The sequence below is a fragment of the Euleptes europaea genome, chromosome 15 (assembly GCF_029931775.1).
Source record: "Euleptes europaea isolate rEulEur1 chromosome 15, rEulEur1.hap1, whole genome shotgun sequence".
Lineage (NCBI taxonomy): Eukaryota > Metazoa > Chordata > Lepidosauria > Squamata > Sphaerodactylidae > Euleptes > Euleptes europaea.
This window is the reverse complement of record NC_079326.1, coordinates 4,963,280-5,068,509: the sequence shown is the minus strand read 5'-3', so window position 1 is coordinate 5,068,509 and position 105,230 is coordinate 4,963,280. Positions and strand designations below refer to the sequence as shown.

Below are 105,230 nucleotides of genomic sequence, written 5' to 3'. Positions count from 1 at the left end.
ACTCACTGGCTAAGCTGTGGAGAGGCACTTGGCTAGCTTGTAGGCCAGACAGGAGCTCTTAAGGGGCCGGATATGGACCGCGGGATGTAAGTTTGACACCCCTGACTTACACGGCACAGCCTTCACTCCAGCCTAAAAAGCATGATCAGAGCTTGTGCAAAACTCCTGCGCACCACTCCTCTCAGCCACAGAGCCAATAGGAGGGCGCCCTTGTGTTTTCCGGGTGCATTTTCTTTGTGGGCGGGCAAAGTGGCTCGTTGCGCTATGAAGGCGTTTGGCGCTGGGCACGTTGCTCCTCCCCTCTCCCACCCGTCCTCTTCTCTACCCCTTTCTCCTACTCTTTGTTGGCGTTTCCCTCTTTGCTGGGAGGGCTTTTTCGCGACCCCAAAATTCAGTTACGCGACCCCAAATGGAGTCGCGACCCACAGTTTGAGAAGCTCTGGTCTATAGCACCTAAATAAAACAGGAGTCCAAGACTTAACCGTTTATTCCAGCACAAGGTTTCGTAAACCAGAGCTCACATCATCAGATGCCCTAACTGTCTATCTGTTAGAGAGATGCATTTATACTAAAAGCTGCAAACAAAAAGGTGAGTGAGCAATATTAGGAGGTGAAACCAGTTTTTTAAAAAGATCCCAACAAAAGAATAATCAGGCCATTGATTGATGAAAAAAATTCCAGGAAGACTTCTAAGAAAAAGAAAAGACTTCTCAGAGATAGTAGAACGACTCAGGCTTAATGGGATCCAATTCAGATGGGAGTTTCCTCAAGGCATCTCTTTTTTATTCAAGGCTAAAAAATTCAAAATTACAGATACCAGTAAGGCTGAACAATTTTTAAGAAGATATGACTTTGAGCTTTTTAAATCAGCCAAACCAGACAAACCACAACCTGCTAAAGAATCTACTGAAGAGGAGAAGGCTTCAGAAGCAAGTGGCGGAGCCCTGCCAATTGAATCAGCTGAGGACTCCCTGTCAGATGACAAAGAGGGCTGAACAACTTTGATTTGAACTTAAATGATTTGAACTTAAATGGAGCAAAGGGGAGGGAGGGGGTTTATGGGATATAAGTAGAATTTAAATGGATAATATTTTTGGGATTAAAGAATGTAAAATGTATAATGGGTTTAATTGAATTTTAATATGTTACAGGTACTCTCATGGAATATCAATGGTTTGAATTCTCCTAACAAGAGGAAGAAAGTATTTTATCATCTTCAAAAATCCAAAGCCAACATTGTTTGTTTACAGGAAACACATATCTTACAGAAGGATATATTTAGATTGGAACAATCTAGGTTAGGTAAAGTATTCGCATCTTGTAATGAGAAGAAAAAAATCAATGGTATTGCTATGTATCTACCTTTGGCATTTGAACCAAAAAATATTTTTCAAGATAATGAGGGAATAATTCTTATGGTAGAGATAACATGTGGTTTCCAAAAAAGCATATTGGTGGGAATTTATGTACCTAACACAAATAATTTTTTTTTTTTTAATAACAGTTTTGGCTGAATATGTTTCAGAAAAAATGATTTGGATGGGGGACTTTAATGGGGTAATTGATCCTAAGATAGATAGGTCTGCAAAGAAAAAAAAGGGAAAATGTGAGGGTAAACTACCAGGTAATTTTATTGCTCTTACAGATCAATGGGATGTGTTTGATGTCTGGAGATTGACCCATGGTAACAAAAAGGGATATACATTTTTCTCCTCTAGACACCTCACTTGTTCTAGAATAGATATGTTATGGCTGTCTAAAGGACTTATAAATATATCAGAGAATCCAGACATTTTACCTAGGGTACTCTCAGATCATAATGCTGTAACAATAAGAGTTAAAATAGGAGATAGGACAAATAAACCTTGGGTATTAAATGAATTTTTATTAAAAAATAAAAAGATAGTGGATAAATTAAAGATAGACATACAGAATTATTTTTTGGAAAATATACATAAAGGAACCCGGGAAGACATAGTATGGGATGCTGGTAAAGCAGTGATTAGAGGACTATTAATACAACAAAATACAAGATGGTTCAAAGAGAGAGAGGCATATAAGAAAAATATTTTAGATGAAATTAGACAAGCAGAAAGACAGCTTAAAAAAGCACAAGATAAAATATCAAAACAGGAACAGCTTTACAATTTGAAAAAAATGGCAACATCAATATGAATTTTTAATAACAGAGAATATTGAAAAAAGAATTATTTTTAATAAACAAATATTCTTTGAACATGCAAATAAACCGGGTAAAATGTTAGCATGGCAACTTAAACATAAACAGAAAAAATTACCAATATTAAAAATTAAAAGGAAAGGTAAGGTAATAAATGATAAACAAAAAATTATGGAAACATTTGTAGAATATTATACAGTTTTATATAGAAAAAATTTAGTAACAGAGAAAGAAATGGAGGTATATCTCAGTCAATTTGACTGGGAAAAATTAACACAAGAAAATAAGGAATTATTGGATTCTCTAATATCTATGGATTAAAGGAGGTAATAGGGAAAAGTAAATTAAACAAATCACCGAGGGCAGATGGGTTTACAGCATCTTATTATAAAACATTTCAAGAGCAATTAGCCCCTTATTTACTGGAAGTAATGAATTTTTGTTTGCAAACTGGACTTATTCCTCAAACTTGGCAGCAAGCAAATATAACATTAATACCTAAACCGAATTCAGATTTATTGCAAGTAAAAAATTACAGACCTATCTCACTATTAAATAATGATTATAAACTATTTGTTATGATTCTTGCAAATAGGTTAAAAAGGGTACTAAATCAAATTATACAGGAAGATCAAGCTGGATTTTTACCAGGGAGATTGATCAGTCAAAATGTAAGAGTGGTAATCGATCTTTTGGAATTTGCTGAACATATTACAATCCCGGTAGCTATGATATTTTTAGACGCTGAAAAAGCGTTTGATAATGTTAATTGGAAGTTTATGGAAAAAATATTAGAAGTTATGGGATTCGGTTTTAACTTTAAGACAGCTATAAAAAGTATACTTATCAATTGGCTAATCTATTGATAAATGGTATATTGTCATCACGATTTGAAATTCAAAGGGGAACGAGACAAGGATGTCCTCTTTCCCCTTTGTTATTTATTTTAGTATTAAAAGCCCTATTAAAAAAGATTAGAAAATCTACTGAACTAATCGGATTTCGAATTGGAAGAAATCATTATAAAATTAAAGCATACGCAGATGACCTTGTATGTTTTTTGACAGACCCTATTGAGCAAATAGATAATTGGAATAGAATTCTGGAGGTTTATGGAAAACTCGCAGGTTTTAAAATAAAAAAAAATCAAACTAAATTATTGGTTAAAAACATGACTTATCAAATCAACAATTATTAATAAAAAAGACAGGGTTTAATATTGAACATAAAGTAAAATATCTTGGTATGTGGATATCATCAAATAATCTTAATTTGTTTCAGAACAACTATATTAAACAATGGCAACAGATAATAATAGATCTTACCAATTGGGGAAAAATTCCTTTGTCATTATGGGGTAGAATAGCAGTTATTAAAATGATGGTACTGCCAAAGATGTTTTTTTTGTTTCAAAATCTACCGATCTTGAAAGGAACACAAATATTTACAAGTTGGAAGAAAGATATTTTAAAGTTTTTATGGGGTAAGGAGAGACATAGGATAGCCTATAATAATTTAATTGAGTTAAAAGAAACAGGAGGCCTCAGATTACCAGATTTGAAAATGTACTATCAAGCAGCTTGTTTCACCTGGATAAAAAATTAAATTCTGTTAGATAATCCTAAAATGTTAGAATTAGAGGGATTTAATTTACGTTTTGGGTGGCTCGCATATTTATGATATGAAAAAGAGAAAGTAAATAAAGAATTTGATTCTCATGTTATTAGAGGTGGCTTACTCCAGATTTGGAAGAAGTATAAAGGATTTTTGGAATGCAAAACCCCTGGTTGGATTAACCCTGTAGAAGCCTTTATGAAGAGAGGGATACAATTAAATTTGGATATTGATGTTTATAGAGAGATTATAGATTGTAAGGAAGGGGTTTGGTTATTAAAGACTAGAGAAGAACTTAAAATTAAAGACTGGTTTATGTATTATAAATTAAAGGATATATTCAATCAAGATAATGTGAGGGGATTTAATTAAATAAATCTAAATTTGAAATTATATTAAATAAGGGAAATAAAGGATTGATAGGAAGGATATATAAGTTATTAATAGAAGTGAATTTAGAACAAGAAAGAATAAAACCAGTTATGGTAAAATGGATGAAGGAGTTAGGGTATAATATAGATTTGGAAATATGGGAAAACTTGTGGAAAAGGGAATATAAATTTACAATCACAAATGAAATAAGAGAAAATTTATACAAGATGTTTTATAGATGGTACATAACCCTGATACTGCTAAGTAAAATGAAAAAGGATGGTATGGATCTATGTTGGAAGTGTGGAATAGAAAAGGGTATATTTATGCATGTATGGTGGTACTGTAAGAAAATTAGGAAATTTTGGAGATTAATAATAAAGGAAACTAATAATTTGATTAGCATAAACATCAAAAAAGATCCTGCATTCTGTTTATTGGGAATTCCTAAAAAGAATACGGATAATTATGATAGAATTATATGCCAATATAGTTTTGCTGCAGCAAGAATTATAATAGCAAAAAATTGGAAACAAGTAAATAAACCTTCAATTAAGGACTGGAGAGAGAAATTGTGGATGTACATGCGGATGGCCAAACTTCAGTCTTTACATGGTAAAGACATGGAAGAGTTTAAAAAAACTTGGTCAAAGGCCATCACATTTTGGGATGAACTGGCAAAAATGAATTTTACAAGCATAGTTAATTAATTATAGATAAATGGTAATGTAGTTTATATAATGATAGTTTAAGATAATTTTAAATACTGGCAGAATACTTCTCCGGAGGTCCGTGGTGGTGGGACACATTTAAGGTGGGTGGTGGGTATTTGGGCACTATTTTATATTAAGATAGAAGATGAAAAACTGTAATAATGTGCTCTTTTTGTATTTTTAGTTAATTATTTATGTGATTTATAATTTCTTTTTTTCTTATTGAAAATTTAATAAAAATTTATTTTTTAAAAAAAGAATATTTCTACACTGCCTCGCCAAGAGTCCCGCTTGAGGCAGTTTACAATTAAAAACCACAGTATTAAAAAGCCATTAAAGAACAAGCCATCAAGACCATTTTGCTTGCATATTTTAATATAAATGCATCAGTTTAGCAGACATACACTTCATGCATCTGATAAATCAGGTCCGTCTCCTAAAAGCTTGTGTTGGAGTCTATTCTGGTAGCCTTTAAGATTCCACTGGATTCCTTCAGGTGTACTTATTGCCGTGGACGATGACCTGCTGTGGCCATTTTTGTTGCATGCAGTTTATCTTAGAGCCAATAGCTGCAGCTGATTTAAGCTATGTACACTTCAGGTTATTAAGCCAAAATAAATGCATTTGAATCTCAAGGTCTGTAGGCATATACATATTCATAACTAGGCTTGCACTATCACATACCGTATATACCCATGTATAAGCCGACCCGCGTATAAGCCGAGGTGCCTAATTTCTCCCCAAAAATGGGGAAAAATTAGGCACCCGCGTATAAGCCGAGGGTCGGCTTATAACCCCTCCCCCCCCCCGGAGGCTTACCTGACAGGGCTCTCCAGTGGCGAGGGTCCGGCGGCGGCGCGGCCCAGGGGGGCCTGGGCAGCCTTCCTGCGGCTGCAGGAGGCTGCCCCAGGCCCCTCCCGCCCGGGAAAAATGGCAGCGGGGGGCGGGAAGGGCCGGGGCAGCCATCCTGCGGCTGCAGGAGGCTTGCCCAAGGCCCCTCCCGCCCGGGAAAAATGGCAGCGGGGGGGGGCCTTGGGCAGCCATCCTGCGGCTGCAGGCTGCCCAAGGCCACTCCCGCCCGGGAAAAATGGCGGCGGGGGCCGGGGCAGCCTTCCTGCGGCTGCAGGAGGCTGCCCCAGGCCACTCCCGGCGGCAGGAAGCGGCACGGGCCCGGCGGCGGCAACAGCGGTAAGTTTCCCCCCTCCCTCCTTCCCCCCGTATTGACCCGCGTATAAGCCAAGGCCGGCTTTTTCAGCCCATTTTTGGGGCTGAAAAACTCGGCTTATATGCGAGTATATACGATAATTTGTTTTTACTGCTTATGTAAAACATGCCAGTAGGGATTACAAATCATCCTGATCAATCCAGTTCATAATATTCCTTTGTACCATTTTCTGTATAGTTTTCCTTTCTCACACTTTTAACATTCTTGCACTTTGTTTCAGTAGCACCATTATCTGCCTTTATATCCACTGTCTTCTTTGTCCCCCCCCAAATCTCTGTAGATACTGATTTCCCAGTTAAATTTAATTATCCTTTATTCCATACCTGCATCCCTTTCACTGTCTCCTCATTCTATTAAAGCATTTCTTTAAGACATTTCAGTTCACCTTAGCTTTATCCACAGCTGATCCTCCCTTTTTCTTCTCCAGTATGTCTCCCAAGCTATTTTTACTTTGCAGCAGGGATATTTATAGTTTTTCTTAAGCAGGGTTCAAACATGCACCGGGGATGGAGGCATGTTTTTGAGCAGCAAAGTCTCGGGGAAGAAGGGGATCTCTCCTTCCAAAAAACAAACAAACAAACAAAAACAATAGCTGCATTTGGAAAAATCTTTACATGATCAGAGAACTAAATATAATGTAAAATTCTGACCTAAATCCTGGATTAGTGGTTTCTTAAAATTTAAAAAGACTTTTAGGCACAAATAAATTTGTAAATACTTCTACATCGAGAAAGCTCACATATTCAGCTGCCAAGTTATTGAGTAATGTATGCATATGTGGATCATCATCTAGACTTGACCTGGGTGCACATTTTTTATGTATACCTACTGTTTTAAATATCTGTTAGTTCCAACCAAAAATTCAAACAATACAATCTTTGACCTAAACTATTTGATTACAGGTCAAAGATAAAATCCTTTAGTTTTCCCAATTCAAACATTATGGAAATATATTACTGTCCAGATTCCTTTTATAGCAGATGCAGAGAGGTACACTGAAAAGATTTTCAGGAACACGGATACCTTTTTCATGTTGGTTAAGTTTATCTGTAGAGAAAGTGTACAATAGGTATTTTAATGTTATATACACTTGTGTAAAAATAGCAGTACAAAAACTACCTGTTTATGTATATGTCTGTAAGTGTAACTTTTGTGATGTGTAGTATAGCATAGTGGTTAAGATGCACTGTGAACCAGAAATCACCCATAAGAATTAAGGAGCCGATTTTAGGAAGCCTCTTGTGTGCAGTACTTCGTTTTCAGTGGGAGCATAATATTTTGCTTCCTTGCAGGAAAAGTATAAAAGCTTTTCATATAGCATAACATTATCCTAATGTATGTTCCTCTTTTTTATATGCCAATAAAGGTGTCTGTATATAGTATAACATGAAATACTATCAACACACTTTGCTATTAACTTTTTCTGGACAGAAGACACTCAAACTGGAAATAAATATTTGTTTTATTAACACTTAAAAGTGCCATTATCTATAGTCATTCCATAAACTCATAAGGTTACATCCAGTAAACCTTTGCACCATAACCTTTCCAGAATGAATTAACTTGGAAGAAGAAAACAATCTTTCATTGTATTATTTCTTGCAGGTCCTCATGCACAATCATCCTAACGAAGATGTGTACCAGCAATATACAAATTTCATAAAACAAAGTCATTTGGTCAAACACAGAATATAAACATGGCTTCTCTTATATTCGATAAAAAACCCAAATAAAATAAAAGCCATTTACCAGCAAGAAAATAACAGGTAAATACATAGATTCTTCTTTTAAAAAATCAAAATGTTTCTATACAGTTTGTACAAGCACACTTTTGAGACTTTAACAAGGTCAAAATGTGCATGAACAACGGAACAACTACACCGTACCAGGCAGTTAGTAGGTCCTTTAAAAAAAATACCCACCACTTTCCCTGACTTGTTTTTTGATATCCACCACTGTACTATTTACCCAACATAAGAATTTAGTTGGTACGTCTTAAGCATTATACAAATCTCAAGCATAAACTAGTTTGCCAGTTTGAACTTGTTAAGCATTAACTGGTTTTCTGCTAGTACCATCGACTTGCTTTAATTTTCCCAGTACCAGAAAACAAGAGTTAAGATCAACAACAAACAGCAACAACATCAATAACAAAAAACCCTTGGGAAACAAAACATCTGACTTTTGCAAGACTTGTTTTGCGTGTTTTCTCAAGCAGCTCTGAATTCAGATTGCCTTCAGTTTTTTCAGAATAGTATGTTTTCTCTGTTATCATGGAAATACTTTTTGCTTAAAAATGTCTTTACAAGACAAACCATACCGTTGTCCAGCCAGAGTGTTTTAATATACAATTCATGTCCAATTTTGGAAATACAAATACATTTTGAATGGTTAAAAACAAAAATTAAAAAAATATTTTCTGAACATCAGCCAGCTGAAAATATATTTATCTAGTAAATTATCTCTCAAAGCTCTTATATATTTATCTAACTAAATGCAGTACCCTTAAAAAACAAGTTTTCTTTAAAAAATGTAGAAATGAAACTGGAATAAGTCTGTGGGAGGCAGGACAGACAGTACGCAGAAGGCATTTTTATGTACCTTATATCTCACAAGCTCTTTGACACATTTGCCACAATCAAGAACTCCACAGCAGCTTTGATGGGTACACAGAGGTCCATATAAGCTGTGGCTTCCCTCTTCACTCCAAACCTGCAGAATGTTCTGCATGCATACTCCTCACACCAAGTGAAAGGGCCAAGCGTTTGGCAAGTTAAAACAGTTTGGGCAGTTGTCCAGTCAAATAATGATCAAGTATTTAATACATTTCATCAGAACTGTGAGAATTTATGCCGATTACAAGAAAACAAAACAAAACAGAATTCAACTATTTTGAAATAATGAAGTAGGTGGCAGTCAACTGACAGTATTTGACTGGTCAATCGGCAGGTGTCCCAATGCTTGAAATAAATTGGAAAGTTCCCACTCACAGAGTTCGTGTGTTAGAACTCATGCAAGTGCAATTGAATTGCCAGACTGGGACCACTAGGGGGAAAGAGTAAGCAAAGCTAATGTCCTGAGTTCCTCAACCAAGATAAAGCCAGAAGCTAACACACATTTATACTGAATTTTAAAATTCTCATACGTTCAAGACAGTAGTACATTGCACACATACACAATTCGCATACACTCCCTAACAGTTGGTCAAAGTATTAAATCAGTGTACAAATTAAACATCTTCAAAAAATGTGCAAAAGAGTCAACAATTGATAGAAAAAAACATCTTTGTGTACATACATTACAAACTGTGCCCAGCATTCAAACAGAGTAAAAACATTTACAGAGAAAAAACAAGGGATTAAATACAGAATTTGAAGCTGCATACAAATTTACATTAGATCAAAAGAATACAATTTACACATTTTTAATTCATAGCTTTTTAAAAAGTCTACTGTCAACTTCAGCCAGCATCTCCTCCCCGAATTTACAGTGATATTTCTGACAGGCTGAGCACATTTGGGTTGCAGTAATCTGTTCCCACTTTAGGACAAACAGTATCAAGTTTTAAACTATTAGCAAAAAAGCAAGCAATGTGAAATGTAGACAGTTTAGACCCTGTTCCGAAAAGAAAGCACAATCCTTTGCTTACAATTCTTGCTTGCATGTCTTGGGTTGAGTGGGTAATCAAAAAAGGGTAATCCTAACTGTGTCCCCACCAAGGTCATGGTAGTTTGTAAATCTGTTTGGAATTAGGGGACAAAAATTGGCTCTTAGAAGAGATACTGAATTACTTCTCCACCAGATGAACATAGGCAACTACCTCATACAGAGTCAGCATATTGGTCCATCTAGCCCAGTATTGTCTACTAAGTGTCAACGCTCTCCAAGATTTGGAGCAGAAATCTTTCCCAGTGCCTTTTTCCACAGATCCTTTCTTAACCGGTCCATTCTGTATGCAAAAACCTGGGACCTTCCACAGATGTCTCATGGGTAACCCACTTTGATGCTCTTCCCTCCCTGCCAAATGCTCTGGTGGATCAAAGCTTTACTTAAAGATTTGAATTCATTAGAACCAAATGACCAGGAACAATTTCAGTAGCCTTGGTTGTCCTTTTACTATAATTGGGGGAGGGCATAAAGGCAAGTCCATACAAAATTTGTATGCCTTTTTCTGCAAAAGACCCCCATTCACCCAACTTCTCAGCTACTGCCAAAAGCAATACAGACATAGTTTTGTTAAATACACTCTATAGTTGAGAAAACAATTTATTGTTGTTGATCAATAGCCTGAATATCTTAGGAACCTTGGTTTTGCTTACTTTGGTGCATGCCATTGACTGACTTCCCACTGAACCAAGAAGAAACCCAGCTTTGAATTTCTCATGGAATGAGAAATACCGACTACTCAGAAGGCTGTACAATGTTTCAGTTTGTTATGGCACAATGAACACTTTGGCCCTTTATACGGATTTTGAGGCTCACCTCTTCGTGCCCTCCTGTCCCTCAGTTACAAAGGCAAGAAACACCATAGTTTATGGTGAGCTATAGCCAGAAAATTTTTTTAATGGTACTGAAAGACTTACATGAATGGTGAAGATATGTATAATGTATCCAAAATCCATTGTAATGTGTGACCACAACACTTAACTAAGGGTGGGATTTAATGTGAAAATGCATTTAATCTTGAATACCTTTATGACATTTCTGTTAACTTTGGTCTACATTAAGTTTTTTTGTAATTCTTTTTTTGGAAGACAATACTACGCTGATCGTTTTAATCATGATTAAACAGTCTCATAACTTTCCTAGGTAACATAGATGTCAGAATTTCAGGTTAGTTTCAGAGAGTAGCCATGTTAGTCTGCAGTAGAACAGTTAGATTCGAGTCCAGTAGCACCTTAGAGACCAAAATATTTTCAGGGTATAAGCTTTCAAGAGTCAAAGGTTGACATCTACATTCTGATACCCTTCATCATGGCAATCCTGTTATATATATTAAGTGCTGCTTACTGCACAAGCAAGTGCTGAACTACATGCATCAATGCACCTGATGGTGTAAAACAAATTATTTTCAATTTTCTAGTCCTGCTCTTTTGGACCTACTGTGTGTAGATCAAAAGTCATGAATCCAATTGGAGGCATATTCTTAGGCTATGGGAATATTCTGCTCAGGTGTCCCTCTGACTATACAAACTATGTAGTCATGTTGTTATTGCCATTTGCATTGCACTGCTTAACAAAATCCAAAAAAACCCTTTGTCCTCAGTTGATTTCCTATCACTTTTTAAATTTAGTAATCTGGCGTCTTGTAATACGGAGAACAATCTTTAGAATGCTAGCTTTATTATGAATAAGGAAACGGATAACTGCTCATCATGAAGATTAAACAAGCACTTAATACATGTTTAATACCTTCCAGTGTTTCTTGATTTTGGATCTCATGTGGATAGTTGCCAAGTTTGGTTTTATCTAGTTTTGATATGCAAGTTATAAGGCTGTTGCCACAATGTGCATGGCAGCATTTTGAAGAACATTTTAAGCTTTAGGAACATTAGATAGATAAGTATGAGTCATCCCTCTCCTATACAGGACCACCTTGAGTTTTAATAATTTTCTCTAGGTGAATCTGAAGGTCTGCCCACTGTCCGTCAGCCTAGCAGTGTGAGAACAATTACTCAGGAATGACTCAGGTGCATCATCGGCAAGAATGTCTGAGCACAATGAACATATTGAGCATGCTAAGAAAAAGGCAAGCTTGTATCTTACATTTAATTACAGTAAATTCCAGTTTGCATAAACGCTTTCAATCTACTGTTTAAAAGAACCATTTCCCCCTCTACCACATTTTAACTGTGAAAATGTTTGAATTTATGTAGCACACCCAGCATTTATCACAACCTACTTTTTTTTGTAGTTGCCACATGAAAAATGGATTTTGCATATACTGTTGTACAAATCTTCACCTTGTTTGCTTCTGCATCTTTCTTAGGCCTGGGCATGCTTTTAACTTCTGCTACTGCACTAAATATCCTTGCTCTTTCAACAAGGCCAGTTTTGTACATCACCTATACTATGCATGAACCAAGCCATCTCAAGTAACACATTGACTAGCACCCACAATTATCAGGACCAGCCTAAAATATCTTGCTACCCCCAAGTGGCTGCATGGTATAACCCCAGGAACCTTGGCTATATCACAGGAGGCTGGGCACAACCCTCTGATTGCACGTTGCTTCATGGCACCCCTAAATATATTGCTGCCCAAGCAACCAGCTGAGTTGCTTATGTGATCAGGCCAGCCCTGGCAGTTACATATCCAGCACACAGCATACAAAAATTTGGAAAACAAAATAAGTCACTAAGCTACATAAATATCACTGTGTACAGGGATAGAAAAGCTTTGGTTTTCAGTGATTTGCAAATGCATATGTACCATGAATACATGTGAGGAAATAACCAGCAATTACGCATGGGTATGCTGGCAATAATACCTTTGCTATCCCAAAAATAACCACATGGACTTACATTCAAGCACATAAAGTTTTTTTTTCCCATAGGCATGGATATTTCCAAGAATACATTTAAAAATAAAAAAGGAACTATATTGCGAATGTTGACCAATTCTCTTAAAACATTTAGGTGACTGAATGGATTGCTAGTGTAGCTGACTCAGTACAGCATTAAATCTGGACAATAGCAGGAACAAGGTGTATGTTTTGATTATCACAGCATTGCTCAAAAGGTGTTCACTGAAACTACATCTGATTTGTCTGTTCAGAAACAATACTGCCACCTGTTTTAAGCAAACACTTTCCTTTAGTACAAAAACTATCTCAGGAGTAGGCAGCCATTAGCAGCTCACCTGATGCTACTAAACACTACAGTAGCATTTTCAGCCCATTCCTGAGCTGAGGCGTATGGGGACAGCGGGAAAGAGGCGCAGCGGCGCCTCTTTCTAAGCCATTTCCCCAACACCGTTAAACAAAAAAAAAAGTCGTTTCGTGGCTTTTTTGTTTTAACTGGGGCTTTTCGCCCCATTGAAAACAGGAGGCTGCGCCTGCTAAACAGCAGACGCAACGCTGTTCTGGCCGCTGGCGCAAGTGGCTGAAAGGGGATAGGGAGCCGCCTAACTAGCGGCTCCTCCCCCAGCCTGCCCCCGGAATACCCCCCTGCGCTGGCGTGGCCTCTCCACGCCGTTGCCGGCGCCATGGAGAGGCTGCGCTGGCTTGAGGGGGGAGGCACGATCATGCGGCGTTTGGCTGCCGCTGGGACTGGTCTCACTGCCGGCGTGAATGCGTGTAATCATGTGATTACACGCATTTACGCCGGCGGCCAGGTCACGCCGCCTCCAAAGAACTTTCAGCCCCATTCTCAGGAATGGGCTGTTAGTATCACACTGTGTTGTGTTCTGAAGATTAGCGTGTAAAGGGTGATGAGTGAGGATTTGTAGATAGCAACAAAGTGGTTAAGTAGAAAACCCCTATTTCCCACACAGGGAACACAGTCAAAGTAAAACGAAGTGCCACAGATTTCAGCAGCAAGGTTCAAATGAGGGCTCGCTCAACTTTCTCCCTGAAATCAATGGGACTTCAACATGCTTGGTTTGGTTGGATTTTGCACAAATATTATATTCCTACTTTTAAAAGAGAAAGATTACTCTTTGTGTAATATTTTTAAAAAATTCTTTAAGCACTTGGTAATTAATGGAAAAAATCATTGTACAAGTAATACGGAGGACCAATACAGCTGCCTGCAACCTCTGTCTATGAAGAGTACTATAGATAACAAAGCTCAACTTGCTTAAGGGCTGAGATTTGGTACTGTGTACATTTCCAAGTCTGTTTGTTGGTCCTGGATAACTTGTTCCCATACAATGTCATTAATATGTAAACAAACCAAATTAAGGCATACAGATAAAAAGGCACTCAGATCTGTTTAATTTTTGTTATTAGTGTTAACTAGGATAGCTTTTCTTCTCTGATGTGCACTTCAAAAATGTTAGTACAACAATCTATTTGAAAGAAAGCAAATCACTTTAAATGTAAGGAACAATTTACATTCCAAATTCTTAAGGTAGACTTTATGTAATCATTTGGCCCTCTTGTTTTAAGCCTGATTAGGGAATCTGATTTTCAAATATTTTATCTTTTTTAGGTACCATCTGTAAAGATAGCAGCAAAATTCCATGTGAACCTTTTGTTCACGTTCTCTTCTCCTCCTTGCACCCAAATGTAGTCAAAGCCATGGCAAATATATAGAACACAAATAAATGCTATCACCTTGACAAACAAGGAAAATTAAGTAACCCAGGCTTATGTATGAACTCCACATGCACCATGAGGTGTCAAAGGCCAGAAGCTACTAAAGGATTCTACAGAAAGTGAATCTGGGAGCATACATGTGAGTAGCATGCTCCTTTACACACAAAATGGGAAGAAATTAATGAGCAAACCAGGAAACTATTTTAACATGTAATCTCCTTGACTCTGAAGAAGGCCCCTGAATCTTTTCCCCCCTTAACTATAGCACTGATCAACAAGCTGCTTTTGAAACGTGGGCAGTTTCAGAAATAGTTTACTGCAACAGGAGGAGCATAAAGCTTGCTGACTGAATTAAATGTACTAATTAATGTGTTGTCTAAGCTCTATTACTACAACAGGCAAAGCCAGCTGGGAATGTTAAGGCATCATATTTTCAGACAATTGGCAGAATGGTAGTTTATGCTTACAGAAATGCATCTATACTCATTCTGTCTGCTTGAACTTGTTGTCAGATATGAAACCAACTTTTTGATAAATCTACTGTTCATTTACACAATATATACGTCATCTCTCCAGGGACTTGCTTGACTGTTTTCTCATATTGTTTTCTCATTAAAAACATGAAACATTCATGATTTTGAAATATTTCCAAATAGTCTATGCTATTTGGATATTGCTTACTAATTTCCTATACCTCCCTAAATCCACATCTTACTAGTAAAGTTATAAGCTATTAGATCCTTATGAAACGGCCTATAATTAAAACCAGCGACAATCTCTAGGAATCCAAATATGTTCCACTGAGACAGACATGTGTGGCTGTTTTTCAAAGATCATTCAGCTTATTATATTACTTTAAGACAAAAGAGAATCTACTACTTGAAAAAACTATAAGTTCTATAACCCAAGTATTTTTCTGTCCCATTAAGCAAAATCTTGATTGGTAGTAAATGGTGGTTATTTGGGCTCCTTACCACCAGACTTGGTGCCAAGCAGTAAATCTCCCAACTATGCCTTTTTTGGTTTGGCTACTTCAGTGACAAGTTTACATGAGGGTATATGGTATGCATATGATTTAATCCAGTACACAGAACCCACAGGGAACATAGAAAAAAGCATCCTTCCAGATGCTATTTGTATCATTCAGGCAGACTGAAAGAAGAGAATAGTAATTCAGAATTCTCCTCTGCCATCTTCAGAGGTGGCTAGCAGTAAAGACCAAGGATACCTTGTTAAATTTGACCCCAATCACTGGGGATTATCAGGTTTAGGAGCAACCCAGGAGCATTAACAAACCTACCACATCACAAAACTACTTGGATTGTAACAGGAAAGTAGTGTAGGGTTTCTACTATGCAAATGCCATCTGAATGACACTAGAGGATGTAGCTCAGTTTGGGAAATCCCCATCAGCAACATTTATATTTCTGCAGTACTTTAATTTGCCATTGTCAAGACAAAATGCAGTAGTTTTTTTTTTAAAGGCACAAAAGCAGTCACCTTACTATTAGAATTTTCTCTCTCTCCAATAACTGTAAGAAAGTGGCAATGCAGTTTAGAAAAGCAAGCCATACACTGCAATGTAGATGATTAGAGGATCCTAATGCTGCCACAAATTTCAAATAGTTCCTTTTAACAAGTCTCTACAGATTTAAAATACATAGCCTGCACTTACATTCTGTTCGAAGTTCATTTTTGTACTTTTTGGTTACAGAAGCAACTTTGTTAAGATTACACAAACTGTTAAGTTGCATGTTTATGCTTAATTAGTCAAAGCAATAAAAGAAACGTAGATGTGGTTTGCATGTTCTGGGACACGGATGACTCTGGTGTTCTTAAAAGCAAAGTGGGAGCTAAAGCACAGTCTATTACTTCAGACCTAAACAAACAGCCTGTTGTGTAGAAATCAAATAGTGAATGGAAAAGATGCAGCAAGAGAACCAAAATCATAAGGCATTTTTCATGTCTAGTACCACTGAGGTTGCACAGAACCCAGGAAATACAGGAACCCATGTTTGTATAGGCTGCTCCAGGTGTTTGCTTGTTTTGTCCTAAACAACTACACATATCCAGACAAGCAAAAAGCCTGGCTTAACAAACCTCTATTTGGGTTTTCTTTAACTCCAAATATCTACAGGTAAAGATATCGTACTCTGAACATTTGCATATTTTAATGACTAATTCATACAGTAAGGTTTTGTTCCACTTGCTCTAGGTTTCTAATTATATCAGACAGCTATCAACACCTTGGCCGATTAGCTTTTTACGCCCTTACATATTAATCAGCATAGTCTTACCTGCAGTGTTAAGCAACAATAACATTTTAAAAGGTCCCTTCTAATTGCTTAAATGTAAAGTTCTCTGTCCCTTCTAGTGTAACAACCAAGTGGCATCCTAGGCTTTTGTCTAGCAAGAGAGGCATCAGTGTTCTTAAAGCCCCTACCCCGACCCCCCGGAAGGCTCTCTTAAGATGAACTCTTACTCCTCTCCTGTGTCAAGATCACACTGCTGCATACCATGAACTAGAGTGGGAGGGAGGAAGACAACTGTCATATCTCACTGAAATTTGCTTTCTGCCCCAGATGCTGAAACAGCAGTCCTGCCACTGATGACTGGTAACCAAATGACGGGAAACAAGTTAAGGCAGATCCAGATTCCTAAAAGCCAGCCTTGCATCTCGCAATCCATCAAGTTGCCCGTTTTAGTCCCATTCGGTTTACTTCCCACCCACTCCCAATCTTGGCTTTCATGCATATCAAGCTTCACAAGGCAATGGGTGATGGAATGAAAACCCAACCAACTTACTTGAGATCAGATCACAAGAAAGCACAGTTCTTTACACAGCTAAAGAGCCAAGCCAGACAGTTACTGAATGATTGTTCCAGCACCCATTTATATTCTGCATCTCAAACAGGATATTTCCAGACTAACATTTTTAAAGTCTGCAGCATTAAAACAACATTTTTTTAAACAAAGTTACTATTCTCCAGAGAGAAGAAAGGTACAAACATGCTCCTCAAGTCATGCTGCAAGAGCCAGACTTACTTCTGTTCAATCGGCCTGGATGCATTGCCGAAGTCACTGAGAGGCTGCAATGATTGTCTGCCTGCTAGATTTTAAAATGTTGACAAATGAACAGAATGAGGAAGTCTGACTCCAAAAAACCTAAATATATATACATTGCTTGGTATTGCTGGGATGCTTGGATTCTCAGGTCAACCTATCCCCCATATCTACTAGTGGATCAAATTACGCATATTTGCATATTTACTTAATTTGCATGTTCTACACAATTTGCATAGTTACAGTTTGATGGGGTTTTAGCAGAATTTGGAAATACTGCAAAAGTCCTTGGTGTGACCTATTGCACAACTGCCTTTTGTTCAACCAACATCTGATACTCAAAATTCTGTGCTCTTACTATGTAGGCTGGAGCATATACAATAATCCTCATCCCTTAACCATGGTCAAAGTATCAGACGTGCTCTCCTAAGACCCTGACCAATGCAGATTCCCCTTCTGGTTTTAAACCATCCAACGCTGATCTTAACCATGCTTGCACTGCATCTGAAGAAGTGAGCTCGGATTCACAAAAGCTCATGCTGCAATAAATGTTGTTAGTCTTTAAGGTGCCACTGGACTTTCGTTTTATTTTGCTACAATTAGACTAAAGGGCTACCTCTCTAGATGCAACCATGCTTAACACTAACCTGGATATTCTGAAGTTCCTGATCTCATAATTGGGTTTAAGAGATTGAGAACATTGTTGGCCCCAATTATCTCTGTCTCTCACACACACACTTAGTTTAAATTGTTCCAGATTTCACTGCTGTTCAGGTTTTTGTTCCAAGGACAGATTTTTTAATATTAATAAAATACAGCCAGATTTGTATAGCACCTACGTACACATCTGTTACTCTTCAGTGTTCAGCCCTTGATGCCTCTGTAAAGGCTGCCCTCAAGGTTTTCCCTGGGAAATGTTTGGCAACATTTAGCAACACCACTTCTTGGAAATGGAACTTCTCATTCTTTAGTGATTTATTGCCACATGACACTAGTAACTAGAATTATACAGAGGACTTCGTTTTGCGAAGGGATTAAAACATTATCCAAGTATTTTTGAAGCACTGCATCATATTCAGATGCCTGAACTTGGATACACTCACTTGTGATAATAATCTCAAATATGAATCTTTGTTAAAAAGGTAAAGGTCCCCTGTGCAAGCACAGGGTCATTCCTGACCCATGGGGTGACGTCACATCCCGACGTTTTCTAGGCAGACTTTGTTTACGGGGTGGTTTGCCAGTGCCTTCCCCAGTCATCTTCCCTTTACCCCCAGCAAGCTGGGTACTCATTTTACCGACACTGGAAGGATGGAAGGCTGAGTCGACCTCGAGCCGGCTACCTGAAGAATCTTTGTTACTAATACTTAAAAGATATGCACAGAAGCATCCAGGTCTATTTTTAATGAGCTTCCCTGTGCCTTATGACAATTAGGAACACAAATCTGAAAGACTGCCTGTTCTCAAGTCAACCTGCTCATTCTTTGCAATCATCTGCAGAGGCTCCTTTTCAGGAGTTCTGCTTTCTGAGATTTGGTGGCTGGCAACTGGAGAAGGGCCTTTTCTATAGTGGCACCCCAACTGAGAAATACCCTTCCCAGAGACATTCATATGGCACCAAGTCTATAAAGTTTAGGCACAATGTGACAAGCTAACTAATTTACTCATACTTGTGGTGGTGTTTCCTGTTTGTTATTTGAGGGGTCTGTTTCTATTTCATATGCTTATGGATTTTACAATTATGGTACGGTTATGTATTTCCATTTGTGAGCCTCCTTTTGGAACTCAGCAAGTTGAAAAGGTGGAATAAAAATATTGTAATTAATTATAAATAAATAAATAAATTTTGTATACTCCAGGTCAAAAGCTAGAACTCTACAACCTGGAAAACCAAATTGTGCATGCTTGCCATGATGCAAATCACACAAATTATGCAAATACTATTAATCACTAAATCATATGTGCCTCTTATCGACAGAACCCTGTTCAACATCATCAGTAATGGTAAGCTTATTTTAGATACTGCCACCCATTCTAGTCTAAGTACTCTAAATTGTAACAGGAGAGAGAGAGAGAGAGAGAGAAAGAGAGAAAGAAAGAAAGGAAGACTTGTTCTTATGAAATATTATTAGGCAACAGGGCAAGGCAGATAGGACAGTATGTCAGGCTTGTACAGTGATCTGTAAAATATCCTTGTAACTTGCTATTTACGCCCCACCCTGACCTCCTCTAGTCTCACATCTTTGCAGACCCTGGCTTTGATTTTTAAAACTTATCTCCTCCATGGAAATTAGAAACATGCTCCTTTTAAAAAAGGAGGTCAACACTTGAAGAACTAGTGAACTAGCTCTCAATTCATAATGTGATTATTCTTCACAGCCAGTTAGTTCCCTAGTTATGGAGACACTGTCCTTCAAGGTTTGTATTCTAGAGGAATATAGACCTACAATAATCTGTGCACCTAAGACTCCTGATTTGTATTCCCCATACATCAGAAATTCTCAACTCTTACATGACCCTTTAACTAGTCAGCTGGGAGGGGGACTTCCTTGTGTATTTTAAGAAGAAATTATAATATGCTTACTTGGGGTGCAGGTGATGTGCTAGTCAGATGCTGTCATTTCCACAGTGCACCCTGCCCAGCAGTTTTTTTAAGCTTTACATGTCTCTTTCCATGGATCATAGACTGATTTAGAAACTGAAGCACAACCAAGACCCCTAACGGCAACTACCTACATACTAGAAAGGACAATTAAACACATTTTCCTCATCTTCCCTCTGCTAGCAACTTGTATTTTTCCTCTGCATCTTAAGTTAGTCAGCAGGGCTAGAAAAAAATTACACAATTCCTGACAGTCCAAAGTATTTGTCTCCCCTTAAATCAGGAATGAATATGTACTAAAGTGCTTAATACGAACCACATCAGTACACTGTTGAAAGAAAAACATTCTAGCTCTAAATGGAAAACACAATCTGCATTCTAAAATAAAGAGACTGTTAACAATCTATACAAAATAATCAAGAGAAAAGTTCTCTATTGTCTTTTGTCAACTTTGCGTAAAAGAACAAAAAACCCAAAGTGCAGTCAGAAACTAAATGCAGTAGGTGAGAGCTGGGTTGAGGCGGCCCATCAGTGATAATGTGCAAATGTGTGTCTTAGCAGTTCATCTGCAGATGGTCGCAACTTGGCCTCGGTAAAAATACGCTTTAGGAAATCTCTACCATGATCCGAGACGTGAGGTGGCAGCTGGGGATTGGTTGGCTGGGTGGCAATTTTAAAGATGGCAGCCATGGCTTCAAATTCTGCCCAGGGCGGTTTCTCAGTGAGCATTTCCACCACTGTACAGCCTACACTCCTGCAACAGGCAAGAATGAAAGTGAGTTACTGTCGACTAATACCGTCTGAGGTACCTGAAGGAAGAAGACCAGGATACATACTCAAAGACCACCATTCAAAATACACCATTTCTTATGCACATATCAGAAATTGCATATTTGGCCTTCTGTCACATGAAGCACAGCTACAACAAATTTTTGAGGCAGGAATAAACATTCAGAATTATACCATTACTTCTTACTAGATAGACACACAGGCCTGGCTTGTACTAGAGACCATCAAGCACCACTAAAGCATCAGGCCATATGTTTTTAGGAATGAGATGACAAACAAGGGCAATGTCACCATAGTTCAACTTGGTTTTAAAATGTGATGCTCTGGTTGCTCTCAACTGTATAAAAAATCTCAAAGCATGCATTAGACCTCCAAAGTTCCTCTTCTTACTTCTGTATCAGTCACTTCACACTGAGCAGATATGACTAATAATACGATCCTGTTTACCAATCTCATGTCTGAGTTGGACAGGCCTGCTTCTCAAGGCTAGCCCCACCATGCTCAACCCTACTCAGCTGGAGCTTCAACTGGAGAGCCAAGGGGGTCCTCTCTCCTGGCTACTTTCTCTTTCTCTCTGTGCTATAAAAATGTCCTCTTCCTCAGCTTTGAGATGCTGGGGTTTAAACACCCTCCAGAAGTGACAGCATGCCTCTCCCATCTACTCAAGACATCTGGGTTTCTCCCCATCTCTTGCCTAGCCCCCACTGCCATGACAACCAACTTAAGAGAAGAAGAGTTGATTTTTATACCTCGCTTTTCTCCACCTTTAAGGAGTCTCAAAGCAGCTTACAATCACCTTCCCTTTCCCTTTTACAACAGACACCTTGTGAGGTAGGTGAGGCTGAGAGAGTTCAGAGAGAACTGTGACTAGTCCAAGGTCACCCAGCAGGCTTCATGTGTAGGAGTGGGGAAACAAATCCGGTTCACCAGATTAGAGTCTGCTGCTCATGTGTAGGAGTGGGGAATCAAACCCGGTTCTCCAGATTAAAGTCCACCGCTTTTAACCACTAAGCCACACTGTCTCTGGCCAGGGGTTACTGAGGGAGGACTGGCACTTCTCTGAACCATGACTCACTGCTAGTGTTTTCCTGCCAGTGCTGCTGCCGAGCTCACCATCTGACGCTTAGATATAGCTTATCTCCCTGTGGGCTTCTCTTTGGCTGAAACAGTCTTCTGGGGGTGAGCACTTAGCTGTCATACCGATGCTTTCTTCCTTCTCTCCATAACTTTTAAATTCAACTACATGACAGGAACGTCAAGTGCATAAACACTAAACTATAGAACAAAATGTACAGTAAAACTGATGAAATACCATTTAGCGGTAAAGTCCTGTGTAAATGCTTTTTATAAGAGTAGGAAACATACCAGATATCTGCTTTCCTCCCATAACCTTCTCCACTGATAACTTCCGGACTCATCCAGTAAGGAGTTCCTGTGGCAGATTTCATTCCCGTGCCAGACAGACAAATTGTTTGCAGCCGCTTGCTGGCACCAAAATCACCCAATTTAACATTTCCTGCGGAGTCCCGTAGAATATTTGCTCCTGAAGAATATTTTTAAAATACAATTGACTGTATATTTGCCATTAAACAGTCCCATTCCAGTATAATATGTAATTCCATGATGCCAGCAGAATCTTAAATGAAATTGCATGTACATTTATTTAATTTTTGAAAGCCAAGTACCACTGATTTTGCAATCAGATTTTGGACTGGGTCACATAACACACTATAACCTTCATGAACAACCATTCAGCAACTACCTTTATGTCCACCTTAGGAAGCGGATCAAGCCAAAAAGGAAGAGAATGATGAACAGAGACTGGGGATAAATGCAGTTCCTATTACGTACCCCGAGAAACCACGAGGGAGGTGTGGGTGCAACCTACAGTTTGTTTTTTGTTTTGCTAGACAGGTATTTCCAAAAGTCCTTTGGATGCAAGTACAGGGTGCTTTATAAATATGGCATAACATATACAGTGAGGGAAAAAAGTATTTGATCCCCTGCTAAATTTGCCCGTTTGCCCTCTGACAAAGAAATGACCAGTCCAAAATTTTAATGGTAGGTTTATTGTAGCTGTGGGAGACAGAATAACAACAGGAAAAACCCCAGAAACCCAGAAGACAAAAGTCAGAGATTGATGTGCATTATAATGAGTGAAATAAGTATTTGATCCCCTATCAACCAGCCAGATTAGGGTTATGGTTAGGGTTAGGGTTCTGCTGTCAACAGAAGCAATCAATCCATCAGATTCCAAACTAGCCACCATGACCAAGACCAAAGAGCTGTCCAAGGATGTCAGGGACAAGACTGCAGACCTGCACAAGGCTGGACTGGGCTACAAGACTATTGCCAAGCAGCTTGGTGAGAAGGTGACAACCCTAACCCTGTCAACCTCCCTCGGTCTGGGGCTCCATGCAAGATCTCATCTCGTGGAGTTGCAATGATCATGAGAACGGTGATGAAGCAGCCCAGAACTACACGGGGGGAACTTGTCAATGATCTCAGGGCAGCTGGGACCATAGTCACCATGAAAACAGTTGGTAACACACTACGCTGTGAAGGACTGAGATCTTGCAGAGCCCGCAAGGTCCCCTTGCTCAAGACAGCACATGTACAGGCCCGTCTGTAATTTGCCAGTGCACATCTGAATGACCCAGAGGAGAACTGGGTGAAAGTGTTGTGGTCAGATGAGACCAAAATCGAGCTCTTTGGCATCAACTCAATTCGCCGTGTTTGAAGGAGGAGGAATGCTGCCTACGACCCCAAGAACACCATCCCCACCGTCAAACATGGAGGGGGACATATTATGCTTTGGGGGTGTTTTTCTGCTAAGGGGACAGGACACCTTCACCGCATCAAAGGGACGATGGACGGGACCATGTATCGTCAAATCTTGGGTGAGCACCTCCTTCCCTCAGCCAGGGCATTGAAAATGGGTCGAGGATGGGTATTCCAGCATGACAAGGACCCAAAACACATGGCCAAGGCAACAAAGGAGTGGCTCAAGAAGAAGTCTCCAGACTTTAATCCCATCGAAAATCTGTGGAGGGAGCTGAAGGTTCGAGTAGCTACACATCAGCCTCGAAATCTTACTGACTTGGAGAGGATCTGCAAAGAGGAGCGGGACAAAATACCTCCTGAGATGTGTGCAAACCTGGTGGCCACCTACAAGAAACGTCTGACCTCTGCAATTGCCAACAAGGGTTTTGTCACCAAGTACTAAGTCATCTTTTGCAAAGGGATCAAATACTTATTTCACTCATTATAATGCACATCAATCTCTGACTTTTGTCTTCTGGGTTTCTGGGGGTTTCCTGTTGTTATTCTGTCTCACAGCTACAATAGACCTACCATTAAAATTATGGACTGGTCATTTCTTTGTCAGAGGGCCAACGGGCAAATTCAGCAGGGGATCAAATACTTTTTTCCCTCACTGTAGCAGTCAAGACCATGTGCTGAGAGCCAGAACAACCCCAGTTCAAATTTCACCTCAGCCATGAACTCACTTCATGGCACTTGCCAAACCTCTATTTGTTCAGCCTCAGACCGCCATCTACAACTGGGGTGTGTGTGTGATAGTGATCTACATTACAGGATGTATTTATGGAGCTATTGTATGTGAAGCACTTTTAACATTTAGAACAGCACTATACGAACACTAAATATTGGGATGAATCCAATGACTGTCTTGCACTAAGTGAGGAGACTCCCTCCATCAGAGGAAAAGCAGTCACTCAAAAGTGAATAATCCACACACACACCCTTATTATTAGACTGCTGACATGGCAATTCCCCCCATACAGATTTATTCAATGAACTCCTTTGTGGTGAAATCTCTAGCCCCAGAAAAGGATATTGGACAGTACAAAGGGGAAGGAATCATAGTTATTAGCAGCCCTGTCAATTTAGATGTAGTTTAATGGTTTGCTTCCACAGCACTGTAATATTTCTTACAGCCTTTTTGACGAAACAATATGAGTTTCTCAATATATTTGTTTCTCAATAGGTCAGTTCTTGTTTCCCAACCTGAAACACTGCCAGCTGTTCTTATGGCAGAAACAGTCATTCTGACACAACCTCTAAAACAAATCATATGATGCTAACCTACTGGAGACATCACTTGCAATTCAATAATTTATGTTACTTCTTTGCAGCTGAATAGGCAAACTGCCAACCAACCCCCAACATTACCTTTAATATCTCTGTGTACAATCATGTTACTGTGCAAATAGTGAACTCCTTCCAAAATCTGCCGGGTATACTTTCGAGTCACATTCTCCGTGAGTGCACCATATGCCTTCAATTGATCTTTAATTGAGCCCTATGTGCAAAAGAAAAAAATGAACATTGCAGTAGCCTGTATTAATAGTGGATCTGCCTCTCTGGAAGACCATTAAGAAAAATTATTGCCTTCAAACTATTTAACCATTATATAGATACAAGACTTTGAAAACCTCTCCCCATCTGGCTCAACTCTCATTAGCATCTATATTAAAGATATGGAAAAAACATATGTATGGTTAAAAAAATCCAAATGGCATTTTAAAAGGCTCTTGACATAATGGTGTTGAACCAACATAGCATAGCAAGATTTACTTTAAAATAAGCACTCTGTAGATGTACAAAGCCCAACTTCTGCCTCTGTCTAGAGAACCTCAAGCACAGAAGAAGGTTACATACTGCTGTTAGTACCAGCTACTCAAAATAGGGACCCAAACTGGGCAATGCACATGCTTTACTCTCATCAGATGCAGGCTTCTTCTTTCCAGGAAGCAGCATTCTACATGCCTGCTGCACATTTGGGTAGCCTGTTTCCATATTCCTGTCACTGGACCATATATATTCTTATTAGCTTTTATTTGGGAAGTCAGAAGACAGTACAAACTGAAAACTGATAATGGTTAAGATGACCCCATGTCTAAACTCTACCAATGGGATCAAACAAATCAGTCAAGACAATTACAGCAGGGAAATCAGAGTTAAACACACATATTTGCCAGTCCTGTCATCAATGTGCACTTTCTCCTCCCCTTATGTCTTGCAATCAAATAAATGACTTCCTGGTTTTCAGCAAACCCTTGGCTTATTACATTTGAACTAGCACACTCTGGTTTGCACCTGTGATCTAAATTAGTTACTCCCTGGTTTGTAGACAGCACACAAGGAAGGGAGGGAGCATGGATATTCCACCCCACCCCTCCCAACTTGTTCACATGGTGGAAGGCCATGCTTTGATGTTGCATCTAAATCAAATCAATGAGCTGAAGATGCTAAATATGGTTCACAAGAAAGCAATACACAGGAATGATGGATGCAACTTGCTATTTAGGCTGAATATGTGATAAATAAGAGTCAGTCACTTGTGCAGTCATAAGGAGGAATTTATAGGGGCTTTCTGTTGGCATGCAATGTGTTTGAAAGGCTGAATACCTTCAAACAGGAAAGTTTTAAAAATGAATCCAGTATGCAACATTATTTATTTGATAGTGCATACATACTGTAGAAATTGATCTTTGGCTTACCCCTGGCATATATTCCATGAATATAGAGAGTGTTCTTTCTGGGGGGTCCCTCAAGCAGCCATAATACTGAACAATCCTTTCGTGCAGTAGGTTTTTCAATAGCTGAATCTCACATTCAAGTGCATTTACCTCCTGAAAAGCAAGAGTACAGTAAAATGTAATGGAATTTAGTAGACTTAAGTTTTTGGAAGCTTAAGAACTGATGCAATCCATAAATTATCACTTAAATGTTTAATCCCACTTGTACCTGAAATACAGTAGAAGAATCTCAAATAAGCGAAAGAGATGCCCATCAAGTTGTCTAGTATTATTTATTCATTTTAAGCATTTCTATACCACCTTTCTACCCAACTCAGGATTCCAAGGCGGTAAACATTTCAAACATTAAAACATCAAACACAAAATATGTTTAAAAATAAAACATAAACACTAAGGCACGCAAAACAGGGAGGAGAGGAAGGCTAATAAGAGAGTGAGAGAATGCCAAACAAAACAAAAAGACTGAAGACAACAATAGAGAGAAAGAGGCAACTCTCCCTGGGGAAGGAGTTCCAAAGTTTCAGCATTACAACCTAGAAGGCTCTTTCTCAGTTTGCCATCCGTCTAGTCTCAGATGCTGAGGGCACCCAAAGCAGCGCCTCTGTCAGGTCTGCTCTCTGCTGAGACAGCCAGACTGTGTGTGTGTTATGATTCTGCCAGGTGCGTCCCAAGGCGAAGCCTGGTAACTGCCAAATTCCTTTCCTCGGTGGGAACCGGTCTCGTGGGGTTTTTTTTTTTTGCCATGGCTGCCTTCAGTATTTGATATGACCAATGCTCTTCCATATAGGCCTTAAGCCGTGCCTTTAGTTCTCATTCGTGCCAATTTACCTGAGCTCTGTATACCTGTAGGTTTTCTAATAAATCAACTCTCTTTTGGACTACTCGCCTGTGGATGTTGTTTATGGGATTACCAAGGGGACAAGTGCTCACAGCCTCTGACAATGACTGGAGTGGTCAGGTACATTCATATGGGAGTAGACAGTCCTTAAGGTAGGCTGGCCCCAACCTATAAAGACCTTTAAAGGTCAATATAGCACCTTGAATTGGGCATGGAAGTAAATTGGGAGCCAGTGTAGCTGGAATAAGACTGGAGTGACGTAGTCCCTATGGCTCACTCCAGTCAACTTTCTGGCTGCACCATTCTGTACTAACTGCAGCTTCCAGTCAGTCTTCCAGGGCAGCCCCATACACAGCACATTGTAGTACTCTAATTACTAGGGCATGAACCATTTGGCTGCTCTGATTAATTTCAATGGTAAACATAGGAACCGTTTGCCATTTATTGGGTTCCTGTTCTCTTTCCTAACTGCAGTGATAAAAAGTGGATTCTACCATTGACATTCATCCACTTTACCAGATTATTAAGTACACACAGCTAATTTTTCTCATAGCTAAGTCAAAGATACAAATTATGAATGGTGCTTGAGCAGTAGAAACAGTGTTGCACTTACCTGTAACTGTTGTTTATTGAGTGGTCCTCTGCAGGCACACATAGGTACTGCGCATGCACAGGCCAGCCGCGGATCTTTCTGACAAGCTTCTGGAAAGGTCTGTCTTTGAAGCATGCACTCCCCCTCCCCTCCACCATGGGTCCGAGCCAACAGCTCTTCCTGCCCAATTGGACACAAGACGGGGGGGGGGTCACTCTCCTCCCTCAGTTCTCCATCTGCCACTGCAGAACAACTGCTCTGATGAGTGACAGCCCACAGCGGGGATGGAGGGAGGGATGTGTGCCTGCACAGAGGACCTGTGAGAGATCCCCCTCTCTGAGTTTGCTTCTCCAAATCAGTTGCTCAGACGTTGATACAGAAACAATAGATTTATTGAAGCCTTCAGGAGATGAGACAGGCACAGGTAGAAAGTTGCAAGTGAGGGGCTATACGGGTTTACAGAATATATTGACTCCAGGGCACTGGGGCACTGGGGTTCACACTTATTGTTATGGGAAGTTACAAGCTTGGCATAATACAAAACATCAGACGGATCCCAGGAAGTCTGGTGCGGCTATCACACTTCCAAGGCCGCACCGGCCTGAGGGAGTACTGGCAGGAAGAACAGCGGGGGGGAAGATACATGGGCCATCAGGCCTGGCGCCTGAGACCAGAAGGTGTGAACTGCTTTTACGAGTTCACTGATAACACCGCAGGTGATGGAAAGCAGAGACACAAAGACAGAGACCCTCACATTCTGCCCCCCTTAAGGCCCCCCTCCGAGAGGACGAGGCTTATCGGGATAAGCGAGGTGGAATTCTCGGACCAAGCGAGGAGCTGCCATGTGGGGTGCGGCCACCCATTCGTCATGAGCGGAGCCAAGGTTTTTCCAGCGAACAAAGTAAAACAGTTTCCCTTTCTTCCATTTGGAATCTAAAACCTTGGATATTTCCAAATGGGTATCCCCTCCTACTACGGTAGGAATCTCATGAGCGGGAGGGGGGTGGAACTGGGGAGCTGCTACATAAGGTTTGAGGAGGCTTATATGGAAGACTGGATGAACTCCCTTGAGAGTCTTAGGGAGACTCAGTTCCACGGTAACCTCGTTGATTACTCTGGTAATGGGGAAAGGTCCTACATAACGGTCGCTCAGTTTTTTGCAGGGGCGAAGAGAGCGGAGGTTTTTGGTGGACAGATAGACTTGCTCCCCCACCTTGAGTTCCCATCCCGGAGACCGGTGTTTGTCTGCTTGTTCCTTGTACTTGCTTTTTGCCCTTTCCAGATTTTTGAGCAACCATGGCCAGGTGGATTTAACCACCTGAATCCACTCCTGAAGATCAGGGGTAGACTGGAGCTCTGGCGAGACGGGGGCAGAACCGAAAGGGCCAAAATCCGTCCCGTATATAACTTGGAAGGGACTAAAGCCGGTAGAGGAATGAGGCGCATTGTTGTACGCATATTCGGCAAATGGCAGCAGGTCGACCCAGTCGTCCTGGTGGAAATTTACATAGCAACGCAAATAACATTCTACTACCGCATTTACTCGTTCCGTTTGACCATCCGTTTGGGGGTGATAGGCGGAAGAAAGGCCCTGTTCCTCCACTCCCATTAACTTTAGGAAAGCCCGCCAGAATTTGGCAACAAACTGGACCCCCCGGTCGGAGAGGACCTTCCTCGGGATCGAGTGTAGCCTGAGGACGTGCGTGATGAACAGTTTAGCTAAGCCCTGGGCTGAAGGAAGACCTGCACATGGAACGAAATGAACCTGTTTGGAAAAGAGGTCTGTGATAACCCAGAGAACCGTTTTCCCCCGACTTGGAGGTAGGTCGGTGATAAAATCCATGGCGATGACTTCCCAGGGACGGGAGGGGTTCTCAAGCGGCTTGAGAAGCCCCGGGGGTTTTCCCATCCGTTTCTTGGCTGTGGCGCAGGTGGGGCAGCTGCGCACATACAACTCTACATCAGATCTCATACCGGGCCACCAGAATTGCCTTCGAACCAGGTGAAGCGTTTTTATGAAACCAAAATGACCCGCTAGCCTGGCCCCATGTACAAGTCCCAATACTTCTTTGCGAAGGGAAGATGGGACATATAGTTTCCCCCCTTGCACCCACCAAGTGTTGGTTCGTTCCAAGCCAGTGGGGAGGAGATGGTGCTCCTCCTCCTGTAAGGAGGCGTCCCGGAGTCGCTGTTGGAATGCTTCCGGGATACCTTTGAGCGTAGGGGGGGTCTCCGGTTGGCGGGCTTGGGATCGGGTGGTGACGGCCAAGCCAGGGACTTCCCCTCGCTGTTCGGGAGTGAACAGGGAGTCGACGGGGCGATCGAAATCGTTGCGATACTGGGGAAGTCGTGACAAAGCATCAGCTAGGGCATTTTCTTTGCCAGGGACATGTTTGAGGGTGAACCGGAATTTTGCAAAAAATTGGGCCCACCGAATTTGTTTGGCATTGAGTTTTCTAGCTCCCTTGAGAGCCTCAAGATTCTTGTGATCTGTGCACACTTCGAACGGCAGCTCGGCCCCCTCTAAGAAGTGTCTCCATATGGTAAGGGCATGTTTGACCGCTGCTGCCTCCTTCTCCCAAATGGCCCAGTTGATTTCGGACTGGGAAAACTTCTTGGAGAAGTAGGCGCATGGCCTCAACCGTCCCCCCTCATCCCTCTGCAAAAGGGCCCCGCCCATGGCTACATCCGAGGCATCCACCTGCACCACGAAGGGCTTGGTGCAATCCGGGTGAGCCAAAACGGGTTCGGATGAAAAAAGTAGCTTTAAACGTTCAAAAGCTTGCTGGCACTGGGGAGACCATTGCAGACGGGCTGAGGGGAGTGCGGCGCTAGCCCCCCTGTCCTTGGTACGCAACAGGGCAGTGAGGGGAAGCGCAACTTGGGCAAAGAAGTCAAATGGACGGGAGTGACTTTAAACGGGGCCCTGTGACCCACAGAACTGCAGCCGTGATTATGTCCGTGGGGGAACATTGGGAACGGTTGTATTTCACCATCGCCCCTATTGTAACCCCTGTGGTGTTAGGGATGAACTGGTTAAGGGGACACAATCCCTCCATTGATTGGGTTAAACGGGTGCTTTCCTTCCCCGAAAACCCCTGTGGGTTGCATGACAAGGAACGGGTACTCAGAACTCCAGCCGCCGCACTGGTAGGGTCCCCCGCCCCAGTCTCTCCTCAATTACCCTCTGAGTACTCGCAGTTTACTGATGTTTTCGATGTTAGAGAGTGCGACGAACTGCCTCCCCACAGAGAAACGGACTGTGCCATCGAGATTGTAGGGGAAGGCAAACTGTCTAAGGGAAAGGTTTACCCCATGAGCCCTAGTGAAAAGACTGTATTGCGAGACTATCTGGATGTCAATCTGGCGAGGGGTTTCATACGCCCCTCCAAGGCTCCTTATTCAGCCCCAGCTTTCTTTGTAAAGAAAAAGACGGGAGATTTAAGACTGTGTATTGACTTTCGCAGACTGAACGCAGTCACCCAGTCTAATGCTTACCCCCTCCCTCTTATTCCTGACCTTCTAGCACAATTAAAGGAGGGCCGAATCTTCACCAAACTGGACTTGGTAGAAGCCTACCACCGCATTCGCATCAAAGAAGGAGACGAACCCAAAACGGCCTTTTCCAGTTGTTTTGGGATGTTTGAGTACCTGGTCATGCCGTTCGGACTTTCGGGGGCTCCGAGTGTCTTTATGCAATTAATTAATGAAGTTTTGCATGATTTACTGTTTCGGGGGGTGGTGGTATTTCTCGATGACATTCTTATTTACTCTGAGACCATGGAAGAACATGTGCGCCTAGTGCGAGAAGTGCTCCAGCGGCTGCGGGAGCACAAACTTTTTATGCGGGAACAAGGCCGAACCTTCGTTTCTGAGGAGTCCCGGGTGCAGTACGTGGCTTCCTTACTGCAAGGGGAGGCGGCTGCCTGGATGGTGTTGCAGTATGAACTCCGCTCGCCGGTGCTGCGAACCCTGGACGAGTTCATGGTAGCACTCCGAAACCGTTTTGAGGACCCGACTCTGGGTGAGCGGGCTAAAGCCTCCCTGATGCAACTGCGCCAAGGGACTAAGTCGGTGGCGCAGTATGCAAGTGAGTTCCAGTCACTGGCTAGCCGAATTCTGGACTGGAGTGAAGCTACCTTGGTACAATGTTTCAGGGAGGGTCTCAACCCAGACCTCCAACATTGGGCCTTCATGCAAGGGAACCCCCCGGATGTGGAAGGTTGGGTTCGCCATGCTGCTGACATCGAGAATCGCAAACAACTCCTGAACTTGTCCAAGCAACGGCTTGGGCGAGACCCCAGGCCCCGAGGTGACCGTGGCCGGGAACTCCGGCAAGGGGGTGGCGGGGGTCTCTCGGCCGCGGAACGCCGCAAGCGGTTCGAGGCCGGCGTCTGCCTGATCTGCGGGGGAAAGGGTCACTTTGCATCGCAATGCCCCTCTCGCTCAGGCCGTCCGACCCCCCCCCGCCAAACCCAGGCCGAGCCGACGAAACCGGCCGCCGACAGCCAGCCTCGCCGCAGAAGTGGACCACTGAGCCGGCGCTCCGGCGCACCCTCCGCTCTCCACGCGCGCCCCCAGGATGGGACATCCGACTCTACGGTCCCATCGGGGTCCCGGATTACAAATACCGTCTTTGATTCGGACGGCTCCCCGGAAGCCACCACCCCGTCCCCCTCTTCCAGCGAGGAGGAAGAGTGGGAACAGCCGGCAAAAAACGCCGTCGGTCTGCTGTAGAGGGGGCTCCGCAGCAGACCGTCCCTATCGTTGTGCAAGGAGCTCCACCGATGGTAAGCGCCCAAGAGGACAATGTATTTGTGCGTGTTCATCTGTCCCTACCCAAAGGGGGTCCCCCGTTAGAGGTCCCCGCGTTGGTCGACTCGGGGTGTGCCCGCACCATGATAAATGAGGAAACTGCCAAGAAGTTGGGTGTCCGGCGCAAGCGGCTTCCGGGACTCAATGAACAACAGTTACAGGTAAGCGCAACACTGTTTTTCATCATTGCAGCCTCTGTGCAGTCCCACATGGGAGAATAGCAAGCTTTCTTACCCTGGAGGTGGGGGTGTGGCTGCTTAACAAAACAGCGCGTGCAAGACGACTTGTCCCACTGCAGCATCAGCTTCTGCATCCACGCCCATCGAGTAATGTCGAATGAAGGTCTGTGGAGACGACCATATCGCTGCTTTACAGATGTCCGCTGAGGAGGCTTGTGACCTAGTGGAGTGGGCCCTAATTGGGAAGGGGCACTCTAAATGGGCCTCCTTATATGCTGTTCTAATTGCTGAGGATACCCATCTGGACAAAGTTTGTGGAAATGCTTTCCCCCCCGGACGCGTTTCCCCAATTGCATCTGCCTCGGTTGGTTGGGGAACCCGTTCTTGTGGTCCGACCGAACTCCTCGACAACGAGCGGCTGGAGCTCCTGCTCTGCGAGTCCCCCGGACTCCTCTTGTGTGCGCCGGTCGGCTTCCTCTGCAGTGATCCGCGTGGCCTCCTCCCCGGCGTGCTGCCCGGTCTCGTTTTCCTTCTCGTGGGCACAGTGCTTGGCTACCAGCCCGGCGAGCCGCTCCACGTTCTCCTGGGTGAGCTGTGCTTCTTCCAGGAGAAGGGCGAGCCATCTAGAACATAAGAACATAAAAAAGGCCCTGCTGGATCAGACCAAGGCCCATCAAGTCCAGCAGTCTGTTCACACAGTGGCCAACCAGGTGCCTCTAGGAAGCCACAAACAAGACGACTGCAGCAGCACCATCTAGCCTTCCCTTGGGCGCGTTGCGTTGCTCCCAGCCTGTTGAGCTGCTCGGCTCCCTCTTGGTCGAGGTCCCTCAGGAGCAGCTGGTCAGCCACCATCTGGGCATGTTGCACGGCTACCAGCCCGGCGAGCCGCTTGGCGTCTTTCTGGCCGAATCATGCCTCCCTCAGGAGCAACTGTAGGAGGTCCTCCTCTGGTGCCCTCCCCATAGTTTGGAAGGGAACACGACCCCCAGTCCCAAGGTTTGAGAATATTTGAGAATAGGGATTAGCAGCCTAATGTCAGACTCAGGCGTCTGTCCCTAGCATCCCAAAACGCACACACGCCCAGGCAGGTGATCCTAAGCAATGCTACTTTATTAGGAGCAAAAAGACAGAATAGAAGAAGCTGACTGCCTTACACACAAATAAGGCTGCTAATGATTTTCGGTATGCGAGGTATAGGTTAAAAGCGTTCAAGGCAGGGAAAGCAAAACAGTGAAGTTATGTTGAGATAGCGATTCCCAGGGAGAGAAGCCATAACATCAAATTTCTGAGATAATCAGAGGAACCGAAACTGTACACAGGATTTATGAGCATGAGAATCAGACCTTGAGAAGCAGCCCGGCTCTGGCCTTAAAAGGAAGCCAGCCCCTGGCCTGCATATGTCTTGGGCCTGTATTCCAGTAGGTAGTACGGACCTGACACTCATTCCTGTCTCGCCTTAGGCGTGAACAGCGAACACGCCTTGCATGAAACAGGAACGAGGCCTTCTCCCAGATAAAGTAGACATTCGGAATGTTCATCGTTCTGGGCCATTTTGGCTCCGCATTTTCCGCATTTCTTGAAGAAAGCCATAATGTTCTCCTTTCACTTTAACTACTAAGCCAATTTTAGCTAATTTTAACGAAAGATAATTTTTTCCCTCAGGAAACACGAAGCTTGCAAAAAGACATCCTCAGTCCGCGGAGGCAGAAAGAGAACTGAGGGAAGAGTGTGACCTGCCCCGCGCCCCCCGTCAAGTGTCCAATTGGGCGGGAAGAGCCATTGGCTCGGACCTGTGATGGAGGGGAGGGGGAGTGCGCGCTCCAAAGACAGACCTTTCCAGAAAGATCCACCGCTGGCCTGCGCATGCGCAGTACCCATGTGGGACTGCACAGAGGCCTCGATGATGAATAAGAAGTTATAGTACAAGTCAGAAAAAACAGCAGTCCTGAATGTACACACAGGAGAGCCATTTTACAAGGACAACAACAACAACAAAGCTAGCCATTGGATTGGATCCTAAGATTCCATTTTGTTAACAGTGGAAGGCTCTTCCATTAGTGGAATGGAAGAGGTTCCAACCAAGGTTTCTAGGACATAATACTCTGGAATACTTTGGGGAGGGGCTGTGGCTCAGTGGTAGAGCATCTGCTTGGCATGCAGAAGTCCCAGGTTCAATCCCTGGCATCTCCAGTTAAAGGGACTAGGCAGGTAGGTGATGTGAAAGACTCCTGCCTGAGACCTTGGAGAGCCGCTGCCAGTCTGAGTAGACAATACTGACTTTGATGGACCAAGGGTCGGATTCAGTATGAGGCAGCTTCATGTGTTCATGTGGAACTGATGAGGTAATCTACAGATTTGATTTTAGATAACAGATAACTACAATCATTTCCGTTTGTCAGTTCTTTCCATTGTGCCAGTGAAACAAGACAGACAAGAACATAGTACACTCCTTTCATTATTTAGTGTGTAGAGATAAGAGTCTACAAAATTCACATTTTATACTGTATAGCTTTATTTTCTACTGAACTATCAGGCTTTGCTTCATCAACATTAATATTCACTGAAGATGAAATCAGCAGCTTTCATGTCATTTGCACACTCTAATGACATGGAAATGATTAAAACGTACACCGCACACACAGATCTGTCAGTTAAGAACAATCATCTCTTATTAAGACAGAGAACTGACTGCTTTAGAGGCAATGCATTTCTGACTCACCTTCTCCCAGTTCTCTTACCTTGCTGGTCTCTGGGCTATCAGGATCAAACTGAACTTGTTTGACAGCTAGTTCTCGTCCCGTGTCTGCGTCATAGCACAAATATACTCTGCCAAATGCACCCTGGCCCAGTAGTTTCCCAAGTCTCCAATTTGTTGGAGCTCTTGGGGCTGAAAATAGAAAGCGTTTTACATATTCAGTCTTTCAAAGAAAAATGATCAGAAGACAAGCCATTCAGAATTTTAGTAACTTTTCATGTATGCAGCACAGCGCTATTAAATCATTCCATTTTATAATCCAAGATTTTAATATTTACTTCTCTCCAGAAGAGTAACTAGGGCCCAAGCTAATTTTAAACTGCTTTATATTTGTATTGCTTACTAATCAAACTCCTATGCTTACTAATTAAACTAAATTAGCTTAAAATCAAAGGGATCCCATCTGCCTGGCTTGTAGATCAAACTACAAGCTAAACATATTTATCTTCAAACGCTCAGTAAATATCACCAATATATTTCATCAAGTATGGCAGCACCATTAATTCATGCACTAACAATATCTCCTGAAACTGATCTGTGCAATTAAGGACAGAAAACTAAATATCTCACTATTTTGGACTGAGTAGCCAAAACAAGCCCGGAACTATGTTAATTATTTATGACAGCACTATATTCACGTAGGGGCTAATTAGGAATGCAGCTACAGGTGTAAAATCCACAGTGTGTTCCATTTACACAATGGGAAAGGAGCAAGGCTGGATCCAACCCAACAAGCACACTATTTTTCCTTACAACGGCTGGGAGGACTGATATCCATTACAGTCAGGGTAGGATTGTCTATGTCACTTCCTCTTCTTCGCATCCGGCCATCCTCATACTCTGGAGTGAAAACGCTGCTCCCGCTGCTCGTGCTCAGTGAGTGATCAGTTGGACTGAAACTAACTGGGGATCGTAGGCTGTTTCCCTGGGTTCTTCTGGCCCGTGGAAAAGTTTTACGACCTGCAGAGAGTAATAAGAAAACCACACAATGGACTACTACAGAACACCAGCTTCACTGCATTTTACAGGGGAAGCAAGCAAAAATTGGTTCCAAAATAGATCTGATGCCATACTGTAGGCTTCAACAGCAAACACAACTGTGCAGATTTAATAACCCCAAAGACATATGATCTCCTCTGTAAGAAACAAGGTACCACATCTACGACCATTTCTTAGGAAAATATACGTGCATGTTACAGATCCAGGATACCAACATTCCAGGTGGCTCTGGTCTGCTAGGGGGCCCATGAAAGTGATGTGATTTATTTCCATATAGACTAGCTTATGGCAGCCTGACTTAATTGCATGAATGTACAGTCACCCATATACTCTTCCTTCCCTGATCTCTCAATTGTATCCCACTGAAAGTGTGATAACGATACACAGTAAATATGATAGTAAGAGCATGCACAATATTTATACTTTGGAGGACAATTTAGTAATGCATATATTTCAATAATATTCAGGATTCTGTTTCATTCATTAAACTTGAACGCATGAATAAAATGATTCAGAAGAGTTGCTTCTGGTAATAACCCAACACTACAAGCCTATCCAGAGTTATGTGCTTCTAAGTCCAGTCAACTGATACATGTGAGTCACATTTCTAGATTAGGAGATTTGCATCCCAATATCACACAAGTTATTTTAAAGTAAATCCTGTCAATTTTAAAGGAGTTTTCTTCCAAGTATAGAAATACAATTTTAATTTAAATATCTATTTTAATTTATAGGGCAAACTATAAGCCTCTGTGAGTCAACTGTAGTTGACTACAGATTTTACTCCCCACTCTGCCAGGGAAGCTTGCCGGGTGACCCTGGGCCAACCACACACCCTACACTACCCCACAGGATTGTTATTAGAATAAAATGGAGTACAGAAGAATGGTATAAGCCACTTTGGGTCCCCCACTGGGGATATAGGCAGGGTATAAATGAACTAACTTAAGTATTTTACATATGGTTGACAATTCTAATTTAAAAATAAATCAAGAAATCCATTTCTGAACTAGAAAAGATCAGGGAAAAAATGAAAAAGGGTATAATTATATGCTTGTTTAATTGGTTAATCCATAATGGTTATATCAGTATACATCCACCAACAGTATTACAATGCCTGCAACTCACCGTCATTGTAGTCTTGGTGATGGTATGAAATATGATACCTTCGAGGGTAAGTTCCACCTTTTCCAAACTTCTCAAATATTGGGAGGTCATAATCTGAAAGGGAACAATAACGTTACCATGTTTTTTTCATTCAGCAATTTAACTAGAACAAAAAGAAAGAAAAGCAGCTTCACATGTATTTTTAATTTATTTATATTATGACATTAGAAAAAGTGCAACCTTATCAGGAAAAGAAAATACATGGAATAATTTAAATGCATAACTTAGTCAATGTTCTCTCTATAATTAATTATATATTATGCCAAAGTAAAGGAACCAAAGGGATTTATACCAATACTGTTTTCTGTTTGATGAAGTTGATAAAAGATTTTAGTGGGGGGGGAACACCACAAGCTTCCTTCTCCCTTTCCTTTCTATTCCCCTGTATCTGTAATTTCTGTCAATTATCCTGTTTTCAGAATACAACAGAAAGGAAGGGGAGCAAAAGAACACCACTTTGATAAATCTGTTTTTTACTGTTATTAATAAGATTTGAACCCAACCTTGGCCAGGGAGGGGCGGGATAGAAATTTAATAAGTAAATAAATAGACTAGTCTATGGCTTCCCCCTTGTTCTTACAGAAGAGTCTAGCCAGCCAAGTAGTACATGTGCAAGACATATGCAAGGTAATAATTTGTTAAAAGTTTAATAGTACTGCTAGCTTCTTCTACTGGCCAACATTCCGAAAAAAGACAGGCTCAGGGTTAGAAGGTGCCTGTCAGCTATACAAGCTGCACAGTCAGAACAGACTTGAGGTAATATTTAGACTTATAAATTTAATTTACCCAATTAGTCTCCAATCAAATTTAACTGGGATATGTGTAATTAAGACAGGTCTACCAACAACAGTACAACTCTATTTGGGGCTTATAAATGCATGCTTAATCTTATAGATAAAGGTATAATTTTTTAAGAGGTAATTAATTTTTAATGACACAGAGTTATATTTCTGCATTCTGTACTTCTGCCACTACAATCTGAGACCAAGAGAAACAGAAACACAGTATGTTAAATTTCTTGCACATATCCAGAGACACATTCAAGTTACAAATAAAGTTTTAACTACAGGATCAGAAATTGTGCTCATGCACATTTATTTTACCTACCTGAGAATTCTTGGTGGTTATCTGGATAGCTCTGTGCTCTTGGCATTCGAGATTTGGGATAGTTGTCTCTAGAAACACAACGTTGGACTATTTCAGCCTTTTGTAATGAGCCATCTCAATGCTCTTATATTTTGTGGTTAGCAGCTTTAAAGAATGTACAAGAAAGTTGTGCAAAATACAAGTGGTTCTTACCCATCTAAAGGGCTGTCAAGAGAGGGACAGCTTCCAGAGCCAGAGTTTTCAGGACTACTCAATGATAATGGGTCCAACATCTGGAAGAAAGTGCAACAAACTGAAGAATTAACAACAGGGTGCTTCAGTCAGACTGTGCAATGCTTTTATCACTCAAAAGAAAACCCCTAAACTTATACATTTGAACAACTGCTAGGAGCAGAGTGTGATACCTCTGCCAATACACACAAGCAGAGACTGAACTGCAAATTAAAAGGGTGTAGACATACAGCAGAAAACTGCCTAGCAAGACAGGAGCTGCGTTTCCATACATGGGTGGGGTCTTGCTATCAAAGGGTGCCATTAGTCTTGACTTGCACATATTAAATGCCACCTATAGGTAGATATAAGCTGTTCTTCTCTAGCCTTTCCATGTGATATCTTTTGAGAGCAAACAAGAAAAGGGAATGTTTGGACTTCAGATGTCCTTCTGCTTTCCTCAAGCTGTGAAGAAGTGATGTTAGAGAAGCCACAAGACAAACACTATATAAATTTGAAGACTTAAGGGGAGGGAGGCATTACAAAAATTCCAGAATGTGGTGTTAAAAGCATCCACGGATACAAAAAGAGAAAATGCGGCTTTCACCCTAGCAGCAAAAAATATATTTACAACTATGCACTATACTGGGATAAAGAAAGAAAAATCCCAAGCATAAGAACTTCACTGTAAGTATCCTGTAAGCATTTCCTACAGTTGGGAAATCAATTAGTACACCCAAAAACTTCTGAAAGACTGATGGAAAAATCTTGAGACTAGTGAAATAGGAAAACAGTGTTGCACTTATGTGTAACTGTTGTCCACTGAGTTGTCTTCTGTGCCAGCACACCTTAGGACTGTGCTTGCACAGGTCGGCTGTTGGAGGATTCTTTCAGCTTTTTCTTTAGCTGTTGATCATATTGGAGAAGCCCCTCCCCCTCAGTGTTTTCCTGCCCAATAGACACATGCTCCGAAGGGGGGGGTACTCCTGAGCCACCGCGAGAATAAACACAGGTAACATTTATAAATATATAAAATGTTATCTCTGTTTACGCTCATGGTGACTCAGGAGAATGCCCCTTCAGAGCGCGTGACTGTTGGGCAGGAAAACAGTCTCTCTCTCTCTCTCTCAAAGAAAGTTCGCAGTGGGGCAGGAGGGAATGCGGGCCTGCACAGAAGACAATTCAATGAACAAGAGTTACAGGTAACTGCAACACTGTATTCTTCGTCATTCTTCTGTGCAGTCCCACATTGAGAGACTAACAAGCTACTTACTCATCATGGAGGTGGGGCAAGTCTGTCACTGGAACAAAGAATGCAGAACTGCCTTGCCAACTGACGTATTTTTTCTTGTGTTTATGTCTACAGCATAGTGCTTGACAAATGTGTCCAAAGACACCCAAGTGGCTATTCTGAAGATATCCATCAGTGGCGTGCCTCGACAGGAAACAGCTGAGATTATGTAGCATGTGCTTGGACATGAAGAAGGCAAGGCAACTTTGTTTGTAGCAAAGCTTGATTGGAGAGACTACCCACATAGATAGGGTTTTGGGATAAAGCTGTCTTCCCCTTAGAAGAGCCAGAATGAATGACAAACAAACAATTGCGAGGTTCCACAGAACAGTCTTGTTCTTTTTAAATAAAACAATAAAGCCCTTCTGACACCTAATGAATGGTGCTTCTGCTTCTGAAGTGGGAAATGGAAAAAAAGACAGACAGGACAATCTCCTGTGCCAAGTGAAAATGGGACACCACCTTCAGGAGGAACTGGAAGCTGGGACGTCAAACTACCTTCTTGTCAGGGAATTTGAAAAATGGGGTCTGGCTCACAAGGCAGTTCTTCCACTCTTCTAGCAGATGTGATCGCTACTTAGAACTCCACCTTCATAGGAGATTTAGACTTCATGGGGCTAGAATCTCAAAGGGTGGTAAAAGGAGCTGTGAAAGAACCACAGATAGGGACTATTGGGGAACTATATGGGCTCTCAGGGGAAATAAATTAAATAAGCCTTTTAGGAATCTCTTAAGAGTCTTGATGAGAGAACACTGTTTTACCATCAATTAATGCTTGGGAAGGAGCCCTGTGGTGCAGAGTGGTAAGCTGCAGTACTGTAGTCCAAGCTCTGCTCACGACCTGAGTTTGATCCCAATGGAAGTTGGTTTCAGGTAGCCGGCTCAAGGTTGACTTTGCCTTCCATCCTTCCGAGGTTGGTAAAATGAGTACCGGCTTGCTGGGGGTAAAGGGAAGATGACTGGGGAAGGCACTGGCAAACCACCCCGCAAACAAAGTCTGCCTAGTAAACGTTGGGATGTGACGTCACCCCATGGGCCAAGAATACTTGGGAAGCAGAAATAGCTGCCTGGTGGACCTTTATGTATGATAAACCTGAATCCTTCAAAATGAGCAAACAGTGAAACACCAAAGGAAGAGGACTAGTTAATGCGGGGAGTCTCTTAGAAATCGGCCCCATGGAGGAACATAACCATTTTCTTGAGTATGAATGTCTACTAGTTGATTTGCAAGCATCTAGTATAATGATAGCTACTTGCTCAGAGAAGTCTAACTTGGTTGATTCAATAACCATGCTGTCAAGCATAGCCTGTAAGCCTCATGGTGTACAATGGGTAGTAAATCTGACCTGAGAGGTAGATGTGTGAATGTTCCTCGGGACATTCAAAGGAGAACATGAAACCAAGTATGTCTTGTCGAAGGCTTTCACGGTCAGAGTTCATTGGTTCTCGTAGGTTATCTGGGCTGTGTAACCGTGGTCTTGGTATTTTCTTTCCTGACGTTTCGCCAGCAGCTGTGGCCGGCATCTTCAGAGGAGTAACACTGTCAGTGTTACTCCTCTGAAGATGCTGGCCACAGCTGCTGGCGAAACGTCAGGAAAGAAAATACCAAGACCACGGTTACACAGCCCAAATAACCTACGAGAACCAAGTATGTCTTGTCCAAAAAGGTGAGAGTAGAATGCACCAGGTTTCCTCTGATCGAATCTTGGAGAGGACCTTGCTGATAAGTGAGTTGGGGAGGAGGGAAGGCATACAAGAGGCCACCTGTCCACTGGAACAAAAAGGCATCCCTGATGGAGTGGTGGTTGCTCCCAGCCCTGGAGCAGAAAACTCAAACCTGTGCATTGCTTGCAGTGGCAAACAGATCCACAGCCAGCATACCGCACTGGGCAAAAATGGGGCAGATATATTCTTCCCCAAGGGACCATTCATGTTCTGAACATCCTAGTCTGCTCAGGACATCTATGCTCAAGTTGTTGGTGCTGGCAGTATGAATTACCTGCAGTGTAGTCCCCTGTGCAATTGCTGCCTCCCAAATGTCCATCACTTCCTTGCAGAGAGTCAACGATACAGAGCCTTCCTGCCTGTTTATATATGCCATCACCATGGTGTTGACTGTCTGGACTTGAACCAATATTCCTTTTGTCAGAGCTGAAACGGAGGTAAGGGCATATCTAATTGCTTGTATTCTAAAACATTAATATGTAATTTCCTTTCCCTGAGCAACCAGATATCCTAGGTGGAATAGGGACCATAGTGAGCCCCCCCCCCAGCCCTCTGAAGAAGCATTGGTAGTAATAATAACCTGAAGGGGAGTAAGGCCAAAGGGAATACCTTTGAGGAAGTTTCCCACTTCCAACCACCAAGGAAGTTGTTGAACGATGTATTTAGGTACAGAGAATTTAGTATTCTGTGAACGTACAGAAGGTGAGTTCTTCCTCAGGAACTCATGGGCACATATTAAGTGGGCAAAGAACTGTAGTCGTTGTGGACACCATTAATCCTAGCAACCTTTGATAAAATAGCATGGATTGAAATTAATTTTTCCTTAACTGAAAAACTAGAGCCTTTATACGTGAGGCACCTTCTAATGGAAGAAAGGCATGTGCCTTAAAAGAGTCCAAAAAGGCACCAATAAAAGTGGTCTGCCTTGATGGTACCAGTGTCAACTCCTTATAGTTAATAACTAACCCTAAAGTTACACACATCCAAAATGAGCTTTATATGTGACTGTAAAACATCATATGATAGTGCTGCAACCAACCAATAATCAAAGTAGGGGTATATGCAACAGCCCTTGGATCTCAGGTAAGCAACCACCACCACCACCATGCGTTTAGCAAATACTCTAGATGTTGTGACTAAGCCGAAAGGCAACACTGTATACTGATAAGTGACTCCATTGAGTTTGAAGAGTAACCAGGATGGATAGCTATATGAAAATGAGCATCCCGTAAATCCAGAACAATAAAGCAGAGGTTGGTTCCAAAGAGTACTCCACTGGTTCTGGCGGTTCAGATGCACAGTGTGTAGGAGAGCGATCCGCTGATCGAGCCCGATGTCAGTTCTGTACATAGAACCAACAGGGTAGATGAAACTGAGGGCAGCCCTAAAAGCTGATCACTCCTTGATGGAGATTTTGAAGGCAAAATTCAGAAGTGCTCTATTGGGGCAGATAACTTCGCTGGCAGGTTTTCAGAGCAAGATAACACCTTCTCCCATAGACTGGCATTTAAATACGTGGCAAGATGTGAATGGGCCTTTGGGGTAAATTGCAAACAGAATTTACCGAAGGCCCTCTCTCAGACATAGAAGACAAAAGGAATGTTTGTCAGACCTCGTCATTTTTGAATCACGTTTGGTATGTTTTTTAAAAGCCATTTTGCAGCATTTCTTCTCCCTTTTTTTTTTCTTCAAGCCACTGGAGGGGCTGAAGTGGGGAAAAAAAACTCACTGAGGAAACCAGCTGTAAGAGACCCTGGAAGTTCGACCTGCTATCGCAGCAGCAAAGAATGAAGTGAGGAAAAGGGGAGTGCCACCCCCTTGGAGCACGTGACTGTTGGGCAGGAAAACGGTTGCTGGTGTGCTCCAAGGTGGAGGGGCTCCCCCGAAGTGTTCTAAGGCTAAAGAAAATGCTGGAAGAATCCTCTGATGGCTAGCCTGCGCAAGCGTAGTCCCAATGTGGGACTGCACAGAAGAACAACGATGAAGGAACTTTAGAGAGGGGAACACCAACTATGTACTAAGTGTACGAAGAAGAAAAGAGGAGGTGTTTCCAATTTCCTAGAGCTAAGATATTTGGATAAACCGTGATACAAAACTATCTGGATGGGAATTTCCAGGATGCACAATCCCACTTGGAAAATAGCATGTACACATGATATGATGGGTAGAAAGGTAAACAGCAACAGCCTCCATACAATTTTTAACGTTAGAGCAAAATTGCAAGGTTTGCAAGCTCAGAAACAATATGGTTTGGCAGAAATTCCCTTTCTCTTCTTTTTGATTTAGGGTTACTTGTTGGTTGAGATCTCCCCTGGATGGCTGTCCAACACTGTTTCCTGCTGATAGTCAGTGGTGCTTATTGTATTTTGATGTTCTAACTGATGTAAATTAATTAATTTTAAATTGCACATAATTATGTTTTATTGTATGTTATTTGTGTTGCGAGTCGCTCAGAGCCTGACCTGGTCAGGAATGGATGGCATACAAGTCCAACAAATAATAATAATAATAATTGCCCCTTTCACCACATACAAGAATGGGGGGGGGGAACTTGCCTGATCCATGCTTTCTGGAATGAACTCTCCCTCACTGTTGATACTGGTGAATGACCCGTTCCGGGCCACTTGGTGTAGCTCATCTGGAATGTATCCTGGAGGAGGTGAGCTTCTATCACGAGCATAATAACCTTTGAATTTTTAAGAAATACATTTGAGCAGATAACAATAAAAATCCTCCACCCTCCCTAGAATCATTCATTTATTTGATTTCAAAAGCAAAAAAAAAAAGAAGAGAGAGTTGCTTTGTTAAACTCACATTGCCTGCAAGATACACATAACCAGCAAGGCAGAAATTTTAGTATTTTAAAATTATTTAATCACTGACAGTGCATTTCTGAGGCTGGGGGCCAAATCGCCTTAGGAGGCAACGTGACCGCTGTGCTGGCGTCCGTACAACTTGCACCATGTAAACTGGCACTGATGGCGGTGTAGCGCCAGTTGTGCTGGTCCTTTTGGACAGCTGCGGCAGCGCAGCCCCTGGATGCCGTCTCAGCCTCCCGCTGGCGTTCCCGAGGCATTCCGGGGGCAGAGCTGCTGGTAGGCAACTTCCTAACCCCTTTCAGCCCAAGAACGCCCCCTTAAACAACAGTGGTGCTGGGGCAGCATTGCTGTTTTCAATGGAGCTTCCCCTTCCATTCTAAATTTTATTTTATAAAAAGCTCTTTTCCCCCCTTGCTGCAGCAGCCATCTTTGCAAGCACCATGGCACAGCCACGGCCACACCATCCCTGGACGCTGCAGCTCTCAGGAGTGGGCTATAACTGTAATGTTTCAACCTACCCTTATTTATTTGCTGCACTGCGTATGGAAAGATCTGAGTGTTCTCCAATTCGCAGAACTAATTTGCTAGATGGTAGTGTGTTCCAGATTAACGTATCTTCTGATGGATTATCAAACATACCCCTCATCTCCCTTTGGCTAGAAGCTTGCCTGCATTAAAACTGCATTTTCACAAAACTGAATCTGCAGGTTAATTGGGAATAAGCAATTTCTGGCCACCAGCACAATTTTGACATGCTGTAGGACAAGCGTAACAGGCCATATATTAATTATTGCCAACAACACTGACAACATACGGCCCTGCCCCAGGATATTTAAAACCAGGGTGGATAAAAATCAATGATTTTTTTTAAACTGGATTTTCTTTATTTAAATTGGATTTTTTAAAATGAAATGCTTTTGGAGGAAAAATCTATCTACTGATAGTTTTCTATTTAAGAGGCATTATAATCCAAAGACTATTAATCAGGAAATAAGGATTAATTTTTAATTATATAGCACAAGGCTTTATATTTATGCAATGTTTAAATTTTTTGGTAAATGAATTCCATTAATCCATTCACAATGTCATGCTCTTCCAGAGGTTTCTGTAAGATTATTTGGGGCAGTTTTTCTAACGAGAAGATATTATCACAGATGCTTGTTTTTGTAGTTCTTAAAAGTGTGAATTTGTGTCTGAACAGATAATATGCCTCTCCTTCAGAGCAAAATTATTATAAAATAAACCTACAGAGTTGAGGAAAAAACCTTAATCTCATTGTTCCTTTGCAAATCTATATCCTTTGCAAATCAACCTCTTGATTAAGTGCTAAATTCCAAGAAGTTCAATGAATAGATTGTTTAGAGTGGAATAGATCTGCACAAGTAGCAGGCAGTAAAAATGAAAGTGCAACCTTGGGAATAGTTTAATTAAGTTCCTCTTCCTCACAATAATTTCATAATTATCTGTCTATGTATTTCTAACAGTATAACCAAATCAGTAATTTGTGATATAACTGTAAAAACTACTCTGAAAATTTATTATTCCAAAAATGAAACCTTCATCTGGTTGTAGATATTATTACACCAGCAAGAATGAGTCTCTGTAAAAAACCATGATTTAAATCAAGTCTTAGTGACTAGTGATTTAAATCAATTTGATTTAAATCAAATCCACCCTGTTTAAAACATTTAAAGGGCTTCCCCATTTTTTTGTACTTGAGCCGTGTTCTCCAGACTGTAGCACTCCAATGGGAGCAACATCAACAGTCTCCACAGACACACATCACCAAGGCTATGACAGCAGTGTGACATTTTATCACTCAACAGTTTTTAAAAGTAACTATATGGTTTAAGCTTGTCATACTTCAGTGGGAGGACTGCACTTTTATGCATAGGTTGTTTCCATGGTGATCACATCCCCCCCCACTACTTTGGGGCTTCGCTTTCATTATGCACATCTTTTCCGACCTCTAGAAGTCATTTTACTCTCTCCCTGTGTTTTCTTGATGCCACCGGAAACAGCAACCAGAAAACACGGGGAAAACGTGGGGAGGGAGCAAAGTGACTTCTAAAGGTTGGAAACACGTGCATAATGAAAACCAAGCCCTGAAGTAGTGTGGGGGGGGTGATCGCTATGGAAACAACCCATGCATAAAAGGCCACTGTATTTCAAGGGGGGGGGAATGAAGGACACCTAACCCCTCTGCAACACAGCTATTCTCATCTGAAGTAGTATCTCCCCTCCCATATACCAGGAATTCCTTCCATTCCTGTAAAGAGCAGCATAATTCTGACTAGTATTCCCAAACTGTTTGCAGCCTCCTATGCTCATCTTAATTTGGGAGCCAGCTTGGTGTAGTGGTTAACAGCGGTGGTTTGGAGCGGTGGACTCTGATCTGGAGAACCGGGTTTGATTCCCCACTACTCCACATGAGCGGCGGAAGCAAATCTGGTGAACTAGATTTGTTTCCCCACTCCTACACATGAAGCCAGCTGGGTGACCTAGGGCTATTCACAGCTTTCTCGGCCCCACCTACCTCACAGGGTGTCATTTGAGAGGAGGGGAAGGGAAGGTCTGATCCTTCCTTAAGTGGGAGAGAAAGTCGGCATATAAAACCCCCCAACTCTTCTCTTAATTTGTCTACTAGATGATAAAAATCCACAAGCTATGATAAGTTTATCAGCTTTTGCAGGACTGTAGATATCAGTTTTTGACGTGGATCCACCCTGGATAATGCAAATTCCAACATGGCAGCCACACAAAAGTGGCAGGTTTTTTCTGTATCAAAGGTTTTCATATTATATAAGTAAAAAAATAATGGTGTCATTTGTGCTGCTTTGGACTCTGTTGAGAACATTAAATTTTGTAACATTTTAATAATTAAATAGTAATATTTAATAGTAATATTCATGTCTAATTTTCATTTTTCCTTTTCAGATGGTATATGTTATTATCTTCAGTGACAGAAAAAATGCTAGAAGTATCAAAATGCTTTAAACTGGCCAGCGAATACGCTCTATTACAAAGAGCCTGCACCTATAGACTTATCAGCGTACATCTTACTTCCACACCAAACCGACAATATGTGCTGCGCTCCAAACTACACCCAGGTATCACCTAATAAAGGTGGTGTTACTATGGCCAACAATCTCAAGGACTTCAAAAATATCAATGTACTATGCGCTGACAGATTGGCAGAACCTTTATGAAAACTGCAGTGAAATGGGGGGAAACCTCCCTCTATGAAATGTGTCTCAAAAATTTATATTGTACAATTCTACTTCATTAAGACGATAATGGAAAAGCAAAGACATGACTTTTAACAGCTGACTTCAACTGACCTTTAGTTAAATCCACAAAGGTATTTCTTCCTGCTAATGTTCAGCTTCACCTCACTATGCATTATTTAGTATTAAAACTTTCAACACAAACAAGGTGGTCTGACAGTGTAAAAATGAACAGCTGCACAACCTAATCTAAATTCTGCGAAAACTATAATGAAAGTGAAGTATCATGCAAAATTGCCTGGCTAAGCTTTATAAGAATTCCAGGGCAACTGGCTGAAAGACCAAACCAGTTCCAGCTATCCAAGATGGTAGCTTTTGCATAGAAATTATTAATAAAAGTACAGGTTAAATAAACCCCGTATAAACAATGGAAGATTTAACTAAAATGTGACCACACAAACACTGAGAAGCAAGAGGAAAACAAAAATACACATAACTCAGACTTTAAAAAACAATTACTTCATACTATGCACAGATATAGTAAAGCTTTTGGAAACTAAATACCTACTGATCTACAGCAAAAATGTTGCGCTAGTGTGTTTCCCTCCTTCAACCCTAGTAAATCTACACCATCTTTCGCAGAGAACAGTCAATCTAATTAGTCAATCTAAAGTGATGTGGTTCTCCAGGTCCTCACGTCAACAGAGATATCTTTGGCGCGTTAATGGTAATTTTATTGAACAGGTTACCCAGATTAAATATCTTGGGGCTTATTTTCAGTCTAATATGCTCTGGACAACCCATATTAGAAATGCATGAACCAAAGCACTTACTGCTACGAAGGCAATAATCTGTTTTTTTCTATTCCAAAGGTGGTCAATACATTCCAGCTGCTATCACTATATTTAACAGTAAAGTAGGATCACAATTTCTGTAAGGAGAACCTCTCTGGGTGATTCCTTCCTGAACTATTGATTCCCTCCTGAACTATCTCCTTCGTAAAATTACTGGTGCTCCTAATTGTATTGCTGGAGTTTCTCTGCATGAAGAATTGGGTCTTAGATCCCTTGAAGCTCGGATTTGGGCCGCAATCTTTAGATTGTGGATTAAGATTCTATTCTCCACAGAGTCAAATGGATACTTAGATCTACTGCAAGCTGATTCCTATCAGAGCTTGTGGAGCAAATTGGTTGAACGTCATATCCAGTTTTTAGGAATTTCTCTTTTTGACTTAAAAGATCATGGGCCATCAGCAGCTCTTTCTTTAATCTTGAGCTTCTTGCAAAAACTGGAGTTTAGAAGCACGTAGAATATGTTCACCTTTATACCTAGGTTTCATGCTGCTACAATCTCTTCCAACATACTTAGACTTCCTGATAGTCCCATGCTACAGATGATTATTAATGCTGGCTAGATTGAATGCCCTGCCCTGGATGGCCCAGGCTAGCCTGATTTCGTCAGATCTCAGAAGCTAAGCAGGGTCAGCCCTGGTTAGTATTTGGATGACCACCAAGGAAGTCCAGGGTTGCTGTGCAGAGGAAGGCACTGGCAAACCACCTCTGTTAGTCTCTTGCCATGGAAACCCCCAAAAGGGGTCGCCATAAGTCGGCTGCGACTTGAAGGCACTTTACACACAGATTGAATGCCATTCCATCAGGGGAGCTATTGGGTCATTTAAATAAGGTGCCATATTCTGAGCGAGTGTGTCAATGTGGTTCTATTCGAATTGACACCCTTCAGCATTATCTGTTCAGCTGCGACCTGCTCAATGTGGCAAGCGATAGATGGATAAAACCTTTTATCTGGGACCCTAGGTATGAATTGGATAATTTGACATTTCTTTTAGCAGGGGCGGATTTTAATATCACATTAGCAGTTGCCAGGTTTTTCCCCAGTTGATTAAAATTACTAATTCTCTATTGTTTATGAAGATATATATGTAAATATAAATATATTTTCCTTTCTTTTAGTCTTAGTGTGACACTGTTCAGAGCCGAATTGGCCGTATGAGCAGTATCATTAAAGTTTCCCTTCTTCAGTCTGAGCGAAGAAAAAAGTATGTGTCCAAAGTTATATAAAGCAGAAAACAACATTAACCACAACCAAGCAATTCAATATTCAAAGGTTAATTCCATGGTGAAAGCATATTCATAATTCAGCAAGCAACCTTCACATTTTCTGGAGGGTTATCAATAACATCATTTGACAGACTATACTACCAAAGATAAAGTGACCCTAAACTTACAGATACATTTGCTGAAGTCAGACTGGCCCTGCATATCTGGGCCATAGTCATCCCATGTAGAGGCTGTCAGGCAAAGGGAGGGAGGGATAGCTGAAGTTGGGGGGACAGATAGAAGTAGCTTGGCTGTTAGGTGGGAAGGAAGAAGTAAAAGGGGAAAGGTATGGGGACTTTCAGAGAAGGGAAAGAGGAAATAGTGGAGGAGGGAAAAATTAGATGCCCCCATGGAGAACAAAAAGAACTATGGGGCCACCCAAAGCTATGAGAGACATTTCTGCAAGCCTGGGGGAATCCCCAGATTTGCAGAAAAATCAGAAGATTTACTGAAAAGTAAAAAGCAATATGCAGACATGGCTGGAGAAATACCCCAACTGTACCATCCAAAACTGCAGCTGATATTGCATAGTCCCCACTAAGAAATAAAGGAGGTCAGGGTACCAAAGAGGAAAGGGAAGGAAAAAGGTCATGGGGATTGCAAGGATATGGTATGGAAAGTGGCAGCTGGAAGGGGGGGAGAGAATAGGAGTGATGAGATGGGAATAAAACACTGGGGGGGGGAAGCGTGTGGCATAAGGAAAACAGAGTTTGGGGGTGGAAGTAAACAGCAAGCGGGATGATGGGAAGAAGCATAGCCCAGAGCAGAAGGATGGAGGAAAAGAGAAACCTGAACAAGGTGGGAAGAAAGAGAGGCCAGCAGAACAGGGTAAAGCGATCTTCCCTTTATCCCAGCTGTCAGATCTTAATGCAAAAATGTAACTTCCTACATGTACTTTTAACACAAAGAGTGCAATCAAAATGATTTGCAAAAAATATTGTTTGCTTATAATATTAGGTTGAACTGCTATCACTTCACACAATTGGTACATTACATCACAGAATCATTGAGTTGGAAGGGACCTCCAGGATCTTCTACAACCTCCATCACAATGCAGGAAATTCACATCTAAGTTCCCTACACACCCCCAGTGACCTCTGCTCCATACCCAAGATCACATTTGCCTTTTTAGCTACCGCATCACACTGCTGACTTACGTTCAGTGTATGGTCTACTAAGACCCCTAGATCCTTTTCACACATACTACTGCTCAGACAAGTCTCCCCCATCCTATAATTATGCATTTGATTTTTCCTATCTAAATGCAGAACTTTACATTAATCTCTGCTGAAATGCATTTTATTGGTTTTAGCCCAATTCTCCAGCTTGTCAAGATCATCCTGTATCTTGGCTTTGTCTTCTAATTTAATAAGTATCCCCGCTATTCCTTCATGGCTGTTAGTAATCACATTCTTTCTAAATGATGAAGGACTGACTGTCTAACGATTTGTTCTAAACTTTTCCAGGTATAGAAGTCAAGCTGATGGGTAGGTAGTTACCCGGATCCTCCTTTTCCCCCTTCTTGAAGATGGGGACAACATCTGCCTGCCTCCAATCTTCTGGCACCTCACCTGTTTGCCAAGAATTCTCAAAAACAATGGACAGAGGCTCAGAAATTATATCTGCAAGTTTCCTTAGTACCCTTGAATGCAATTCATCTGGCCCTGAGGACTTTTTTATTTAAAAAATTAGGTGTTTATGGACTACCCCTATGCCGATCCTAGGCTTCCCTCATCATGTGTTCTGTTTGATGAGGGAAGGGAGTTGTAGCCTAGGATCTGTGTACATCTGTATAAGGAATCTTCCACCAAGGGAACAATCTGTCGCACTGGAACATGCCTCTACTAGCTGAATGGAGTATTAGGATACAACTTATCATATTTAAGCTAACTCAATATCATGTAACTTGTCTACTGTGAGACAACTCATTACATTAAATACATAAATATAAATACTCTAACTGCACTTTAATGTTCACAAACTGATTTCTCAGCCTCAGTCACAGAATCGACACCATACACATTTCCATATATGACATGGGAACATTTTTAATAGACTCCAGAAAAAAAAAGATCTTTTTATATGGTCATAATACTGGAATCTGAACATTTTGGAAGATGACTGAAACCAAGTGCATAACCAGTATCTACAACCGTGCGAAGGGGACCCTTCTGACTTGCAATTTCTTATCAATAATTCTATCTACTATTCTACCAGTCCTGCTCCTCCATGGCTTTGAGATGAATGCGTTGGCCGATGGTGAGCTGAAGGATTGGTGGAGGCTGCCAACACAACTAGGGAAAGCTGCAGATGCTGGCCCTGTATGTTCTAAAGAAAACTATTCCCACAATATGCAAGGATAAAAGCATGCACATCTGATACGCATTATTAAAAAGACACAGATAAGAAGTTATTCAACAGCCATTCCTAAGTTGCAGGAATACAACTGCCAATTCTGAGATGAACATATGCGAGTTTTTTCAAAAAGTTTGAAAAATTAAACTGAAACAACTTATTTAGCCAGTAAGATTTGTCCAATTCTAGGATTCTTGCAAGCCCAGCTATGAAAGTACAAAAATAAAACCAAGTAATAAGCTGTCTAGGATTCAGAATCAGGCCCCTGATAGATCTCTTTTAGCAGCCAAAACTGGCTGAGAACCTGAGAATCCTCCAGATAAATCTTCCTACAAATAGAAATCTGCACACAAACTCTTCCCATCGTTCCAGTTTTAGAAGAGTGACTTTCTCGCACACTCCTTTGGCTTAAACCCTTAATGTGGAGAGAGTATCCCAAAGTTTTCCCGTAAGCTACTCTCCCCTATTCCCCATATTACATTGACATTTACCTCTGGGAATTAAACTTTATTGCGCAAAACTGTCATTAACAATACTCCAACCCTTTTTATGTTACAATTTTAGACAAATTATTTTTGCATGGTCTATTTGAGCTTAAAACTGCCATATGGAATGCCACCCTTAATGGAAGGAAAACATCAAACCATTTGTGAAAAGACGTTTTTGTAAGAAATATTCAACAACTTAAAGACAACCCTAATTTCCAAATACACTTCAAAATTACAGAAACATAAAACTGCATTACCTATTACTGAAAGCCTGCTTTTCCTTTCTGTCACTCTGAACACTGTATTATCCAAGTCTTCTAATGATGGCAGCGGCTCCATGTTACTCTGGAGGTGAAAGCAGATTACTGTTTATTCCCTCAAAAAGTGTAAGATACCCTCCACTCATACAAGAAAATACTATTTTTTGCATGAGCAAGATGTTTCCATGCCATTTATCAGAGAATAATCTGATGTTAAACTGGAGCTATTTATTAGCTCCCAACTCTACGCATTTCAGTTTACCAGCTCCCTTTGCACAGTGTGAATACGTTAAATAGACAATGGATCAGAGAAACATGAAGACTTATAACACGATAACTGGAATATTTCAAAACAAGGAAAATATTCCAGTTCTACCAACAAAACACATTCCCTTCTAGTCCACAAATAGACTACGTTTGCACTCCTCACTCATAATGTTAGCAATGTGCAGTAATAGACAAAAAATAAAGTTCAAAATTTAATGCATATTTTTTTCAGCAAGTAGCACCCTTTAGTCTGCCTTGAGGGACATCTGTCTCTCTCCTTTCCAATGCTTTGATGAAGCAAGTAGGAGGAAGAAAAGTTTACATTATGGTACCAAAGCTGACATAGCAACTCCAGAACCACGCACACCCTAGGAGATTATGCCATTTATATTTTACATGTGTGTTGTATAGAAATATATATATGCTATATATAATATAGTAATTTCATTGTTTATACATGCATTATATGCATATGTTCACACCTGTGTATTTCCATGGGCAACAAGCAATATCTTGAGGCTTTTCATGTGAACACTACGATCAAGGAGCTCAATAGCTTTGTCCAAGTCCTCTTGGGTGGTTAATGGGATCACTAACTAGATAAAAAACAAACACAGAAACAGTTAAACAAGGACAAAACCCAACCCATCCATAGATGGTGTGATTGAGGAACAACCATTAAGACCAGTAGCTAGAACTGCAAAATTTCTAAGTAGGGCTGCCAACTCTGATTTGGGAAATTTTTGGAGATTTGGGGACAGTGCTCAGTGGGAAGGGGCTCAGCAGGAATATGATGCCATAGACTCAGCCTTCTGAAGCTGCCATCTCCTTCAGCGAACCTGACTGATGTGATCTGGAGATCAGCTATAATTCCAGAACTCCAGACCTTATCTCGAGTTTGGTAACTCCTAGTTCCAAGGGAAGAATTCCAATCTTTAGAGGGTAGATTCCTTTGACTACAGACTCACCTTTCTGAAACTGTTAAAGGGTAGGCACCTTGTCTAAGGTCTGGCCCTGCCACAGCGAGTTAAAATGGGCTGCAATTAAGCATTTTTTTCCCACCAAACGCTGTAACAATTTACTTAAGTAAAGAATGTTCCACCATGATGAAGAATTAGGGGAACAGCTTATTATCCAAGAATAAGCCATGTTATTGTAACCTGTATTACTTATTTTCTACTTTCACTCAGTGGCTCAAGACCAAATATGGGCTAGTGTAAGTGGCTGCCCAGTTGCATGCATATAGTTAAGCAAGACCTCAGTCAGTTCAATTTCTTTCATATTTATCAAAGATTATAAATGTTAGCTCTTGGCATCACCTTCTAAAGGGACTATGTATAAGCATTCTTTTATAATAAAAAGTAGGCCACAGGTATACACCAGCTAGCAACATCCAATATAGATTACCATGATGCATTACATATGGAGCTGCCGTTGAAAAGTATTTGCAAATTTCACCTAGTGCAGAATGCAGTAGGCAGGCCGCTATCTCCAACTAACCACCAAAAGCATATTATCCCAAGTAAGATATGAAGAGATCCTTACTGGCTTATAGTTTTTCAGGCTCAATGAAAAGTACTATTTAAATTCTAAATGGCCTATATATCTAAAGGACCACCTTCTTCCACAACCAACTGCTCATCAGTTGAGATTACTGTCCCATGTATCCCTCTATTCAGAGGCAAGGCAGATGAGTCATCAGAGAGGTTGTAGCATCCAAACATTGCAAATTTTTGCTTACACTTACCTGGCACCATCAGTGTTAAGTATTTTGGTACCAAGCAGAGTCCATTCAATCCTCTTGAACTCAACAGTATTTAAGATTATTTTCATTGGCTGTTGTATGTTTTTATCCTGATGACTGCTAGTTTTACAGTCATTTCTACTTTTTGAACTACAACAAATTTTGTTTTGTAAACCACCTTGGCTGATTTATACTGCAAAATGGAATCTAAATCTCTAAAACAATCAGAGATATCTGCTGACAGAATGCTCTTTTCATATCACCCAACAATCTACAATTAGGGAGTTTGGTACACTGCAACAAATATACACACACACGTTTGTACTAGATAAGCAGTAAATATGTTGGAGGAAAATGCAACCTCTTAGGACCACTGAGAGGAAGATAGCCATTCACAGCCACGTCACAACACCATGGGGTATATGATGTATTGTGCATGTGTGGGAAAGGAGCTGATAATAATGGTAAAAGTAAAGCAGAGAGTACCACACTGAGTACCCACAGTGGGGAAGACACACAGCTTTGCAGCTTATCGGCCACCTTCAAAAGAGTACCCAGTTTTCATTTCAAACAGTTCTGCTACCCAACCTTCCACGTACCACCTTTACAGACAGTGAATCAGGAACCATTATTATACCTCATTATTGCTGTAATGCAAATTCATGGGCTGTCCAAAGGCAACTTTAGCTTTTGATGAAAGATCTTCTAGCTTGACAGGTTTTGTAAACTGCAGAATTCTGTAATACATGGTTTGGAGGGGGGGTGTAATTCAATGACATGAAAACACTAGGCAATTATACAACATTTAATTCACCCAAGTGAAGTCTTCTCCCCTCCAACCCCATTTACAGAACAGAAAACTCAAGTAACAAGATCCAGATAAGAAAAGCAAATCCTCCAATGTATCAGAGCTGAAGCCTGCATCTTTCCTCATTTTATGTAAAGCACATAAAATACTGCAACATTCTAAAAATATTAATTTTTCTATATACAAAAGGAACAACTTTCCCTTTTCTCTCATCCCTTGTAAGACATGTTAATGAGGCAATCAGGAAGAAGAGTTGGTTTTTATACCCTGCTTTTCTCTACCATAAGGAGTCTCAAAGCAGCTTACAATAGCCTTCCCTTCCCCCACCCCACACAAACAACAGGCATTTGCGAAGTAGGTGAGGCTGAGAGAGTTATGAGAGAACTGTGACTAGCCCAAGGTCACCCAGTAGGCTTCATGTGGAGGAGTGGGGAATCATACCCAGTTGTCCAGATTAGAGTACGCCACTCTTAACCACGACACCATGCTGGCTCTTGAACAGCAGCATAATTTTATAAACAGACTTAGAAAAACATGCGTAGAAGGGATCCATTTAGAAATCGTGTACAGGCTTGAATTGTAAAAGTCCACATGCCATTAAGTAAAACTCTCCTACTTTGACTAAAGTTTAAAGGCTCTCTCTCAAATATATACTTTTATCACTTAAGGTGATACACTGTTAAGTTTGTGATTGAAATCCTAACACCTTACCAGGGCAAAAGCGCCACCTGGAGTCTCTGTGATCTTGGACCCCTGGAAGTTCTATTAGAATGACCCATTGATTTCCATTCCACATCAGACCATCCTGGCAGACTTAATCCATTTGGAGCAAGGGACAGTCTGGTTTGGACCAGACCATCTATTTGTCATGGAAGTTCAGAGCCATTACCAGATGCTTGGTGAAGATGGAACTATATTTTATATTGGTAGCCCTGACTTCAGAGATGGGGATTTGCATAGGGAAATCAGCTTGTCATTCTTGGAAAGGAGGCTGGCTTAGGTCCAATTCCATTTACCATCAATATTTGGACATTTGGGATTTTCACTGGGGCCTCAGGAGGTTAGGTAGGAGTTAATGACCCCTTCAACCTCTTGCTACAGCAAGGAACTCTCCACATGCTCTGAGGAACGTGCTACAGCTCAGGTAATGTGAGTTTAGCTTAGCTAGTTCAACAGTACTGCTTTTTATTTGAACCTCTCTGTGCTGTTGTTGCTGTGTGCCATTCCCTGTACTGTGTTTATTTGCCTTTTTCCACCCCCTTTTGGATTCCAACCACCTTTTCCCTTTTTTTCTCTTTTATAATAAACCTTTTATAAAGACTTTTTTTGGCTTTGCTTATTACAATTCATCTCTTTGGGGTTTTTCTCTTAATCTCTTCCCCATGTGCTCAACTGCATGGGTGCTACCTAGTTTGTTATGAGGTATTCTCTAGGCTTTCTAACCTGTCACTTTATTTGGGGAGGGGCTGTGGCTCAGTGGTAGAGCATCTGCTTGGCATGCAGAAGGACCCAGGTTCAGTCCCCGGCATCTCGGGACAAGGCAAGCAGGTGATGGGAAAGACCTCTACCTGAGACCCTGGAGAGCTGCTGCCTGTCTGAGTAGACAATACTGACTTTGATGGACCAAGGGTCTGATTCAGTATAATGCAGCTTCATGTGTGTATTGTTCTACTACTATGCTGGAAGGGTGACCTTCTCAGTGGGTCAGTTTAGATGTTCTTGGGAAGCCCTGAGTGGTGGTAGCAGGTGACCAGTGTATTTTCCAAGGAACCTTTGGTCTAGAGGGGTTCCCCAGTGTGATGAACAAAGAATTAATCTTTGAGAGAAGCTCAGAAAAAAAAACTGCCAGGGAGTGGGTGGAGCTAGGGATTTCACTCTCCCTTTTCTGAAAAAAGGGAGGAAGTCTGTTTTTGGTAACCTGCGTGTTTAATAGCTGTTTTTGACTCTGAGAACCTGAGGGTTCAGATTTGCCTAAGCGGTTGTGAAACGACTCCTGTGGAGTGACAGGCAGAGACTGGAGGAAAGGGTCCCTTTCTCAGGTCACTGAAAGGGAATAGGCTCTGGGAAGGAGATATTCCAGATATGGGGTTTTGTTAAGGGATTACTGCCACAAAAGTGGGGTAAATCTATGAACTGGAAGAGAGATTTGAGAAACAATCTCCATACTTCTTTGTTCTCTGGGGAGAGAGATTGTATAATATCCATGCTTCCCAGTTAGCTAGGCAGCAGAGTCTGAATAGGAACATCTATAGGAAGTTCTGTGAACTGAATTTGGGAACTTAATTTAAGAATTGTAATTCTGTACTAACAAAGCCATCTAAGATCTATGCCTCCACTGTAGTAAAACCTATAAACTAGCTCTGGTTCTATACCTTCCCGACTTACCGTTTTCCCTCCAAGTCCATCCCTTGTACCGTGTTTAATAAATCTCTGTTACATGGCTATTAACTTGAAAAAGCCTCTGATGTCTCATTTCTACTGAGGTAAAATAAGTAAAGGGACTAAGGAGAAAAATTAAAACTCCAATCAAACAGTTTGGAAAGCAGTCTCTCTCTCGGCACGCACGGATCATGATACGAAGCAAGGAAAGACACCATTTACCCCTTCCAACTGTAACGAACTCATAATGCTGGTGTTTAAATTTGTTCATCAAAATAACTAGAAGAAAATTCTCAGTGCAAGGAAGATGGAAGTCAGACATTTTCAATATTTGCTCTCACTTTAACAGTTCATGCCGTCAATACAGAACCTACAAACTTTTACAAGGAAAAACTAAATGAAATCAGCAAAAAAAAAAAAAAATCCTCAATGTTCTGGGAGCAACAACAAATTTTAATAAAATCATGTATTTTGGCAGATTTCAATAAATTTCCATTTTCCAAAAATTTATGTGGGCAGCTGTCTCTTTAGGTATGTTGTACTGCTATAAATCTTTTACTTTGACTGGATTCTGGGGTCATTAAAATAAGTTCAATTGTATTCATGAAGATGCCTACAACCATTTATTCTCTTTACCTTCTTTCACCTCGATGTTCAAATTTGACTCGGATGTCATTCTGCTAAGAGAATAATACATATTTAATTAAAAAGAATTAACAAAAACAAAAGTCATAGGTGAACTCAACTGTGATAATTCTCACCCTATATGCAGAGGGCCATCAAATATTCTCACACGTCTCAAGCAATATTATTCTGCTATTGGAAACTCACACTTAGGAAATTGGCATTTGGATGGCCCAGGCTAGCCTGATTTTGTCAGATCTCAGAAGCTAAGCAGGGTCAGCCCTGGTTAGTATTTGGATGGGAGACCACCAAGGAATACCAGGGTTGCTGTGCTGAAGAAGGCACTGGCAAACCACCTCTGATAGTCTCTTGCCATGAAACCCCCCCAAAAAAGGGGTCGCCATAAGTCGGCTGCGACTTGACGGCACTTTACACACACACACATCAATCAGAGCTAATACAAAAGATTTGTTCTGCATACCACATCTCTTTTATTCTGTTAAACATTTTAAGGATATTCACACTGCTCAGAGGAAACTTCTTAGGAAGTGAAAAATCACCTCAAAATGCAAGTACATGTTCTTCACTCCATTAAGCAAACATTTTACAGGCTTACCTGTTTTTTTGGCGAAGCTGATTTCCCTTTGCTTGTTTCTTGTAGAGGCAACACGGGACGACTTGCCTTATGAAGGACTGCCAAATCCTGCATGATTGAATTCAAAGCTTGCTGCTCATCTGTTTAGAAAAAAAAGCCCATTATTAGCTTCATCTATTGATTTAGGGATGAATTATATGGGAAATCTATGGTCAGATCTCCTAGTACAGGCTTGGATCCTATGTCAAGGTTTCCTTCACACTTCTCTCTAGCCACTAGGAAGGCTTTCCTCCATTGTGGCGCTCACTTCCTCTGTCACGAGCACTTCCATGTGTAAGAGATGTTTCTCAAAGAGCTCTTACACACAGAGGTGATAGCAATGGAGGAAGCAAGTGATGTAGTGGAGGAAACCCTCTGCAGCAGTAGGAGAAAAGTGTAAGTGGAACGATGGCTGATACCGCACTAGGTATTCCCAGCGTTGTATTAAGAGTTTGAAAATGTTATAAAAAATACTGTTGGCACTTTCTGTGTATTCCCACCAATGTATTAAGAGTTTGAAACTGTTATAAAAATACTGTTCGCACTTTGTTCGGCCCCTTTAGCCGTGAAGACGTCTTCCAACCATTTTTTAGCCGTGGCATCCAAAAACCCTTTTAAAGCGATGTTTTTTATAACATTTCCAAACTCTTGATACATCGTTGGGAACACCTAGTGCGGTAACAGCCAACGTTTATATGGTCCCAGCCACATATTCTATGGTTAAAATACAACTGCAATGCCCCCAGTTTGGTTTGGGCTATGACACGGGAAGGGAGAAGTTTAACTCCTTGTGCTGCACCATTTTCCCTTTTACCCCGTGCTATTAGTCCTGGAAGAGAAAAGAAAGACAAGTATTCCTATAATACCCATCTTTTTTTCTTAGCTCAAATATCAGTATACAGGATGTGGGAGACACACCAATTTCTATCAGCACAAAGAAAAAAGGGTACAACTCCCCACTCCCTCCCAAACCATGACCCTAATCCAAATCCCACCCCCGACCTGCTTAATATAAAAAGCGATCTGATCCTTCAATGTAACATGTAACTCGGATCTTATATTTGAAAATTAAATCTAAGAGATGTTTTAAGGAACCCTTTCAGGAAAATAAAACAAAATCTAAAGATGATTTGAATGATCCTTTTTACAAGCTTTCAGAATGTGAACTCCAAGATTATCAGGTATCGCATGAACTATTTTTTATTTTAACTGGTATGGTTAGAAAAGCAAGCTTCCAAATGGCACAAACTTTTTCCTGCCTGAAGAAAAGTTCTATGCCACATAAAAGCATACAACCCTACCAAAACAGGTAGTCTTATAAAAAGCTCTGAGAGCAACCATAAAATTGAACAGGTTTTGCATCCTATTATCTTCATTATATATAGTAAAGGTCACTTCCAGTAGATATGAATTATTTTACAAGATCTTAATTGGTGTCCAAGAAGTAAATATTAAGTGGATTGCAGGATTCTTTCAGAAGACCTTTGACTCAATTTTTAAACATACTATGTGCATTGCAGCTAAGTCAAGCTGACCAACATTTTTTCATCCAGGCACCTGATCAGACTTAAAAACTGCTTAGGAATTTACTTGGGAAAGAGACAAAACAAAGTATTGATGTTACAGAGGCACAAACATGGAAGTAATTTATAGCACTCAGGGGCCCAGTTCTGAAAAAGTATATCCTTAATTTTATCATAGTAAGTGAGCATTAAAAGACAGCCAAAGCACAGTGGAAAATTTATCGAGCTTTGATGGGGGAGACCTGTATTCAAATCACTTTTAAACATGAACCAAACAAAGGGGGTTACCACACTTTGTATTCCCAGCGATGTATTAAGAGTTTGAAAATGTTATAAAAACCCTTTAAAAGGGTTTTTGGATATCACGGCTTATAAATGGTTGGAAAACGTCTTCAGAGCTAAAGGGGCCAAACAAAGTGCGAACAGTATTTTTTATAACGTTTTCAAACTCTTAATACATCACTGGGAATACACAGAAAGTGTGAACAGTATTTTTTATAACATTTTCAAACTCTTAATACATCGCTGGGAATACAAGTGCGGTAACCCCCAAAGAAACTTTGGAATAGCCCCTTGGCCTAATTTACATCACGGGCTGTAAAGAGGATAAAGCAAGTTAAACATATTGTAACCTATGACAGCCCATCGCTGAGGAAAATAAAAATAAAAATGAGATTACAAGTTCTACCACAGTTCAACACATCCTTATACATTTGCAAAGTACGCTAACTGTATTGCTGAGGCAGAGCGACAGAAAAAATGGACACTGGACCAATGAGGGGGAAAACTGTCACTTCAATATCAACAATGTAATCCTATGTAGTTACTCCAGCTCAAACCTGTTGATTGCTATGGGCATAGGCTAGAATAACTCTACGTAGGATTGAACTGTAAGCCATTCATGTTTCCACATCACTCCAATTTGACATTGATCTCTGTTGCTAGGGGCAGTGGACTCCAGACTTGACACAAGAGGCATGGTTCAGTCTACATACCTCATGGTGACATACTGTCGTTTTTGTGTCTACTTTGAGGTAACTAGTCAGTGGACTCAAGTCTCCATGTCACCAGGCACAAGGACTTCCACAGTAAGCAGACTAGCAGGGGAAAACAAAAATCCAGGAGGACCTGCAATAGGCTACTCACAATGTACCTCAAGGCAGTCAAAAGATGCATAAGTACATCAAGGAACAAAATATATTCTTGTTTCCCTTTCACGTGCTCTCATTTAACACTGCATTTTATGAGATAATGTTTTAATACTTAAATTATTATTATTATTATTATTAATCAAGGAAAACTTCACCATTGTGCTCTCAAATAAACAGGCTTTCTGGACTAAACTGGACAATGTCTGTGGATAACAAACGGTACCCAAGTTTGTGAAGTTGCAACTAATCTGTGTGTTATTTTACCAATGGAACAAATTTAACTGTAAAATGTAACCATCACACTAAGGTTTATACAACTGGAGGAGAGCACAAAATCGCACTCCTTTAGGAAGACTGCCAACTGATAAGAAAGCACAAACAATATTCTGACCTGCTCTTCAGCCTTTAAAAGCAGTTTGATCAGCAGATGACCCTTCTCACAGTAGAGATAAATTTAATCATCTGTTAATGTCTGCAGATCACATCTCTATTGAAAGCACAGCAACAAAGCCAGATGAAACTAGGCAGTCCACCCTAGAAGAGTATTGTTCGACCCATACTCCTTCTGTGAAGCAAAGAACAGGAATGGAGGGACCAGCATCTGTGGCAAAAAAAACTTCAGGGGAATGAACAGGATCGGGGCCTTTGAAAAGTGGTTTTTCTAATAAAATGGTTACTACTTAAAAGGTAAAGGTCCCCTGTGCAAGCACCGTGTCACTCCTGACCCATGGGGTGACGTCACATCCTGATGTTTCCAAGGCAGACTTTGTTTGCGGGGTGGTTTGCCAGTGCCTTCCCCAGCCATCTTCCCTTTACCCCCAGCAAGCTGGGTACTCATTTGACCGACCTCGGAAGGATGGAAGGCTGAGTCAACCTTGAGCCGGCTACCTGAAACCAACTTCCGTCGGGATCGAACTCAGGTCGTGAGCAGAGCTTTTGACTGCAGTACTGCAGCTTAACACTCTGTGCCACGGGGCTCCTGGTTGCTACTTAGGTCTACACAAAACCCCACAGAGAGTTCTACTTCTACTGAGAGGGTGAAGAATGCTTACAATTTTCCCCCTAAATTAACAGTTTTAGGACCAAAATATTTCAAAGTAGATTTCAAAATCGTACTGCATTCAACAACTCGCACTGTATGTCATATTTGAAGATGTCTATATTATGAGCAAGGCAGAATTAATAAATTCAAAAGTTGGATTCCATTCATAAGCAACTCACCCATAGCGTCAGCCAGCCCAGAAAACCTGAATTTCAAAAGAATGGCTCTCCCATTAGTATCCTTTTATTGCCTATATAAAGCAACAACAACAAAAAAAGTTATGAGTGACAGCACCAAGGTGTATAAAAAGGTCTAGAGATGACAACAATTCTGGCCTTAAAAACAAATGAAAAAGCTTGTCAGTGAACACAGTGGTGAAAAGAGAAGATGGTGGAGGCGGGGGGTCATCAGTACCAGTTAAAGCAATAACTGGAGGCCATATGTGTTAAAGCTGGTGTAAGAAGGGGAAAGGCTGTGGATCAGTGATAGAGCACATGCTTTGCACACAGAAAGTCCCATGTTCAATCCCTGGTATCAATAGTTAAAGGTGTCTTGCTGCCCCAAACTTTGGAGAGCCACTGCCAGTCAGAGCAAGCAATATTGAGCTAGATAACCTACTGATCTGTCCAGATACAAGTCAGATTAATGTGCCTATATAAGAAATAGTGGAGGCTGTATCAACAGCCACAGTCCCATCTACTTTCAGTACTATACTTTCCCCATATAATATAGCTGAGTGGCCAAGATGGCAACGCTGTGGACGCAACTGTGGCTTTTGCTGGACGACCACCTTTCCCTAAGCAACTGTTTGCATTCACAGAAATTGAAAATATGGTTAAATACATAGAAATATTCTCTTGAAATGAACTAATGTCCATGGCTTTTCGTCTTGCACATCCTGAAGGGTACATGTGAATAAAAAATCTGGTAACATTCTACAACAGGAACTACCTGAAGGTGGTGACTACATCCATAAACCTTAAGGATGGTTAGATAAGTGTATGGAAACAGGTATCCATGCTAACAATATATTTAGGTTAGCATATACATTTCTTTTTTTCCCCTTTTTAAAAGATAATTTATTAAGAGAAAATGAGAATGTAACAATAAAAGAAAATGGAAATATAACATAATACAAATTCTTGAAAAGAAACTAAAACGGTGCTGCTAATATAACTAAAATACCCATAACAGTGAACCAAGCAATACTCTATTTATCTAAAATCTGCATGATTATTATATCACTACCTATCTATCTACTATCATTATATCTGCGATTTACACATTGGAGTGCTTTTTCCATCCTTGAAATTGTTAAATTCCAACAAGCACCCAGTTTTTCTGTATTTTTGTCGTTATTATAAAACGTCAACTTAATTAAAGCATAGGTTTTAACCTTATCAAGCCAATTATTTAAATCACGGAATTTATTGTTCTTCCAATATCTTGCAAGGTTTGTTCTAGCAACCATTAGCATATGGAAAAACATAACTCAAATATCCTTTGGTTTATCTGGAAAATAATTTAATAAAATTGTTTCCGGTCTTACTGGAATAACAATTTCAAGGCAGCTGGATATGATTGCAATCACTTCCATCCAATATGTTTGGGCTCTACTGCAGCTCCACCACATGTGTAGAAAATCTGCGCCAGCTGAATCACAATACCAACATTTACTAGCATTTTTATCCGTTACACATTTTTTGAACTCCACTTGGGGAAAGATGCCACATATGTGTCATCTTAAATAATTTTTTTCTAAATGCAAGACTTATTGTAAAATTTAGACCTTTTGTGAGTATAAAGTTCCATTTCCCCCCCATCCAACTCATAACCTAATTTTTTATTCCATTTCTCTTGAAAAGGGGGATTAATTGTCCTATTTTTCTGTACTAATATCCCATATAACTTACTTACAGGAATTTTATCTGATTTTAATTATTGTTCAAATTCATTAAGAGTTCTGGGTATTAGCTTACCCTTCATAATCAATTGTACTACATAAATTTTTATTTGAAGATACTTAAAGGGGGGCAGTACTTTTTTTACTTCCTCTGGGATCTCTGTGTAAGAGATTATTTGTAAGTTTTTAAACCAATGTAATACTTATCAAAATCTTTTAAATTATATTTAATCCATACATTTTTACCAATATTATCAGCTGTCATATCTGCTGTTATTGACGCTAATGATTTCCCTTCTATTAATCTATGCTTAATCTGATCCCATGCTCCAATTAAAGTATTTATAACCCCATTATCATAACCATAATAATTTCCCTTATATTTTTTATCAATCCACAGCCATTTTCCAACCGGAAACTTTATAAAACCTTGTTCAAGAGCTACTGAGGAAATATTATCTTCTAAAGCCAACCAATCCTTTAAACCAGGGGTGGGGAACCTTTTTTCCTCTAAGGGCCATTTGCATATTTATAACATCATTCGCTGGCCATACAAAATTATCAACTTAAAAATTAGCTGACCAAGCCCCAAGCAGGCAGCTGCCCCAGATGACCCCCCCCGGCGCGGGCAAGCAGGCAGGCATCCAACTGGTGGTGCACTACCAACCTGGTGGCACAGGATAGTCTGTTGCACCAGCCAGGCATAGCCATCCAGCCGCACGCCGGAGTTGCTCATGGTCGGGGCTGGATTCTACAGCCGGCTCCTGTTACCTCCACCTGCAGGGATTAAATGAGGACACTCTGGCTAAAAACTCCCCCCCTGTGCATTCTGGCCCTGCCCCCTTTAACCCGTCCACTGTTGCCACTTCTGCCCCCAGCCCTCTTGTAGTACAGAGGGAATACACTTCTCCATGGCCTGGGTGGGAAAGGGTTAACACGGTTTCTTGGGCGGTCCAAACACCAACACTCCTCTGCAAGGGGGGAAAAGGTTCCTTTTCTCAGCAAAACAAACTCACATCTGCCTTGAATAGAGGCTATTCCTGTCTGCGAGAGGGGTGGATCACCAGACTTAGATCCTTCTGAGCTAGAGATCTGCCAGGACCCACGAAGGGCCAGACCAAATGATTTCATGGGCCTTAAACGGCCCCCGGGCATGATGTTCCCCACCCCTGCTTTAAACTTTCTATTTTAGCAGCTAAGTAATACCAATAAAAATTTGGATATCCCATTCCTCCATTTTCTTTACAATTATGTAAGTTATCACTTTTTACTCATGTTTTTTTATTATTATTAAGGGTTTTTTGGGGTACAAAAATAAAAATGGTATGGCGGGGGAAATAGGGAAAGTATTAGGGTTCTGTGTCCAAACTTTTCCAATACACTGTAGACAAATCTCTTAAATTAATATTAAATTAAGGTTCAGCCTTTAATTTCTTATCAATAAGATTCATAGCACATCCTTCCATAAGTCAATCTTAAACATTTACTAATGTCTTCACTTAAAATCATCTAGGTATCTCTGTTAATAACTATTAATAACTAACACTAAATACGTCTTCTTTAAATTGTATATAACAGGCTAGTTAAATGCAATTAGCAAAGTTCACTGTTGTAGCATATTTATTATATAGCGGTTGCCCCTTGCTCTTAAAGTCATCTAGTGATTGTCTTTTTATCAAAAAGGTTAATTTAGACATCGAAGCAAAGTCATGCTTTTTTGTTTTGAAAAATAAACCTCTTACAGATTTGTTGCCATTCCATAATAATTTTCTTTGGAATTTCAATAAACAGATTTTTACACAAAAAAATTAACTTAGGTAAAATTTTCATTTTGATTAAAGAAGGATATCTTTAATTTTGACCAGTTTTGAACTTGGTTTTTCATTGCACATGTAACTGGGTCACAGTTTAATTTTAGATTTTTCTTTGGGTCTACATTAAACCATATACCTAAATATTTAACTTGGTCCACTATCTTCATCTCTTCAAAACTTTTTATGCTAATCTCCTTGTTCTCTGCAACCTCTGAATAAAATGGTATAATCTCTGTTTCCCCTTTGTTTAATTTGTAACCTGAAAGACTTTTATTCCCTCTAAAAGTACTTTGAGTTCTCTATATCTGTTAATATCATTACTATATCTTCCGCATATAAACTTTGTATTCCAATCCATTAATGCTAACTCCTTTAATAAATCTATTATTTTTATACTAATTAATAACGGTTCTAATGAAATGGCAAATAAGTGAGATAAGGGACATCCTTGCCGAACACCTCTAGAAATATTAAAGGGGACTGATAAATATTAAAGGGGACTGCCCTGAAAAACCTCCAGACAAAGACAACATTCAACAATAGCCATACAGATTAGTTTTGGATTACACACATTAACAGATCACTTCAGGATACAATGGTTCCATATTAACATACCATACCCTCATTAGCACATTATCTTGATACTTACAGGACAATACTTTTGCAGGACAATACTCAGCTCAAACCCAACCCTTTCTGACTATATATTACTCTTCCTACACCCTTGACACTGAGAGACACTGTCCTTCAGTGTTACTACTCTGAAGATGCCTGCCACAGTTGCTGGCGAAACGTCAGGAAAGAAAATTCCAAGACCACGGTTACACAGCCCGGATAACCTACAAGAATCAATGAACTCTGACCGTGAAAGCCTTCGACAATATTTTGGGACTGATAATATTCCATTCAGCTTTATTTTTGCAAAACAATTGATGTAAATTAACACCACCCACTTCTGGAAATTACAGCCTAATCCAAAAGTGTTAATAGCCTCCTTCAAGAATCTATATTCTGTTCTATCAAACACTTTTTCTGCATCAAGGAACAACAGAGCAGATCTTATTTTATATTTTTGATACCTTCAATTAAATTACTTTCCTTAAATTGGTTGATAACTGCCTTTGAGGGATAAATCCATTTGATCAGTTGAAACATATTTCCCAATAATCTGTTTCAGTCTATTGGAAAGGATTGTAGCAAGTATTTTGTAATCAGTATTTAATAAACTGATCGTTCTATAAGAGCCAGGAGAACTGGGATCCTTCTCTGGTTTCAAGATGACAACTGTAAGAAAGAAGCCATTGAGCAATCCGGCCTTGAGAGTTTCACCCCCCAGGAATTACAGCTGGGATAGTTTTGAGAACAGGTGAAACTAATGAGGAGGCAGGAAACCAAAAAAGGGAGGTTGCTCCAGGGGGAGGGGTCTTGGTTCGGGATTCTGTTTGTTTTACAGTGACTGATAGTAAGAAGGAATAAGACCAGCTCTGCGTTGTAAGTAGAGTACATTGCTAGTTGCTCTGAGTTTGTTATTTTCCTTTTAAATTGCCTGTAACGGTGTGAGAGCTTATTTCCCTTTTTGCTCTCTCAGAAACCAATAAACTTGTTTATATTGCTTAAGCAAAGGTGTGAGGCTTGTCCCTGTGTGGCTCTTCCCTGCCCAGAACGAACCTGCAGGCTGGAGGAGAAAAGCCTGAGTAGTGGGAAATTACAAGCCCCAAATAAAGGAGGTCTCGGTCTCTCTCTCTCTCTCTCTCTCTTGCTTCTCACGTTGAGGAGAGACTAGAACCATACAACTACCACCATACTTTCTGACCTGTTTCCCAGTTTTAAAAATATCCTTGATTGCATTCAATAATGGATTTTTGATTAGATGAAAAAAAAACTTTATAAAACTCTGAAATAAAGCCATCAGGGCCCGGAGCTTTATTTGGCTTTAATTTGTTAACCACTGATTCCAATTCCTACAGTTATCTCTTTATCCCAGGGTGGATCTGATTTAAATCAAATTGATTTAAATCACGATTTAAATCGCTAGTCAGTAAGACTTGATTTAAATCATGTTTTTTTACAGAGACTCATTCTTGCTGGTATGATAATATTTACAACCAGATGAAGGTTTCATTTTTGGAATAATAAATTTTCAGAGCAGTTTTTACAGTTATATCAAAAATTACTGATTTGGTTATACTAATAGAAATGCACAGACAGATAATTATGAAATTATTGTGGGGAAGAGGAACTTAATTACAATATTCCCAAACCGTGTCTTTTTTATGGCCTGCTGCCATTATAGGTTTTTTCTTCCAGGGAGAGAATACTTTGATAAATCTCCGGGTATACACAAAATGTAATGGCATTTCAAAGGGGCTATATCTCCCAGCAGCCCTGGCTCTGGAGCGGCTGGCCTTCCTTTTTCCAGAGAGAAGGAGGGAGGAGAAGAGATACAGTTGGTGGGCCTAGGCTGGAGCAGGCTGGCAGGAAGAACAGGCCAAGGAGGAGAAACAGGCTGGTGGAAAGCTGGAAAAGGGGAGCCAAGGAGTGGAATGGAGAACTTCAGGGATTCCTGCTGCAGGACTGAAGTTCCAGGTAGAGACTTTGTTGTTTGGACAGTGTCAGGCGAGCCCTGGGAAGAAGGACCTTGAACCAGTGAACTCTTATTAGTTGACTGGCAAGCACTTCAAGGCCTCGCCCAGGACTTACAGATCCCAGTTACTATTTCCACCACCACCACCCCTTTGGATTTGCTTCTACATTAAAGTGCCTGTTCTGTACAGTTAAACATTAGTGCAGTTGTAGGAACCCACGGGGGTTGAGAAGAGGTTGCCAGCCCTGAAGTGCCTTCAGCACTTGCCTCAAGTCTGAGTTGTACAAGCACGCAACTGACTTGCACAAGTATTACACAAAGGTCCCAAGACTTGTGGAGTATTCTGCTCACAAGGTTGCACTTTCATTTTTACTGCTTGCCCCTCCCTTTTCACACCTAGCTACTTTTGCAGATCTATTCCACTCCAAACAATCTATTCACTGAACGTCTTGGAACTTAGCACTTAACAGGTAAGAGGTTGATTCTGTGTATATAGATTTGCAAAGCAACAATGGGATTACAGTTTTTTCCTCAACTCTGTATGTTTATAACATTTTTGCTGTGAAGAAGAGGCATGTTATCTCTGCAGATACAAATTTACACTTTTGAGAACTGCAAAAAGAAGCATCTGTGATAATATCTTTTCATTAGAAAAACTGCCCAAAATAATCTTACAGAAGGGTACTCGGGCTACTTACCATGAGGGTCCTTTCTTTTCTGAGGTATAAGGGCATCTTGATTGGGTGATTCTCACTGCTTGCCCGGGGAGGCAGGAACTAATTTCCGCTTCCTGCCCTCTGGCAGGAATCTCCCACTCATTTTCAGTTTTCAAACTTGCCAAGCTTCTAAGGACAGGAACTCACAACCCTGCTAACAAACTGTAACTGGCAACAATTAAAATTCTAGCCAACATGGTTTCGATTGAAAGAGAATATCGAAAAAACAGAGTGATAAGAACAACGGAATGGTTAGCTCAGGAAGGAAACCTAGGGTACTTTTCCTAACCCTTAGTTTAACCCTTTTGGGGGGGGTGCGTGCATAGAAGATCATTGTGCTGATTCTCTCCGGGTGGGCAAGAAGCCCTTATACCTCAGAAGAGAAAGGACCCTCACGGTAAATAGCCAGGGTATCCTTCTCCTTCTGAGGAACGGACATCTTGATTGGGACCTCCAAGAGCTGTCCGTAATGTTGGGTGGGAATCAAGAATCTTCTACCACCTGTTGCAGCACTTGCCTTCCATAGGCCACATCGGCAGATGAAAACACATTAATTCTGTAATGATGGACGAACGTGGAGGCCGATGTCCATGTGGTCGCCCTGCAGATTTCATCCATGGAGGCATGTCTAGCAAATGCTGAAGTCGCTGCGCTTCTCACTGAATGAGCTGTTATCCCTGCTGGAACTGGAATGTCACTGGTCTCTATGCCTCTGAAATACATTGCCTAATGGCCATACTGATGGCAGGGCTAGAGAGTTTCTCTCCCTTCTTAGGGCCCCAAAGGGAGATAAACATGGACTCAGTCTTTCTAATGGTGGCCGTGCGCTGGATGTAGATGCGCAGTGCTCTCCGTAAGTCTAGCTTGTGACATTCCTTCTCTTTGTCACGCTGGTGATTTGCAGAGAAGGATCGGAGGTAGATCTTTTGCTGTCTATGGAACAAGGAGTTCACTTTAGGCATGAAGGTAGGGTCCGGGCGAAGAACCACCTTATCTGCGTGGAAAATACATAGGCCTTCATTAACCGAAAGAGATCCCAGCTCTGACACTCTGCATGCTGATGTGACTGCGACCACGAATAGCGTCTTCATTCTGAGAGATACCTCCCTCAGGGGTTCGAACGGTGGCTTAGTTAAGGCTGATAGGACTACGTGGAGTCGTCAGGTGGGGAAGCGATGGATAGGTGGAGGTTTTGATTGCATGACCCCTTTTAGGAAGGACTTGATGTGCAAATGCTTGGAAATCTCGAACCCGTCCAGGTGGGAGATCACAGTAGCAATGGCCGAGACTTGTCTTTGTAGAGTTGCCACTTTAAGATTTTGGGAAGCTCCATCTTGTATAAAGGCAAGGGTGTCAGCTGTGGAGGGGTGAAGTGGGTCAAGGCGCTTCCTCCTGCTCCACCGGATGAAGGCCTTCCAGATCGTGTTGTAGATTCTTCGCGTCACTGGTCTACGTGACTGGATCATGGTATAGACGACCTCTGAGGAGCAGCCCAGGTGTAGGCGCCTGCTCCTCTCAATAGCCACACGGTCAACCGGAACCAGCCTGGGTGGTATATGGGACCCTGTTGAAGTAGGTCCTGTCGAAGAGGCAGCTGCCACAGGTCGTGGATGGACAGTTCTACTAAAGTCGGATACCACGGTCTCCTCAGCCAGTCCGGAGCCACCAGGATCACCGTGGCTCTTTCCTTGCGGATCTTCCGTAGGACCCTTGGGAGCAGGGGTAGAGGAGGGAAGGCATACAGAAGTCCTTTCGGCCAGGGGGTTAGCAGGGCGTCCATCTGCACTGCATCCTGGTGGTGGAACCTGGAGTAGAAGCGCTGTAGCTGACAGTTCGAAGGAGAGGCAAAGAGGTCCACCGGGGGGGGGGGGGACCGAACCTGTTGGATATCTGTTGGGAGACAACCCTGGGCAGGGCCCATTCCCCCTTGTCCACCCGTTGTCGACTCGGCCAGTCCGCGTGGACATTCTGGATTTCCTGGATGTGTTCGGCCCTCAGGGAACGAAGATGCCTCTCTGCCCACTGTAAGATGGGTTGGACCTCCCAATGCAGGTTTAATGATCGTGAGCCCCCCTCCTTATTGATGAGGGCCTTTGCTGTGGTGTTGTCGGTCCTGATTAACACGTGCTTGTTCTGTAAGGATGGGCTGAAGGAATACAGGGCTTTCCTGATGGCTCTGATCTCTAACCGATTGATGTGTAGAGACTTTTCCTCTTGGGTCCATTGACCTTGGGCCAACTGTCCCTGCAGGGTTGCTCCCCAGCACTCCAGGCTCGCATCCATATAGATCTGGTCTGGGTCCTTGTGAAGGTAAACTAGTCCCCTTGTTCAGGTTTGATGGGGCCATCCACCAACGAAGACTCCTGTGAACTTGTATCGACAGGTAAATAGGAGGGTCTTCCTTTAATAGAATCTGCTTCTGGAAGGGGCGGAATCTGCACTGCAACAGGCGGGAATGGAATCCGGCCCACTGCACGCAGCCCAGGCAAGATATCATAATGCCCTGGAGCTTGGCTAATGTCATGAGTCTGGCTGACCTCGAGCGAACTACCTCGCTGGCTAATCTGACCAGTTTTGTTACCTTTTCCAGGGGTAGGGTGACTGAGTTGTTGACTGTGTCCAGGATTACCCCTAGGTGCAGCAACCTGTGTTGTCGGGTTAAGCTGCTTTTCTGCCAATTTATAAGGTACCCTTGCTTCTGTAGAAACTGGGTGACCCTTTGAGTGTGAGCCTGGGCCAGCTCCCTGAACGGGGCGCAGATTAAGCTGTTATCCAGGTAGGGATGTAGTTGCAGGCCATCCTGGCATAGCGCCGCTATCAAGGTGACCAGGACCTTGGAAAAGACCCTGAGGGCTGATGCCAACCCAAAGGGGAAGGCACAGAATTGGAAGTGTTCTCCCAGGAAGGCAAATCTGAGGAACTTTCTGTGGGCAATATGTATGGGCACATGGAGATATGACTCGGTGATGTCTATTGATGAGAGGAACACCCCTGGGCAGAGTGCTTCTATGAGAGAGCAAAGCGTCTCCATCCGGAACTTCTTGTACTGCACAAATCGGTTTACAAATTTTAAATCTAGGATCGCCCTCCAGTCCCCATTTTTCTTGGGGACAGTGAAGAACACCGAATAGACCCCAATGCAGCATTCCTCCAGGGGTACCTTCTCTATTGCCCCAATAGATTTTAGGAGTTTTATGGCCCTTAATGTCCTGAGATGTTTCTCTGGCTTGTGGGAGGTCGGAGACTGTAGAAAATGGTCCGGCTTTTTAGTCAAAAAATAGGTAGAGTTGTGAAAGAGTTTAGGAAGAAGGAAGGTGGAGAAAAAATCGTTAGTCTCTATCCTAATCTAAAAAGCCTTGGAGAGAATTCTACAAGTAGCCTTCCCCGGTTGAGGCAGGAACAGAAACTGAAAATGAGTGGGAGATTCCCGCCAGACGGATAGGAAGCGGAAATTAGTTCCTGCCTCCCCGGGCAAGCAGCGAGAATCACCCAATCAAGATGCTCGTTCCTCAGAAGGAGAAACCTCTAGAAGAGCATGACATTGTGAATGGATTAATGGAATTCATTTACCAAAAAATTTAAACATTGCATAAATATACAGCCTCATGCTACATAATTCTTCAAGAACTCAGATGGGAAATTGCTGAACTCCTAACAAAGATATGTAACATGTCCGTTAGATCAGTCTCTGTCCCAGAGGACTGGGGAATGGCCAATGTAACAACCATTTATAAAAAAAAGGTTCCAGGATGGACCCAGGAAATTACAGGCCACTTAGCTTAACGTCTGTTCCAGGTAAATTGATGGAAAGGATGATTAAAGATAGAATTGTCAAGCATATAGAAGGGCAAGGCCTGCTGAGCAAAACCCAACATGGCGTCTGTAAAGGGAGGTCCTGTCTCACAAACTTATTAGAGTTTTTTGAAAGTGTCAATAAGCATGTGGACAGGAATGAGCCTGTGGACATTGTGTATTTGGATTTCCAAAAACTTTTGACAAAGTCCCCCACCAAAGACTGCTAAGCAAACTTCATAGTCATGGGATAAGAGGACAAGTTCTCTTATGGATTGAGAGCTGGCTGAAAAATAGGAAGCAGAGAGTAGGAATCAATGGTCAGTTCTCCCAATGGAGGGAAGTGAGCAGTGGGGGTCTCTAAGGGATCTGTGTTGGGGCCGGTGCTTTTCAGCCTGTTCATCAATGACCTGGAGTTGGGGGTGAACAGCTAAGTGGCCAAGTTTGCAGATGACACCAAATTATTTAGGGTGGTTAAAACAAAATTGGTCTGTGAAGAGCTCCAAAAGGATCTCTACAAACTGGAAGAATGGGCATTAAAATGGCAAATGAGATTCGATGTGAGCAAATGTAACGTGATGCATATTGAGCCAAAAAATCCAACTTCACATATACACTGATGGGATCTGTGCTGGAAGCGACAGACCTAGAAAGGGATCTTGGGGTGGTAGTGGATTGCACGATGAAGATGTCAACCCAGTGTGTGGCTGTACAAATCTAAGGTAAGGCCACACTTGGAATACTGCGTACAATTCTGGTCACCACACCTAAAAAAGGATATTGCAGAGATTGAGAAGGTGCAGAAAAGAGCAACCAAAATGATCAGGGTACTAGAGCAACTGCCCTATGAGGAGTGGTTAAAAGGCTTAGGGCTGTTTAGCTTGGAAAGAAGGCGGTTAAGGGGGGACATGATAGAGGTCTATAAAATTATGCATGGTTTGGAGAGAGTGGACAGGGAGAAGCTTTTTTCCCTCTCTCATACCAGAACGCAGGGTCATCTGCTGAAGCTGGAGGGTGAGATTCAAAACCGATAAAAGGAAATATTTCTTTATACAACGCATAGTTAAATTGTGGAACTCCCTGCCCCAGGATGTGTTGATGGCTTCCAACTTGGAAGGCTTTAAGAGGGGAGTAGACATGTTCATGGAAGAGAGGAGTATTCATGGCTACTAGTAAAAATGGATACTAGTCATGATGCATACTATTATCTCCAGAATCAGAGGAGCATGCTGAATATATTAGGTGCTGTGGAACACAGGCAGGACCATGCTGCGGCAGTTGTCTTGTTTGTGGGCTTCCTAGAGGCACCTGGTTGGCCACTGTGTGAATAGACTACTGGACTTGAAGGACCTTGATCTGATCCAGCATGGCTTTTCTTATGTTCTTATAATTAAAAATTAATCCTTATTTCTTGATGAACAGCCTTTGGACTCTAATGTATCTTAAACAGAAAACTATCTTTAGGTAGATTTTTCCTCCAAAAGAATTTTAATTAAAAAAAATTCAATTTAAATTAAAAAAAAACAGATTTGAATAAAAAAAAATCTGATTTAAATTTTTAAAAATCCGATTTAAAAACTCATTGATTTTTATCTACCCTGCTTTATTCATTATCTCTCTATCTTCCTTTGATAACTTAGGGGTTTTAATTTCCTTTAAATAATTGTCAATTTTATTTTTTATTCAGCTGATCAGAGGTATATAAAGTCTGATAATATTGGCCCTATACGATATCATCTGCCTTCAAGAAACCTAGTCCAAAGAGCTGCTGCAGGCAGAGGAATTTATAATAAACAACCTTCAAGCCATCACTAGGGAGAGAAAAGGAAGAGCAATAGGAGGCCTGGCCATTCTTACAGCCAAAAGATAACACGCAACGGTAACTTCGCTGACACCCTATGGCCATTGGGCACAGGCCTCCCTACTTCAGCTCAGGAAAAAAACCATCCTGGTTATTAATGTATATCTCCCTTCTGTTGCCACTAAACATCTGATCCAGGAAATATGGACCACACTCGAACAATATTTGGACCTGCTCCTTACATCCTACTGAAATGCATCAGTGATAGTCACAGGAGACTTTAATGCCAGACTTGGACCTTCAAATGAATCACTATATAACTCCCTAAATCTAATGCCTCCAGCAAAAGACCCTCAAAATACCCTTCCTCCTAGAATCTCAAAGGATTCCAAGTCTAACTGGAAGGGCTGCCACCTACTCCAGCTCGAACTCAGACTCGACCTAGCTATTCTAAATAGGTCTATTCAAGGTGACATTCCTGGGGAGTACACCTTCTGGTCTGAACGTGGGGCAAGTGCTATTGATTTTATTTTGGCATCTTACAATCTGCTCACTACCAATCTATACCTTAAAGTTGAGCCCAGACAAGACAATGACCATCTCCCAGTCACTCTGGCTCTGCAACTCATCAGGCCACCCTCCCTTCCCAACCAGTCCTCCAAACGTAAATCAGGAATCTTTTCCGACTTACAGAAGACCACTTTGGACTGAGAATCTGCAAGAACAATGTAAAAATTGTTTTACTTCGGACATGGCACTACAACTTTGAAACTCTATGACTTCTGACATCCCAGCAATTTCAGCGGTTACATCATACCAACGTTTTATCACCGGTTGGACACAAATCCTTTTAAAGCAACCATGGAACTGCACCACCCAACCCCTCAGAAAAAGTCAATCTAAAAGTTGGTTTGACGCAGAATACTATTCTGCAAAGAACAACCTTGTGGCAAAATTCAAACAATATGAACTAAGTAACGTAACCAAGATTCCTCCTGAGCTCAAAATCCTTAAACAGCAGTATAAAAATCTTCTAGACGAGAAAAAAAGAAGAGCACAAAGAGACTCTTGATCCCAACTGATTACAGCCACCAAGTCAAAAGACTCAACAACTTTCTGGCACCTAATTAAAGCTGATCTGTATATACAATCCTCAAATCCTGGATGTTATATCTTTTCTGTTCTCTGGGAGTCCCACTTTGGGGCACTTTTCTCTTCAAGAACAGACTGCCATAACTCCCCGAAGATTCAAACACAAAATCTTCCTGATTGGCCTCCGGTAACGGCTAAAGAAGTTATCAAATGAATAAACCAACTAAGATCTGGAAAGGCCCCTGGATGTGACATGATAACCACAGAGATGATTAAATCAAAGCTGAGGCACCTGGCTGAGAGTCTGCAGGACCCAGAGTTTCTAAAGAGTTGCTGTTTCCTGAGTGAGGGCTAGTGTGACTGGGATTAATTGCTGGCTCCACCCTCTGCTGTTGGCGGTGGGACTGAGAGCTCTTCATTAAAAAGGCTCCTCTCACCAGAGGAAGAAGCTGAAGCACCTGGCTGAGAGTCTGCAGGACCCAGAGTTTCTAAAGAGGTCAGTGAAAGTTTTTGGGGTTTTTTTCTCAGCTGCTGGGGAGCTCCAGCTGAGGTTGGTGTGTGTGAGTGGGTAGTGTGTGAGAGTGAGTGGGTGGGGGTACTTGGAGAGGGGTTTCTGAGTGGTTCCCTTTGTTATTTTGAGTAATTGCTGTTTCCTGATTGAGGAGGGCTAGTGTGACTGGGGTTAATTGCTGGCTCCGCCTTCTGCTGTTGCCTGTTGAGGGGTGGGACTGAGAGCTCTTCATTATGAAGAGCCAGAGGCAGAAGTTGAGGCACCTGGCTCTTGTCCTGGGGCTCTGGTCTGGGGGCCCTGTAAGCAGCTGACAAGTTTCTATATTTTTTATGTGTTGAGTATTTTTCCTTCTCAAGCAGGGAGCCTTGAAAGGCAGTTAGTCAGGGGAACTATCAGAGTAGCACAGGAAAGAAACTGAACAACTTCAGCAATGGATCACAGTAGTGTGGCTAGGGAGGGAGCTGAGGCAGTAACATGTAAGGTCTGTGGCATGTTTGTATTCTTACCTGAGGGTAACAATAATTACACTTGCAGCAAGTGTAAGTTGGTAGCCCTGCTGGAGGAGAAGATACAGGGACTTGAGGTACGCTTGTCCACACTCCATTTTATAAAGGAAGGTGAAGAGTTCATGGACAGAACGCATACAATACTCTTTAGGGGGAAACAGGAGGAGGAGAGAAAGGAATCTCAATGACTGGAGGCACGCCACAACCAACACAGGAGGAGGGTACATCAACTGAGATACAGGCCTGACAAATGTGACCCACAGAAGCAGAAAATCAGGACTCATTCTGATCCTCTGTGCTCAGCAATTTGTTCCAGGATCTCCCCATAGATACTGATTCTGGACCACTGGAACAAGGGCTACCCCCCCCCCCAGCATGAAAGAAATTGCTCAGGTTCCGGCACATGAGAGGACTCCCTCTTCCGCTCCATTTAGGAAGAGGCGTGTTCTGGAAATTGGGGATTCCCTACTGAGAGGAGTAGAGTCTAAAGCAGGGGTGTCAAACATAAGGCCCGCAGGCTGGATCCGGCCCCTTGAGCACTCTCATCTAGCCCGAGAGCTAGCCAAGGCAGGGATAAACAAATATCTTCTTTCCGAAGAACACTACTCAGGTTTCTTAGCCCCTTTTCCCTTTATGGGCAGCTGCTGTCACTTTGCTCCATCTGGCCACTAGATGTCTCTCGCTGGGTCTCTGAGGGCAGGGGCAGCTGCTGTGCTGGCTCTTGGCCAGCTCTCAAGCGCCTGTCTTGCCTTGCTGGGGTGGGTTTGATTTTGCGCCACGCTGAGTATGGAAGGCAGGAACACCACAGCCCTGCTGCCGGGCTTCGTCTTTAGTGCCCTAGCTTTCCATCACCTCAATGCCGACTTGGACGCTGTATGTAAACCACCCCCTTTGTACTGTTGGGGTTGGGGCCCAATTGCACGAAGAGCGAGTTTGCGTCCCCTGGAAAGTGGAGGTTTACTGTGTTTGTCTTTCTCTTCCGCTGGAGCTTCCTTTGAGCTTAACCCCAGGAGCTGTTTTCAGGGGCATGCCTCTGCGCTTGCACAGTGTGCGTCCCCTTCAAGGCTAAGAAACCTCAAACGGTCACTCCTAGGATTTGGAGAGAAGGATTGGCTATTTGAGCCATTTCTTAATTTGCCCAAGGTGCAAAGATTAAGATTGAACCCAGATTCCCAGTTATTAAGATAGAAACCTTTAAAATACATAATATACAAACAATTCAAAAACATTTAGTATTCCCCCAGACATGCAGAAAGTGGAGTATTTGTACTTACCATGCAGAGTCCTTCCTGTTTTAATTTTTGGGGGTTCAGTTACCATACATCAACAAATAACACCCCTCCAAGCAAATACAAAACAAATTTTTTTGGAAGGAAGTTCTCACTTGTTCTACAGGCAAAGCTAAGCTAATCAGATAAGTATTGAGCGGGGGGGGGGAGCAGAAACCCAGATCTCTGAAGGCAAAAGAATCCAGGAGAAGGACTAATTAAGATGGGAAGAAATCTGCCCAAGCAAAAGACCCCAAGCTGCAAAAGGGTCAGAACCCCTTAGTATTAAAAATTAGTATTAAAATATTAGTATTAAAAATATCTTACTAGGACAGACTCCAGTTCCATTCCTCTATGAAACTTACTGTGTGATCTTGAGCCCGCTCAGCCTCATCAACCTCACAGGGTTGTTGTGAGGATAAAATGTAAAAAAGGAGATTCATGTAGGCCAACCTGAGCACCCTGGTGAAAGGAAAGGCAAAAACTGTGGAAGATAGATTGAGGCCCTAACAGTATCTGAAATTAGGGTGGTGCTGCAGAAATAAATGTTTAATATTTATTTCCCTCCCTACATTGCACTGCTCAAATTATGGAGCAAGATGAGCAGCTTCCTGCTCACCAAGTGTAGAACCTCAGCAGCTGGAGCTCTAGGGCAACTTCTGAGGGTCAGAACTAAGTGAGCAAGATGCTAATCTCCTATCCTCAAGCTTCAGCAATCTTGCACTGCTACTCTATAGGCAGGAAGAACTTCCCAAATATTAATTCTCCATGCAATTCCTAAAACAAACAAGGGGATATACTAAAAGGATGACAGGATTGCCTATTGGAAACAATGGGAGAGGCTTGAAGGCCCATATGAGATAATGGGATCCAGGCATGCCAGTTGACTTGCATGGGCTCCATTGAAATACATTACAGCACAAAAAAGTTGCAAAGAAAATGCAGAATGGATTTTCCATTAAGACTCTGGGCCCAAATATACTACTCTGGGACTGGAATGAAATCCCCCAGAGTGGAATGACGCTCCCTAGCAATAGAATCTGTGTTCTGGGATTGGAATGACAGGATGCAGAGTGGAATGACCGCCCCTCAGAGTAGCAGAAGTGTTCTGGGACTGGAATGACATCCCCAGAATGCTTCTGCTACTCCCAGAGGCTGTCATTCCACTCCGAGACATGTCATTCCAGTTCTAGAGTACAAATTCTGTTCCCTGGGGAAATTCTGTTCCTAGGCAGCCACCCCCCTCAGTCCAGACCTGGGCTGGCAAGCCTGCTGTGTGCTCCCCAAACAAGACAGCCACCCCCAAGTCTAGATCAAATTTAATGTCAGGGACCAGAGACACAAACTATATAGAAGACACAGGCAAAAATAATAACACTATGTGACTTTGCCTATGTCTTCTATGAAGTTTATATCTCTGGTACCTGGCATTACATTTTATGGTATTTATTTAGAACACATGGCCCAGCCTGACCAAGTGACATTTATGTCATATTCGGCCCTCGTAACAATTGAGTTTGACATCCCTGGTCTAAAGTATGCCAACCAGACTTGTCGTCTTGAGAAGTCTGCTGTCTACCAGGTGCACACATCCAGAATGTGACAGAAAGGGCAGGAAGACTCATCAAGCCCACAGATTATTACCCTTTCTTGCTCATTCATGTGGGAACAAATGATATTGCCCGACCCAGCCCAGAACATATTAAAAGAGACTATGTGGCTCTGCGTAAGAAGGTGAAGGACCTAGGGGAGCAGGTTGTGTTTTCATCAGTTCTGCCTGTCGGAGGACGTGGTTTAGGAAGGGAAAGAAGAATACTACAAAGTAATGACTGACTCCATAGATGGTGTCGTCAAGAAAGGTTTGGATTTCTGGACCATGGCTTACGCTTTCAGGAAGAAGCTCTTCTATTGGGAGATGGTTTGCACCTCACTAGGGTAAGAAAAAATGTGTTTGTGAGAGCCTCACAAACCTGATCAGGAGGGCTTTAAACTAAATCCAAAAACTTAAAGCCTAGGATGCTGACAATATCTGGAGACGAGAATAAAGATTTGCAGGGAGTGGCATGTATGCGAGGAAACAAACTCACGGAACAGAAACAAAAACCTCTGGGCACATAAACCACAGATTCTGATGTCTGTACACTAATGCGCAGAGTATGGGAAACAAGCAGGAAGAACTCGAAACCCTAATACAGGAAGAGGATTTTGACCTAATAGGCATTACTGAAACTTGGTGGGATGTCACTCATGATTGGAATATTAAGACTGACGGTAAAACGTGTTTAAAAGGGATAGACAGATAAGGAAGCGGGGAGGAGTAGCATTATATGTCAAAAATGTGTATACTTGTGAAGAAATACATGAATCTGAGCATGGAAGTCTAGTCTATGGGTGAAAATAAAAGGAATAAGAAATAACAGTGATATTATGGTGGGGGTCTGCTATCTACCACCAAACCTGGCCGAGGACTTGGATGAGACACTCCTAGACCAGATTCCAAAGTTCTCACAGAAACAGGACATGGTGGTCATGGGAGATTTTAATTACCCAGATATCTGTTGGAAGTCCAATTCTGCTAAAAATGCAAGGTCCAATAAATTCCTGACTTGTCTTGCTGACAATTTCTTATTCCAGAAAGTGGACAAGGAAACAAGGGTGACTTTAACATGCATGCTGAGGCCAAGTTGTCAGGAGTGGCTCAGGACTTCATGGCCTTCATGACAACCATGGGCCTACCCTAAGTATTCAGTGGCCTCACACATTTAGCAGGACACACACTGAATCTACACTATTATACTGATGGGGAGGGGGATCTGGAGGTGGGGGAGTTAAACCTTACTCCCTTGTCAAGGACAGCTCATTATCTGATGGAGTTTAGACTTACTTCTTTCTTCTATATCCACAGGGGTGGTGGACCCTTTAAGATGGTCCATCCCAGGAGCCTAATGAATCTTGATGGTTTCCTACTGATGTCTGGGGATTTTCACACCTCAGCTGCTAACAATTCCGTTGAGGCCCTAACTGCTCTCTGGAATAGGGAAATGGCCCAGGCTGTGACATAATCACTCCTTGCCATAATCACCCTTTCCACCCAGACAGAGCGAAGCTGTCTCCCTGGTTTATCAGAGAATTGATAGCAATTAAACAGGAGGGATAGCAGCTAGAGCGCTGCTGGTGGAAAAGTCAAAGCGAGACTGATTGAACACTGCATAATGCCCATATTATAACCTATTCTGTGGTGGTGATGGTGGCAAAAGGCAATTTTTCTCCGCCACCACTGTATCCGCACGATTGTCCAGATGAGCTGTTCTATGTGGTCTGGGGCCTTTTACAACATAGCCCCAGGGAATTGGATTCTGACCACATGACAGCCCACCGTGATCAATTCGCTACTTACTTTGCAGACAAAATCACCCAGATCTGATTTGGGTTAGATGCTGGTGTGGATGCATGTTCCGATGATGTTCCTTTGGTATCTGCTTGTACAATTTATATGGAAATCTTTCAGCCTGTAGAGCCCAAGGACATGGACAAGACCTACCATTTGTGTTCCTGATCCTTGCCCTCCCTGGTCATCAAAGCTGCCAGAGGGGGGCTGGCTGAGTGGGTAAGAGAGGTAAATCCTTGAGGGCAAGGGTTGTACCCTCCATGCTCAAGGAGGCAGTGATTAGACCTGGGTTTTTTTTGGAGGGGGGAACCCTCCCTAAGCCTTACTATGTTGGAGAACTTCTGGCCAATCTCCAATCTTTCATTCTTGAGCAAGGTGCTTGAGCAGGTGATTGCTCCTCTGCTCCAGGGGCTCTTGGAAGAGACTGATGTTCTGGACCCATTTCAATCTGGCTTCAGGCCAGGTTTGGAACAAAGATGGTTTTGGTCACTTTGGTTGATGACCTCTACCAAGAATAACATCAGGGAAATGTGACCCTGCTAGTTCTGCTGGATCTCTCATCAGCCTTCGATACTATCAACCATAGTAGCCTACTGAGCCACCTCTTGGCACTGGGAAGCACTGTGTTTGAGTCCTACTTGGGGGGGTGTCTCAGAGGGTGGTTCTGGGGGATTTCTGCTCTGTCCCATGGCTGTTGACCTATCCCCCATGCCGTTTAATATCTATGTAATGCCACTGGGAGAGGTCATCAGATGATCTGGGCTACGGTGCCACCAATACACACGATACCCAGTTCTACCTTTCTCACACAATTCCAAGGATGCTGTTGATGATCTGAACTCGTGCTTTGAGTCAGTAATGGGCTGGATGAGGGCAAACAAGCTGAAACTTAATCTTGACAACACAGAGTTTCACCAGGTTAATAGAAAGGAGACCTGGGACTTGAGATATTTCCTATCTTGGAAGGGGTTATAGTTCCCTTGAAAAGCCAAGTTCCTAGCTTGGGAGTGCCAGTCGACACAGCAGTCACCTTAGAAAACCAGGTGGCTGCTGTGGTTCAGGGTGCTTTTACCCAGCAAGAGGCAATTTGTCAATCTGGCATGGAGAGAAACCAGGGAATGCACTCAAGAATGCTACAGGGCTCTTACTACTTTGAAGCTAGGAATAGGAGCAGAAGAACTACAATCCTAATTTACTTCCTTCAGGGATTCTGTAAAATGTGAGAGGGGCGATTCCTAACATCATGCAATATTCTACAGTAAACAGTAAAATTACAGTTGGAGGATGCATGCACAACCAATTCCTTTGCTCAGACTCTCTGGAGAGGAGCCCTCCTATATTACAACAAACATAGCTTCAATGGAACATCAAAGCAAGCACTACAAGCTCAACGTTTGTTCTTCAGCAGATGCAGCCGTCGCTGCCGGGTCCTGCAGAGTATCCTGGAAGACAAATCACTCCCACCCACTTAAGGGACTTAGCTCTGGTAAGTCCCACTTTGAAGATGCCCTCTCCCTCAGAGCAAGAAAGAACTTTGGACTAACCGTGAAGGTTCATTCTGCTCTAAGGTGATGAGAGCATCTTGTCCGTTCGGATTCGACAAGCACACACACACACAAAATGGAGAAAATCCAAACTATTAGGACAGAGAAAGATAGACAAGTACAAGTAAGAAGGCGAAAGCAGCAACAATGGCTCAGCAAATCCCCTCTCTGTCCTTTTTGTTTACATTCTGGTTTTAACGTTCAGTTACAAGTTCTGGCTGAGAAATAGGAAGCAGAGAGTAGGAATCAATGGTCAGTTCTCCCAATGGCGGGATGTGAGCAGTGGGGTGCCTCAGGGATCTGTGTTGGGACCGGTGCTTTTCAACCTTTTCAACCTGGAGTTGGGGTTAAACAGTGAAGCAGCCAAGTTTGCAGATGACACCAAATTATTTAGGGTGGTTAAAACAAAATCGGACTGTGAAGAGCTCCAGAAGGATCTCTACATACTGGAAGAATGGGCATTAAAATGGCAAATGAGATTCAATGTAAGTGTGAAGTGATGCATATTGGGGCAAAAAATCCCAACTTCACATATACACTGATGGGCTCTGTGCTGGCAGCAACAGACCAAGAAAGGGATCTTGGGGTGGTAGTAGATAGCTCAATGAAGATGTCAACCCAGTGTGTGGCTGCTGTAAAAAAGGCAAATTCCATGCTGGCCATAATTAGAGGAATAGAGAATAAAACTGCTGATATCATACTGCCCTTGTACAAATCTATGGTGAGACCACACTTGGAATACTGTGTACAGTTCTGGTCACCACACCTAAAAAAGGATATTACAGAGCTTGAGATGATGCAGAAAAGAGCAACGAAAATGATTAGGGGACTAGAGCAACTGTCCTTTGGGGAGCGGTTAAGACGCTTAGGGCTGTTTAGTTTGGAAAGAAGGGGGCTAAGGGGAGACATGATAGAGGTCTATAAAATTATGCATAGTTTGGAGAGAGTGGACAGGGAGAAATTTTTCTCCCTCTCCCATAATACTAGAACACGGGGTCATCTGCTGAAGCTGAAGGGTGTGAGATTCAAAACAGATAAAAGGAAGTATTTTTTCACACAACACATAGTTAAATTGTGGAACTCCCTGCCCCAGGATGTGGTGATAGCTGCCAGCTTGGAGGGCTTTAAGAGGGGAGTGGACATATTCATTGAGGAAAGGGGTATACATGGCTATTAGTTAGAATGGATACTAGTCGTGCTGCATACCTATTCTCTCTACTATCAGAGGAGCATGCCTATTATATTGGGTGTGGTGGAAAACAGGCAGGATGGTGCTGATGCAGTCGTCTTGTTTGTGGCTTCCTAGAGGCACCTGGTTGGCCACTGTGTGAACAGACTCGTGGACTTGATGGGCCTTGGTCTGATCCAGCAGGGCCTTTCTTATGTTCTTGGCCCTTTTTGCCTAGGACGCCGCCTCCTTCTCGAGATCTAAAGCGGTCAGGGCCGTGGTAAGCAGAGACTGGAATTTGTCACTATTAAACAGCCTGGCCTATTTTTCTTCTATCTTTGGTTCATCCTCCTCAGAGGAGAACTCTCCCTCCTCCCTCAGCTGAGGATTGAGGGGAGAGGCTGCCAGAAGCATGTGGATCAGGGCTAGGTGAAATAGCCTTCCTGGCTGCTTTAGTGGGCCAGCGGCCGCATGGTTCAGATTCATAAAGACTAGCCTCTGGTGGCCGAAAATCCTCCTGGCAGCCATGAACAGAAAAGGGTAGATCTGCATGAGAAGGAGGCATGGGGGAGAACCCCGGCTCGCCTCTAATAGAAAGGGCTGGAGAATTAGCTTGTAGGGACTGTAAGCCCTCCATAAAAGCCCCACACATTAGCTCAGCCAGCTCTGCACACAAGAATTGCAGACTACCCTCAAGGCACAAGTAGGGAGAAACAGAGGCTACGTTACTGCCTTTTTGTATAATGTCGGCAGAAGAACTGGGCTGGGGGGAGGGATCCTGATCTTTGGAGCCCTTGGAAGCAACGCGCTACGATGCTGCGGACTTTGCCGCTTCGCAGGCTCTTTTGAGATGGGCACACCATCTTTGGCTTGGCCTCACTGATTTTCCTGAGCTCTTCTTCTTTTTCTTTGCTGCCGGGGCTTCCTTTGCTGCCTGTTCCTGTGGCTGACTGTGGTTTTGATCGTCTGTGGAGGGACAAGCAAGGCTTGGCAATGCCGAGAGAAGCCCCGGGTCCATGTCTTCTGGAGTTAAAAAATCGTTCTTTCCTTTGTCCACTCCCACTCCCTCTGCCATTTTGTTTTGGTGGGAAGGCTCAGCTCTCCAAGAGAAAGAAAGAGAGGGGTAGGAAACTAGAAAAAATACTGAGGAGTCGAGTGGGAGATGGACTGGAAGGGAGGTAAGAAAAAAACCACTGAAAAGGTCAAATTCAAGGAAAAAAGATAGTGAAACTAAGCTAAATGCAGCAGGGGCTGCTTGATTGCTCTCCGCGAGGCAGAAACTGAGGTAGGGTTGCCAACCTCCAGGTAATTAGCCCAGGAGCGAATTAATATAGCAAAGTGCAAAATATATTGAGTGCTACAATATCACAACATCAAAAATATACAGGCAATTGTTGCTATCCCAAACAATTATATACAAAAGAAAAAAATCCTATTTAATCCTGGTTATGGATCGTAAAGTTTCAAATGTAGAATTCCACTTAAGTCCATAACATGGAAAACAGAAGAGAAGGTCCAGTTGGTACCATCAGAGAAAGCAGAAGGGGATACAGCCGTTTCGAATTCTTCTTCAGTCCCACTCCTAATCCTTAATATATAAATACAATAACTCTAATAATTCATAACAATAATTCTATCTATAATTCTTAACTATTCATATACAGTATTATAAACATACAGTAGTCAACAAAAGTTCTTGTACTGTTACTGTTTTTCCATCATAAAATTCTTACAATATCTCACATCAGGAGGTGTTCACCTGGAGAAAATGGCCGCTTTGGCAATTGAACTCTATGGCATTGAAGTCCCTCCCCTCCCAAACCCCGCCCTCCTCAGGCTCCGCCCCAAAAATCTCCCGCCGATAGCAGAGGGACCTGGCAACCCTAAAACTGAGGAGGGTGGGCTGTTCCATTAGAGAGACAGGGAGTAGAAATCTGGCTCCTGCCTCCTCAGCAAGCGAATGGAATAGCCCACTTTAAAGATGCTCTCTCCCTCAGAGCGAGAACGTATATGGTTTATACGTAGTTCACTCTTGCCAAAATGTCATTTATTAAATGAGTAATACTATTGTCAAGGAATTGGTGTGCCCGCAATTCCCTGAGTAAATCATATTTTGGTTCAAGACTGAACTTTGGCCTGTTGGTTTCATATTTTGGAATCCCCGGTATGCTAAGGGTGTTTGAAGTTCCTGCGAAGCTTCATACTCCTTGATAGCCCACAACTGGGGAGGAATCTTTACAGATCTTCCTTTTGCTCCTTGAAGGCTGGGGCCTAATTAAAAAACAACCCAGCTCACTGGAACAGCTTTCACCTGGTACTTTGCAGATGAGGGGGTAATGAGTGGACAGCCGCTATTCGTTACAACCACATTGCAAAGGAAAAACTAATTAAGAAAGCTTGCTCAGCATAATTTGACACACCTTGCGGTAATTCCTAGCAACCCCTGATTGGGCAAGAGCTCCCCCACGCTGGGGTTTGCAAAGGATAAAGAACAACTAGTTCTAGCCAGCAAGTGTGTGGTACTTGGGTGCTCGCGTGCACAGAGATCGTCACCATGCTTGCCTTTTATTCCATATGAAGGGATACACTCTTTCCTCTTTGAATGTGATTTTGAATGCCGAATCGGGGGGACACCCATGAAAAGCCGCCTGTGAACCGGTAACTGCCTTGCATGCCAAAAAGCCTTGTTAAACCCTACCTTACTGTGGAGTTGGATGTTTGATAAGGTTGCAGTCTTGTCCATTATATGAATGCCTCTCTGAATTGATTGTGTCCTATTGAGTGTGGAAAGATTTAGATTGACATTTATGTGAAAAGATTAACCATGCAATCCAGAAGGGCTTTTGAAAGAATAACAGGAGAGAAGAAAAACACTAGAATACCTTGGTAAATCTAAAAAACCCATGCATAGAATAGTGGTACTTACACCCAAATAGTTAAGCAGAAGCTCAGCTTGTGTGGCTACAGTTCCAAGTGCCAACAAATAAAATGGTACTGACAAGTGAATGTGCAGAAATCAGACAGGGAAAAAATCACAACCCAGTGAATCAATTTAGTTGCTTAGAAACTGAGTGTTGCCACTAAATTAAGATTCACAACTGAATATTAAATAGTTGACACATTACAACAATGGGGGCCTTGGGAGGGGAAAGTGACTTCAAAGAAAAGTGGCATTCCCATTTTACTCCTTTTAACCTAAGCATGACTTTAAGGTAAGTTTTGCTAATAGGAATAAATGCCATCACAGAGATCCTTTGCACTCAAATTGAGAGTTAATCTCAACTCAAATCTGTAAGGCAAGTCAAAGAAAAACTATATACCAACCTAAAGAGATCAGCTAAATAGGCAACTGGCCCCTAACAGTTATAACGTAGGCACCAGTAACCAGCACAAAATGTTGGTAAACAGAACATTGATATTTTAAAATTTTCAAAGCTCAAAAAAAGCCATAGGAATGTGCCTCATTTAGTCATACACTATCTCTCTAACAAAATCCTAAAAGCGAACAATTAATATTTGTGTCACTGTACTCCATAATACCTCCATAACTTACTCCATAATACCACATCTGAACAGCAACAAGAGTTAATATAAAAAAGTCCAAATATCCACAAGAGAACACAAGTCATGAATATTTCTTCCAGATGTGGTAACAAAAGCTATACAGTTAACTTATAGTATCTCTTTTTGAACCCGTGATTTCCTAAACATGCCATTAAAAAAGCTATTACTCTAAAAATGAACTTCTACTATCCTTTTCAATCCCTCCCTAAAAAAAAAAAATCTCAGCCATAAATATCCCTAAGATGTGGTCAGCATTTCTTGGCTTTGATCTTTGAACCAACAATGTTGTGGCCAACCTTGAGGAATTTGTTTGGCAAGTAGGAGCGGAAGACAAGGAAATTCCTCGCATGTATTGCACACTTCACAACTCACAACAAAAAGAGCCTACTGTTCATTTTTGCCTGTTCAAATACTTGATGATATTCATCTTGTACTCCTGCCTAACAGACCAACTATCACTAGAAAGTCCAGTTCCCTCAAATTATCAAGAACCCTTAGAGAAAAACTGAAAGGTCAGCCCAAAATACAAGCAGCACATAAATAAAGGTTTTTCAGGGACTATATCTTCACCAGGACTCCCCCAATCAGTATAACTGACAATTCACCTAATTAGACTATTATGCCATATCTCAACCTTCTCTTACTATACTGCATTCTTCACAATCACACATGCCCAAGAACACTCTTGACAAGATGGCCACCAAAAATCAACAAAACAGTCTTGTGCACCAGCTCTTACACATCTTGCTTCCTCCCCCAATTGAAACCCCTATCTTGCATCTCTTCTACAATTAATCATCTCACTAGCTCTATTCTATCATTTTTCTTTCAACTGCCATCTCAAAATTTCTACTTCTTATCCAGTGATTTTGTGTAAATATCTTACAGGTTTTCAAAATGTAACTCCCCCTACCCCTTTCTTTAAAGGCGTTCTGCTTGTATTTAAGCCTGAGCCTTTGGCTCAAGTTTTTGGCCTCTGGCTGGTATGTGTATAAAGCACTCCTTAAACCAGGGGTGTCAAACTCATTTGTTATGAGGGCCAGATATGACATAAATGTCACTTGGTTGGGCCGGGCCATTTGTACCATAACATTTAATGCCAGGTACCAAAGATGTAACCTTTACAGAAGACACAGGCAAAACAAATTAATGATATTATTGTTTACTTAAAATACAAATATGCTTAAAACATAACACTATTAAATAAAATAAAATACTGTAAGAATGTTATGTTTTAAGCATGCTTGTATTTTAAACAAAAAATAAAGTAAAAATTAATATTATTAATTGGCTTTGCTTGTGTCTTCTATAAAGTCTGTATCTCTGGTCCCTGGCATTACTTTTTAAAAAATTTAAACTGGGGTGGGGGTGGTTGCCTTGGCAGGTGAGCCCACAGCCTTCCCCAGTCCAGAAAGACAGAGAGAAAGAGAGAGAGAAAGGAAGAGGGAGAATGAGAGAGAGAGAGACAGAAAGAGTTAAACAGATAGAAAGAGGGAGACAGGAGGGAGAGAAAAAGGGAGAGAGAAAAAGAAAGGGAGTGAAAGAAAGAGAGAGAGAAAGAGGGGTAGAGGGAGAGAGAAAGAGGGAGGACAGAAAGAGGGATAAAGAGAGGAAGAGGAAGAGAGAGAGAAATAAAAGGGGAAAGAGAAACAGGGGGAGAGAGAAAAAGGGAGAAAGAGGGAGGAGAGAGAAAGGGATAAAGAGAGAGAAAATGTGAGAAGAGAGAAAGAAAAAGAGAATGAGAGGGAGAAAATGACAAAGAGGGATGAGGGAGGGTAGCTGGCTGGGATTGCAGGGTGCTGTGCCCTGCTAGGGAAGGGGGAGGGTTGCTGGGCGGGCTAGTGGGGCCGCTGCGGCCCAGCAAAATCCAGATCAAGACAGGGAGGGCTGCTGGCTGGGCTAGTGAGGCTGTTGCAGCCCCATGAAGCTTAGATCAGGACAGGGAGGGCTGCTGGCTGGGCTAGTGAGGCTGTTGGAGCCCCACGAAGCCCAGATTGGGACAGGGAGGGCTGCTGGCTGGGCTAGTGAGGCCACTGCGGCCCTGCGAAGCCTAGAAAGGGATGGGGGAGGGCTGCAGGCTGGGCTAGTGAGGCCACTGCAGCCCAGCAAAGCCAGATTGGGATGGGGTAAGGGGACCTGGGCTGGCTGCCTCAGCTACGCGGGCCAGATAGAAGCCCTCCGCGGGCTGCATCTGGCTCGCAGACCGTATCTTTGACACCCCTGCCTTAAACCATGTTCCAATCTCAAATTAATGCACATGCTTATACATTCTATTTCAGTTGTTGACAGACATCTCTCAGTCTATCCAATTGACTACAACACAAATGTATAAGTTCCGGCTTCCCCCCCCCTCAAAAAACCCCCACTGTTATCCTCTAAGTACTACAAGAGTACTACGAGACACTAATATAGCTATTACTCTGTAATTTGATAGCAACTCACAACTTACCCCTTCTTTTTCTACTGTTTTGGAGCATCCTTTAGACATCTCCACAGACTCATTTTGCCTTACCCTTCAATGAGAATTCCAGAACCTTATAGAACCACAAATCATGCCACCCCCTAATTATATTTTGTACTTCATTTTTTGAAAGTAAGCAACTGAAAAGCAGGATATAAATTGCTAAACAAACCAGAAGAAACAAAGCCAATAAAGGTTGTGTGATGTGAAACAAAGCCTTTAAAACTACTCGGTTATCATGTAACCCTGACCTGGATGGCCCAGGCTAGCCTGACCTCGTCAGATCTCAGAAGCTAAGCAGGGTCAGCCCTGGTTAGTATTTGGATGGGAGACCACCGAGGAAGTCCAGGGTTGCTGTGCAGAGGAAGGCACTGGCAAACCACCTCTGTTAGTCTCTTGCCTTGAAAACCCCATAAGGGGTCGCCATAAGTGGGCTGCGACCTGACGGCACTTTACACACACACACATCATGTATCTAATTCTGAATCAAGCCATCCAATGTGGACCAAAAACTCCATACAATCAAACCAGGTTCTGATATGGGGGATTTTTCTACAAACCTGATGGAAACTCCAAATGTAGATATCTATACATTCTGGAGAATTAAAACTTGCCAAAATAACATGTCTATAGTTTTAAGAAAGGAATGAGATCTTGGTGGCCTTTTGGGGAGTTGCTAGTGAACCACAACTCAAACCTTTCACCCCTTTGTTTCCGTCAGTCAAATGAAGGGGAGAGAGAAGGGTGGACTGGAAGGCCAAAACAGCCCTAGAACCCCCACCCCAGTGGAGGAAGGAATTACTAGGGCCAGATCTAGTAGCAACCAATCTTCAATTCACCACCATGACATTTGCCCAGGTGACACCATCATGTGACTGGTGGCCACCAACAAGCAACTTGCTGGAGTGACTTACCATCATGTCATGCACATGAGCCATCTCAGCCCGACGCCAGCCACCCCACAACCTTCCTGGGTGTCTTGGCACCACACGGCTTGCAGTTTGGCCAGGCCTGGTGGCAGCCACTGCACAGCTTACCCAATCAATTCGCTACCACGTGACTTATGCAACATCTGGGATCAGCAGCAGCCACCAGCTGGCTTGCCTGACCAGCTCTCTGCTGTGCAGCTTGTCACTACAACACAAGCTGTGTGACCTGCTTGGACCTAGGAGTAGCCACCACTTAACTTACCAGGGGCACATAGATAGGTTGGCTGAAGGAAAAGAACGAAGCAGGGAAAGGGTGGAAACTACGAGAGCAGCCAGGAAAGAGAAACAGGAAATTGGGGGGGGGGGAATGAGATACCCCTCACAATTCTTTCCACATGCTAGAGCCCGCTTCTATCAGGTGAACCTGTTAAAATGCCACAAGGTTTCTTTTTATTACAAAAGTCACCCCATCTCTCGAATAAAAGGTTGCAACATCCCATTGCATCTACACACATCCACCCGTGCCACTAAAAATGCCTCTAGATGCTCTGCACGGCTCTCCTCCACCAATACCACGATGCTGAACTTCACTCCGCTCCCTTCCCCCACACCCTTCTCAGTCACCAAAATCTGAGACATGTCCGTACCCCAAAATATGATCCATCTGCGCCTACCTGGAGAGGGGAAGGTGAGCAGAGGGCGGGGGGGGGATGAAATCCCCGCCCCCAACGGCGTCTCCAGGCCTAGCACGCCCGCAGGGCCCGAGATCCCGGGATTCGCTTGAGGCAACAGCCCTTACAGCCCAAGGAGGGAGGAGCGACCGGGGCGGGGGGACGGAGAGGGGCCCCACCGCCCCCTCCTCAGAAGGAAAAAGGACCGGCGGGGCGGGGGGGGGCAAGACCCACGGAGGGAGGGCGGGCGGGGCCTCCCCGCTCTCCCAGTACCGCGCGAGGGGGGGGGGGGCGAAAAGGAAGAGCGTGGGGGGGGGCTCGACCCGCGCGGCCGTCACCTCTTCAGCCGCCCCCCCTTCTCCTTCCTTCCCGTCTCAGGATCCCCTCAAGCTCCGCCTCCCCTACGCCACAACCCGTGACATCGCGCACGGCCGGAGTGCCGACGTCAGAGCGAACGTTGGCGAGAAGGGAAAGGTGTGAAGCGGCACGGGGAGGCCGGCGGAAGCTTCCGGGGGGGGGGGAGGAGGAGGAGGAGGAGGAGAGAAAAGGAGGCGGAGCCATATCTGGCTAGAGAGGCGCCACAAAACAAAACACCATAGAGAAGGGGGGGCTGAGCCTGAACTTCCGGTGAAAGAATGAACGCCTCTCTCGACCGCGCGCGTTGACGGGAAAGGAGCGGCGGCGTTTTACCCTCCGACGTCTCTCTGGCGGGGGAAGCGGGCGGCAATTAGGTGGGAAGCGCCAGTCACGACTGCTGAGTGATAGATAGTAATGGGCGACGCCCGACGAAAGGGCCGCTTCCTCCACTCCTTCTCTACCCGCGGCTTTTAAAAAGAGTTCGTCGGTTGGATTGTGAGGAAACGGCGACAAAGAAGGGGCGCATAATCGTGGCGTCTGCCGGGACAGGCTGCTCCGGTTGTAACGACTGGTCGTTGGGGTTACCGCGCTTTGTATTCCCAGCGACGCATTAAGAGCTTGGAAATGCTCTAAAAAACAGCGCTTTACAAGGGTTTTTGGATGCCCCGGCTTATAAATGGTTGGAAGGCGTCTTCACGGCTAAATAACGTTTTATAACGTTTTCAGACTCTTAATACATCGCTGGGAATACAAGTGCGGCGTGCAGGATGCGCCGTTAAGTCGCAGCCGACTCAGGGTGATCCCAGCGAGAGGCTTTCCAGGCGAGTGGGGAGCAGCCCAGCAAGGTCTCTGAGCCCAACTACGCTACTCGGGGACTGTGAAGGCAGCCCCCCAAGGGTAGTGACAGCCCCTGGGACTCACAGACATGTTCTCGGGTGGGGATGACTGACCCCCAAGGGTATTGACAGCCCCTGGGACTCCCAGAGGTTTTCTGGGGTGGGGATGACAGCCCCCCAAGGGTATTGACAGCCCCTGGGACTGGCAGAAGTGTTCTGGGGTGGGGGATGCCCAGGGGCTCTCAATACACTTGGGGGGCTGCCATCCCCACCCTAGAACACTTCTGAGAATCCCAGGGGCTGTCAATACCCTTGGGGGGCTGCCATCCCCACCCCAGAACACCTCTGTGAGTCCCAGGGGGCGTCAATACCCTTGGGGGGCTGCCATCCCCACCCTAGAACACTTCTGAGAGTCCCAGGGGCTGACAATCCCCAGAACACTTCTGAGAATCCCAGGGGCTGTCATCCCCACCCCAGAACACCTCTGTGAGTCCCAGGGGGCGTCAATACCCTTGGGGGGGCTGGCATCCTCACCCAAGAACACTTCTGTGAGTCCCACGGGCTGTCAATACCCTTGGGGGGCTGGCGTCCCCACCCCAGAACATTTCTGTGAGTCCCAGGGGCTGTCAATACCCTTGGGGGCCTGCCATCCCAGTCCCCGAGTAGCGTAGTTGGGCTTTGAGACCTTACTGGAAAATTCCACTTTTTCTTTGCAACTCTTTTTGTGCTGTAATGTATTTCAGTGGAGCCAATGCAAGTAAACCAACACTCCAGGCTCCCATAATCTTCAATGGGCTGGGCATCCTCCCCCATTGCTTCTAATGGGCTGGCTTGTCATGCGTTTTGGTACATCCCCCAGCAAGAGCCTGCCTGTCCCTAGAAGGTGCTGTGTAAAACAGAGTTGCACTTACCTGTAACTGCTGTTCATCCAGTGTCTTCTGTGCAGGCACGCATGGACTGCGCATGCGCAGGCCGGCCACGGAGATGTTCTGAAAAGCTTCTAGAAGCTTCAAAATACTTGGAGCTTCTAGAAGCTTCAAAATACCCCTCCCCTCGTCCAGTCCCGAGCGTGGGCTTTCTTCCCGCCTAATGATCACATGACGAGGGGGGAGGGGGCGCTCCTCCCTCAGTTCTCCCTTCACCGCAGTAGAGAAGCATATTAAGATGCCGAAAAACCAGCCCACAGCGGGGAAAGGAGGGAGGGATGTGTGCCTGCATAGAAGACACTGGATGAACAGCAGTTACAGGTAAGTGCAACTCTGTTTTCATCTGCTTGTCTTCTGCGCAGTCCCGCATGGGAGAGTAGCAAGCTCATTACCTTGGAGGAGGGTGTGGGCTCCTCACCGGAACAATGACTGCAATACCGCTCTCCCCACAGCTGCATCGCTCCTGGAGTCGACATCGATGGAGTAGTGTCACAGGAACGTAGTCGGGGTGGACCACGTGGCAGCTTTGCAGACATCCAGAAGATCCACCCTGCCGAGAAAAGCAGCCGAGGAAGCCTGTGCCCTGGTGGAGTGAGCCTTAACGGGCAGAGGGCAGTCTAATAGCAGTGACCACCCACCTAGAAATGGATTGTGACGAAGCTGCTCTCCCTTTACGAGGGCCTTTAAAGCAAAGGAACAGGGACCGATCCTTACAGAAGGACTTTGTCCGATCCAAATAAAACAAAAGTGCCCTACGAACATCCAGTGTATGCAAAGTTTGTTCGGCTGGGGATGTCAGATCCGAGTAGAAAACAGGCAAAACTATGTCCTGAGACATGTGAAAAGGTGTGACAACCTTGGGTCTAAAGAGGAACTTGCCCTCGAAAGGAAGGTCTTCAATCCTTGCTTTTGTATCTGCTGGGAGCGTAGAACGTAGCTATTATAATTCTCGCTGCAGCAAAGCTATATTGACATATGACTCTATCACTTTTATTCATTTTCTCCTTGGGAATTCCCAGTAAACAAAATGCAGGTTCCATTTTTACTTTAATATTAATCAGATTACAGGTCTCTTTCAGTACTTTTCTCCAAAATGGTTTAACCTTTTTAACCTTTTTACATACCCACCATGCATAAAAGTTCCTTTTTCCATTTCACATTTCCAACATAAATCTGTCAATCCTGAATTCATTCTATTTAACATCAGTGGTGTGATATACCATCTATAAAACATAGATTCTTGTATAGATTCTCTCTTATTTCATTAGTAATTGTGAATTTAAATTTGTTTTTCCAGAGCCTCTCCCAAACCTCCAAATTAATATTATATCCTAAGTCCCTCATCCATTTTACCATCACCGGTTTAATCCTTTTTTGCTCTAAATTTACTTCTATTAATAATTTATAAACCCTCCCTATCATGCCTTTATTTACTTTATTTAATACTAATTCCAACTTAGATTTATTTCTATTAAATCCCACTAATTTATCTTTATTAAATATATCCTTTAATTTATAATACATAAACCAATCTTAATATTAAGCTCTTCTCTAAGTTTAAGGGACCACTCCCCTTCTCTGCACTCTGTGATTTGACTATAATTACCTATATCTAAGTTAAGCTGTTTACCTCTTTTCATAAATGCTTCTACTGGATTAACCCACCCAGGGGTTCTAACTTCCAAAGATTTTTTATATCTTTTCCATACTTGAAATAAACTATATCTAATAATATGATAATTAAAATCTTTATTTACTTTGTGTTTTTCATACCATAAATATGCATGCCATCCAAATCGTAAATTAAATCCTTCCAATTCAAGTAATCTGGGATTCTCTAATAGAATCCAGTTTTTTAGCTAAGCAAAACAAGATGCTTCATAATACATTCTCAGGTCTGGTAAACCCAGGCCCCTGTTTCTTTTAGAACATAAGAACATAAGAAAGGCCCTGCTGGATCAGACCAAGGCCCATCAAGTCCAGCAGTCTGTTCACACAGTGGCCAACCAGGTGCCTTTAGGAAGCCACAAACGACTGCAGCAGCACCATCCTGCCTGTGTTCTACCGCACCCAAAATAATAGGCATGCTCCTCTGATACTAGAGAGAATAGGTATGCAGCACGACTAGTATCCATTCTAACTAATAACCATTAATACCCGTCTCCTCCATGAATATGTCGACTCCCCTCTTAAAGCCCTCCAAGCCGGCAGCCATCACCACATCCTGGGGCAGGGAGTTCCACAATTTAACTATTCATTGTGTGAAAAAATACTTCCTTTTATCTGTTTTGAACCTCCAGCTTCAGCAGATGACCCCGTGTTCTAGTATTATGGGAGAGGGAGAAAAACATCTCCCTGTCCACTCTCTCCAAACCATGCATAATTTTATAGACCTCTATCATGTCTCCCCTTAGCCGCCTTCTTTCCAAGCTAAACAGCCCTAAGCGTACTAACCACTCCCCATAGGACAGTTGCTCTAGTCCCTTAATCATTTTGGTTGCTCTTTTCTGCACCTTCTCAAGCTCTGTAATATCCTTTTTTAGGTGTGACCAGAACTGTACACAGTATTCCAAGTGTGGTCTCACCATAGATTTGTACAAGGGCAGTATGATATCAGCGGTTTTATTCTCTATTCCTCGTCTAATTATGGCCAGCATGGAATTTGCCTTTTTTACAGCAGGCGCACACTGGGTTGACATCTTCATTGAGCTATCCACTACCACCCCAAGATCCCTTTCTTGGTCTGTCGCTGCTATCCTATGTCTTTCTTTTATCTTATATTTTTATCTTTTATTTTTCTAATTTGTTTTTCACCCATTCTAGTTTCTTCTAATAGTATTTTCTTTTGTGCCTCTTTCTGTTTAAAACATCTTGAGTTTTGCTGAATCAAAAGTCCTCTAAATACAGCTTTACCAGCATCCCATACCATCGTATCAGTTACTCCCTTGTCTACAATTTCAAGAAAATAATTTTGTATATCTAACTTTAATTTATCTACTGTCTTTTTATTTTTTAATAAATGTTCATTTATTGACCACGGTCTGTTTCTCCTATCTTAATTCTTACTGTAACAGCATTATGATCTGATAATACTCTAGGTAATATCTCCGGTTTATCTGAAACATACATTAACCCTTTAGAAAGCCATAACATGTCAATTCTCGAATAAGTAAGATGTCTAGATGAAAAATATGTATATTCACTTCTAGCCCCATTAGACAGTCTCCAAATATCAAACATTTCCCATTGGTCTGTAATATTATTAAAAATACCAGGAAGCTTACCCTCGCATTTTTCCTTTTTTTTTGTTGATCTATCCAACTTTGGTTCTATTACCCCATTGAAGTCCCCCATCCATATCATTTTGTCTGTAGCATATTCAGCTAATACTGATGCCAGATTATTATAAAATATTTTTTGATTCATGTTTGGCGCATAATACCCACCAACAATATTTTTTGATATTCAATTGTAATTTCTAACAACAGAATTCTACCCTCTTTATCTTTATGTATAATCTTTGGCTCCAATCCCAAAGGAACATACATAGCTATCCCATTAATTTTCTTTTTCTCATTACATGTTGTAAAAAGTTTTCCTAATTTTGGCTGTTCTATTTGTGAGATGTCCTTTGGTAAAATATGTGTTTCCTGTAAAAAAAAATATTAGCCTTAGCTTTTTGCAAATGATAAAATACCTTTCTCCTCTTATTGGGAGAATTTAACCCATTAACATGTTGGAATATGAGACTGCACATGGCAAGCAGATGTAAAAGATCTATGTGACAGCCAGGTGATTGGTGGTGTCACATGACAGCTCAATGACTGAGCAGAAAAACTGGCTTGTACTGGACTGAGCTAGATAGTCCTGGAGACAAGGCAGCCAACAGGTGATTGGCTGAGAGACTATGCCAGATATGTATATAGGTGTGTTATATATGTATTGGGTTGTGGGTTGTGGAGAGTTGATGACCAAGCGGAGCATTCTGTCACTGTGAATAAAAGAGCACTTTTGTACTACGTGCTGAGTCTTCTGTGCTTACTCGCCTGTAGAGCTGCAACGCTTTCTAACATACGCCAACAGGGTTATGGGCCCAGAACAGCTCAACTGCGCTACATCCTGGAGGTTCTGAGCAGAGGTACTATCTGTGGAACAAGGGCTGTAGTGAGCAGAAGGCGAGTGGATGTCTGAGGTTGAGTCAGACGGAGCAGAGGAGGTGCCCAGCAGGTCTGTCAGCAGCAGTGCGTCTGAGGCGGAGGAGGAGAGCGACACGGAGCAGGAGCAGCAGGGAGCGGGAGAAATTATGGCTCAAGCTGCAATGTCCTTGCTTGTGGAGAAGCTCACTTCTACCAACTACAATGTGTGGGCGTTACGAATGCAACACTACCTTAAAAGAGAGGCACTGTGGATTTATGTCTCCAACCCACCGGATCCTGAGACGCCGCAGGACGTGGTGAAAGATGAGAAGGCACTGGCAAGCATAGTGCTGAGCGTGGCTGACGACCAGCTTGTCCATGTGACGGGAGCTTTGAAAGCGAAAGCAGCCTGGAACTCATTATCACAGGTCTACGTCCAAAAAACAGCTGGCTCTTTGATAGCCATAACGAGACGTTTGTACAGAACTTTTCTTTTGCCGTCAGTTCCTGTGAGAAACCATATAAATGAACTGACTGAATGTTTCCAAATGCTGGAGCAGAGGGGGAAGACTCTACCGGAGGATGATAAAGTTTATATACTCCTGAGCTCTCTGTCTGAGCAGTATAACATGCTAATTACAGCTCTGGAGTCGGTTGAAATTGATAAACTAACTTTACAGTATGTTATTGGAAGAATTTTGGAACATGAAAAGAGATTGCTTGCAAGAAATCCTGAGAAGCCTGCCAAGCCGGAGGGAAACCTGCCAAGCCAGGAGACGCGGAGGTTTGCCGGCGGAGAAAGGAATGCGGAGCAGAGAAAGCCGGGTGATTTACAGCAGCACGTGGCTCTGAGGGTCAGACGTTGCTACATCTGCAAGGCTACAAATCACTTAAAGCGTGACTGCCCAGAAGCAAGGAAGAAAAGCCGAAGGGACCAGTCGTCACGTGAGTTTGTGAGCGGTCAGAAGGCATCATTGGTGCTGACTGAGCACAGTGACACAGCCGGTGTCTGGATTTTAGACTCTGGTGCGTCACAGACCATTTGCCGGCATCAGGAACTTTTAAAAGACACACGGGACTCAAGTTTGCCGCACGTAAGCCTCGCTGATGGAAGGAATTCTGAGGTGACACGTGAGGGGAGTGTGTGGTTCCCAGCTTTGAACTATACATTTAAAAAGGTGCTATGTGTCCCTGAACTAGAGAATAATTTGCTAAGTGTAAGTGCCCTTGACAGGGCTGGATATACTGTAACATTTACAGACAAGGCTTGTAAGATATCCAAAGGTGGGAAAGTGCTTCTTACAGGGAAAATGTGTAATAATGTGTATGTGGTAGAAAATAGGCATGTGGAGGCAAAGATGATAACTAATAAGAGCCCCCATGACAATTGCATACATCTGCTACATAGAAGGTTGGCTCATGCAAATTATGAGACCATAAAGAAAACGCTAGCCTTACTGGGGAAGGAAAAAGTTAAAGAGTGTGGGAACTACCTGGATTGTGAGGTATGCAAAAGTTCCAAATCTAAGGCTTACCCAGTGGCTAAGCATAGTGAGAGACTCTCAGACACTGCATTAAAGGTAGTGCATGCAGATGTAATAGGCCCCTATAGGGAGAGTCACTCAGGTAACCATTACGCGTTGATTCTGGTGGATGATTGCACCAGATTCTCCTGGGTGTATCCTTTGAAAAAGAAGTCACAGGTGTTTGAAACATTTAAGTATTGGGCCAAAAGAGTGCAGAAACAACTTAAATGTACCTTGGATTCTCTCCAAACAGATTTTGGGGGAGAATTCATGTCAAATGAGTTTAAGAAGTGGTTACAGGTGCAAGGTGTGAGGCACAGAGTTGCCAACGTGGCGGTGCCAGCAGAAAATGGTGTTGCTGAACGACATGGGGGAATGCTACAAACAAAAATGTATTCCATGTTGCAGGATGCAGGGTTGCCAATGACATACTGGGCAGAAGCAATAAAGGCCGCCTCCTATGTTTCCAACAGGATCTGGACCAGGTCCATACAAGACATACCTTATAGGGTTTTGTACCAGAGGGATCCTAGCTTAGGTTACCTCAGAGTGTTTGGTACAAAAGCCTGGGTTGATGTGCCAATATCCAAGAGAAGGAAAGGAGGAGCGAGAGCTAAAAAACTAACCTTCCTTGGGTATCAGTCTGGCATGAAATCATACAGGTTTGCTGATGAACATAATTCTCTCAGATACAGCAGAGCTGCGAATTTTTGTGAGGGTAATAACTGGGCCAGAATTCATGGACAGAAGGAGCCAAAAGAAATTGGGCTACCATTGACAGATCTCTCACAGGATGCAGATGGGGTGAAGCAGGAGGGGTCTCCTCAAAGGGCTTCATCGCCAAGGGCTGAAGAGGGGAGACAGATTCCTAGGGTGTCAAGCAGGAGCACTAAAGGAATTCCCCCGGAGAGGTATGGTTTTGAGACCACTGATGTAAATCATGTACAAGTCAAAGAACCAAAGAGCTTTCAGGAGGTAATGGCTTTGGAAAGCAGGGAAAAGGAGGCCTGGCTAGAAGCCATGCAAACTGAGTTTGATTCCCTGAAAGAGAATAAGGTATTCTCTGTAACAAAACTGCCAGCTCAAAGAAAAGCCATAGGGTGCAGATGGCTTTACAAAGTCAAACAGTGTCCAGAAGGGAAGATACTCCGTAAGGCCAGGCTTGTGGCTAAGGGTTATTCCCAAGTTGAAGGGCAAGACTTTGATGAATTATTTGCTCCCACTGTGAAGGCTGATACTATAAGAGCTGCATTGTGTAAAGCTGTCAGAGATAACATGTTAGTGCACCATTTTGATTTCACCACTGCATATCTGAATGCAACAATAAGTGAAGAAATATATATGGAGCAGATCCCTGGGTTTGAATGCAAGGGTAAACAAGGAGTATTAAAATTGCATAAGGCTCTGTATGGATTAAAGCAGAGTGCACGTGCATGGTCCCAATGCATTAGTGAAGCATTGGCAAATCTTGGGTTTAAGCAAGGTGTTGCTGATCCTTGTATGTTTACCAAATGTGTAAAGGGCTCTGACTGTGTTGTATTTTTATATGTTGATGATCTTTGTTTGTTGTGTCATACAAAAGAACAACTAAACTGGTTTAAGGAGGCAACTGGAAAACTGTTTAAAATGAAGCATCTTGGTGACATTCAAAATTATCTGGGGGTAGAAATTACCAGGAACCCAGAAGGATATTTTGAATTGTGCCAGGAGAAAAAGATTGAACAGCTCCTAGAAAAATTTAAAATGACAGAGGCCAAAAGCACTGAGACTCCCATGACAACAGGGTATGTGAAAGAGGTGGATGATAAGGTATTCCATGATAAAAATCAATACCAATCGTTGGTGGGTTCATTGTTATATCTGTCATGTTGGACAAGACCGGACATTTGTATGGCAGTACATTTGCTTTGCCAGAAATGTGCATGTCCATACATGAAAGACTGGAATGCAGCAAAAAGGGTGCTGCGATACTTAAAAGGCTCAGCTTCAGCCAGGTTGTGTTTAAAGGCTGATGCAGAGGAAACAATCACAGTGTATAGTGACTCCAGTTGGGGGGAAAGAGAAGAAGGAAAGTCTACCACTGGGTACGTGTTATTTCTACATGGGGCACTGGTTATGTGGAAGTCTTTAAAACAGACTCATGTAGCTACCAGCACATGTGAGGCAGAATATTCTGCATTAAGCGACAGTGAGATTCAGCTGGAATGGCTGTGTCAACTGGCTAAAGACCTAAATCTTGAATATGAAATGCCTGTAAGTGTTTACTGTGATAATACTGCAGCACAGCAATTGGCTGGATATCAAGGTATAAGAACAAGAAGTAAACACATCACAATAAGATACCAGAATGTCAGGGAAGCGGTAAACAATGGTTTAATGGTTCTGAAACATTGTGCTTCAAATGTAAATATTGCTGACGTTTTCACCAAATGTTTGTCTACTGAAAAGTTTGAACTGTTTAGAAGCAAATTGGGGCTTGCAATGTCAGTCTAGGAGGAGTGTTGGAATATGAGACTGCACATGGCAAGCAGATGTAAAAGATCTATGTGACAGCCAGGTGATTGGTGGTGTCACATGACAGCTCAATGACTGAGCAGAAAAACTGGCTTGTACTGGACTGAGCTAGATAGTCCTGGAGACAAGGCAGCCAACAGGTGATTGGCTGAGAGACTATGCCAGATATGTATATAGGTGTGTTATATATGTATTGGGTTGTGGGTTGTGGAGAGTTGATGACCAAGCGGAGCATTCTGTCACTGTGAATAAAAGAGCACTTTTGTACTACGTGCTGAGTCTTCTGTGCTTACTCGCCTGTAGAGCTGCAACGCTTTCTAACATACGCCAACATAACATTCCAAGAAAATATTTGCAGCATATTAAATTTCAATTTTCCCATTAATATTTCTCCCCATTTTTTAATCAAATCACTTTTTAAACCCACCCCCTTCCCCCCTTATATTCCTTTTAGTCCTGTTATAACAATTCAGCCATCTTCAACGTCTAGTGGAGAGTCTTCCTCTGGTGTTTCTTCTGGTGGTACTCCTCCACTTGCTTCATCTGCTTTGGCCTGGTAAATCCTTTGATGATAGTTGACTTGGTTTAAGAAGATCCTTGTCGTATCTTCTTAAAAATTGTTCAGCTTTGAGAGTGTCTGTAAACTTGGATCTTTTGGCCTTGAAAAAAAAAAGAGATGCCTTGTGGGTATTCCCATCTATGTTGAATGCCTTTCCACAATCTCTGAAAAATCTTTCCTTTTCCTAAGCAGTCTGACAGGAATTTCTTTCATTATTCTCAAAGGAATGCCCTCTATTGTAAGTTGATTTTTGTAATGTTGGTTCAAAATAAGATCCCAATGACTTCTAGAAAAATGTTGAATCAAACAATCTCTTGGGTCATTGTTTTTACTTGCAAAAGCTGAGTTGACCCTATATGCAGTTATTATAATTCCTCCGATGACTTCTTCCTCCTCCTGCAGAAACTCTGCCAGGTGTATCTTTAAAAAACCTTTTAGGTCTTTTTTTCCAACTTTTTCTTTGAGACCGCGTATACGAATAAAACTCTCTTTAACTTTAAGCTCCAACATGGCAATATGTTCTTCTCTTTTTTCTTCTCTCTCTTGAGTTGATTCCACTGAAAGCTCCAGAGAATCCACTTTTTATTTCTTTGTTGTCTTGTGAATATTTTTGCAACTTACTTTCAACCTTATCTTGTCTTACAGTTAGAGAGGTGACCGAATCTTTTAAGGCAGAGATGGCAACTGTATTTTGGCTCAATTCCCCCTTAATAGCTGTAACCTCTTGAAGGGTTTTTGTCATCATCTCATGAAGAGAGTTTATAGTGTCCTCCATTTTTGGCTTAGGTCCCATCCTGGTTGTGACAGATGTTGTTGTTGAGGGTGCTGAAGTCGCTGGTGTTAAATTTATGTTGGAGACTGATGCTCTCCGTAATTGTTGAGTAGTCTCCTTAAGGATCTCTTTAGGGTGCTTTTCTTTCTTTATCCCCCATTAGATCTGGATTGGCTATAATTTGTAATCCACAAAAAGAGGAGGGTGAATTATAACAGTTCAGTTACTCAGCATCTGAATTGGCTTCTATTTGTAATCCACAAAGAGAGGGGTGGTGCTTATACCAGTTCAGTGAATCAACATGGGATTTTACTGAAAAACCTGGAATTTATTAGTTGTTTTGTAATCCAGACTTTAGAGAATAATTCAGAGTAGTTGCCTTCTTTTGTGTCTA

The 105,230-nt window shown here is 42.4% G+C and overlaps 1 protein-coding gene across 1 annotated transcript; it reads right to left on the bottom strand.

The window, feature by feature from the left end:
* Positions 1–20,284: 20,284 nt before the first annotated feature.
* Positions 20,285–63,748, bottom strand: MAP3K2 (mitogen-activated protein kinase kinase kinase 2). The gene is made up of 16 exons (XM_056861665.1): positions 63,678–63,748; positions 59,765–59,883; positions 59,161–59,201; positions 55,975–56,074; positions 54,076–54,189; positions 53,324–53,411; positions 44,616–44,746; positions 39,027–39,106; positions 38,835–38,902; positions 37,689–37,781; positions 36,315–36,521; positions 35,545–35,693; positions 26,344–26,475; positions 25,013–25,142; positions 22,184–22,361; positions 20,285–20,783 (listed from the first exon to the last, which is right to left on the bottom strand). The coding sequence occupies exons 1-16, from the start codon at positions 63,679–63,681 to the stop codon at positions 20,558–20,560; spliced, it is 1,860 nt and encodes a 619-aa protein (XP_056717643.1). The 5' UTR covers positions 63,682–63,748; the 3' UTR covers positions 20,285–20,557.
* Between the last annotated feature and the right edge of the window lie 41,482 nt (positions 63,749–105,230).

What these genes read in the sequence shown, in the direction of transcription:
- MAP3K2 (XM_056861665.1), bottom strand. An exon ending in TTCCAGAAAGCATGGATCAG is followed by an intron (nt 39,107 to 44,615) that starts GCAAGTTCCCCC and finishes ACTTTCTTCCAG; the next exon opens with ATGTTGGACCCATTATCATT. An exon ending in TCACCAAGACTACAATGACG is followed by an intron (nt 36,522 to 37,688) that starts GTGAGTTGCAGG and finishes TACTCTCTGCAG; the next exon opens with GTCGTAAAACTTTTCCACGG.